This window comes from Chondrus crispus, genomic scaffold, assembly GCF_000350225.1.
Source record: "Chondrus crispus Stackhouse genomic scaffold, scaffold_265, whole genome shotgun sequence".
NCBI lineage: Eukaryota > Rhodophyta > Florideophyceae > Gigartinales > Gigartinaceae > Chondrus > Chondrus crispus.
The window spans coordinates 1-139,113 of NW_005179143.1; the positions used below are offsets into that span (position 1 = coordinate 1).

Sequence of the window (139,113 nt, forward strand, 5' to 3'; positions counted from 1 at the left end):
GCTGTAGCGCATATTCTCGCGCATTTTGGATATGCATTCCTCGGTGTCATGGGACGGTGTTCCGTGGAAGGAGCACCATTTCCCACGCCAGTGGTTGGGACGACGGGCGTTGCGGTTGCCGCGGGAGGGCGGGTCGTGATGACGAGGAGCACGGGGGGAGCGTTAGTGATGGTGGGTTTGGTTGGCGAGGTGTGGGTTCTGCTTGGAGAGGTAATTTTCAGCGTGCAGGAGATGGGCTTCGATCTGTTCGACAGGAAGTAAACTTGATTGGGCATGTAGGGTCAGGGCGATCGGGTTGTAGTCGGGGTGGTCGCAGAGGCCGTCAAGTAAAAACTGTGCTGCAGTGCCAGTGTCCTGTATGCCAGGATAATTAACAGCACGCATACGGGTGCGTATGTTTTTGTGTGATGTGATGTGTGGTATAACTACCCACGTCCCGACCACTCGGAAACGAGGGGGGATTAGTGTGAGGGAGCGCGCGATGCCGGGTACCCACGCGAGCGCGGACCAATCCGAAGAACTCGTAAAGAGGGAAGGCACACGTGGCCAGTGACGCGCAGCTGAGTGGAGGTGCTATAACCACACAGCCGGTCACGGGTTAGAAGCCTGAGACTTAGAGGTAAAACCGGACGGAGTTAGCAAAAAGCCGTTAAGGGAAGGGAGACGAGTCTTCCCCCGTTTACTGGAACGGGGCAGGTGCCCCCGGTCTTAACCCCTAAGTGGGACGCCAGGACACCTGTCCCGCTACAGTAGCTGTTACATACTGTATACCAGCTACTGTACTAAATTGGCTAATTTGTGCCATTAACCACTACTTGCTAATTACCTACCGGACGGGTCGCACACGTGTGCCCGTGGCCACGACCGATGCCAACTGTTATGCTACGCGTACGCCGTGGAGGTACTACTGTGGTTTTAGAGGGCGCGTGCACGATTACTACATTAGTAACCGCCCGTCCAGACGGTTCTCATCTCCCACCGGGGGTCGTGGTGTGGAATTGTACCACAGACCCCCTTCCTTACTTCGCGACACGTCCCCGTCGCGGCTGGGGGTTGACATGACCGGCTTGCAGGGTGTCCCATCCGTACGGGGAAGCCCGCGCCGAACACGGGGGCGCGGGCGGACTACGGCCAACTCCATAGGGAAGCCTATGGAGTTTTTGGTATTTAACCGCGTCGGATCCCCTGGCGCGGCAATGGGTCCCCTCACGCTTTCCTTTTCTCCCACATCACCCCAAACCACGCACTCCACTATCACCACTTCTCCGTCTCGTCTCATCCTCCTGTCTTCCTCCCGCATGGACAACCGATCATCCGAGCAGGGTCACCCCCCTTGGGCTCAGCTGCCTACGGCGCCAGCCGCGCCGGTCCCTACCTTTCACCCCGCGCTGGCGGCGGGTCCCGTGAGCCAACCCGCGGCGAGCATCGCAGCTCCGCGGGTGCGGGCTTCCCGGGCGGGGGTTCTTCCCTCGTGCGGCCCTCCCACCGTCCAAGGTCCCCTGCCGCGCCCTCTGCGCTCAGCCCCGGCTCCCCAAGTCGGCGAGACGACCGTACTGAGACGGTCCCCGACTGGGTTGTAGCCACGGGGCAGACGGCGGCCGGAGCGGGTAACCGCCCGGTACCGCCGGACCCGCACGCGACCACGCCCCCGGCGACAGAGGCTCCGCCATCCGGCTGGCTCCGGACGGGTGTTAGTGCCGTTCGGAGTTTATTGCCCGGGGCCGACTTAGACCACCGGGTTCCCCGGGGTGGTCGCAACCCCTCGCAGGTGCAGCCGCAGATGTCCGTCGAGGCTTACATCGGAACGGCCTTCCCCGATGCCGCTCGGTTTGGGGCCATCCCCAGGCGGCGGGGTATCTGCACGCCCTCCCCTCGCGGACGAATCCGCCAAGATAGCCGCTCGGCCGCTTAGAGGACCCGCTGGGTCCACGTGCCCAATCGCGTAATGGCGGATTCCCGCTCGGATCTTCTGTACATCCGCTGTGCGGGTGAGGACCAGTACCATTCGCAGTGGTTCGGCCTCTTCGAGAGGTTCGGCGGGGACGTGGATCCTAAGCCCCACGTGCAGTTGGTGGCATTCCCCCGCCCGTTCGACCGGTGGTACAGTGTGGCCGACCGTGTGCGGTGGGGCGAGAATTCCGCCAAGGAGAGCCGGCTGCGGTGTCGCCGCGCCGATGCCTACTTCCACATGTGGCACACGGCGGAAATCTTCGCCGTGCCCACGGGCGCTAGGGGGCGGCTATACCTAGCCTTACCGGACGGTTGGAGCAATCTGGAAACTCCACAGTACCTCTGCGTCCCCACCCCCAGCGTGCTGGCGTATGCCGCAGCGCGGTGGATGCCGGACGGTTCCTTCGGGCGAGAGGCGACGCCCGGGATGCGTCGACTGATCGACGCCATCTTGCCCTCGAAGTGGACGGTCCTGGCGTTGCTGTGTTTCCTACACGCCGCACGGGACGGCCTCCCGATCTTCACAAGGTGTTCGGACCCTCGCCTGGCGAGCCGGAACGGGAACGAACCCGTCGAGCGAGGCTCTCTCTTCCGGTTATCGGCCGGGCTTTTGTAGCTCATCCGATCGGTCGGGGTGGCCGCCATCCTCGAGGGGACGTCGTTCGACCCGGTTGGCGCGGAGGCCATCCTCGATTTTTCCGAACGGTTGGACTGGTCCCTTCGAGAGCGCGGCGACTTCGTGTGGTACAGTTGGGCCCGCGGCTGCTCCTTGCGGATGCCGCATTGGGATGGTACGTCGGCAGAGGCCGACAACTGGTACGACCCCCTGCCGGACGACGGGTCGCCGTCGTACGGTGCGGTCATCGCCTCCGGTGACGGGTGGGGCGCCGCGGTTGCCTCCGCCGGAACTCCCGCGGAACCGTCCGTTGAGTCTCTGCCCGTGTCGACCGCGCCGGTTCTACCGATGCCGGGTGACACCGCCCTCGGAGAGGGCCTTCCAGTCGGTCCCTCGACGCCTCCTAAGGTGGGCGACGCGATCACTGCGGATTCACCACCAGCGGCCACGGAAGCGCCGGCCACGGAAACGCCGGTCATGGAAGTGCCGGTCACGGACCCCGCCCCGGTGGGGGCCCCTCGCGAGGTTCCTTCTGTCGAGCCCGCAGGGGGCAACCTCCCTGCGGTAGCTACCGGATCGGTGCCGGGCTCCGCCGTCTTTCCCGTCAGCGAAATGACCGCGACGGGGATGCAGACCCCCTCAGTGGCGGTCGATAGAGCCCCGAATGTGGCGCCAGCAGACGAAGCCCCCGTCTTGGTCCCGGACGCGCAGGCCGCCCTGCACGCTCTGCAGATGGAGTGCGGCTACGCGGATGTCCCTGCACCGACCACCCTCGCGGCGGCTTTGGAGTCCGCGCGCACCTGGCTGGTCGAGGCGACTCAGCTCAAGGCGCGGGTGGCCGGCATGCAGTTCGCCATCCGCCAACGCGACACCGGCGAGGATCTCCTGCGCAGTGAGAAGATGGCGCGGATCCGTGCGGCACAGGACCACCTCGCCGTCTTGAGCGAGCAGGTGTCCGCGAAGAGACCGTACGGTGCAGTCGATGCTGATCCCGCCCGCGCGGCGGTGCGGGGAGCGGAGCCCTCTGCCAAGCGCCAACGCCGTGAGTGATGCCAGTGGGGGAGGCGGGGAGAGTAGCGAACCGCCTCCGGGGACCAGGTCCCATCCATCCCAGTAAATTGCCCCCTGTTCTCCTTTTTCTTCCTCTTCTTCACTGCCCTTCCCGCTCGGTACTGTAGTCTCTCCGCGTCGGTCGGGTCCGGCGCGGGGCAGGAGTCGTTTGAAGCAGTGCTCGCGCGTCCGTGGCGGGGGCTTGCCGCCCGGCGGGAGGCTCCGGCGCATCCTTGGCCGTGATACCCCCAGCCGCGGCTCCGCCGCCCCGGTAGGCGAGGGCTCGGGCGCCACTGCAGCGCCACTTCCCCCAACTGCCCGCCGGTCGTCATCGTAGCTGCCGGGTTACCCTCTGGCTCATGCTGGCGAGACTCCGCTCGGTGAGTGTACCAAGTGTTCGCGGGAAGGGTCCCCTAGCTACCCCCGCGACACTGGAGGGCATCCGTCCGGTAGGTAATTTAAGCCGGATTTTACCGCCCCGCGACGGGTGGCCTTTTCAGCGCATTGACGAACTCCGATTGGGTACTCCCCGAGAATCGGAGGCGTCTTGAACCGCCGCCGTGGTCCAGCGGCCACACGTGCCGGACGGTGTATGCCGCTCGCGCAACTCGTGGTCCACAGTGCCCTGGAGCCCCGGCGAGGTCGTTCCCATACAGTATTACCGCGCTGGGTTCCGGCTCTCGGCAGCGGGTATGCACCGGGGCGCCAAGCCGTTTGACCACCGCCGCGTCAGGTCGTCTTGTCGGCGGGTCAGCTTCCTCCGCGCCGGTCCATCCGGTACGGCTCGAGCGGTGGCACGCAGGGGATCTGCGTGCGCAATAAACGAATGGTGGCCGCCTAGAGGAGACCCTCGGCGGAGTCGCCCCCATCCACGCCGGGTATTCCGGTGCGGGGTTTGGGGTGGCGCTCGCAGGGTTCCGTGTGCGTCTGTGGCGACCTTGCCCGCTCCTGCGCCGGGTCTTCCGGCGCGGGGTTTGCGGTGACGCGCGCGGGGTTCCGCGTGCGTCTGTGGCGATGTTGCCGCCTCCTGCGCCGGGTCTTCCGGCGCGGGGTTTGCGGTGACGCACGCGGGGTTCCGCGTGCGTCTGTGGCGATGTTGCCGCCTCCTGCGCCGGGTCTTCCGGCGCGGGGTTTCCGGTGACGCACGCGGGTTTCCGCGTGCGTCTGTGGCGGTTGATCGCCGCCCGGGGGAGGTCCTCCGCGGGATCGTCCCGTCCCGCGCTGGGTCGCCCAGTGCGGTGTTGCGGTGGCGTGCGGCCGCCCGCGTGCGCCAGAAGCGGTCTATGAAGGCCTGGGGGAGTCCCTCAGCGGGTTCCCAGGTATCGTCCGCTGGGGCGTAGCCATACCAGCGGACCTTGTACTGGATTCCTGTGCGGTTCTCCCGGTGGCCGACCAGATGGTCGACCACATACTCCGCGGCGGGTTCGGGTTCTCCGTCCGCCGCGGGCTGGGTCGGGGCGGCCGCAGTGACGTCGCGGGGTCCCCGCGGCATCCAGGTTATCCGGTCGATGCTCACGCGGTTTGAGACCCCGTCTTGATCGACGACCACTGTGGTCTCCGTAGCGGATCGGACCCGAAACGGGCCTTCCGTTTTCGGTAAAAGCTTGACGGAGGGTCCCCCTTCATTACTTGGCAGGTCTCCCCGTTTGGTACTCGTCAATGGCCGAGGTGGGCCGTCGACATAGACCAGGTCTCCCACCTCGATGAACGGGCGGAAACGCACCTTCTTATCGAAGTCGGCCTTGTATCGCCTTTGCGCCGTGGTTAGTTTCACCCGCGTGCGCTCAAGGGCGTCGCGGAGTTTACGCAGCGTCGCGCGCTTGTACTGTACCGGGGTCCTCGGATCTTCCGTGTTGGAGACGGCATCCTGCGGTACAATACCAGGCAGTGCCAAACCGGACGGTGGTCGCGTCAGCACCAGGTGGAACGGGGCTGTCTCCGTCGACCGGTGGACCTGCGTGTTATACGAGAAGGTCAGGGGCTGGATGTATTTGTCCCAGTCCCTCTGATGCTCCGCGACATAATGTCGGAGGCGCTGTACCAGAGTACGGTTGAACGACTCGGTTTGCCCATTCGTCTGGAGGTGATAGGCGGTAGGTAGTCAGGTAATGCCTCACCCCCAGGAGGGCACACACCGCGTCGAAGAACTTGGCGGCAAACTGCGGTCCTTTATCGGTTAGCACGTAACGTGGTGCGCCGTATACGTAGACCCAGTTGTCCAAGAAGGCGTTAGCCACAACCGACGAGGTGGTGGTCCGTAACGGGATACTACGCGTCAGCTTGGTGAACCGGTCGGTCATGACGAGCACGTGGCGATTCCCGTGCGCCGTCTTCGGTAAGGGGCCGAGCAGGTCCATTGCGACGAAATACAGCGATCATGCCACTGGGAAGAGCTTGAGATCCTTCTGGTGCCTCACCAGGGTTCCCCGGGTGGCAGCGCATGACGCGCAATTCCGTACGGTACTGAAGGCGTCGTTGGCCATATGAGGCCAATAATATTCCCGCCGGAGGGTATAGTACATCCTCGTACCGCCCGGGGTGTCCGGCTAGGCGGGGATGGTGAGCAAGGTACAGTACCTTTGCTCTCAACCGTTTAGGTACGACCCGCTGTAGAGTCCCGTCGAGAAGGGACTTGCGGACGAGGAACCCATAGCGATCCACGTCGTAACGAGAGTCTGGGTTCCTTACGGTTTCGGCGGCCGCCCTACAGAAGGAGTCCTCGGCCTGCTCCCGAAGGAATTCTTCCACCGTTACGGATGAGACGTCGCGTTCTTCGGGTGTAACCGCGAACGCGTTTCCGGGCCGCCCTGGGTTGACGGGGGTCTCCCAGTGTACAGTACCCTGGCGGGGGCTTTGCTCCTCCTCTCGCCATTGTACCGCGAAACACGGGACCTCGTCGTCAACCGGTTCGGGACTGGCGCCGTGAACTCGGAGGCGTGATACACCATCCGCGAGTTGGTGTTTAATTCCCGGCCGGTACTGTACGTCATATTCGTACTCGGCTAGGCGGAGGCGCCAGCGCGCTAGCCGGCCGGAGCTATCCGCCAGGTTGAGAACCCAGCGGAGGGCCTCATGATCCGTACGGAGGTCGAACGTATTCCCATACAGGTATGGTCGAAGCGTGAGAATACTCCACACGACGGCGAGGCATTCCTTCTCGGTAGTGGTGTAGTTCTTCCCCGCGTCCGTGAGGGCGCGGCTCCAATAACCGATCGGTAGGCGGTCGCCGTCCGGCTGCTCCTGTAGCAGGGCGCAGCCGACCTGGTACGCGCAAGCGTCAGTATCCAGGGTGTACTTCTTTCCGTAACGGGGTAGAGCCAATATCGGTGGGGACACGAGGCGCTTCTTCAGTTCCACGAACGCCTCGTATTCCTCATCGGTCAGGACTTCGAACTCGAAGGGTTGGTTCTTGCCCGTTTTCCGGTTTAACGGAGCGGCTATCTTCGCGAAGCCCTTCACGAACCGACGGTAAACATTGCACATTCCTAAGAATGACCGCAATTACGTTTGGTTCTGGGGAGATCGAGCGCGCTCGATGGCGACCCCGTTGCGGCGCTCGACCTCCAACCTGCTTGGTCGAATCACGTGTCCCAGGTAGGTGACCGAGGTGTCGAAGAAGGCGCACTTCGACAGCTTCAGCGACACGCCCGCGTCCCGCAGTAGGCGTAGAACCTCGCGGACGTGCGTAAAGTGTTCCGTTACGGTCTTGGAGTAGATGATAGAATCATCCAGGTAGACCAGTGCGGTTTCCCATTTTACCCGCGATAGTATGATGTCGACGGCCCGCTGAAAGGTAGCGGGGGCGTTCTTCAAACCGAACGGCATGCGGAGGAATCGGTACAACCCGCAGTGCGACGCGAACGTCGTCTTGTCGCGGTCCTCCTCGGCAATTTCTACTTGCCAATACCCGCTGTTGCAATCCAGCGTGGTAAAGACAGTAGCGTCGCCGAGGGAATCGATGCACTCGTCCATCCTCGGCAACATATAGAAATCCCGAACGGTGACTGCGTTAAGCTTTCTGTAGTCGAGACAGAACCGCATGGTACCATCCTTTTTAGGGACGAATACCACGGGGCTTGCCCATTTGGCCGTGGCGGGTTCGATTACCCCTGCCCGGAGCATGCGGTCGATCTGCGTCTTCTCTTTTTCCCGTGCGGTTGGTCCGGCGCGGTAAGGCGCCTGGTAAATCGGGCGAGCACCGGGCTTGAGCTCAATCCGGTGCTTCGTGGCCCCGATTTTTCCCAGCCGGCCGGTCCACATGTCCTTGAATTCGGACAGTACCTCGAGGATCTCCGAGCGTACCTCCTCGTCCTCGGCACCGATGTGGACGTCCTCCTGCCAAGCGTTGGGGTCCTCCTCAGGGGCGGCGGTGTCTTCGGGTTTATCTGTTCCAACCGCCCCGAGGGGCGCCTTGGGCGGCGTGGCTTGTTCAGCCCCGCCCTTGTCCGTACGGTTGTCGGCGGCTTCTTTCGCGCCATCCTTTGCGGTTGAGGGGTTGGAATTAAATATCCCTCCCCCTTCCTTAGCTTCGGCCGCTTCCGCGGCCGAGTCGCCAAGGGTCAGGATGTGAGTGGGCGACGGAAGAGCCAGTCCGACTACGGTATGCTTCGGGATGTGAACCGAGCGGTGCCCAAAATTGCTGAGCATTACCAAGAACGGGTTTTCGGGGACAACATCCATGACCCCTGTGCCATGAGAGTCAAATTCTTGTGCGCGGTTTTTGGGGAGTTCTGTAAAAAACATAGCCCCCCCACCGGCGTGGCGACCCTCACCATGGCCTGCGTCATCGGGGGAATTGTCACCCCTCTGACGAGGCGGATCTTCCGTGACGGTGTGTTGGCGGGGAACGCCACCTGCTTCCGTTCGGGTTTATCCGACGGCGGTAGTTGTTGTGTGGTGCTCCCCGAGGCCATCTTGCGGTCGTGCCTCGAGGGGGTTGTTCCGACCAACGCCACGGGTGGGGCGTCGTGGAACACGACCTTCCGTTGCAGTGGGAGGATCGCCTTGGCGTGGCGATCCGGGAAGGTCGTACCGAGGATACAGTCCACGGCGAGGCTCGTGACTACCAGGAACGGGACGCGCGCCACAAACTCACCGATTCGGACGAGCAGGGGGATTTCCCCTAGTGCCTTCATCGCGCGGTTTGACGCGTCGATGAGCGCTGGGCTCCGAACCGGTTTTATAGATGGTCGCCACGACTCGGCGACACACCGTAAATGGATGACGTTCGGGCCGGCTCCTGAGTCATGCACTGGCGTGATGGCGACCATCAACGCCTGCTTCTGACCAACCGTCGCGGAGATCTTGTAATTCTGCTTCTTGAAGAAGCAGATGGCCTGGACTTCCGTTCGGTTACCCGGCTGCGCATCCACTGGTGCAGCCGGATCGGGGGTGCCTAAGCTTCTGATGCTGGGCACGGGGAGAGACGTCGTCGCCTCTACGCGTCCTCCCCGGCTTCCCCCGTCAGCAGCAAGTCCTCGCGGGTTTCGTCCGCGGCTTGCGCCACGTGGTCTTCAGTAGGGCCGGGGTGTGGCTCCTCTACCACGTTGATGCCCGCGGGGGCCGTCTGACGCTGGTTTCGCCAAGCGGACGGCCCCTGGCGGTTGAACGGGGATCCCGGGCGGAGGCCCTGCCGGATGCGTAGCTTCTGGTAGTTGGCCTCTCGCGCCTCCAGAAGCTTGGCCCGCAGGCCCGCATCGGCAACGACGGGACACTCCTCCTGTCGGTGCGTGATGTCAAGGCAGAAACGGCACGGCGGCGGACCAGGGAACCTGTTGACGGAGAACCGGACGCGTGGGTCCTGTCCTTGCCTCCCGTACGGTACTGTGCGCACACCGCCCGGGTTGGCGGGCGGAGCCGGGGCGCCCGCCGTCGAGGCTGCCGGTGACGGATAGTAACTCGTCGGTGGCGAGCTCATCGAGGTTGGCGTGGCGGTTTGGTCCGTCACGGCCAGGATTGCTTCTTCAGCAAACCCCCCGGCCGTCGGGATGTCGGATGCCGACTCAATCGACAGCACGGGCCTCGTCCTTGCGGTGCGGTCGAATCTCCTGGCTGCACCGGGCGGCTCTCGATGCGCCATGGCTGACATTCCCTGTCGCCGGGAAGCCCGATTAGTTTCCCCGATCGCTTGCGTATTGCGAGAGACGGATTGGTAGTCCACATCCGGGTGCGTGGCGAGGTGATTACGAACCTGCGCGCACGTGGCGGGCAGTAACCCCTCGACGAACAGGGACTTCAACCGTCTGTCGGAGAATACCGTACCGCAGCGGAGTGCCTTGTCCCAGAGGTGGTTACTGTAGACGTCCTCCGTCATGTTTGAACTCTGACGGAAGGAGGTCACATCCCCAACCGCTTCGGAAATTACCTCGTCGGTAGCATAGGTACGCAACAGAAAGTTGACCACCTGCGGGTATGTCCGGAGCAGCTCGCGCCGCTCCACGTCAACGGCCATGGTGTTTCCATTGAGACGGGACTGGAGTTAGGCGTGAGCCTGCCCGGTCAAGTAGAATTGGAAGCACCACACGGCGGCTCCTTCGGTAATCCCGTTGTGGTCGCACGCCATCTTGAGGCGGGCGAGGAATCCCAATACGGCGATCGGATCCTGACCGCTGAACGTGTGGGACCTCATCTGCACGTCCAGTTTTTTCCGGTAACGGTTAATGTGCCGCGCTACTGTGGAGTCGTAGCGCGAGCTACGCCGTTCCAGGCGGTAGGTCTTGTAGTTGACGGCCTTGGTAAACAGGTCATTGAGGGGCCTGATTACCATGGGTCGTCGCTCGTCGGGGCAGCCCGGCGGTGTCTGCTCGAGCGACGACGCTCCTCATCCGACTCGGTGTGGTCGTCTTCCGAGTCCGACGGGTCGTGCCGGTGACGGTCTCGGCTTCTATCGCGGCGTGCCCTGTGGCCCCGCCTGCGAGAGTCTTCCGAACCGCATGGGTCATCATCGGAGGGGTATCCTCCATCTCCGGCATCGCGGTATCGCCCGTGGCGTGCTTCGCGGTTATCGCGGTATCGCCAGCGGCGTCCCTCGCGGTCTTCATCCGTCCTGTGACAGGGGTCTTCTGCGTCGGAATACCGGGTGTATTCCGCTTCGGTCCTGTGCGTGCCGGGTGCACGTCTTCTGCTCAACCGGTACGGGTCCCGATTCTCTGTCTCGGGGAGCCCCAGGTGGTTGTCTGTCCCGCGGGGGTCGCCCGTACCGGCAAGTATGGGGAGGACATTTTCTGTGGTCCTCCCTGTAGCACCGTGAACGATTGGGAGATAGATGGCTCTGCCTTCCGGGTGAGGGTCCATCCTATCAATCCCGGGTACGGCGCCGATCGGATCAGCGATATTAAAGCTTGAGCCCGGAACGGTTTCACGGCGCGGCGCCGGCAGCGGTACCGCGCCTCCCGTTTCTGTAAATGTCGTGGCCAGGCGGATGGCCACGGCGGAGCTAATAGCTCCCTTTAGAGCCAATGCGGTCGGAGATTCTTCCTTCTCCGCGGCGAGCGCTGCCACCACCTCGTCGCGTACGAGGGGGGCGATCTTCTCGTCCAGCAGGGCGCGGAGCGCGGTGTCCGCATGCTCCGCCACCAGTCTTGGTGCCGTTCGGTCGAGGCAAACCTGGACGACCTGAGGTAATTCCTCAGCGAGGAAATCCTCCATCCAGGTTTGCAGTCGCGGGAGTAACGTGTCGTACAGTATTTGTACGCGGTTTCCCCCACCAGCCGGTAGCCCGGCGGTGGTGTCCGAAACGGAAGGGGTCTTCTGGCTCCTGGTAAACGGCGGGCGTAGCAGGGCTTCCGGATTGTCGATCCAGGGGCGCTGTGCGCCTCTGCCACTGCGGGTACTTGCTCGCCCGGAGGCGGTATCTTCTCCGGCGGAATCCGCACCGTTCATCGTCGATGATCACTGGCGATCGACGCGGTGATTTTCGACCTCTTTCAATCCGATTGGTAGTTGCTCGCGCTGGCGATCCAGTGCGGCCTCAACCTCTGTAGTTATACCCTCCACAAGAGTACCAAAATGTGGCATAACTACCCACGTCCCGACCACTCGGAAACGAGGGGGGATTAGTGTGAGGGAGCGCCCGACGCGGGGTACCCACGCGAGCGCGGACCGATCCGAAGAACTCGTAAAGAGGGAAGGCACACGTGGCCAGTGACGCGCAGCTGAGTGGAGGTGCTATAACCACACAGCCGGTCACGGGTTAGAGGCCTGAGACTTAGAGGTAAAACCGGACGGAGTTAGCAAAAAGCCGTTAAGGGAAGGGAGACGAGTCTCCCCCCGTTTACTGGAACGGGGCAGGTGCCCCCGGTCTTAACCCGTAAGTGGGACGCCAGGACACCTGTCCCGCTACAGTAGCTGTTACATACTGTATACCAGCTCCTGTACTAAATTGGCTAATTTGTGCCATTAATCACTAATTGCTAATTACCTACCGGACGGGTCGCACACGTGTGCCCGTGGCCACGACCGGCGCCAACTGTTATGCTACGTGTACGCCGTGGAGGTACTACTGTGGTTTCAGAGGGCGCGTGCACGATTACTACATTAGTAACCGCCCGTCCAGACGGTTCTCATCTCCTACCCGGGGTTGTGGTGTGGAATTGTACCACATGATGTAATCAAGCATAGGCGTGCCTGGTCGGAGAGTTGTTTCTCGGGCAAGAGCAGTCAGGATGTAAGGTGCGTTGCTGGGGTTGGCAGTAGTGATCTCGTGCAGGCGGTTGCAGAGGTCATGCGGTGGGAGGGTGAGATCACTTTTGGCCACGAGGGAACGAACTTCTTCGGAGAGGCTGTGAAAAATCAATGCCAGAACAAGGCGTTTCATGCGTGTGAAGGGGCGGAGGTCGTTGGGATCGGTTGGTGGGGGCGGATTACTGTCCAGGTGGTGGTCATAGTCTTGGACAGATGCTACGAGGACAAAGTTGTTGTGCCAATAGCTGTAGTTTGTGAGTGTGAGCTGCGTGACGGATAGACGCGGGCTGTCATGGGAGGAGGACGGTTCCATGGTGGATGCGGGGACAGCTGGTGAGGGGAAATATGTGAGGGAAAGGAGGGGAGTCTCAGGGGGAGGAACGGTTGGTGTGTGGGAGGGGTGGATCGGCCGGGGGCCGGATGGGGTGTTTGTGTGATTGATGATCGGCCGTGGGCCGGTTGGGGTGCTTGTGTGAGGTGATGATCGGCCGTGGGCCGGTTGGATGAGGGTTGATGGAAAGGGGATGAGGGGGGTGGGCAGTGGAAGCGGAAAAGGAAAAGGGCCTATAAACTGTAGGAGAGACTCAAGACCTTGGTCGTGTTTACTGAGGGAAGGAGCGACGACGGTGTTAAATACCGTGTAGGGGCTATGTACACGTGTAAGATACGACACCGTCTCCTTCACGGACACTGCCGCATCGTTCTTATACCACACTGAAAACGGAGCTGCAATGCCGAAACGCATGAAGCCCCAGGAGAGTGGCAGTGGTACACAGCACATCTTTTTGATTCCCTCTTTTGAAACTTCTTTATCTGCTCTAGTGATAACCAAGTCCCCTATTTCGCGCACCCTACATACAGTATCTCTGAAATGTACACTCTCCGCATTGAAGTAAAACTTCAAATCACACCTCATCCATGACTATCGATGAACGCCTTCCCCCCCCCCCCCCTCCCGTCGTGCTCCTTTCTCGATTAAACCGCCCGTTTTCATCCAGAAACCGACCCCATCCCAACATCCCTACTGTACAATACCACCATCACCGGCACCTCAAATACGTTGTCCTGCATCACGGTACCAGAGAGCTGCTTGCTCGACAAACGCTCCAGAAGCATCGCACATGTACATGTAGCGGTGGAGCAAGCCCCTGAATCCCTACAACTCTATCTTCCGCATCACGAGTGGCTTGTATGCAGAACGCTTGGATGCATTTCAATGTGCCTCTGCCTCGCACTGCATCAACCCAATACATGCACATGCACTCCGCACATGAAGACAGTTTCTGAAAAAGTTGGATACTACTGAGGGCGAACTTTTAATGTTATGGGCGCTTGAGATGGTTCTGGTGACGCTGTGTGGCAGCGTCTCCTTCGGAACGCACGCAGGCGACCCTGCTTTTCGACGGACGCACGGAGGTGACCGGTCTTCTGCTTCAGACACGCGGCGGTGTCCTCCTCAAAGTCTTCTGATTGCCCGGATGCAGCAGTTTTCCGACGCGCGTCGGCATCATCTCCGACGGATGCGTGCTGCTAATGCGAGCGAGCGAGCGGTATGGAGAATTATGAAGAAAAGAATAGAACCATGTCTTCACTTTGATCAGGCCGCAGTTCCGTTATGTGTGCCGGCAGCTTGCAATGGGGAGTTGCTCAGCCAGGGCGCCAGCCCTGGGCGCTTCCTGAAACTATTTTTGTAGTATCTAAGTCTAAGTCGGTGAAGTATCTGCCGGTATCGCAGTATCTTGCTGGAGACGGTTGTGGCGCGTCACGGCCGCCGGCCCTTGTTTCCGCGCCGCCGTGCGCCACGGTGAGACGCGGCGCGGCGAGCTGCTGCGCGCCCACACGTGTGGCCGTGCACCGCTGTACGCGCGCCCTCCGCCACGTGCCCGCGCGCGCGGGCGCATGCTCTCCGCGCCACGCGGCCACGTAGTACAGATGCGCCGCGTGTCCACGTGCGCGCGCGCTCGGCTCCGCGCGTCCACGCCGCTGCTTTGCGAGGCGCGACTTGCATCCAGGCTGTGCATCCAGATTGTGCATCCAGATTGTGCATCCAGATACAGATTGTAAAGCTTTGCGGTACGCCAGCCCCGCCCCCTTGACGCGTGCAAATATCCCCAACCGCCCAGATATTTGGCCCAACCGCCCCGCCCCTCACCACAGATCTCCCCCCCCTCCCCCCACTGCCCTTCACCACAAACCGTCCCCCCGTCCCCCACCGCCCCGCCCCAAGCCCCGCCGCCCTACTCGCCGCCGCCCTTTCTCCCCCCGGCGCCTCCGCGCGAGAAACGCTGCGCGCCCCTGCTGCCGCCGGCTTCGTGGCGCGCCTTCGCCGGCAGACACCCTGCCGCGCCCGTACGCCGCGGGCGATGCGGGCGGCGGGGTGAGACGCCGCCTCCCGCGAGGGCTCGCCTCCGTTCGCTTCGGCATAAATACCGCCGCGCGCGGCGCGGTACAGACGAAACCTCTGATCCGCCACACACCAACCCCGCAGCCGTCCGCACCGCCCCCCCACCTCCTGCATTGTCGCCGCGCTTCCTCGTCGCCCTCTTGGGGCTGTGCACGCTGTGCGCGGCGTCGTTCCCGGCGTGCCGCGGCAACGCGAGCTACGACGTGACGTTCATCAACTTTTTATCGCCGGCCGTGTTCGGCACGCGCATCCCTTCCTCCGGGCTGGATTTCGCGCCGCTGACGGCCGTCACGCACTCCAACCGCGTGTCGCTGCTCACCGTGCGCGGCTTCGCGTCGCCGGAGGTCGAGGCGATCGCGGAGACGGGCAACAACACCGGTATACTCGCGGCCGCGCGCGCGCTGCGCGGCAAGGGCACGCACTCCGTCGTCGCCGCGGACGGGCCGACGCTGGCGGGCAACGCCACGACGCTCCGAGTGTCCGTCAACTGCGCAAACCCGTTCCTGACCGCGCTCGCTATGATCGCGCCCTCGCCGGACTGGATCGTGCAGATCAGCAACCGCAACCTGTTCAGCACGCGGAGCGGGGCGTTCGTGCCCAGCGCGGCGGGCTTCCTCGTCGCGTATGACGCGGGCACAGATAGCGGAAGCGAGTTTACGGACCCGGGTGACGCTAGCTTGGACGAGCCGACCGTGCCGCCGCAGAACATCGCGCCGCTCGTGGAGGACGTCACGGATAGGTTTGATGGAAGCATTGTTGGCAAGTACATTGTTAAGAGGGTCGCATAACTTGTTAACGTACGGCTTTTGTTAAAATAGTTTTGGGTAGTTGCTATGAATATGACTGCCATAGTCATATTTATGGACATGCAATACTGAGCTTGTTGCATGTCACTTGCTGCTTGCTCAACTTGTCCAGATTGTTACTGACTCAACCTGTCCAAATGGTTAGTGACTCAACTTGTCCAAATAGCTACAGACACCTTACGTGTCGTATGAAGCTAACCAAGTTAAGAAATGCTCTAGCCTAGTAAAGAGTATATAACCAACTCTGAATGACTGTCCCCATTGAATAAAAAGACAACCGAGTACCCGTTCTACTCCGTTCACAGTACCTGTTCTCGTCCTCGCTCTGCTCTGCTCTCGCCCTCGCTCTGCTCCGCTCTGCTCTACCCTGCTCTGTCCCTGCCCGTCCTGCCTCACAGTTATCAATCGCTCTGTACGTCTGACGTCGTCTGCCCCCGTTACGCATATCTCTCTTAGTTGTGCGTTTGTTGCTGGCTCGCTGCTCGTAGACGTCGGCGGAGGTGGGCGTTGACGCTGACGGATTGACTACCTCGCTCCCTGAGAGGGGCTCCTCCCCGCAGCGCGATGCGACCTGGCACGTCTGCGAGACGGGCATGGCGGGGTGTCGCCGGGCAATGGGTAGTGGCGGCATGCCCAATTGATGAATGAATTCGTTCACACGTATGCGTACGAAACGTGTACGGAGAGATAGCAATGCAACGGACGTGTCGGCTTTGGTGCCTTGTCACATCCTTGCTGCTCCGTTCCACCGCCTCCGCCCCGCGCACACACATCTTTTCTCCACCAAGAATCGGCACGGCGTGGCCTCTCCAGCTTGATGTCAAGCTGTCAACAGCGTGGTACAGTACAAGCTGTACAAGACGGCAACTTTACGGTGGGTACAAGTAAAGTTGTACGGTGGGTACAAGTAAAGTTGTACCCAAGCCCTGCGCTTCCAATTAGTTGGAGAAATTCCCCCGCCGCGGCGACAGGCACCGTCTCCGACCCTTGCGCTGCGCTTCTGCACCCAATCGCTGCGTCGCTTGCCCCCGCACTGCTTCGCCAACGACTGGAGTGCACCCGGAAAACCATGCCCTCCACGTCTCTCTCGACGCCGCTGCGAGGCAACCGCTTCGAGGCAACTGCTTCGGGGCAACTGAGAACCTTCGCGTACAGCTGACACCGCGCCAGCGTGAGAGCAATCTGTCCAGCGCCTACGGTAAATTTACTGCACTTTCGATGCCGCCCCCGCCGCCAGCAATACCAAGCCCGCTGTACCGTGCGTACGCGCCCGCGTCCCCCTGGCGGAGCCGCTCCGCCCGTCCACGTCATCGGCGGCCCCTTGCGCCCGCCTTGCATGTCTGTCGTTTGTGTCAGTTTTATTTTCACTAATCAAGGGGGGGCCGATGCCATATCATAGGGCAGGCTTCAAAGACTCACACTTGGGCGGGACAAGATAAGGCCGCGCCATGATAAGGCATGCGGGCGAGGGTGGCTGAGGCAACGCTTGACCATATGGCATAACTAAGACGCTGAGAGAGACGAGACTTTGCAGTACCAAAGGTGGTACCGGTGCGGTCTGTCGTTTTCCCCTTGCCCAACCAATGGACTCGCCCCCAGTTTTAATACCTGTCCCGAAGACACAGTCCCGAAGACACAGTCCCGAAGACACAGTCTTCCCATCACATTGGGTTCGTAGTTCAGCGGTTTGACGCGCGGTAGAGCAATCGACTGCAGATCGATAGGTCGCGTGTTCGACTCACGCCGGACCCTCTAACTCTCTTTTTGCTCCTGTCCATGTCCCACCAACTCTTTAGTCTGTGGTCTACGCCAGTTTTTCTCCGACAGTTGTTCCTCGTGTGAGGTCACTTTTCGCTTATTCTGAAGAGGGAAAAAGATATCTTCGCCACCGCAGTTGACTTCTGCGTTGCGAAAAGATAGGGCTTTGTGGGAACGGGATGTCCCTTTCCGGTTGTTTTTAAAACTGCCGGGTAGAGAAGCTTTTTGGAGCAAACCTTGAAACGTTTTGCGTTGATATCTTCGAGTCCTCTTCGAGTCCAACAACGCCATTTCGAAAAGGCAACTGCGTGCTTTCTGTTTTCCTAACTGTTTTCCTGATGTTCTGCAAGACGATGCAGGTACAGTTTTGCGTTGGACAAGTGCGTTCAGCAAGCATTCTCCAAAACCACTTTCTCAACTGCTGCTGTGGGTGAAAAGGGGTGTCACCGGAAGAGAGAACAAGAAGGCAAGGAAAGTGTCGCGATTCACGCATTTCACTGTAATGCACTACCACGTTCCAGAAATGTCAAGTGCGGCGGCGGCGTGTACGGCGTGTACACGCGTACACGTCCGCGTTCGCCGACTCCATCCAAACATGGCTGTCCATGCTGTCTTAAAGGAGACCCTGATGTCAGGCTGTCAACAGCCCGGCCCCGACCTCCCCCGACACGAACGAAACATGAAGATAGTGGTAACTTTACGGCGGAACTCCCCCTTCCCAGGACATCGGACGGTAGACTAAAAACTAGACTACAAGTAGAAACCCAAGAGAAAAAGACATGTGAGTGAAGCGAAGAGGAGAGGGCGGGCCCCAACGGGACCGGGGATGCGTGGGAGGGGAATAGACATATAAAGTTTACTCGAGTAGAGAGGGGAGACGAAGGGGGAGACGAAGGGGGAGACGAAGGGGGAGACGAAGGGGGAGACGAAGGGGCCGGTGGTGCGCCGGCCGCCTACACTAAATACGGGATGGCCGCGGTGTGCAGAACAACACGGCCACGCTTGGTTGACGCCAAGTGCTCGACCATCACTCGCTATTTCCCGTGGTACTGTACCTTCAGTGTACACAGACGCGTACTGTACAAGGTCTGTGCGTCGTGAAGGAATACTGTAGATGGAAGCTCAGATTTATGGTAAAGTTGAAATTTCGGAAAAATTGAAGAAAAAAGTTGCCCTCGTTTGCCACTATTCTTCTCACACGTGTCAACCTGTGCACGTGTACCCATCGCCTCGCAACATTCAGATTCGCGCCCCGCCTTGACCCGGCGCCAACGCTTCTCAACTCACCGCTGATTCACTAATTCAACTACCTCTACATCCCCTCCGTCCGAATGCTTGGCGCCGCTGTCAACGTTTCTTAGTCCTCTGTCTTCGATGTCTTCGAGGAGGACAAGCCTTCGCGACGCAACACTTATCAACACTTATTACACCTTAGTACGCTCGCATCCCTCTAGAGTTGCTTACTGAGTGACGAAAGGGAAGCACGTCGGTAGTTCATACATACACATCATACACATACATGGACTGCTACGTCCATCAAGCAACCTTCTCACGCATTCATAACAAACAAACAACCTCCCCACTACAGCCCACTACAGAACTACCGCGAACAGTTGCAAACGCATTACTAATGTCTCGGGCGCCAAGCGGCCATCGCACTTTGATACTTATACAACTAGCTACACAACTAGCTTCATGATAGCAACCAGATGGCCCATCCTTGCAACTGCGACCTCGTGATCGTGGTCTATCTGCAAGTCTCTTGCATTGTCCAACTGGGCCAAGACAGCCTCAGACCCATCCTCTCGCCTTTGCACAATTCCTCCGTCCCTTGCAAATATTTGTGATGTTCGTCTTGCACGAGAAGCAGTACTCAAGTCTGCCGTCTTCAGGAACCGACTCGTGATTTCATCCCAATCTTCTTCCCTCCCGGTATGAAGTGTAATCCCTCTCTCCACGTCCCACACCCGCACGCTCTTGTCCCGGGATCCAGATACCACACGTCTTCCGTCCCCACTCATCGCAACGCTCCACACCGAACCCGTGTGTCCAACTAACGCCTCCCCGACTTGTGCTCCCGTCTCCACGTCCCACACCCGTACGCTCTTGTCCCGGGATCCAGATACCACACGTCTTCCGTCCCCACTCATCGCAACGCTCCACACCCAACCGGTGTGTCCAACTAACGCCTCCCCGACTTGTGCTCCCGTCTCCACGTCCCACACCCGCACGCTCCTGTCCCGGGATCCAGATACCACACGTCTTCCGTCCCCACTCATCGCAACGCTCCACACCCAACCGGTGTGTCCAACTAACGCCTCCCCGACTTGTGCTCCCGTCTCCACGTCCCACACCCGCACGCTCTTGTCCTTGGATCCGGATACCACACGTCTTCCGTCCCGACTCATCGCAACGCTCCACACCCAACCCGTGTGTCCAACTAACGCCTCCCCGACTTGTGCTCCCGTCTCCACGTCCCACACCCGCACGCCCTTGTCCCGGGATCCAGATACCACACGTCTTCCGTCCCGACTCATCGCAACGCTAAGCACCCAACCGGTGTGTCCAACTAACGCCTCCCCGACTTGTGCTCCCGTCTCCACGTCCCACACCCGCACGCTCTTGTCCCGGGATCCAGATACCACACGTCTTCCGTCCCCACTCATCGCAACGCTAAGCACCCAACCCATGTGTCCAACTAACGCCTCCCCGACTTGTGCTCCCGTCTCCACGTTCCACACCCGCACGCTCTTGTCAAACGATCCAGATACCACACGTCTTCCGTCCCCACTCATCGCAACGCTCAACACCACATCCGTGTGTCCAACTAATACCTCCCCGACTTGTTCTCCCGTCTCCACGTCCCACACCCGCACGCTCATGTCCCCCGATCCAGATACCACACGTCTTCCGTCCCTACTCATCGCAACGCAATGCACTTTCGACCTACGACCGCGGAAACTTCTCAATACTTTCCTCTCCGATGTACTCCACACCCTTAACGTCCCGTCTTCATATCCCACAACAACATACCCCTTCCTCTCACAGAATGTTGCGCAGGTAGCGCTCGTCACGCTCGGGTTTTCTCCAGTCTCTTCGGGGGTTACAATTCCAATGCGCATCCCAAAATTTTCCTGCAAACCCCTTTCGCGCCTGCTTGCTCCAAGCTCTAATCGAACCATCTTCGTCTCCTTCTCAGCAGATTGCGTGCAAACTGTTACTTCTCCCCCGGACTCCTCCACCTGACATCCAAACACTGCACCCCTGGAATCTATGCCGACTTCAATTTCTCCTGTACTATCATACGGCAGAACAATCTGCTCCACCAACCTTCCATCGGCTCGCGCTACACACTCACTCACAGGCCGCACCCACGGCCGTGGTGCGTATTTCTCGATTTCTTCCAGGATCTTTCGCACACAACCTGATTCCCGTGCCTTGTGCTTCACTCGCCCATATAGTTGAAAGTAAATCCCGGCACTACTTTCACCACAAAACGGTACACTCAGTCGCGCAGCCCGCATCATCAAAACCATCCCATCCACTGTATCCTCATCTCTACTCAATCCCTTCACGGCTTCCTCGTATGGCCAAAGCCCGCCTCTCTGTAGCACTGTCTTCACCCATCGCGCACTCAAAAATAGTCTCTTCGACATCATCAAAAACATCCCATCCACTGCATCCTCATTTACCCCTACCCTTCCCACCTCCTGCCCACTTCCTCTTTTCCGCTTCAAATCTCTACTCAACCCCTTCACAGCTTCCTCGTATTGCCAAACCCCGCCTCTCTGTACCACTGTCTTCACCCATCGCGCACTCAAAAATAATCTCTTCAGCTCCTCTACACACCCACCCTGTCTCAGAACACGATATATGTTCTCGAAAACATACTCCTCCCGTCCGCTCTTGCCCTCTCCATCTCGGCCCTCACTCATTGCAAGCAACCCTCCTCCTGCACTGCATATATCCCCCATCTTCTTATACCACTCTTCTACACCCTCCTTCTTCTTCGCTTCTTGCACCGCGAAATCGTGCGTCAGATCATGCACCCGCAACCCACCACAACCCTTCTTATACTGCAATTCTACTAATCTAACCCTTTCCATCTCCTTTGCACACCTTTCCGTCCACTCCTCCATCTCCCACAAATCTCCAACCAAACACAAAGGTATCCAGTCTTGCTTCTTCATAACACACAGACTCCGGTGCATCTTTCGAAACGAAAAATCACCAACCGTCTCCCCACTGCTTCCCACATCCGCCGACTCCAGGATATCTAGTGACGTGTGCAATGTCCCATCCAACGACAAATATCCGTCCTTCGGACTCTCACCGCGAATCGTGTTACGCCTCTTCATCCTCGAAAGGTACGCCCCCCATGCTTCTGACACTTCTCCCTCCCATCTTTCCCTCATGTACCTCACACTCGTTCCGGCTACGTTTAGGGCAAGCGGCAATCCCCCACACATTTCCAGTATTTCACGCACGGCCTCCTTGCATCTCGCATTATCCACTTCCTCTCGATTCGCCTCACTCGCGTGCACAAGCATCTCAACTGCTTCTTTCCCTACATTCTCCCTCGGCTCGAAAGCAACCCGCTCTCCAATCTGACGCAGCTCCCTATCCCTCGTAGAGTACAGGAGTCTGCTCCTCCTTCCCCCGCTGCCCCCCGCAGTCTCAGCCAGAACAGACAACTTTTGAAGGATGTTCGCGTCTATATCATTCACCACCCACACATCATCAATGATGAACAGACACACATGCCTGCAAAACCACGCTTGTACCTTCGTTAACACCCTTCCAAACTCGCTCTGCTCCCGCATTTCCGCAGCCGTCTGCTTGCCACCAGACGCTTCCACAATCAGACACAGTTCTTCAATCAGCCGTCCCACGTTTCCGTCTTTCCCCAACGACATGAAGTACACTCCTCCCGAAAACTCTTCCATAATCTTATCGTCATGCGCGATCGCCCGCAGGGCACATGTCTTCCCGACTCCGCCCTGTCCCACTGCTGTCGCACCCACTTGCTTGTTCCTATCTCTTCGGAGCACAGCCGCTTTTAGACGCGACTCACACGTGTTTGGTAATCCATCGCTCCCCCGAGAATCAAGCTTCACACATATCGACGCAGGATTATGTTCGGCTCTTATCGACGCCCTGAAGGTATCTCCCGTGCCTCCCCTGGTCGACTCGACGGCCGCGCTTACTTGTTGAATACAGCGGTCCGCTCCTTGCTTGACCGCCACGTGAGTATCGATGCTCGTGCTTGCTCGTGGAATAAGATCGTGAAGGTGGTCGGCTTCTTGCTCATCACTTGAGTCCTCCTCACTTTTCTTTTTCACCCACAGAAACACTCGTTTCACAAGATGTTCCCTTGCAGGATGGGCGAATTCATCTTCCGGCAGGTTTGTTGCCCCGCCGTCATTTTCAATCCCAGTAATACCTGCCAGCTCTTTTAGCTCCCCCTTCACCGTATCCGTGCTCGCTTCGTGCTGTCGTTCCTCGCTGAAAAACTTCTCAACTTCAAAAATATTCCTTCCTTCATCATCCCGGTACCGATCGGGCTCCAGCTCTCTGCATTCCCGAATACTTAATCTGTAAAAAACCGGAATCAATGTCGGTGGCCGCATCCCACTGCTTATCGCTTCTTTTCGTCGGCGCAGGAAGCACCGCAGTTCCCTCATTGTCCATTTTCGAGCTGCAAACTCGGGAGAAAGTATGAAAACACCGACCTTCGCAGACTCCATAGCCTTCGTCATTTCATCCTCTCCGCAGTCCCCGGGCTCCATCGAGATTTTGTCGAGGAAGCAACTTAAACCATGAGCTTGCAATTTCTCGGAAAGAGGACGTGCGATGTGTAGCTTGTCCGGGCCAGCATGGCTTATGAACACATCGGGAGACTGTATCTTTCGCCGTTTTCTACTTGGTCCCGACTCTTGCCGGAAGCTTTCCTGCATTTTTTTGTGAATAGCTAAAGACAAGTTGGTGAGGTGCGGATTGTGTTAGGGGTGTGTTATGCGTGAGAACGGGACCGGCTGTTAGAAAAACAGGGCCGCGAAGGTTGAAGTCCGCGTTCAGCGCGCGGCACTCTTGTCGTTGTCGACGAAAGCAGAAACAGTGGCGACGGTCGTGTAGGTCAGTAGGGTGAGCTGATGTGCTTCGCTTGTTCTTCCGTGAATGAATGTCCGTGTGACTTCTTCGCGGAAAGACGCACTCAGGGTGGAGCGGTTTCCTACGCTCGTCAAAGAAAAAGGTGGCTGTTGAGCGGAATTTTGCTGCGTTGGCAGTGCCAACAACGCAGCAAAAAACAGCCTTACTAAACTCACGATGGGCCAAGTTGGCACATCGTGAGTTTGCCAAGTTGGCACATCGTGAGTTTGCCAAGTTGGCACATCGTGAGTTTAGTAAGGCTGTTCTCGCTGTGTGAGGCATGATTAATGTTTGATTTTTTGCACTAGATTTTGGTTGTAATTTCAAGGGTTTCTATATTGTTCCGCGTAAGCTTCCAAGTGGAAGCTTGACGGCCATCAAACGGGGAAGGAAGCGTGGAGGCCCTGAGAGAGAAAGGCACGCACAGGGAGAATTGCGAAAAAATAAAAAGAAAACCGGACCCCAAACCTAAACCTCCACTCGCGACGCACAAACATGACTTTTACGCCAGCAGTGGGAGCTTCAAAGGACTCCAGAATGAAGGACAGGAGAGGACGTGTCCTTCCTGCTCCAGGCGCCTGGCACCAGACACACCCTCCTTACAACTTTGCTCCCGATTTCTCGCCGTGATGGCATCCCTGTCGCCAGCTTCTGGCGCCATGCGATGCGGTCGCTGTGAACCCTAAATAATGTATTGATTTTTTGAAGTAGATTTTAGAAAAATTCCGGGGTTTCTAGATGAGTCCGCGCGAGCTTCCAAGTGGAAGCTGGGCAGCTTTAAAAATGGGAGAAGGAAGGGTGAAGACACAGGGAAGAAACAGAGACAGGCAGTACAACAACGAGGGAGAGAAAAAAGAGTACACGAAAAGCCATTTCACCCCCTTTTTGCCACAAAAAAGACCACGATCGCCCCACTAAACGCAGCATTAACTCTTTATATTTTATTCAACAGTCACCTGCCTCCCCATCGCAAGCCGCATGAGGGCGGGGCGGCGTGGCAACCCGGGGGGGCGCGGGTATCTGCCGGGACAGGGCCCGCGGCGGGGGACAGATGTGGGAGTTTGTCCTAGAAAAAATAAAGGGGATAAATTAGTTTATTTATGTTTAAAAACAGTTCGGCAGTGATTGTTAATGAATGTTTCTGTGCCAAGTGGCGGTGGGTGAAGGGAGGAATGCCGAATTGGTGTTTGTGCGAAGAGGAAGGCGAGCAGTGTCATGATTCATCCACACCGCACGTGTACACCGAGTACACGAGTGCCAGAGATCAGACCCTCTTCCAGTCACTGGAATCCAGTGGACCAATGCACTCCGCACATGAAGATAGTTTCTGAAAAAATTGGATACTACTGAGGGCGAACTTTTAATGTTATGGTATGGGCGCTTGATATTGTTCCGGTGACGCTGTGTGGCAGCGTCTCCTTCGGAACGCACTGAGCCGACTTCGCTTTTCGACGGACGCACGGAGGTGACCGGTCTTCTGCTTCAGACACGCGGCGGTGTCCTCTTCAAAAATCTTCTGATTGCCCGCACGCAGCACTTTACCGACACGCGGCGGCATCGTCTCCGACGGATGCGTGCTGCTAATGCGAGCGAGCGAGCGATGTCGAGAATTATGAAGAAAAGAATACATCCATACCTTCCCTTTCATCAGGTCGCAGTTCCTTTATGTGTGCCGGCAGCTTGCAAGGGGGAGCTGCTCAGCCAGCATCTTAAGTATCTGCCGGTATCCAAGTATCTGGCTGGAGACGGTTGTTGTTGACGCAAGTTGCGATACAAAAAGAGAAACACTACAATTACCCTTATTTTGGCTACAGTGTCATTCCATTCGCGGGCAACCCCTTCCTTCACACACGAGGTCAGTGCGAAGACGTGCGCGATGAGTCTGGTGCCATTAATTTCACATGCCAACTCCTGACGTCTCAACTTCACACCTCAAGTTATTCCGTGTTGGTTATTCGCGGGGAAGTGCACTGAGCGGTTGCACTGCAGGAGGGATGTATTTCGGCCTGCATCGGGAACAAGGGCGCGCGGAGAGGGACGCACAGCGCTTATCGAACTTGCCACCGACGGTGGGTGGGTGGCGCGCGTTTGGAAAGGGTATTCCAGGACGCGTAGGCGAGGGACGGCATGCGATTATTGGCAATCCCGACGTAGAGCGAGAGTTGCTCTAGGTAGGGAGCCTGGCGCCGTTGGCGTGCGTTTCCCCGGTGAGTAAAGTGACTGCCTGCATGGAACACATCGCCCCCCTCAGGCCTCTCGGCTGCCAGCCAAGAAGACGGCGCGCCGGGTGTGCGGCCGCCCAGTGGGGGAGCGCGGTCAAAACGCGCGCGCGGCCACCTGTTGCGTGCCGCAGACTCCCCGTGCGACTCCCGCAGATATAAGACGCATTCCAGCTTACGCGGGCCGCCGTCCGCCGCGCGCAACTGCGCCCTCTCTCCACGTGACCACGCCGCCGCGCTCCACGCGGAGCGCGGTCGATCGCAGTCGCAGTCGCAGAGGTGCGGGCAGATGGCCAGTGCCGGCGGGGTAGCGCGAATCGGGACGCACTGCCCCAGCGCCGGGGCCAGGGCCGCACGCCACGGCCTTGCGTCTTCTGCCCCGTCTTGCTGCGGTTTGCTTTGCTTTGCCCAAAGAAGTGACTTGGCGTGCTATGAGTGGCTCCTACGTTTTAATTTATGTGTTTAAGAAAAGCAAGGGCTTAAGAAGCATACGGTATTTGTTAAGAATTTAAAAGTATTCCTGGCAAAACCGGGCAAGGCAAACCAAAAACCAGCCTGTTAAGACACGCCCTCAGGGCTGAGCCGCACTTAGCATCGCTGCATCTCCGCCCGCAAACGCTTCCCGTTCAAACCACGCGCGACCCCCAGCGCAAGCACCACGCCCCCCCGCTTCCCGCCCGTGCCCAGCGATGCGCGCATCCCGCGGCCGCCCGCGCCGCCCGCCCGAAGCGCGAGCGTCCGACTGCGTGCCGCCGCCTCCGTTGCGCGCGCCGCCCGCTCGACACAATCGGTGTCGCGCGCGTCCGTCGCCGCGGGCGGCCGGGTTTCGCCCGTCCCCGCCGCACCCATGCACAGCGCGCGTGCGCTCGCCGTACTTGCTCGCGCGCGCCCGAGCAGTGTGCATAAAAGTCGGGGCCGCCGCGTGCCGCGATCCACTGGTAAGCATCCCCCCCCCCCCCCCTCAGCACTGGCAGCGCGCGAGGATGGGCGGCGGAAACAGCAGCAGCGGGATAGAGGGCGGGGGCGTACTCGAGGAGCTGGACGTGCTGCTGTCGCCGCGGAAAACGGGGTGGATGCGCGGGGTGGAGCGCGAGAAGGAGCGACTGGTGCGGCGGACGAGGGCGCTCGCGGAGAGCGTGCAGGTGCTGGTGGGGGTGGCGAGGCGGTGCGGGGAAGAGACCGGGGAGGAGATGTGGAAGAGGGAGTAGCGGGAACGAGGACGCGGAAGGAGTATCACTTGCACCCCTTGTGCATTACAGTGCAAGCGAGGATACAGCGAGGATAGTTTTCCGCGGATACGTGTAACACGTGTTCCCGCAGAGTTGCAGCTGCCACTGTTGAATCGACAAACTCATAGAGCAGCGCCCTCTTTCTCGCCTCTTCGTCGTCTCTGGTCTCGCTCCTGCTTATCCGTCTCGCTGCGGGCTATGATCGGACAGCCTATCGTGGTCGGTCTGTCACTGGGGGCCGCTTGTTTCACCTGTGTCGCCCAGGACACTTTCCCATTTGCCCAGTGCTTGTCTCTCATATATTCACCGATGCCCTTGCGGAGACGGTGTTAATTGGAATGAATTACGACGCCGACGTTCCGTAAAGGGAGAGGGAGGGACGTTTTCCGATGACAGAGACTTGGCAGGCCGCTGCTTGTCACGAAGGACGAGGGGCACCAAGGACGCACCAAGGACGAGCGGTTCGGAGGAGGGGAACGGCAGGGGAACAATGTCTGTGCGTCGTGGAGCAGATGGAAGCTCAAATTTATCGTAAAATTGAAGAAAAAAGTTGGCCTCGTTTTGTCCACTGTTCTTCTCACACGTGTGGACCTGTGCACGTGTGAACCTATGCATGTGTGCCCATCGCCTCTCAACATTGAGATTCGCGCCCCGCTTTGAGCCGGTCTGCAACGCTTCTGAACACACCGTTGATGCACTAATAACAACTTCCTCTGCTTCGCTTCTGTCCGAATGCTTGATGCCGCTGTGAACGTTTCATATCGTTTCTTAGTCCACTGTCTTCGAGGAGGACAAGCCTTCGCAATGCAACACTTATTTCGCGTCAGGTCCGCTCGCATCCTTAGACTTGTTTACCGAGTGATGAAGTCAAGCAGGTCGGTAGTTCATACATACACATACATGGACTGCAACTTCCATACTTCCATCAAGCAAGCTTCTCAGGCATTCATAACAAAACAAAAAACCCTCCCCACTACAGAACTACTGCGAACAGTGTGGCACGCTGTCGCAAATAGACCTACGCATCTGATTGATAATTCCGTTTATGGGGCACTGGTTACCAACAAGTCTACAGTAGCATCCTTGATATGCCTTATATGGCTTTATAGAACCCAGAAGGGTAGTAGCTGATTTCGTGTCGATACAATATAAAGGCCGACCCAACCACTGTTGGGAAGGCAGACAATCACGAACATCAAACACCGTCACCGCCCTTGACCAAACGCGACTGGTCAAGCTGGTCGTCAGCACTCCGAGCCGTCTCCTCGGACCCGCTTCTCGACCATCAACTTCGCTCTGGGTCACACCAAATGGCCAAGAACCTCGTTCCTTCCTTAGCCGTCCTCTCCAGACCGGCTCACGGACCGATTACGAACTCCGAAACCCGACTCCCTGTCGTTGTGGACTGTGTGCCTGTGGCTGGCCACAACAGTTGCAAACGCATTACTAATGTCTCGGGCGCCAAACGGCCATCGCACTTCGATACTAACTTACACAACTAGCTACACAACTAGCTTCATGATAGCAACCAGATGGCCCGTCCTTGCAACTGCGACCTCGTGATCGGGGTCCATCTGCAAGTCTAACGCATTGTCCAACTGGGCCAAGACAGCCTCAGACCCATCCTCTCGCCTTTGCACATTTCTCCGTACCTTTCTCCGTACCTTGAAAATATTTGTGATGTTCGTCCTGCGCGAGAAGCAGTACCCAAGTCTGCCCTCCTCAGGAACCGACTCGTGATTTCTTCCTAATCCTCGAACCTCCCGGTATGAAGTGTGATCCCTCTCTCAACATCCCACACCCGCACGCTCTTGTCAAACGATCCAGATACCACACGTCTTCCGTCCCCACTCATCGCAACGCACACCACCGAACCCGTGTGTCCAACTAACGCCTCCCCAACTTGTGCTTCCGTCTCCACGTCCCACACCCGCACACTCATATCCTCCGATCCAGATACTACACGTCTTCCGTCCGCAGTGTGGACGGAAGACGTGTAGTATGAGTGTGGACTCCACACTCATTGCAACGCAACCCACTCCCGACCTATGACCGCGGCAACTTCTCAATACTTTCCTCTCCGATGTACTCCACAGCCTTAACGTCCCGTCGTCATATCCCACAACAACATACCCCTTCCTCTCACAGAAACTTGCGCAGGTAGCTCTCGTCACGCTCGGTTTTTCTCAAGTCACTTCGAGGGTTACTCTTCCAATGCGCATCCCAAAATATTCCCCCAAACACCCACCCCTTTTGCGCCTGCTTGCTCGAAGCTCCCCTGGGTCCTGGCTCTCCGTTTCGAACTCGCCCTCTAATCGAACCATCTTCGTCTCCTTCTCAGCAGATCGCGCGAAAACTGTTACTTCTCCCCCGGACTTCTCCACCTGACATCCATACACTTCACCCCTGCAATCCATGCCCACTTGAATTTCAAAACTGTCATATGGCAGAAAAATCTGCTCCACCAACCTTCCATCGGCTCGCGCTACACACTCACTCACAGGCCGCACCCATGGCCGTGGTCTGTTCCAGGTGCATATGGTCGAAAAAGACAGGCTGCTATTGAAGATACACGTTTAGCAGTATGTGCTAACGTGTCAGCATCTGAGATACAACAAGCAATGGATGAGCTTTCAGCCGATATTGATACCCAAGTTGACCTTATGAATTCTTTCGATGACGCGGATGACGAAGAGGTCACCAATATTTCTAACGATCGTAGCGTTACTTCTCCGCGTGATGATGATGATGGTGAGATCGGTGGTCCCGAGAACTCATCATTAGTTCCCAATTTAGAAGCTCATGAACCACAAGAGCTCGTTACATATACCCCAGTCGAACAATCTACATTTGATCCTGATCACCAGAGAGTGATCATGACAATGATACTTCCACGGACGCGCCCAATAGCACTGTACCAGATCCGCAAGAAGATGTTGCAAATGTTCAAGGCACAACACAATTGGATCAGCCTTCCGCTACCTCCTTACACCCAATGCAAACTCGCTCCAGTTCCACTACTCCTCATACCTCGAGTGATCGCACACTACACGGGAATGACATCGAATTACTTCCTGGTACTGAGCTAACTAGCTGTGAAAAAAACGCTCTGAGTCAATTCTACGATTGGTTCAAGTCAAAAGAATTTCTCATCCACCAGGCTGAAGGGTTGCCTTCTTACATCACTTCCAACTCATATTGCGAAGAAGAGAGTGCCTTCCTTAATCAGTGCATTCGTATTCACAAGTCTGACGTCCCCAGAGATGCTAATGTTACTTGCAGCCATGTGCTTTATAAGATCAAAACTAGAGATGATGCATCTCTAACATGTAAGGCTCGTATAGCTCCTCATGGGAATGAAGATCGTGATCGTGAACATTTAAAAACTGATTCGGCATGTTGCCCACGTCTAGGAATTCGTACTCTGTTTTCAATATGTGTGATGTTTCAATGGTACCTCACGAAGATCGACGTGAAAGGCGCATTCTTGCAGACTGGTTCTGCTAAACGTGACGTTTATGTTATTCCCCAGAAAGAAAGCTCAGATCATAGATTTGTTTGGCTTCTTACAGTCGCAACCTATGGATTGGTGAACGCCAATGCGAAATGGCAAGTTCACTCAGATCAAACGTTCAATGATATTGGACTAAACACACTCGTATATGTTCTGCAGTTATTCTACATGCTTGATGATTGCAGTTTAGTTCTTATCATGGTTAAGGTAACTGATGATATTTTAATCGGTGGAAGTGAAACGCACAAGCGCCGGTTTCTCAAAAGATTGACAGAAGCGTATGAGTTGGGTACAATCACCCATCTTCCTGGTTCATGTTGGTTCTTCGGGCTTGAAGTTTCCCAAGAACCGGACTTCGGTATACATGTTCATGCTGATCAGAAGCGTTCTGGAATAACATCTTGCAACGTTAGTCGTACAAGACGAAAGCAGATTAACGAAAAGTTGAACGCAATAGAGAAATTCCATTACAACGCCATTAATGGTTCTATTGGTTTTATTGGTATCCATGCTCTCCCCATTGCTTCATTTGTGTCGAGTTATCTACAACAATCGCGCAATGCTGCTAATGTACATGATCTATGTAACCAATCCGCAATGTTGAGAAAACTTAAGCAGCTTGGATCCACAACAAGTTATGATAAGATACCACGGGGTACGAATCATCTCAGTGTTACCGTGTTTGCGGATGCAGCTCGCCCTAGTGAGAACGGTCAGCTCGGTATGATTTGCGGACTTCTCTTTGGCGATATAAATCGTGGTTCTATATTTCATATACTCTCATGGAGATCCAATCTATCAAGGCGTCCTGTTAAGTCGACAGCTTCGGCAGAAACACTTGCAGCAGGTGCTGCTCTTGATGAAGCACTACTGATTTCATCCGCTTTGTCAGTCCTTCTAAAAACAGCTATCCCTACTACCCTGATTGCAGATTCCAAGGATTTGTTTGACTCGCTTTCCTCCTGTCACTGTTACACCAACATGCGAGATGTTGGCGTAATTGAATTTGTTACGTGTATCAGCTCTGCTTTGTTGCCGGATAAGGCTTGAGAATTACGTAGATTTCAACTGCAGCATTCCTCTCGCCACGTTCCCTGCGCTCCTGTGTAGTCTCACGTTAGGTGTGCCTCCTCTCTCAACTTTCGCACGATGACGTGCCGTCCTTGCGCAAGTCTTTGCGCTTCTGAAGGCCAAGTCGCTCCTTGGAACCTGAAAAGAAAGTACAGTATAAATAGGACGCAAGTCGCTATCGTACGAGTAAACGGCAGAGTACATGATCAACCCCTTTTCTTTGCTCTCAACCCAACACACTCCCCCAGTTCTCAACAGTGATCACTGAGTATCCTGGGTCATTGTCCCAGCATGGCGCCTCCGACTGGCTCCTCCGCAGGACAACACCTCTTCACACCGATCTCTCATCCCGAGCTCCGGAAGCTCGGAAGGAAAAATATCCACTATTTTCTGAGGGAACGTGACCGTTATTTGCTTCGACTTCAAGATGCAAATTTGTCTGGTGGGAATCTGAATCTCATAAGCGTTAAGTCTTCCATCGACCCCGACCTTCTCCTCTCTCTCGTCGAATTTGAGGAGTTTGAAGGAATCACCAAGGTTGAGGATCTTACAGAAACTATCTTACACTCCTGGTTACAGGAAAAGGATATCGTTGAGCTCGACTCTCTTTCCCCCACAGAGCTAGACAACGCTGTTCGCACTTCTGTACGCATCAACGTTTTTGAACAAGACGCAGAAATGCGTATTGAAACACTATTCATGGACTACAAGGCCTTTCTTCGTTCCAGAAAATGGGAGGCTCTAATCGAAAAAAATCCGAAGGTGGCAGTCGATCATATTTGTGGTCTCCTTAAACCCGCCGCTCTTCGTTTCAAAGTGCAGAATGATCTCCTTCTCGGCCAGTATGCCCTCCGTAAACAGTTTTTACCTTTTTACAAGTATGTCGTCGAAAAGGCAATTAGTTGTGATGATTTTGTCTCCATTCGTACATCCGAGAGGCCTACAGATCAATCTCGGCAAGACCCAAAGGGTACCTCCGGAAATGCAAGCCAGGGACAAAGGACAGGAAATTTCGATAAGTCGCTTTCTACATCAGAGCGCCAGCAGACGCCTCCTGCAAAACACGACCGGTCTCACTCACAAAATGACGTACCGTACAGGGCTACGGGTATGGTTGCAGACAGATCTAGAACGACCATTTCCGCACCTGAAGTTCCTCTGTGTCTCAATAAGTCTAAGTGTCCGGGCCGCCGTTATCGAATAAAGGACTGTCCAAACTCGACTACAGAAGAGATAAAGACGCTTTTACAGGACTACTGGGCCAATAAGTCCAAGACTGGACGTATCAGTGCTCTGACACAACCCCCTGAGGCGATTGATGCGCTTCAAAGATCCGGGAGGTACTTCGCCAAACTGGCCGACATTGTCGACGTTGTCGTCAGCGGTGACTATGGTGCAGATCATTCTGCTTTGAGCGTCCAACATCTTAGTATGCTGGCTGACGTCGGGGTATTCGTTCCACAGCTACCATTGACGAAACCAATTTTAATGAGGTTGGCGTTAGACACGACTGACGCAGGAAAACCTACAATCATTGAATGCAGGAAGAAAACCAGTATCTCCACTACGATAAACACTCCGGAAGGACCGCTACGTCTACGTAATTTGGAATTCTTGGTGTTTGACGAGACTGTCCCAGAAGTACTGATTTCTCGCCCGGTGTTGCAATCGATGGGCTTCAACCTGGATTCACATTTGGCAAATGTGCGCAGCCGCTTCCACGATGCCGATTTCTCGAATATTGGTTTTGAACCTGGACATCCAGCCACTCGTGACCTTTCCATCACTCCCACTCCGGCTCTAGCTCGCCTTCTCATGGCTCCCCATCCACAAACCGAAGCGTCTGAGCCACTCCCAGAGGCTAGTGATTCCTTTGATAATCCTCCTTCTCTTCTCGATCAATCCTCAGAGTCTGAAGAGGCATTCAAGCAGCGAATGGAGGCAGCGTCTGATTTTTTGGAAGAAGAAGAGACCTCAGATCTGTTAGAAGACTACTCGGGTGACGAGGATCAGCAGCACACGCAATTTTGTTTATAGCGTATCATCGAGAAGGCTAAAGAGAACGGTCTTCGGACGGAAAATCATTATGAGTTCAGCACTCTAGTGATAGAATATTCAGACATCTTTCGGACAAGGTTGGGCTCAGACCCACCAGTGAAGGTACCTGCTATGAAGATTAGACTGCAACCAGACAGCGAACCTATACGTGTCAAGGTGAGGCGCTACAGCCCCCAGCAGTCGGACTTTCTGCGATCAAAGGTTGACGAACTACTTCGACTTGGCCTTGTCTACCCCAACAACAGCAGTCAGTGGGCTTGCGCGCCCCTGATAGTCCCAAAAGCAGGTCGTGAATTATTTCGTTTCACAGTGGACCTGAGACCGGTCAATCGCCAAACGATCTCTCACAGTTGGCCAATGCCCAACGTAGAGACCGTGACATCAAGACTGGCCGGTGCTACTTGCTTTGCGGTCATTGACCTTTGTAGCGGATATTTTCAACTCGCATTGGATGAGGACGCACAAGAGTGCCAAAGTTTTATCACACCTGATGGAGTATTTAGCCCGACACGGGTACTTCATGGCCAGACAAATGCTGTTGCGTTCTTCCAGAGTGTTTTTCAGCAGCTGCTAATCCCTCTGCGTGATGTGTGTCTCCAGTGGCTAGATGATTTACTGGTCTGCGGTGAGAAAGCCACAGATCTCTTACAGTTGCTGCGGATACTTTTCCAGATTTGCCGCACATACAATATCAAGCTGCATGCAGAGAAGTGCGAACTATTTGTTCGGAAGGTCAAGTGGTGTGGTCGTATCATAAGTCCTGAGGGAATTAAGATGGATCCCAGCCGCATGGATGCACTACTCAACATGCAGCCACCAAGAACTAGTGCAGACCTTCAACAATTCGTGTGCGCAGCAAATTGGATGCGCAGTTCAATTCCTCAATTCACAACTATTGTTGCGCCATTGGCGCAAGCTCTTGAACAAGTGTATCAAGCAGCTGGTAAGCGTACCCGGAAATCCGTCGCCCGCCAGTACCTTGATTCCTCAATCTGGACCGACGTCCAAACAAATGCCTTCGAGAAGTTGAAGCAGGCGCTTTTAAATGCAATAAAGTTGTCACATCCGGACCCAAGTAAGCAATTATCACTTTTTACGGATGCTTCGGAGGACCACAGGTCCGGTATTTTGACACAAGTGTCAAAAACAGATGTCGATCTTCCGTTCTCTGAGCAGCATTATGAACCGCTCTCCTTCCTCTCTGGAAGTTTCAAGGGCTCCAGTGGGCGCTGGTCTACGCCAGAGAAAGAGGCTTTGCAATTATCGCCTCAGTAACAAGACTAGATTATATGCTCTTGCGTCGGGAAGGCTTTTGCCTCTTCACGGACCATAAGAATCTGACATTTATTTTCAACCCTTCGGGCTCTTCTCCAAGTATCGCAAGGAATGTGATTAACAAAATTCAACGTTGGGCGATGCAATTGGCTGCTTTCCGTTACACTATCTCCCACATTAGCGGGAATGAGAACGTATGGGCAGACCTCCTCTCCCGCTGGGGTGCGAAGCCCGTTTCTACTATACTGAGACTTTCATCACTTTTTGTAGCCCCCGTGGCCCCCGAGCTTGACCCTGACTTCACTTGGCCTTCAGCAAAGGACATTGCTGCCGTACAGATCGCGGCCATTGAGAAAGGAGAGGAAAACGCCCCTGGAACCAAGCGCGATGGACTTTTTATTTCGGATAAAAATGCTGTATGGGTTCCAAGTGCTGCTGTTACTCTGCAGATTCGGCTTTGTGTTATAGGGCACTGTGGCCGTGGGAGACACCGCAGCTGGGAAACGACAGTAAAGAGCTTTCAGCCACACTTCTTTTGGCACGGAATGGAAACCGATATCAAGGCGTTCTGTCGTAGCTGTCTACACTGCTTGGCGACTATTGGGGGCCATCGTGTTCCAAGGCCCATGGGGCACGCACTTCATGCCGAAAAACCAAATGAACTTCTCCATTTCGATTTTTTGTTCATGGTTGACAGTGTTGACCTGCCCAAGTACGTATTGATTCTAAAGGATGATGCGTCGTCCTTTGTTTGGCCAGAGCTTTGCATGGATGCAACCGCAGAAACCGCTGCTTCAATTATTCTAAAGTGGTTTGCGACCTTTGGTGTTTTGTTGACGTGGAATTCTGATCGCGGTCCACATTTTAAGAACAATCTAATGACCAAGCTTAATCAGGCTTTGAATGCTCACCACCATTTCACAACACCGTACTCACCGCAGGGAAATGGGACAGTAGAAGTGGTTTGCAAGGAGGTTTTGCGCGCCTGTCGAGCACTGCTCTCTGAGCTTCGCATGGGGGTCCAGGAATGGACTTCTGTACGACCTCTAGTTCAGAGCACTATCAATCACTCTCCAAAACAGAGCCGTTCCAAAATATTGCAGAAGACATTCCCGATATGCTTGATGCATACCTCGACGATCATCCCAATGCTGAACTCGTCATGGCTGCACGCAGTGTATAGGCACCATTTGAAGAGAGGGCTGTTACACCAACATGCGAGATGTTGGCGTAATTGAATTTGTTACGTGTATCAGCTCTGCTTTGTTGCCGGATAAGGCTTGAGAATTACGTAGATTTCAACTGCAGCATTCCTCTCGCCACGTTCCCTGCGCTCCTGTGTAGTCCCACGTTAGGTGTGCCTCCTCTCTCAACTTTCGCACGATGACGTGCCGTCCTTGCGCAAGTCTTTGCGCTTCTGAAGGCCAAGTCGCTCCTTGGAACCTGTAAAGAAAGTACAGTATAAATAGGACGCAAGTCGCTATCGTACGAGTAAACGGCAGAGTACATGATCAACCCCTTTTCTTTGCTCTCAACCCAACACACTCCCCCAGTTCTCAACAGTCACGTTCCGGAAGATCGTTCAATTCGAGCCGATGTTCAGTTGATCAGATATTATTATGAGACCAAACAACTCGATCGCGTTATTTGAATACCTGCTCCTCAAAACTTATCTGATCCATTGACCAAGAAAGATAGCCCTTTAGCGGATACTCTTCAGCTGATGTTTTTCGAAGGATGCCTACAGTTTGAGATGACAAATTTCAAGAGTCGCTCTTGTCATGCAAACCTTGGCTAAGAAATATTGGCTTATCTTCAAAGAGGAAGAGTGAGAAAGTTAGGCTATGTTCAAGGAAGTATCCAAGTACATGGCCTTTGCTCAAAAAGCGTCCTCGGACCACTTCCCGTATCTCGAGATTTGTTTGCGTTGTCAGCTTCCACTGTCTGCGTGTGCTACATTTTCTATGTGTGTGACTTCCCACTTTTTCTACCAAGTACCTCCATCGCTTCAACCTGTTTATCGCTCAGTTCTCGTTCTTTGCTCTCCGCTTTGCATCCCTTTGACAGTTGCTCAGTGAATTAGTTGTAAACGTTCTCTTGCTGATTGTTGACGGATACTGTGACTCGCACTGTCCCCCGATCTTCGTCTGTTTGATCCCGCTACCGGCTGCGCTAGTTACTACGTTGCACCTTTATTTGGTCCTCTACGCTCACGTTTCTTAGACACGGTCCTCAAATGCTGTTGCACATGAAGCCCTGTACTTTGAGAAGTACAGAAATCCTGTCTTCTGTCGTAGAGAATTGGGACGCAAAATTGCGTCCCCGCTAACAAGACGAGCACGGTGACAGTATACGGAGTTAGATGATTCCTGTGTATACCGTACATACATCATTGACGCACTCAAAGGGCGACTTAGATCAGCCTCCAGTCAACTGTAACCTTAATGGCAGTGTTCTCGAGTCCTTCGCGTGATGGAAAGACGTGGCGAAGGTCTTGAGAGCAAAAGGCTGCTTGCTTATTTATTCTGTAAATTATGGATGTATCGGTAGTTACGTTGAGCGAGATTTCCAAACGCAAGGTAAGTTATGAGTTGATCACGGCGGCGGAGACTGCTCAGCTTCTCCAACTAAAGTTGGACTCGATCACCATTAAACTCCTCTCCGGTTGCCTGCCTAGAAGAGAATATTGAACTTCTCGACCTCAGACGGCTGAACTACACCGTTTCTATCCGTAACCACGACGTCAAACGGGTTACTGGATACTACCACAAGGGTTCTTCCGTCATCGAACTCAACATTGGCGAGCTTAAGGAAAGCGAAAGCGGCAGTCGGGATGTTGCTCTGACCGGTGGCTGACAAGGTACCGGTGATCGTGATGTTAGTGTTGATTGCGCTCTGGAGGATCTCCACGATGGCGCCGAATTTCGTTTCGAAGTTTTCGATGCCCACTTCAACCTCATCGATCTGCTGGACACTGATATCCTCATCGAAGTTCAGGCCCAAAAGCGCAAAGAAGGGAAGGTTGAGGCCGCCTTCGTAGTTCCTTTCGAGCTCTTCGAACTGAGCGCGCTCCTCTGCGGTGAGGGTCTCGACAAAGGAGGAGCTCATGCTGTTAAGAGTCTGAGCATCGACGGCGTTGCCTGTGACGTCGAAGCCGAGGGTGGCGGTGGCGCCTCGGACAACACTGATACCGACCCTGGTGACACGTCTGAGGCTGGTGGTGCTGGTGAAGAAGCCGGTGGTGCCGGTGAAGAGGCCCTCTGTACTGGTCTCGGACTGGCGGGAGACGGGGACAAACTCTTTAACCACGTTGAAGATGCGGCGGGGGGCCGCGCCGGCGAGGGCGGCGGAGAGGAAGACGGCGAGGAAAGTGATGAACTTTGCGGATATCATTTTGGGATACGGGGTGAGTGGGTCGCGGCGGAGAGATGCGACCGGAGTTAGCTGAAGAGGTGAGAGTGGAGGAAGTTGGAAGTGAGGGGCAGTTCGGGTGAGTTTTATAGGGATGTGAGCGGAGGGGCACGTAGATGGCTGCCTTAACGGAGAAGGAATGATTTTGCCAAAAGGATGGACAGGGAAGACGTGGTGAAAAGATGACTGCAAAGATCAGGAGAGTACAGAATAGATATATATAAGATTTGGGGGTGAGGAATGACGATGAAGAATGTCCACGGATGCACTATGATTTTGCTGGAATTTTGTGACATGACTTGGGGATTACCGATTTCTTGTTGCGAATGAGGAAGAGAAGGAAGAGTTACCGTAATGTGGCGACGACAGAAAAAAGGAATAAGAGATGAAGGTCATGGAAGGATATGGCTGGGGGAATATGTGATGGGAAAGTGTCGATGCAATACGGGGAACGCAATGCAAATTGTGAAGACATCAAGGCGGGGTAGGCGGGGTACGTTTACGCAACGGGAAATGGGAACCTGTATGACGGGGGGTCGTAAAGCATTGTCGTGAGAGAACAGAGATGTGACTGTGGTGAGGTTGAAGTAGTCTCTTTGTGAAGCGGGGAAATGCGGAGGGTGTGCGTGTCAATGCGGCGTCAGGGTGTACAGGCATCCAGGGATGCGGATAGTGAGGAAGGTTTTTTAGTCGTGAGCTGTGCAGTTTGAACTGTAGATACAAGGTGTTGTATGCGTACATGACATGAGGGGCGTGCGAAAAGATGGGACCGGTTGCAGCTCGGGATGCAAGATAGCAAGGAAGATGACCTTGTTGCGTTTTACGGTGCACGAGGGGAAAACACATCGGCTACACGTACTGCCTGACACGTATACACGGCACTGTACTGCCGAACTTTTGTTTGAATCCCTGACTCCGGGTGCGGTCTATTTCACGCATTCGGGCAGCGTGTCTTATAGCTGTACACTGCTGTACAGGGGGGAGGGGGGGGGGTCGCGATGTAGTGCTACCCTGTGGCAGTGGGCAAAAAACCGCACTATATCAAACCCAGCACTATAAGACAACGAAATTTACGGCTTTTTTTCAGTGACTTCCTTGCATCACTGCTCAGAAAGACCGCTCGCAGGACGCCATCACTCCATACTTTACATCTCCAGTAAAGACTCAAGTCTAATCGAGCATTTCTTAAAATGAGACATTAAAATTTAGTAGCTGCCGAGCCGTCGCATTGACTTCCTCTTTTTTCGCAGAGATAAACGCCAGCCCACACTGAGGGCCAGTTATCGCCATGGTATTTTTGCAACGAGCTAGATGTAGTGTAACTGTTTTATCGCTGACACTAGTCGTCGAAAGTACTGAATTTTTTGAGTGGCTGCCTCTCTGGAGACCCTTCGTTTTTGGCTCAAAATTCGTGTCACCCGCAGAAGGGTAGCACTATATTGGCTCGGACACTAACAAATATGGCACTATATCGCGACCCCCCCTGTACCTACTTTATATCTAACAATTCTCTCACGGCAGTTTCTACACCAAGTTCGCATGGGTGTAGCAAGGGGCTGTTGCTTTAGTTAAGCTGCCCCTGAGGAATCGCTTGTACTTGCTCATCACGGACGGATTAAAGTGAAGACATTTACTCTGCACTGCAGAAGGTAATATGCCTTCCGAAATCAAATCTGTAACGTCCGTAGTAGATCCCAGATGTCCTAAACGCTTTGTGCCAAGTACTCACATTGATGGTTACTTTGCTTTTTTTGCTTGCTGGATATCATGAGAGCCATACGTGCACACGTAGCACACGCATTACAGCACAATTAGATCACTGCACTCGCCGCCGCCACACAGATACCTATCCTCCCCTGATAATGCTCTTAAAGTAGACAGGCAATAGGCATCAGTAAACGGAGTCATCAATCTTGCACCACACTCCGCTAAGGTTTGCTTGTGAACTGGTGTTTCAGTATTGTGCGTCACGTGATAATTACTTGTCTGACAATCGTTTAGTAAATGATCAGCTTAGACCTTTTAGTTCAGTGAATAAGTTCTATACAGTATATGAGGTCTTCACAGCAGACCAACGTTAGAAAGGGAGGTAGGCAAGGACGTTATAGCCAAGGGACCGCCATCTAACCCAATGAGATTTAAAATGCATTGACAAGAATATTTATTTATCAAGTGTGGAAGATAGCACGCAAGGACCGGATCCCAATGACTGTAGAACCGCGTGAATACAGTCAAGGTGTTCGTGACGCAAGCACAAGCCTGTCGTTTCGGTCTGGGGTGGCAAACATCGTACCATGGGCACACGAGCCTCCCGGTTCGACTTTCGGTAGCACTCAGCACAGTCGGACGCATATGCACAAGGTCCGATAGGACTAAAGCAGGGAAGCTCCGTGTTCACGGATCTTGGATCTCCACCGTGTTTCGTGGCTTGATATCGAAGAGGTTCAGCATACGATGCTCGGAGATGCAGGACGCACGCTGTTCCGTCCGTGTGCAACTTGCACCCACAGAATTGCGTGGCATTCAGATTGCTCACCACGCAAAAGCAGACTATGGCGTTGTCAAGCGTCAACTTTCCAATACACTCTTCTGATGAGGTGCTGCAACTACAATTATCAGGAGAGGCAGGTTCTATTCCTCTATATAAAAAACCTACAACTCTCATCGCAGTGAGAGAGGTGCACCATCTTGGTCCCCGTTCTGTTTTTGCCGCCTCTTTTCCCTTACCAGTTCAGCAAACGCGTGTAGACTCCGAACACTCCAGCGCGATATCTCTATATGTCTGGCGATGTGCTCCGTCGCCGACTACCCAGGAATGACTTCTAACATCTTCGATTTCCCACCTTCCCTCCCTTTTTCTTTTTAGACTACCGCATGCTCCGGGAGACAACTCGCAGCTGGGGTGCTTACAGAGGCTTCGAAGAGGAAGCTTCGTGCCCCGGGAAACACAGGTACTTCCTGTATTTCTTTGCGTGTATAGATGTACACCGGGGCATACCCCTCCCGCATGAAAGTCTCGGACTCCAACAGTAAATGGTACTTTCCAGTTCGTCACGAAGTCCCTCTTCAGTATCATATCACTGTATATCTACCGTTCTGCGAGCTGCTGCGCGCCCACACGTGTGGCCGTGCACCGCTGTACCCGCGCCCTCCGCCACGTGACCGCGCGCGCGGGCGCATGCTCTCCGCGCCACGCGGCCACGTAGTACAGATGCGCCGCGTGTCCACGTGCGCGCGCGCTCGGCTCCGCGCGTCCACGCCGCTGCTTTGGGAGGCGCGACTTGCATCCAGGCTGTGCATCCAGATTGTGCATCCAGATTGTGCATCCAGATACAGATTGTAAAGCTTTGCGGTACGCCAGCCCCGCCCCCTTGACGCGTGCAAATATCCCCAACCGCCCAGATATTTGGCCCAACCGCCCCGCCCCTCACCACAGATCTCCCCCCCCTCCCCCCACTGCCCTTCACCACAAACCGTCCCCCCCTCCCCCACCGCCCCGCCCCAAGCCCCGCCGCCCTACTCGCCGCCGCCCTTTCTCCCCCCCGCGCCTCCGCGCGAGAAACGCTGCGCGCCCCTGCTGCCGCCGGCTTCGTGGCGCGCCTTCGCCGGCAGACACCCTGCCGCGCCCGTACGCCGCGGGCGATGCGGGCGGCGGGGTGAGACGCCGCCTCCCGCGAGGGCTCGCCTCCGTTCGCTTCGGCATAAATACCGCCGCGCGCGGCGCGGTACAGACGAAACCTCTGATCCGCCACACACCAACCCCGCAGCCGTCCGCACCGCCCCCCCACCTCCTGCATTGTCGCCGCGCTTCCTCGTCGCCCTCTTGGGGCTGTGCACGCTGTGCGCGGCGTCGTTCCCGGCGTGCCGCGGCAACGCGAGCTACGACGTGACGTTCATCAACTTTTTATCGCCAGCCGTGTTCGGCACGCGCATCCCTTCCTCCGGGCTGGATTTCGCGCCGCTGACGGCCGTCACGCACTCCAACCGCGTGTCGCTGCTCACCGTGCGCGGCTTCGCGTCGCCGGAGGTCGAGGCGATCGCGGAGACGGGCAACAACACCGGTATACTCGCGGCCGCGCGCGCGCTGCGCGGCAAGGGCACGCACTCCGTCGTCGCCGCGGACGGGCCGACGCTGGCGGGCAACGCCACGACGCTCCGAGTGTCCGTCAACTGCGCAAACCCGTTCCTGACCGCGCTCGCTATGATCGCGCCCTCGCCGGACTGGATCGTGCAGATCAGCAACCGCAACCTGTTCAGCACGCGGAGCGGGGCGTTCGTGCCCAGCGCGGCGGGCTTCCTCGTCGCGTATGACGCGGGCACAGATAGCGGAAGCGAGTTTACGGACCCGGGTGACGCTAGCTTGGACGAGCCGACCGTGCCGCCGCAGAACATCGCGCCGCTCGTGGAGGACGTCACGGATAGGTTTGATGGAAGCATTGTTGGCAAGTACATTGTTAAGAGGGTCGCATAACCTTTTAACGTACTGCTTTTGTAAAAAGAGTTTTGGGTAGTTGCTATGAATATGACTACCATAGTCATATTTATGGACATGCAATACTGAGCTTGTGGCATGTCACTTGCTGCTTGCTCAACTTGTCCAGATTGTTACTGACTCAACCTGTCCAAATGGTTGGTGACTCAACTTGTCCAAATTGCTACAGACACCTTACGTGTCGTATGAAGCTAACCAAGTTAAGAAATGCTCTAGCCTAGTAAAGAGTATATAACCAACTCTGAATGACTGTCCCCATTGAATAAAAAGACAACCGAGTACCCGTTCTACTCCGTTCACAGTACCTGTTCTCGTCCTCGCTCTGCTCTGCTCTCGCCCTCGCTCTGCTCCGCTCTGCTCTACCCTGCTCTGTCCCTGCCCGTCCTGCCTCACAGTTATCAATCGCTCTGTACGTCTGACGTCGTCTGCCCCCGTTACGCATATCTCTCTTAGTTGCGCGTTTGTTGCTGGCTCGCTGCTCGTAGACGTCGGCGGAGGTGGGCGTTGACGCTGACGGATTGACTACCTCGCTCCCTGAGAGGGGCTCCTCCCCGCAGCGCGATGCGACCCGGCACGTCTGCGAGACGGGCATGGCGGGGTGTCGCCGGGCAATGGGTAGTCGCGGCATGCCCAATTGATGAATGAATTCGTTCACACGTATGCGTACGAAACCTGTACGGAGAGATAGCAATGCAACGGACGTGTCGGCTTTGGTGCCTTGTCACATCCTTGCTGCTCCGTTCCACCGCCTCCGCCCCGCGCACACACATCTCTTCTCCACCAAGAATCGGCACGGCGTGGCCTCTCCAGCTTGATGTCAAGCTGTCAACAGCGTGGTATAAGCTGTACAAGACGGCAACTTTACGGTGGGTACAAGTAAAGTTGTACCCAAGCCCTGCGCTTCCAATTAGTTAGAGAAATTCCCCCGCCGCGGCGACAGGCACCGTCTCCGACCCTTGCGCTGCGCTTCTGCACCCAATCGCTGCGTCGCTTGCCCCCGCACTGCTTCGCCAACGACTGGAGCGCACCCGGAAAACCATGCCCTCCACGTCTCTCTCGACGCCGCTGCGAGGCAACCGCTTCGAGGCAACTGCTTCGGGGCAACTGAGAACCTTCGCGTACAGCTGACACCGCGCCAGCGTGAGAACAATCTGTCCAGCGCCTACGGTAAATTTACTGCACTTTCGATGCCGCCCGCCGCCAGCAATACCAAGCCCGCTGTACCGTGCGTACGCGCCCGCGTCCCCCTGGCGGAGCCGCTCCGCCCGTCCACGTCATCGGCGGCCCATTGCGCCCGCCTTGCATGTCTGTCGTTTTCCCCTTGCCCAACCAATGGACTCGCCCCCAGTTTTAATACCTGTCCCGAAGACACAGTCTTCCCATCACATTGGGTTCGTAGCTCAGCGGTTTGACGCGCGGTAGAGCAATCGACTGCAGATCGATAGGTCGCGTGTTCGACTCACGCCGGACCCTCTAACTCTCTTTTTGCTCCTGTCCATGTCCCACCAACTCTTTAGTCTGTGGTCTACGCTAGTTTTTCTCCGACAGTTGTTCCTCGTGTGAGGTCACTTTTCGCTTATTCTGAAGAGGGAAAAAGATATCTTCGCCACCGCAGTTGACTTCTGCGTTGCGAAAAGATAGGGCTTTGTGGGAATGGGATGTCATTTTCCGGTTGTTTTTAAAACTGCCGGGTAGAGAAGCTTTTTGGAGCAAACCTTGAAACGTTTTGCGTTGATATCTTCGAGTCCTCTTCGAGTCCAACAACGCCATTTCGAAAAGGCAACTGCGTGCTTTCTGTTTTCCTAACTGTTTTCCTGATGTTCTGCAAGACGATGCAGGTACAGTTTTGCGTTGGACAAGTGCGTTCAGCAAGCATTCTCCAAAACCACTTTCTCAACTGCTGCTGTGGGTGAAAAGGGGTGTCACCGGAAGAGAGAACAAGAAGGCAAGGAAAGTGTCGCGATTCACGCATTTCACTGTAATGCACTACCACGTTCCAGAAATGTCAAGTGCTGCGGCGGCGTGTACGGCGTGTACACGCCTGTGTACACGCCCGTGTACACGCGTACACGTCCGCGTTCGCCGACTCCATCCAAACATGGCTGTCCATGCTGTCTTAAAGGAGACCCTGACAGCCCGGCCCCGACCTCCCCCGACACGAACGAAACATGAAGATAGTGGTAACTTTACAGCGGAACTCCCCTTCCCAGGACATCGGACGGTAGACTAAAAACTAGACTACAAGTAAAAACCCAAGAGAAAAAGACATGTGAGTGAAGCGAAGAGGAGAAGGCGGGCCCCAACGGGACCGGGGATGCGTGGGAGGGGAATAGACATATAAAGTTTACTCGAGTAGAGAGGGGAGACAAAGGGGGAGACGAAGGGGCCGGTGGTGCGCCGGCCGCCTACACTAAATACGGGACGGCCGCGGTGTGCAGAACAACAAGGCCACGCTTGGTTGACGCCAAGTGCTCGACCATCACTCGCTATTTCCCGTGGTACTGTACCTTCAGTGTACACAGACGCGTACTGTACTGTTGTGAAGATTTGGACTGTTGTGCACGTGTAAGCGGTGTGGCGTTTTAATGCAGACTTACACTTTGGGTGAATACAGTGTTTATGGCCTATGTGTATTGAGCCGGAAGGGTCACCAGCATAGATTAGGGTGTGCCTATGAGGGAACACACACATATAGAGAGAAAGCAGACAGCGGGAGAGGAGTGCGACATTGAATCGGAAATAGGAAGGGTCATGGGCAAATGCAGAAGCCAAGGATCGCGGAGGAGATAGTGCACGGAAGGGATATGCAATGAGGCGCATGACGATGCGCAGAACGGAAAGAAACGCGAGCGAGCCTAGGTATTTATACAGCTTAGACGAGAGCTAGTAAGAGAAAAGAAAAGGAGGACACGCACGGGAGGACGAGCACCCGAGCCAGCTGATGCTGAATACCTTTGCCGATACGGAACACGTTTTGCCAAACCATCTAGTACCACCTCATAACACTTGAAGGGAACCAACCTGCATCCTTGCCTCAGGATGACCAGTGAAAAACTCACAGTTATGGGCCCAGCGGTTCTCTCATCATCAAGCAGAGGTGGTTCATCAAGCCATGATCATCCCCCGACATTTACTACCAACTTCACAGTCAAATCTAAGTACAGAGATGAACTACGCAGATGGATTGAAATGCTGAACATGTTTGCAGAAGTGGACACCAAGTCAAGGGCTATGCTGAACGGGGCTGGACCCCTAATCTATAGGTCGTGCGATGATTTTGCTCAGCAAATGATACAAAGTGCTGAGAAGTCGGGAATCGTTTGTATGAAAGGAAACAGAAACGATCCAAACAGGGAAGCCCTTGTGGAACAGATAATTAACATCATAGCCAAAGATTCACCCACCGAGCTCATGCGCATGGAAGTAGAGCTGCTGAACGACATCCAGACTTGTGTTCGCAGAGCAGGGGAAAGCCCACATCTTTTCGCCAATAGATACAGCGGAACAGTTGCAAGATATGTCAACCAGACATCCGAAATGACGGATCTCACTAGTAGACAATTTGCTGTCACACTACTGCGTAATGCTAAACTAACACCTGACACTCTCAACTCTCTGATGTTTCAGCTTACTTCTAAAACAGACCACAAGAAAACGACGACAAAAGTCCTGAAATTACATATACGGATTGGCGAAGCATCTATGCTTAGCAATTTCATAGCAGCACACTGTGGGGAAGGCGTAGAACATCGGCAAGAACTACTCAAAATCTCGGACAGAATCAGCCAGCTGTCAAAAAGGTCCGAAACAGAATGTAATGCGTCAATTATCAGCATGGAAGATACCGTTCAGTCTTTGTCACAAGTAAAAATTATCACCGACGAGATAAGAGACGCTTCTTCAAGGGGAAGTATGCTCGGAAAGCGTTCATATGAAAATGAGGCATACCCACGCACGGAGCGCATTAAAAAGTTGAAATCAGAAACCAAATGCAAAGGATGTGGAGAGATTGGGCACTGGTATAGAGACAGACCGAATTGTATTCAGAAAGTTCAAAGAAATATAGAAAATAAGAAGGACGAATCAACACGGGACACCTGGCGGGGACCTGATCAGAACACCGAATTCAAAGATAAGAAGATTGGTGCGTTTTTTCGGAGAAGAGGCCAGTAGAGCTCCATACTGACCTTAACCCTTTGCTTGATGAAGGAGCACCAACATCGACGGGTGGTGTGGTTAATGCAACACAATTGTGTGATGCTCTGGCTATACCACTAATTCTGAAACCACCGCGTGAACAATACGATCACGGTTGGGGGCACGCATGCGCAGACGCGAAGCCGATCAGGTACAGTTGGGATCTGTTTATTAATGACGTCAACAGAAAGCCAACAGTTATGACGTTCGATCTTGTAGAGGGCTCATCACCTCTCATAATCGGGCTAGACGTTAAGAGATTTTCAGATACGATGAACAGACAGAAGCCCACATTCGTCATTTTTCAGAGACCATGCGATACAGAAGAGCGAAAGTTCTTTACTTACATAAGAAAAGACGACGGGGGGAACGAACGTATTCGTTTTGACATTTTACCACATGGAAAATCAACGGTGTCAAGTTTGCTTGGCGCAGTTTCTCCCAGGCAAGAAATAAATATGGTCAAAAAGGTACATCGGTTCACTCACGCATCTTCGAATGAGATGCGACGCTTGTTTGATGACGCTAAGATGACCACGGCAGGAGTGATACAAGCGTGTGAGAAGGTGTCACAGGCATGTGACATATGTGCCTCGTCCGGTAGACCAACCGACATGAAAAAAGTGTCTTTATCTCACGTAAATGAGGCATTTAATCAAGAGATACAGGCTGATTTTGTGATTGTCTATATAGGCGACAAGAAACTGGAGGTGTTAAACGTTGTGGACGTCGGTACACGATACGGGGAAAGAGTTATTGCAGAGAATAGATCGGCTCAGAATATGATGGTCATGCTGGAAGCAGAATGGTTATACCATCACGGGGCACCACAAAGTTTCAGTGCAGACCCAGAGTTCTGTAAACCGGTGCTTGAAAAGTTTCTCAGTACTCACAAGATCAAGCTAAAACCAAGGCCGTCGAGATCATCCTCGAAAAATGGTCATGTCGAAAGGAACAACGGAGTCTTTAAAATGGTCCTTTCAAGGCTTGCCAAGGAGAGTACATCCGCATCGCACTCGACTATGGTCTCCAGGGCATCTTTTATGACCAATATGTTTCACGGAAACGCAACGCTAAGTGCTTTTCAGCTGGCCAGAGGGTATGCTCCATCAATATTGGGGATGCCCAGCAATGCAGTTTCGCAAGGTCTGCTAGACGCCCACACGGAGGCTGTAGCAATCAGGGCAATACAACGAGTAGTTAGGTCAAAAGTGAGAAATGTAGAGCCACACACCTCGTTCGCAAAAGGTATGCGTGTGTGGGTGTATTTTAAAACCTCAAAACAAAACGAGAGACCTCGTTGGATCGAAGCTAGGGTCATTAATGCTACGCCCCACATGCTCAAGTGTCGTCGGTCAAAGAGAGGACCACCCATGACAGTCGCCTATGAACACGTACGGATTGCACCGAGGGGGGAATTATCAAGAGAGTTGATGAAGCGGAGCCTGGAAGACGAGTTGGCACAGGAAAGTGCAGACAAATTAGGTAAGACGTTCGGTGCAGAAAATGACAGCCAGTCCTTAGAGGATACGAAGGAAGATGAAAACAAGGAGCCAGAGAATACAGAGCAGGGTGAGTCTACAACGCTCATGCAGGAAATATTCGGTGACGAAGACGAAAATGAGTCCGAAGAGCGGGGAGAAATACTGAATATGCAACGCAGTTCGTTCTTTACCCAGCGGGTATGTGGAGATCCTAGAAAGGATATTGGTGAAGTAAGCACGAAAAGTAAACCGGGAAACGGGGTGGAGCTCGTGTCACAAGAACAGGAGGCGTTGAATGAATTGCATAAAATCATTGGCTCTGAACAAGTTACCAGAAAACATATGGAATGTGCACCGCCATGGCTTGTCGCAAAAGCAGTCAAAACAGAATTAGATTCAAATTGGGATTGTGCCTATGCTGAAATGCGAGAAGAGGACGTCAGCCGACGCGCCAATGTTATCGGATCGCATGTTGTATACAAAATCAAGGTGGAGGAGAACGGTGTGAAGAGTGTAGTACAACGGCGCGAAGGCAACGGCGCCACCGCTGCCGCCCCGGGATACAGTACGATGGGCTGTAAGCGCGAGAAGAACTGTAAGGAGTTATATTTACAGCACACGGCCGGTGCGGAGTACAGTAGTACCTCGCTGGTTACACGTGTAGGATCCGAACGGTAAGTAATTAGTAATTAGTAGTTAATGGCACAAATTAGCCAATTTAGCACAGTAGCTGGTATACAGTAAGTAACAGCTACTGTAGCGGGACAGGTGTCCTGGCGTCCCACTTAGGGGTTAAGACCGGGGGCACCTGCCCCGTTCCAGTAAACGGGGGCAGACTCGCCTCCCTTCCCTTTACGGCTTTTTGCTAACTCCGTCCGGTTTTACCTCTAAGTCTCAGGCTTCTAACCCGTGACCGGCCGTCCGGATCTGACACCACCGACCGGCTGCGCGTCACCGGCCACGTGAGCCTTCCCTCTTTTCGAGTCCTTCCGTACGGTTCGCGCTCGCGTGGGTTACCCAGCGTCGCGCGCTCCCTTACCTCTAACCCCCCTCGTTCCGAGTGGTCGGGACGAAGGTAGTTATACCACAAAGAGGCTTAAGGCTAGACTTTGCCCACATGGCAACCATGACAACGAGAAAGGACAAATACGCAAGGACTCGGCCACAGCACAGTTCGATGTCATAAGGCTACTTTGTAGTCTTGCTACTGTACTAGGTCTCAGGCTTGGTTGTTTGGACGTGAAAGGTGCATACCTCCAAAGTGGCCCCATTCAGCGCGAGATATTCGTGCGACCACCGTATGAATGGAAAGGACCACGAGGCGCTATCTGGAAGCTATTGAAAATGCCATATGGAATCCCAGAAGCGGGACGCCGATGGGCTAAGGTATTCGAACAATGGCTAACTCAGGAAGCAAAATTTGAACGCGTTCAAGGAGTACCACAGCTGTTCACACGAAAGCACGAGGACGGCAAATTTCAATTGTTACTGGCTAAGGTGACGGATGACCTTCTCATAGCCGGGTCTGTTGAAAATATCGGGTTGTTCACAGCGCATATAAAGGAAAGATTTCCTATAAGCAAGGCGGTAATCGATGACAGCATAAAATTCAATGGCTCAGATATCATGCAGGATAAGACCGGGTCCGTCGTACTTTCTATGGAGACTTACATGCATAGCATCAGTCCAATACTACTGAATGAAACAAGAAGGAGAGAGAGGGGCTCGATGGCGACAGAAAAGGAAGTCAACTGGTTTAGATCGATGGCAGGAGAACTAGTTTGGCTAGGATGCGGGGCGCTTCCACAGGCGGCTTATGTAGGATCTTACATGCAGCAGTGCATACCTAGGCTGAAAGTTGAGCACATGATGCAGGCAAATGGGATGCTTAAAGAACTGAAAGATCTGAAGGCTTTGGTCAAATTCAAAGCACCACAACGGCATCCCATAGACGCAACCGTCAATTCGTTTTCAGACGCAGCGTTCAATATATCAAAGACGAAACAATATGGACAAACAGGATTTATTTTAGGGATATTGTATGAATGTGAAGTGACGAAGGATAAGATGAACCACATGGTGGATTGGGCTAGCACGAAACAGAGGCGTGTGTGCCATTCTTCGTATGGGGCAGAAATCTTGGCTTGTTCTGATGCTGACGATCGTGGCTATAATCTCAAGTTAGCTCTGAATTCACTATTTCCGAGGGACACTTTCAAACACGTGTTGAATGTTGATTCGAAGGGTCTCTACGACACCATAACTACACTACATGAAGGTAGAGACTATCGTCTCAGACAAACAGTGCAAAGGTTAAGGGACTCTTTCGAGGCAGGCGAAGTTAACGTAATCCGGTGGATTCAGGGAAAGGCCAATATCGCAGACGCACTCACAAAAAGAAACCCCATCAGCTTCCGAATGCTTAACCGAATCGCCAGTAGCGGAATTATGGAGCTTCCAGCTCATAACTCCTTCGAAGTGGATAACGAGACTTGGGTTTGAGTCGTTGAAGTTATAGCCTTCAACGACTAAGGGGAGTGTGAAGATTTGGACTGTTGTGCACGTGTAAGCGGTGTGGCGTTTTAATGCAGACTTACACTTTGGGTGAATACAGTGTTTATGGCCTATGTGTATTGAGCCGGAAGGGTCACCAGCATAGATTAGGGTGTGCCTATGAGGGAACACACACATATAGAGAGAAAACAGACAGCGGGAGAGGAGTGCGACATTGAATCGGAAATAGGAAGGGTCATGGGCAAATGCAGAAGCCAAGGATCGCGGAGGAGATAGTGCACGGAAGGGATATGCAATGAGGCGCATGACGATGCGCAGAACGGAAAGAAACGCGAGCGAGCCTAGGTATTTATACAGCTTAGACGAGAGCTAGTAAGAGAAAAGAAAAGGAGGACACGCACGGGAGGACGAGCACCCGAGCCAGCTGATGCTGAATACCTTTGCCGATACGGAACACGTTTTGCCAAACCATCTAGTACCACCTCATAACACTTGAAGGGAACCAACCTGCATCCTTGCCTCAGGATGACCAGTGAAAAACTCACAACTGTACAAGGTCTGTGCGTCGTGAAGGAATACTGTAGATGGAAGCCCAGATTTATGGTAAAGTTGAAATTTCGGAAAAATTGAAGAAAAAAGTTCCCCTCGTTTGCCACTATTCTTCTCACACGTGTCAACCTGTGCACGTGTACCCATCGCCTCGCAACATTCAGATTCGCGCCCCGCCTTGACCCGGCGCCAACGCTTCTCAACTCACCGCTGATTCACTAATTCAACTACCTCTACATCCCCTCCGTCCGAATGCTTGGCGCCGCTGTCAACGTTTCTTAGTCCTCTGTCTTCGATGTCTTCGAGGAGGACAAGCCTTCGCGACGCAACACTTATCAACACTTATTACACCTTAGTACGCTCGCATCCCTCTAGAGTTGCTTACTGAGTGACGAAAGGGAAGCACGTCGGTAGTTCATACATACACATCATACACATACATGGACTGCTACGTCCATCAAGCAACCTTCTCACGCATTCATAACAAACAAACAACCTCCCCACTACAGCCCACTACAGAACTACCGCGAACAGTTGCAAACGCATTACTAATGTCTCGGGCGCCAAGCGGCCATCGCACTTTGATACTTATACAACTAGCTACACAACTAGCTTCATGATAGCAACCAGATGGCCCATCCTTGCAACTGCGACCTCGTGATCGTGGTCTATCTGCAAGTCTCTTGCATTGTCCAACTGGGCCAAGACAGCCTCAGACCCATCCTCTCGCCTTTGCACAATTCCTCCGTCCCTTGCAAATATTTGTGATGTTCGTCTTGCACGAGAAGCAGTACTCAAGTCTGCCGTCTTCAGGAACCGACTCGTGATTTCATCCCAATCTTCTTCCCTCCCAGTATGAAGTGTAATCCCTCTCTCCACGTCCCACACCCGCACGCTCTTGTCAATCGATCCAGATACCACACGTCTTCCGTCCCCACTCATCGCCACGCTATCCACCCAGTCCGCGTGTCCAACTAACGCCTCCCCGACTTGTGCTCCCGTCTCCACGTCCCACACCCGCACGCTCTTGTCCTTGGATCCGGATACCACACGTCTTCCGTCCCGACTCATCGCAACGCTAGCCACCACACCCGTGTGTCCAACTAACGCCTCCCCGACTTGTGCTCCCGTCTCCACGTCCCACACCCGCACGCTCTTGTCATGCGATCCAGATACCACTCGTCTTCCGTCCTTGCTCATCGCAACGCTCCACACCCAACCCGTGTGTCCAACTAACGCCTCCCCGACTTGTGCTCCCGTCTCCACGTCCCACACCCGCACGCTCTTGTCATGCGATCCAGATACCACACGTCTTCCGTCCCCACTCATCGCAACGCTCCACACCGAACCCATGTGTCCAACTAACGCCTCCCCGACTTGTGCTCCCGTCTCCACGTCCCACACCCGCACGCTCTTGTCCCGGGATCCAGATACCACACGTCTTCCGTCCCCACTCATCGCAACGCTCCACACCGAACCCATGTGTCCAACTAACGCCTCCCCGACTTGTGCTCCCGTCTCCACGTCCCACACCCGCACACTCTTGTCAAACGATCCAGATACCACACGTCTTCCGTCCCCACTCATCGCAACGCTAAGCACCCAACCCATGTGTCCAACCAACGCCTCCCCGACTTGTGCTCCCGTCTCCACGTCCCACACCCGCACGCTCTTGTCAAACGATCCAGATACCACACGTCTTCCGTCCCCACTCATCGCAACGCAATGCACTCCCGACCTATGACCGCGGAAACTTCTCAATACTTTCCTCTCCGATGTACTCCACACCCTTAACGTCCCGTCTTCATATCCCACAACAACATACCCCTTCCTCTCACAGAATGTTGCGCAGGTAGCTCTCGTCACGCTCGGGTTTTCTCCAGTCACTTCGGGGGTTACACTTCCAATGCGCATCCCAAAATTTTCCCGCAAACCCCTTTTGCGCCTGCTTGTTCCAAGCTCCTCTGGGCCCCGGCTCTCCGCTTCGAACTCGCCTTCTAATCGAACCATCTTCGTCTCCTTCTCAGCAGATTGCGTGCAAACTGTTATTTCTCCCCCGGACTTCTCCACCTGACATCCAAACACTGCACCCCTGCAATCTATGCCGACTTCAACTTTTCCAGTATTATCATACGGCAGAACAATCTGCTCCACCAACCTTCCATCGGCTCGCGCTACACACTCACTCACAGGCCGCACCCACGGCCGTGGTGCGTATTTCTCGATTTCTTCCAGGATCTTTTGCACACAACCTGATTGCCGTGCCTTGTGCTTCACTCGCCCATATAGTTGAAAGTAAATCCCGGCACTACTTTCACCACAAAACGGTATACTCAGTCGCGCAGCCCGCATCATCAAAACCATCCCATCCACTGCATCCTCATCTACCCCTACCCTTCCCACCTCCTGCCCACTTCCTCTTTTCCACTTCAAATCTCTACTCAACCCCTTCACAGCTTCCTCGTATTGCCAAACCCCGCCTCTCTGTAGCACTGTCTTCACCCATCGCGCACTCAAAAATAGTCTCTTCAGCTCCTCTACACACCCACCCTGTCTCAGAACACGATATATGTTCTCGAAAACATACTCCTCCCGTCCGCTCTTGCCCTCTCCATCTCGGCCCTCACTCATTGCAAGCAACCCTCCTCCTGCACTGCATATATCCCCCATCTTCTTATACCACTCTTCTACACCCTCCTTCTTCTTCGCTTCTTGCACCGCGAAATCGTGCGTCAGATCATGCACCCGCAACCCACCACAACCCTTCTTATACTGCAATTCTACTAATCCAACCCTTTCCATCTCCTTTGCACACCTTTCCGTCCACTCCTCCATCTCCCACAAATCTCCAACCAAACACAAAGGTATCCAGTCTTGCTTTTTCATAACACACAGACTCCGGTGCATCTTTCGAAACGAAAATTCACCAACCGTCTCCCCACTGCTTCCCACATCCGCCGACTCCAGGATATCTAGTGACGTGTGCAATGTCCCATCCAACGACAAATATCCGTCCTTCGGACTCTCACCGCGAATCGTGTTACGCCTCTTCATCCTCGAAAGGTACGCCCCCCATGCTTCTGACACTTCTCCCTCCCATCTTTCCCTCATGTACCTCACACTCGTTCCGGCTACGTTTAGGGCAAGCGGCAATCCCCCACACATTTCCAGTATTTCACGCACGGCCTCCTTGCATCTCGCATTATCCACTTCCTCTCGACTCGCCTCACTCGCGTGCACAAGCATCTCAACTGCTTCTTTCCCTACATTCTCCCTCGGCTCGAAAGCAATCCGCTTCCCAAGTTGACGCAGCTCCCTATCCCTCGTAGAGTACAAGAGTCTGCTCCTCCTTCCCCCGCTGCCCCCCGCAGTCTCAGCCAGAACAGACAACTTTTGAAGGATGTTCGAGTCTATATCATTCACCACCCATACATCATCAATGATGAACAGACACACATGCCTGCAAAACCACGCTTGTACCTTCGTTAACACCCTTCCAAACTCGCTCTGCTCTCGCATTTCCGCAGCCGTCTGCTTGCCACCGGACGCTTCCACAATCAGACACAGTTCTTCAATCAGCCGTCCCACGTTTCCGTCTTTCCCCAACGACATGAAGTACACTCCTCCCGAAAACTCTTCCATAATCTTATCGTCATGCGCGATCGCCCGCAGGGCACATGTCTTCCCGACTCCGCCCTGTCCCACTGCTGTCGCACCCACTTGCTTGTTCCTATCTCTTCGGAGCACAGCCGCTTTTAGACGCGACTCACACGTGTTTGGTAATCCATCGCTCCCCCGAGAATCAAGCTTCACACATATCGACGCAGGATTATGTTCGGCTCTTATCGACGCCCTGAAGGTATCTCCCGTGCCTCCCCTGGTCGACTCGACGGCCGCGCTTACTTGTTGAATACAGCGGTCCGCTCCTTGCTTGACCGCCACGTGAGTATCGATGCTCGTGCTTGCTCGTGGAATAAGATCGTGAAGGTGGTCGGCTTCTTGCTCATCACTTGAGTCCTCCTCACTTTTCTTTTTCACCCACAGAAACACTCGTTTCACAAGATGTTCCCTTGCAAGATGGGCGAATTCATCTTCTGGCAGGTTTGTTGCCCCGCCGTCATTTTCAATCCCAGTAATACCTGCCAGCTCTTTTAGCTCCCCCTTCACCGTATCCGTGCTCGCTTCGTGCTGTCGTTCCTCGCTGAAAAACTTCTCAACTTCAAAAATATTCCTTCCTTCATCATCCCGGTACCGATCGGGCTCCAGCTCTCTGCATTCCCGAATACTTAATCTGTAAAAAACCGGAATCAATGTCGGTGGCCGCATCCCACTGCTTATCGCTTCTTTTCGTCGGTGCAGGAAGCACCGCAGTTCCCTCATTGTCCATTTTCGAGCTGCAAACTCGGGAGAAAGTATGAAAACACCGACCTTCGCAGACTCCATAGCCTTCGTCATTTCATCCTCTCCGCAGTCCCCGGGCTCCATCGAGATTTTGTCGAGGAAGCAACTTAAACCATGAGCTTGCAATTTCTCGGAAAGAGGACGTGCGATGTGTAGCTTGTCCGGGCCAGCATGGCTTATGAACACATCGGGAGACTGTATCTTTCGCCGTTTTCTACTTGGTCCCGACTCTTGCCGGAAGCTTTCCTGCATTTTTTTTGTGAAAAGCTAAAGACAAGTTGGTGAGGTGCGGATTGTGTTAGGGGTGTGTTATGCGTGAGAACGGGACCGGCTGTTAGAAAAACAGGGCCGCGAAGGTTGAAGTCCGCGTTCAGCGCGCGGCACTCTTGTCGTTGTCGACGAAAGCGGAAACAGTGGCGACGGTCGTGTGGGTCAGTAGGGTGAGCTGATGTGCTTTCGCTTGTTCTTCCGTGAATGAATGTCCGTGTGACTTCTTCGCGGAAAGACGCACTCAGGGTGGAGCGGTTTCCTACGCTCGTCAAAGAAAAAGGTGGCTGTTGAGCGGAATTTTGCTGCGTTGTTGGCAGTGCCAACAACGCAGCAAAAAACAGCCTTACTAAACTCACGATGGGCCAAGTTGGCACATCGTGAGTTTAGTAAGGCTGTTCTCGCTGTGTGAGGCATGATTAATGTTTGATTTTTTGCACTAGATTTTGGTTGTAATTTCAAGGGTTTCTATATTGTTCGGCGTAAGCTTCCAAGTGGAAGCTTGACGGCCATCAAACGGGGAAGGAAGGGTGGAGGCCCTGAGAGAGAAAGACACGCACAGGGAGAATTGCGAAAAAATAAAAAGAAAACCGGACCCCAAACCTAAACCTCCACTCGCGACGCACAAAGATGACTTTTACGCCAGCAGTGGGAGCTTCAAAGGACTCCTTGGGCTTGTCTATCGGTATTACCGTAAATACCCTAACAGAGGGACGGCGGAAGAATGAAGGACAGGAGAGGACGTGTCCTTCCTGCTCCAGGCGCCTGGCACCAGACACACCCTCCTTACAACTTTGCTCCCGATTTCTCGCCGTGATGGCATCCCTGTCGCCAGCTTCTGGCGCCATGCGATGCGGTCGCTGTGAACCCTAAATAATGTATTGATTTTTTGAAGTAGATTTTAGAAAAATGGGCGGCTTTAAAAATGGGAGAAGGAAGGGTGGAGGCACAGGGAAGAAACAGAGACAGACAGTACAACAACGAGGGAGAGAAAAAAGAGTATTTTATATTTATATTTTATTCAACAGTCACCTGCCTCCCCATCGCAAGCCGCATGAGGGCGGGGCGGCGTGGCAACCCGGGGGGCACGGGTATCTGCCGGGACAGGGCCCGCGGCGGGGGACAGATGTGGGAGTTTGTCCTAGAAAAAATAAAGGGGATAAATTAGTTTATTTATGTTTAAAAACAGTTCGGCAGTGATTGTTAATGAATGTTTCTGTGCCAAGTGGCGGTGGGTGAAGGGAGGAATGCCGAATTGGTGTTTGTGCGAAGAGGAAGGCGAGCAGTGTCATGATTCATCCACACCGCACGTGTACACCGAGTACACGAGTGCCAGAGATCAGACCCTCTTCCAGTCACTGGAATCCAGTGGACCAATGCACTCCGCACATGAAGATAGTTTCTGAAAAAATTGGATACTACTGAGGGCGAACTTTTAATGTTATGGTATGGGCGCTTGATATTGTTCCGGTGACGCTGTGTGGCAGCGTCTCCTTCGGAACGCACTGAGCCGACTTCGCTTTTCGACGGACGCACGGAGGTGACCGGTCTTCTGCTTCAGACACGCGGCGGTGTCCTCTTCAAAAATCTTCTGATTGCCCGCACGCAGCACTTTACCGACACGCGGCGGCATCGTCTCCGACGGATGCGTGCTGCTAATGCGAGCGAGCGAGCGATGTCGAGAATTATGAAGAAAAGAATACATCCATACCTTCCCTTTCATCAGGTCGCAGTTCCTTTATGTGTGCCGGCAGCTTGCAAGGGGGAGCTGCTCAGCCAGCATCTTAAGTATCTGCCGGTATCCAAGTATCTGGCTGGAGACGGTTGTTGTTGACGCAAGTTGCGACACAAAAAGAGAAACACTACAATTACCCTTATTTTGGCTACAGTGTCATTCCATTCGCGGGCAACCCCTTTCTTCACACACGAGGTCAGTGCGAAGACGTGCGCGATGAGTCTGGTGCCATTAATTTCACATGCCAACTCCTGACGTCTCAACTTCACACCTCAAGTTATTCCGTGTTGGTGATTCGCGGGGAAGTGCACTGAGCGGTTGCACTGCAGGAGGGATGTATTTCGGCCTGCATCGGGAACAAGGGCGCGCGGAGAGGGACGCACAGCGCTTATCGAACTTGCCACCGACGGTGGGTGGGTGGCGCGCGTTTGGAAATGGTATTCCGGGACGCGTAGGCGAGGGACAGCATGCGATTATTGGCAATCCCGACGTAGAGCGAGAGTTGCTCCAGGTAGGGAGCCTGGCGCCGTTGGCGTGCGTTTCCCCGGTGAGTAAAGTGACTGCCTGCATGGAACACATCGCCCCCCTCAGGCCTCTCGGCTGCCAGCCAAGAAGACGGCGCGCCGGGTGTGCGGCCGCCCAGCGGGGGAGCGCGGTCAAAACGCGCGCGCGGCCACCTGTTGCGTGCCGCAGACTCCCCGTGCGACTCCCGCAGATATAAGACGCATTCCAGCTTACGCGGGCCGCCGTCCGCCGCGCGCAACTGCGCCCTCTCTCCACGTGACCACGCCGCCGCGCTCCACGCGGAGCGCGGTCGATCGCAGTCGCAGTCGCAGAGGTGCGGGCAGATGGCCAGTGCCGGCGGGGCAGCGCGAATCGGGACGCACTGCCCCAGCGCCGGGGCCAGGGCCGCACGCCACGGCCTTGCGTCTTCTGCCCCGTCTTGCTGCGGTTTGCTTTGCTTTGCCCAAAGAAGTGACTTGGCGTGCTATGAGTGGCTCCTACGTTTTAATTTATGTGTTTAAGAAAAGCAAGGGCTTAAGAAGCATACGGTATTTGTTAAGAATTTAAAAGTATTCCTGGCAAAACCGGGCAAGGCAAACCAAAAACCAGCCTGTTAAGACACGCCCTCAGGGCTGAGCCGCACGTAGCATCGCTGCATCTCCGCCCGCAAACGCTTCCCGTTCAAACCACGCGCGACCCCCAGCGCAAGCACCACGCCCCCCCGCTTCCCGCCCGTGCCCAGCGATGCGCGCATCCCGCGGCCGCCCGCGCCGCTCGCCCGAAGCGCGAGCGTCCGACTGCGTGCCGCCGCCTCCGTTGCGCGCGCCGCCCGCTCGACACAATCGGTGTCGCGCGCGTCCGTCGCCGCGGGCGGCCGGGTTTCGCCCGTCCCCGCCGCACCCATGCACAGCGCGCGTGCGCTCGCCGTACTTGCTCGCGCGCGCCCGAGCAGTGTGCATAAAAGTCGGGGCCGCCGCGTGCCGCGATCCACTGGTAAGCATCCCCCCCCTCAGCACTGGCAGCGCGCGAGGATGGGCGGCGGAAACAGCAGCAGCGGGATAGAGGGCGGGGGCGCACTCGACGAGCTGGACGTGCTGCTGTCGCCGCGGAAAACGGGGTGGATGCGCGGGGTGGAGCGCGAGAAGGAGCGACTGGTGCGGCGGACGAGGGCGCTCGCGGAGAGCGTGCAGGTGCTGGTGGGGGTGGCGAGGCGGTGCGGGGAAGAGACCGGGGAGGAGATGTGGAAGAGGGAGTAGCGGGAACGAGGACGCGGAAGGAGTATCACTTGCACCCCTTGTGCATTACAGTACAAGCGAGGATACAGCGAGGATAGTTTTCCGCGGATACGTGTAACACGTGTTCCTGCAGAGTTGCAGCTGCCACTGTTGAATCGACAAACTCATAGAGCAGCGCCCTCTTTCTCGCCTCTTCGTCGTCTCTGGTCTCGCTCCTGCTTATCCGTCTCGCTGCGGGCTGTGATCGGACAGCCTATCGTGGTCGGTCTGTCACTGGGGGCCGCTTGTTTCACCTGTGCCGCCCAGGACACTTTCCCATTTGCCCAGTGCTTGTCTCTCACATATTCACCGATGCCCTTGCGGAGACGGTGTTAATTGGAATGAATGACGACGCCGACGTTCCGTAAAGGGAGAGGGAAGGACGTTTTCGGATGGCAGAGACTTGGCAGGCCGCTGCTTGTCACGAAGGACGAGGGGCACCAAGGACGCACCAAGGACGAGGGGTTCGGAGGAGGGGAACGGCAGGGGAACGGCAGGGGAACGGCAGGGGAACAATGTCTGTGCGTAGTGGAGTAAAGGTGGAAGCTCAAATTTATCGTAAAATTGAAGAAAAAAGTTGGCCTCGTTTTGTCCACTGTTCTTCTCACACGTGTGGACCTGTGCACGTGTGAACCTATGCATGTGTGCCCATCGCCTCTCAACATTGAGATTCGCGCCCCGCTTTGAGCCGGTCTGCAACGCTTCTGAACACACCGTTGATGCACTAATAACAACTTCCTCTACTTCGCTTCTGTCCGAATGCTTGATGCCGCTGTGAACGTTCTTATCGTTTCTTAGTCCACTGTCTTCGAGGAGGACAAGCCATCGCAATGCAACACTTATTTCGCGTCAGGTCCGCTCGCATCCTTAGACTTGTTTACCGAGTGATGAAGTCAAGCAGGTCGGTAGTTCATACATACACATACATGGACTGCAACTTCCATACTTCCATCAAGCAAGCTTCTCAGGCATTCATAACAAAACAAAAAGCCCTCCCCACTACAGAACTACCGCGAACAGTTGCAAACGCATTACTAATGTCTCGGGCGCCAAACGGCCATCGCACTTCGATACTAACTTACACAACTAGCTACACAACTAGCTTCATGATAGCAACCAAATGGCCAATCCTTGCAACTGCGACCTCGTGATCGGGGTCCATCTGCAAGTCTAACGCATTGTCCAACTGGGCCAAGACAGCCTCAGACCCATCCTCTCGCCTTTGCACAATTTCTCCGTACCTTTCTCCGTACCTTGAAAATATTTGTGATGTTCGTCCTGCGCGAGAAGCAGTACCCAAGTCTGCCCTCCTCAGGAACCGACTCGTGATTTCTTCCTAATCCTCGAACCTCCCGGTATGAAGTGTGATCCCTCTCTCAACATCCCACACCCGCACGCTCTTGTCAAACGATCCAGATACCACACGTCTTCCGTCCCCACTCATCGCAACGCACACCACCGAACCCGTGTGTCCAACTAACGCCTCCCCAACTTGTGCTTCCGTCTCCACGTCCCACACCCGCACACTCATATCCTCCGATCCAGATACTACACGTCTTCCGTCCGCAGTGTGGACGGAAGACGTGTAGTATGAGTGTGGACTCCACACTCATTGCAACGCAACCCACTCCCGACCTATGACCGCGGTAACTTCTCAATACTTTTCTCTCCGATGTACTCCACAGCCTTAACGTCCCGTCGTCATATCCCACAACAAAATACCCCTTCCTCTCACAGAAACTTGCGCAGGTAGCTCTCGTCACGCTCGGTTTTTCTCAAGTCACTTCGGGGGTTACTCTTCCAATGCGCATTCCAAAATATTCCCCCAAACCCCCACCCCTTTTGCGCCTGCTTGCTCAAAGCTCCCCTAGGTCCTGGCTCTCCGTTTCGAACTCGCCTTCTAATCGAACCATCTTCGTCTCCTTCTCAGCAGATCGCGCGAAAACTGTTACTTCTCCCCCGGACTTCTCCACCTGACATCCATACACTTCACCCCTGCAATCCATGCCCACTTGAATTTCAGAACTGTCATATAGCAGAAAAATCTGCTCCACCAACCTTCCATCGGCTCGCGCTCCACACTCACTCACAGGCCGCACCCATGGCCGTGGTCTGTTCCAGGTGCATGTGGTCGAAAAAGACAGGCTGCTATTGAAGATACAAGTTTAGCAGTATGTGCTAACGTGTTAGCATCTGAGATACAACAAGCAATGGATGAGCTTTCAGCCGATATTGATACCCAAGTTGACCTTATGAATTCTTTCGATGACGTGGATGACGAAGAGGTCACCAAAATTTCTAACGATCGTAGAGTTACTTCTCCGCGTGATGATGATGATGGTGAGATCAGTGGTCCCGAGAACTCATCATTAGTTCCCAATTTAGAAGCTCATGAACCACAAGAGCTCGTTACATATATCCCAGTCGAACAATCTACATTTGATCCTGATCACCAGAGAGTGATCATGACAATGATACTTCCACGGACGCGCCCAATAGCACTGTACCAGATCCGCAAGAAGATGTTGCAAATGTTCAAGGCACAACACAATTGGATCAGCCTTCCGCTACCTCCTTACACCCAATGCAAACTCGCTCCAGTTCCACTACTCCTCACACCTCGAGTGATCGCACACTACACGGGAATGATATCGAATTACTTACTGGTACTGAGCTAACTAGCTGTGAACAAAACGCTCTGAGTCATTTCTACGATTGGTTCAAGTCAAAAGAATTTCTCATCCACCAGGCTGAAGGGTTGCCTTCTTACATCACTTCCAACTCATATTGCGATGAAGAGAGTGCCTTCCTTAATCAGTGCATTCGTATTCACAAGTCTGACGTCCCCAGAGATGCTAATGTTACTTGCAGCCATGTGCTTTATAAGATCAAAACTAGAGATGATGCATCTCTAACATGTAAGGCTCGTATAGCTCCTCATGGGAATGAAGATCGTGATCGTGAACATTTAAAAACTGATTCGGCATGTTGCCCACGTCTAGGAATTCGTACTCTGTTTTCAATATGTGTGATGTTTCAATGGTACCTCACGAAGATCGACGTGAAAGGTGCATTCTTGCAGACTGGTTCTGCTAAACGTGACGTTTATGTTATTCCCCAGAAAGAAAGCTCAGATCATAGATTTGCTTGGCTTCTTACAGTCGCAACCTATGGATTGGTGAACGCCAATGCGCAATGGCAAGTTCACTCAGATCAAACGTCCATTGATATTGGACTAAACACACTCCTATATATGTTCTGCAGTTGTTCTACATGCTTGATGACTGCAGTTTAGTTCTTATCGTGGTTAAGGTAACTGATGATATTTTAATCGGTGGAAGTGAAACTCACAAGCGCCGGTTTATCAAAAGATTGACAGAAGCGTATGAGTTGGGTACAATCACCCATCTTCCTGGTTCATGTTGGTTCTTCGGGCTTGAAGTTTCCCAAGAACCGGACTTCGGTATACATGTTCATGCTGATCAGAAGCGTTCTGGAATAACATCTTGCAACGTTAGTCGTACAAGACGAAAGCAGATTAACGAAAAGTTGAACGCAATAGAGAAATTCCATTGCAACGCCGTTAATGGTTCTATTGGTTTTATTGGTATCCATGCTCTCCCCATTGCTTCATTTGTGTCGAGTTATCTACAACAATCGCGCAATGCTGCTACTGTACATGATCTATGTAACCAATCCGCAATGTTGAGAAAACTTAAGCAACTTGGATCCACAACAAGTTATGATAAGATACCACGGGGTACGAACCATCTCAGTGTTACCGTGTTTGCGGATGCAGCTCGCCCTAGTGAGAACGGTCAGCTCGGTATGATTTGCGGACTTCTCTTTGGCGATATGAATCGTGGTTCTATATTTCATATACTCTCATGGAGATCCAATCTATCAAGGCGTCCAGTTAAGTCGATAGCTTCGGCAGAAACACTTGCAGCAGGTGCTGCTCTTGATGAAGCTCTACTGATTTCATCCGCTTTGTCAGTCATTCTAAAAACAGCTATCCCTACTACCCTGATTGCAGATTCCAAGGATTTGTTTGACTCGCTTTCCTCCTGTCACGTTCCGGAAGATCGTTCAATTCGAGCCGATGTTCAGTTGATCAGATATTATTATGAGACCGAACAACTCGATCGTGTTATTTGGATACCTGCTCTTCAAAACTTATCTGATCTATTGACCAAGAAAGATAGCCCTTTGGCGGATACTCTTCAGCTGATGTTATTCGAAGGATGCCTATAGTTTGAGATGACAAATTTCAAGAGTCGCTCTTGTCATGCGAACCTTGGCTAAGAAATATTGGCTTATCTTCAAAGAGGAAGAGTGTGAAACTTAGGCTATGTTCAAGGAAGTATCCAAGTACATGGCCTTTGCTCAAAAAGCGTCCTCGGACCACTTCCCGTATCTCGAGATTTGTTTGCGTTGTCAGCTTCCACTGTCTGCGTGTGCTACATTTTCTATGTGTGTGACTTCCCACTTTTTCTACCAAGTACCTCCATCGCTTCAACCTGTTTATCGCTCAGTTCTCGTTCTTTGCTCTCCGCTTTGCATCCCTTTGACAGTTGCTCAGTGAATTAGTTGTAAACGTTCTCTTGCTGATTGTTGACGGATACTGTGACTCGCACTGTCCCCCGATCTTCGTCTGTTTGATCCCGCTACCGGCTGCGCTAGTTACTACGTTGCACCTTTATTTGGTCCTCTACGCTCACGTTTCTTAGACACGGTCCTCAAATGCTGTTGCACATGAAGCCCTGTACTTTGAGAAGTACAGAAATCCTGTCTTCTGTCGTAGAGAATTGGGACGCAAAATTGCGTCCCGGCTAACAAGACGAGCACGGTGACAGTATACGGAGTTGGATGATTCCTGTGTATACCGTACATACATTATTGACGCACTCAAAGGGCGACTTAGATCAGCCTCCAGTCAACTGTAACCTTAATCGCAGTGTTCACGAGTCCTTCGCGTGATGGAAAGACGTGGCGAAGGTCTTGAGAGCAAAAGGCTGCTTGCTTATTTATTCTGTAAATTATGGATGTATCGGTAGTTACGTTGAGCGAGATTTCCAAACGCAAGGTAAGTTATGAGTTGATCACGGCGGCGGAGACTGCTCAGCTTCTCCAACTAAAGTTGGACTCGATCACCATTAAACTCCTCTCCGGTTGCCTGCCTAGAAGAGAATATTGAACTTCTCGACCTCAGACGGCTGAACTACACCGTTTCTATCCGTAACCACGACATCAAACGGGTTACTGGATACTACCACAAGGGTTCTTCCGTCATCGAACTCAACATTGGCGAGCCTAAGGAAAGCGAAAGCGGCAGTCGGGATGTTGCTCTGACCGGTGGCTGACAAGGTACCGGTGATCCTGATGTTAGTGTTGATTGCGCTCTGGAGGATCTCCACGATGGCGCCGAATTTCGTTTCGAAGTTCTCGATTCTCTCGGCAGCCTCATAGATCTGCTCGGCACTGATGCCCTCAGCGAAGTTCAGGCCCAAAAGCGCAAAGAAGGGAAGGTTGAGGTCGCCCTCGTAGTTCCTAACGAGCTCTTCGAACTGAGCGCGCTCCTCTGCGGTGAGGGTCTCGACAAAGGAGGAGCTCATGCTGTTAAGAGTCTCAGCATCCACGGCGGTGACTGTGACGTTGAAGTCGAGGTTGATGGTGCCGACCCTGGTGATACGGCCGAGGCTTGTGGTGCTGGTGAAGGAGCCTCCTGTAATTGTCTCGGACTGGCGGGAGACGGGGACAAACTCTTTAACCACGTTGGCGATGCGGCGGGGGGCCGCGCCGGCCAGGGCGGCGGAGAAGAAGACGGCGAGGAAAGTGATGAACTTTGCGGATACCATTTTGGGATACGGGGTGAGTGGGTCGCGGCGGAGGGATGCGATGGGAGTTAGCTGAAGAGGTGAGAGTGGAGGAAGTTGGAAGTGAGGGGCAGTTCGGGTGAGTTTTTATAGGGATGTGAGCGGAGGGGCACGTAGATGACTGCCTTAACGGAGAAGGAATGGTTTTGCCAAAAGGATGGACAGGGAAGACGTGGTGAAAAGATGACTGCAAAGATCAGGAGAGTACAGAATAGATATATATAAGATTTGGGGGTGAGGAATGACGATGAAGAATGTCCACGGATGCACTATGATTTTGCTGGAATTTTGTGACATGACTTGGGGATTACCGATTTCTTGTTGCGAATGAGGAAGAGAAGGAAGAGTTACCGTAATGTGGCGACGACAGAAAAAAGGAATAAGAGATGAAGGTCATGGAAGGATATGGCTGGGGGAATATGTGATGGGAAAGTCTCGATGCAATACGGGGAACGCAATGCAAATTGTGAAGACATCAAGGCGGGGTAGGCGGGGTACGTTTACGCAACGGGAAATGGGAACCTGTATGACGGGGGGTCGTAAAGCATTGTCGTGAGAGAACAGAGATGTGACTGTGGTGAGGTTGAAGTAGTCTCTTTGTGAAGCGGGGAAATGCGGAGGGTGTGCGTGTCAATGCGGCGTCAGGGTGTACAGGCATCCAGGGATGCGGATAGTGAGGAAGGTTTTTTAGTCGTGAGCTGTGCAGTTTGAACTGTAGATACAAGGTGTTGTATGCGTACATGACATGAGGGGCGTGCGAAAAGATGGGACCGGATGCAGCTCGGGATGCAAGATAGCAAGGAAGATGACCTTGTTGCGTTTTACGATGCACGAGGGGAAAACACATCGGCTACACGTACTGCCTGACACGTATACACGGCACTGTACTGCCGAACTTTTGTTTGAATCCCTGACTCCGGGTGCGGTCTATTCCTAGACGTTAGTCTATCTAGGTGTTCCTAGACGTTAGTCTAGGTGTAAGCAAGAAAAAAGGGGACTCGTTTTTACACGTGTTCACTTTTTTTCTGTAAAGTACACGTGTTCACTTCTCCTTATGAGGGGAACGGGGTGTGAGGGGAACGGGGTGGTGCTGAACTTTTCTGTAAAGTAGTAAAGAACACGTGTTCACTTCTCTTTGAGTGAGGGGAACGGGGTGTGAAGGGAACGGGGTGGTGCTGAACTTTTCTGTAAAGTAGTGGGCGCCTCCGGAAATTATTTTATGTGTCAGAGTCATATTTTTCTTTTTTGTGAACAAAAAATGAGTTTTACCACGGAAATGCTTGCGCACATAATGTGCGTCCCCCTACTGTACGCATGCTTTGAACTCGTTCCTAATGACGAGCACGGTGTGTCAGGGTCGTTCCTAACGACGAGCACGGCACCGGACGCCGGCGATGACGCCGTCGGAGCTCTATCTACAGTGTGTGCTGTGAGCTTGGCTCAATCATGATGGTGTTTTCACCGAGCAGCCACCGTCAGAACCATGAATGACCAAATGGCTATTCTATTGCTACTTCTCATTCAGAGCCATGCTCGGTAGGATGTAGATGTCGAGTCTCGTCGGTCGGGCGGCGGCCGACGCTTTCTCTGTGTACAGTAAATTTGGATTGTACGCGCGCACATTTTGACATTTGTGCGATACACATTTAACCTAGCATGGGGTCGCCCGTCCGAGAAAACGGCGCGTTGTGTGTCACAAAATCCCGATTTGGTCAACACAATTTGCGATTTTAGAATTTCAGGAGTCGCCCAGTAAAGTACACGTGTTCACTTCTCTTTATGAGGGGAACGGGGTGGTGCTGTGGACAGCGCACATCCGCACGGCTGTTCGCAGAGGTGTACCCTTGGGTACTGTTCAGGTCATACATAAGTTGAACCGAAGTCTTGGCGCCAACCCGCCCGAAAGGTTTATACTGTACAGTCACACCCCAATACTGTAATGTATTCAATATTTTTCAGGAATTGCAATAGAAACCTTTCTTTTTGTTTCCTTTTTCTTTCCGCGGAAACGTCTAGGACTCGCGATGCGTGCATCGCGAAGAATTTCACGCATTGGGGCAGCGTGTCTTATAGCTGTACACTGCTGTACAGGGGGGAGGGGGGGAAGTCGCGATGTAGTGCTACCCTGTGGCACTGGGCAAAAAACCGCACTATATCAAACCCAGCACTATAAGACAACGAAATTTACGGCTTTTTTTCAGTGACTTCCTTGCATCACTGCTCAGAAAGACCGCTCGCAGGACGCCATCACTCATACTTTACATCTCCAGTAAAGACTCCAGTCTAATCGAGCATTTCTTAAAATGAGACATTAAAATTTAGTAGCTGCCGAGCCGTCGCATTGACTTCCTCTTTTTTCGCAGAGATAATCGCCAGCCCACACTGAGGGCCAGTTATCGCCATGGTATTTTTGCAACGAGCTAGATGTAGTGTAACTGTTTTATCGCTGACACTAGTCGTCGAAAGTACTGAATATTTTTGAGTGGCTGCCTCCCTGGAGACCCTTCTTTTTTGGCTCAAAATTCGTGTCACCGGCAGAAGGGTAGCACTATATTGGCTCGGACACTAACAAATATGGCACTATATCGCGACCCCCCCTGTACCTACTTTATATCTAACAATTCTCTCACGGCAGTTTCTACACCAAGTTCGCATGGGTGTAGCAAGGGGCTGTTGCTTTAGTTAAGCTGCCCCTGAGGAATCGCTTGTACTTGCTCATCACGGACGGATTAAAGTGAAGACATTTACTCTGCACTGCAGAAGGTAATATGCCTTCCGAAATCAAATCTGTAACGTCCGTAGTAGATCCCAGATGTCCTAAACGCTTTGTGCCAAGTACTCACATTGATGGTTACTTTGTTTTTTTTGCTTGCTGGATATCATGAGAGCCATACGTGCACACGTAGCACACGCATTACAGCACAATTAGATCACTGCACTCGCCGCCGCCACACAGATACCTATCCTGCCCTGATAATGCTCTTAAAGTAGACAGGCAATAGGCATCAGTAAACGGAGTCATCAATCTTGCACCACACTCCGCTAAGGTTTGCTTGTGAACTGGTGTTTCAGTATTGTGCGTCACGTGATAATTACTTGTCTGACAATCGTTTAGTAAATGATCAGCTTAGACCGTTTAGTTCAGTGAATAAGTTCTATACAGTATATGAGGTCTTCACAGCAGACCAAAGTTAAAAAGGGAGGTAGGCAAGGACGTTATAGCCAAGGGACCGCCATCTAACCCAATGAGATTTAAAAGGCATTGACAAGAATATTTATTTATCAAGTGTGGAAGATAGCACGCAAGGACCGGATCCTAATGACTGTAGAACCACGTGAATACAGTCAAGGTGTTCGTGACGCAAGCACAAGCCTGTCGTTTCGGTCTGGGGTGGCAAACATCGCACCTAATGGCAATTGGGCGAAGTCTGAAGATAAGACTGATGAAGCTTGGGTCGTGATATTTACTTTGAGAGTCTCCTCTAGGCTTTAAGTAGTCCTGATAACCGCAGCTCGTTGATTTGATTACCAAAGGAATGCTCAGACAGTAATAGAGTCATCCGTGTAGGATGAAGCACATTACTGTGTTAGTCAATTACACTATCAATAGGTTACCTTATATCCTGGCGTTTCATGACACTTAACGTAACATCTCTCCGGTTATGTAATGGCTAGTCCATTGGGAACCATGCGGATCGTAAAGGATGGTGAAATATTTCCACAGGCTTACAAATTTCGGCATATGCGCTACTGCACGTCATCAGCACCATAGGCGCACGAGCCTCCCGGTTCGACTTTCGGTAGCACTCAGCACAGTCGGACGCATATGCACAAGGTCCAATAGGACTAAAGCAGGGAAGCTCCGTGTTCATGGATCTTGGATCTCCACCGTGTTTCGTGGCTTGATATCGAAGAGGTTCAGCATACGATGCTCGGAGATGCAGGACGCACGCTGTTCCGTCCGTGTGCAACTTGCACCCACAGAATTGCGTGGCATTCAGATTGCTCACCACGCAAAAGCAGACTATGGCGTTGTCAAGCGTCAACTTTCCAATACACTCTTCTGATGAGGTGCTGCAACTACAATTATCAGGAGAGGCAGGTTCTATTCCTCTATACAAAAAACCTACAACTCTCATCGCAGTGAGAGAGGTGCACCATCTTGGTCCCCGTTCTGTTTTTGCCGCCTCTTTTCCCTTACCAGTTCAGCAAACGCGTGTAGACTCCGAACACTCCAGCGCGATATCTCTATATGTCTGGCGATGTGCTCCGTCGCCGACTACCCAGGAATGACTTCTAACATCTTCGATTTCCCACCTTCCCTCCCTTTTTCTTTTTAGACTACCGCATGCTCCGGGAGACAACTCGCAGCTGGGGTGCTTACAGAGGCTTCGAAGAGGAAGCTTCGTGCCCCGGGAAACACAGGTACTTCCTGTATTTCTTTGCGTGTATAGATGTACACCGGGGCATACCCCTCCCGCATGAAAGTCTCGGACTCCAACAGTAAATGGTACTTTCCAGTTCGTCACGAAGTCCCTCTTCAGTATCATATCACTGTATATCTACCGTTCTGGGACATCGAAAGACACGTGCTACACATAAGGTGCAATGCTATTTTACGTTGACTGTTGTATGAGCCTCGTTATGGTCAGAAACGTTTTTGTGTGCATTTAGGTAATACGTGAGATTGCTCCATATACACAGCAAAATCATTTTTTCCGAATTGATGGAGACTAGCATTCTTCTGTGAACAAGTATATTCATTAAAAGATGATGCACACAGCGATGGTTCTCCGTATCGTTGATAAAGTGTTGAATCGTTTTTTCTACTACAATACCACCTTTGTGTGATGCATCACCGAATGAGGTACTGCACCTAGCTAATAAAGGTAACTCTGGGCAGTTTTCAACAGCGTCAAAACCAGATGAGGTGCTTGAGAGCATTTCCCATAATTTGATAAGCTTTTGCCTGCCTTGTCTATGATTTGTGCGTTCCAGCGCTCACGTCAAGCTATAGAATACACAAAGCAAATTCAAGATCAACGCCAAGAATATTTTGCCACAATTTTGCATGCAACTGCATCTCTGACATTAAAATAATATCACTGCAAAAACAAGATCTACATTTGAATAGCAGAATAGTAGAAAAAGTGCTGCTGCTATGCTTCATGTACGGTGCGAAAGGGAGGCGACCAAGTTTAAATTTATCTTGCTTTGTTTAAATCACTAGCTGTTGAACCTCTTAGAACGACTCAAACTACAGTAGCAGCACGCTTCCCCTCTTCGCGAAGGAGAGCAAATCGAGGCAGCAGCGCCAGAATTGTACTTCTCTACAGCCGAAAACTGGATCGCATATGCATTTCTTTCCGTTATAAAATCCGTCCACTTATGCCTCAAGCAGATTTTGAATATCCGATAATCTCTGTTGCCCGTATGTTAATTCTGAGCATGAATTATGACAACTAAAAGCAACCAGCTAGCAAGATCGCAACAAAATTGAACCTGAATGACCTTTTATGCTCTGAATGGTAGTCAACGGGCGTCTCTAAATGGTTTGATCAATTTTATGGAAAGCTAATTTGTTCGAACTTCTTTCATGAGTTGGAAGGACCACTCCACAAACAGCGAAACTGCTCAGAGCAATCGACCACTAAAAATTTAACCTTCCAAAAAGAACTGCTATCTGATTCCATATTTGATAACATTTCCAAATATGGTAAATGCAGAGTAAGGTGCCGCTGTGGGGGTTTTTGTCCCCTCTCGCACTAGAATTACCAATTTCATTAGTCGAGCTCGACGCTGAGACTGGTCTTCTTATACTGTCGAATTTCCTTTTGGCAATGGATGTAAATGTGCGGTAGTCTTCCGCATATATGTATGTATTCACCCTTAAGCACCCGTTTCGAAAAGGAAACTCGAAAGGAGTAGTAAAATATAGGGGTTGCAGGGCTACTTCGGTACTAGAGATTGGATGGAAATCGAAAGGAATGAGGTCACCCTGACTGTACTTAAAGAAAAAGTAGGGAGCCCCATCATCAAAGATCTTTCCAACCCACCTTCTTTCATCTAACACACAGATATTTTTTATTCATAATCCTCTTCAACTCGTTAAATTAAAGCCTGAAACATAGATCACAATGAGTTTTAGTAACAGAGATTTTCAGCAAACCCCCAATCTCGAAACCGGAACGGATAACATCCTTTCAGACATCGATAGAAATAACTTAGCAACTCAAGAATGGAGCGCACAGGACGTCGCCATGAGCTCCTCGCCTGACTCGGATAGATATGAGGGGGCTGTAAGGAGAGGACCTATTACTCGTATTGGAGTAAAAAGTTTCTCAACGATCGCGCTGTGGTCATGGAAAAACACTGTGGAAATCTGCGCAATCTGCAGGAGCGCCCTTCTCGAAACGTGCATTACGTGCGAAGGGGGAGGTATGACGAATCCGTATCTGTGTCAATCGGTGAAGGGACGGTGCGATCACGAGTTTCATTTTCATTGCATTCAGAGATGGCTCGTGGAGAACAGACCAAACTGTCCGCTTTGTAATTACGCCTGGCCACCATACAGTGATTCGAATGATTCGAATAGTGGTTTAGATGAGTCTATGTTGGAAGGAGGTGGGCCGGAGGGACGTGGCGAGTTGGAGGAAGGAGAAATTGCGCCTCTTCCATTTGAATAAAGGACGTAAGTGTATTGAGTAATTTGTTTGCCAGGAGCATGGCATGTTGCCCGCCCCAAAAAATATTCCCAGTTTTCGTCACGAGTCTTTGTGCTCTACACAGGCAAGACATGCAGAGGCTAATGAAAATGCCATTTCGGTCTTGCAACCTCTTCCATATTTCACTGAGAGAAGGGAAACTGCAGAACGAGAGCATTCAGTCGCCCCAGCACCAACGCATGGCGTCCACGAACCTCTGCCCTAATCTTAGTACCGGCATGCTACCAGAAGCGATCCAGTACAGGGGGAACCAAAACACACATTCGATAGTACAAATGGTCTCAGAAACATGCCCATGGGGATGAACAGTGCTTTGAAGTCTCTGACACATTTGCTAGTATCTCCCGATGTGAGATGAGACACTTCATAATTTATCAAGAACTCCTAGCTAGAGCGCGCTTCGCATTCTGCTTTGAGATATTTGAAGTGAGGCACATTTCATTGCAGTATGCCGGGCTGATTTTCTGTATGCCATGGGCAGAGGACTCAACAGCACTGGTTCAAGCGCTGAGCTCTTTTCAGTGGCTACCTACGTTAAATATAACTTTCTGTACCTGTTGCTTTAAAATGGGAGTGGTTCAGGAAGTGTACTGGCAAAATGCGCGCTACACGGTGCTGCCTACATATGCCCGGTACAGTGGGTTCGCGATAATTGCAACACGTCGGTGGTAGGGTTCTTGTTTCAATTATCGCGATTTTTCAATTATCAAATGGTATGATAAACTCGTCCCCTAGCCAATCATATGGCACCCTCCAAAACCCACTATTTTATTTAAAAAAGGCATCTATCTTTGTTTGCCTCTGGCCCTGATACATGTCCTGACGGACCACAGCCTGCACTTTCCGAATTCCTCGTAAAAGGCCCTCATCAGCCTGCCCACTGGAGACACAAATGCGCTTAGCTAGCGCAAGTACACGCAGCTGCTCTTTGGCACAGGGAAGCAAATTGTCTTCCTCAGTATGTTCCTCACTGTCCTCTAAACCACTTCCATCCCCAAAGTCGACAACTGAATCGATAAGCGCCTGATTGTCCACAGTGTGAACACAATCATCCTCGCCCGACACATTGAGTAGTTCAACAATAGACATTAGCGTGCAAGTGGGCACTAATTCGGAAATTTGTCTCTCCAACATTTGCGCCTCATTGCACAGTAAATTACTAATGCTTACCCTCTCCGATGAATCCAATTCAGTACCACATATACCAGTGTGCCTCCAGCAGTTCTGTATTACTGAGGCAGGAAGCTCATTCCATATTTTCTTCATGCAACGCATAGCCGTTAGTATGTCAACCTTATAGATGTCGCTCACATTTTCATCAATTAAATCAATAGCTCGTTCCATCTGCAAGCGTCAATACCTCAGTTTGATTGAACCGATAATTCCTGCGTCCAACAGTTGGAGCTTCGAGGTTGTATTGGGCGGTAAAAAGAATACTTCAACGTGGGCTAAAGCAGTTAGGTTATCCTTAGTTCCGTAAGCACTGCAGTTATCAATTAACAGAGCAACTGTTCTCCCTTTTGTCTTTCCAATGTAACAATCGAAGCGCTGCAACCAACCAAAGAACAACACGCTTGTCATCCATAGTTTGTTGTTGGCATGATAATCGAAACCAAGTTCTTGACGAATTTTCTTTTTAAACACCCTGGGTTTCCATGATCGCCCGATTACCATGAGCTCTAACTTCTCAGAGCCATCTGCATTGCTGCAAGGCATCACAGTGAATCGATCTTTAGCCTTTGTATGACCTGGTAGCCTCTCGACTGCAACTGTCTTGTCGGGCGCCATTTTAAAAAACAACCCGGACTCGTCTGCATTAAAAATATTCTTTTCAGAATAATTCTTAAGCCTCTCCTTAATTATCGGCAGGTCACGCATAACAGCATTCAAATCCGCATCCTCGCTCTCGGCATGCTATCGTAGCACGCGAAGCCCCCATCGTGCGTTGAAATTACTCAGCCAACCAACACGGTGTATTTTTGCCTGAACACGGTGTATTTTTGCATGATCCAGAAACCAACACGGTGTATTTTGGCATGATCCAGGAGCTTTTGATTGGCCAAGTCTTGAATTTTTCGGGTTTTTAGGCAGATTAAATCCCCATTAATGTTTCCCCGTTTAACCTGTTGGTCAATAATCCAATCAAAGAGTGCCGTTTCCACAGCATAGTTTTTGCCTTTCCTCTCTCGTGTTTTCTTCACTATTGTTTTTTTCCGGCGAGCCAATAGCGATGAGGACTGTTTTAAAATTCGAGACATTATTGTCTTGCTTGGCATCTCACTGAATCTGAATTTTTCTTTTGCCCAAACCCCCAATTCTTGTAGGGTCGGTTTTTTGTCCTCATCGTTTAGTGCGACATACTGCTCGCAAATATGCTTTTTTTGAATGAGGGAAAGCGTGGTATATTTCATGGTGATGCTTGGCAGTGAGGGAGGAATAGGGGAAACGGTTGAGAGTTGGGATCAAGGGAGAGAGTGTGGCCAAGATGGAACTGTGTTCGGGAGGTGTCCCTAAGTGAAGACTTCACATTTTAGTATTATTTTGTGCTAACAGGGATAGCTTGTTTAAGGAATGTAGTTCATTTGAAGAAAACGGTTATCCTGTTCTTGTAACGGTAAATGATTTATAACGGGTGCCGTTTCATTTTTTCGTAGATTTGTCGTTATGTTTGGGTGTTTTGAGGGTGAGTTGAGGGGGCTGACCTTCTGGGATCGTTATTGAAACGTTTCAATTATCGGAATTGAAAGCTTATTTGCTTATGTTTTAGATATTTTTGGGTGACCACCAAGGTCGTTCCCAAGATTCCGTTTCAATTATCGCGATGTTGCAATTATCGGGGGTTTCAATTATCGCGAACCCACTGTATTCCCATTCTGCTCAGCCATATCCCGCTTTACCTCTATCAGACTACCTCCTATGCTGTAAGGTCCTTTTCCTCCACTCTTACATCCAGTTCATCTATAAAAAAACCCCGCCGCCTCGTCATCCCCCAACCACTCCGTCCTCACCCACAACCATAACTGTTTCGCACTTTCAGCTGCACAGCACACACAAAGACTCCTCCAACAAAAAAATGTCGCCTCCACAGCTCTCGGCATGCTTGCCGTCTTCCTCTTGGTCCAGCTTTCCATGGCCTCTTTCGCCATCCCCTCCCTGGGCACCAAAACTGCGACCAATGTCCGTACTCGCCTATGCGACAAAGACTTCCGCATCGACTTCTCCCGCGGCACCCAGGTGAACACCCAAGACTTCTCCGTCTCCATCGCCGACTTAACAAACTTCCCAGCTCTCGCCGGTACAGATGTCCAGTCCACTATTGTCAAAGTCAACCTCAAGGCGGGGAAGCTCTTCTTTCCGCATCTCCACCCTAGAGGGACTGAGACGCTCAATGCGCTAAAGGGAATTTTCAGAGTTCGATTCAGGTTCGATAGCAATGCGAGAGTTGTCACTAATGTCATCAGAGCAGGCGAAAGCACGGTGTTCCCGCAAGGGCTTATTCATGAGACCGGTTGCATCAGCAAAAAAGATTGTATGATTTTGTCCGTCTTCAACACGGCTGATCCAGGTATCGTACCAGCGACGCTTTAGGAGATGTAAAAGACCTTTTGAGGGCAGTCCGTGCAGGTTGATTATTTTCTTTCTTTGACCCTCCTTCCATTAAACATCAAGCCGTCTCTGTGATCACAAAATGAGCTTTTATTTCAAAAAACCATAAAACCCTCTCCTCTTCTGACCCGTTCCTCTGCTCTAGATATAGCCACATTGTAATCAAATGCGATTCATTACGCACTCGCAAACGTCTTCGCATAAGTGGGTATTGTGGTCTAGTTTCTGACAACCACGACTGAGCGCGGTGAATATGATACTCGTCATTGCACTGATTCAAAGCATTGAAGTAGCATCGAAAAAAGGGTGGTGAGAGTCGGCGACAAGTCAAGTTAGGTAAAAGAAGGCTACCAAAATAGTAACCAAAGTTATCGTAGGCCCCCTCGTAGTTTTTGTTGTCTGGTTGCCTTCTTACGACGTCCCTCATGATGAAGCGGTGCAGCGGTGAGAGACAGTACCGCAGAGTCCTTCAACATTAGCAGTGGTTTCAGTGGTTTCTCTACTACCGTAGTCAGATTCTATGAAAACACGTACCGCATAGCGAGCGAACACCCCGCTACCTAAAAGAGATTCTACAGTACTTGTACGACATCCGCCAAGAGAATCTTTCGGTAACTATAAATGCACTAAAGGTTCAGTTCATTTTCCACAATCGGCTTCCCAAGCAAGCTTATTCACTCGTGCCAGCATGATTTCAAAAAAAAACATGCTGGCATGGGTGAAAAAAGCAGCCTAGTAGTAGTAGTAGTCGCGTCTACAGAGATTGCAACAAGATTTCAATAAGATAGAATTCACGAGGGAGGGCGAGGGGGTTTACCAAGCAGAAGTAGCGGTAATGATCCTCTAGCAGCGTTGGAGTGAGAAGGAAAGGGTAGCAGTACTAGAACAAGAACGAAAATTTGATCTGGTATTCTCCTGCATTCAAGCTAGCTAGAGCTAATGAGTTAAACATTGGCACATTCAGGCCAGCCATCCGGAAGAGCGTATAGTTAGCGCCTTTTCTGGAAGTGGAACGATCTTGACTGCAAGAAACAGCTACAGGACGTGTTGAAGTATGGTGCTTACCCAATCTAAATTAGTAGAGGAGGACATGATCACCTTTACCAACCTTCTGAATCCCAGCAAGTTCGGCAGCCTCATCCCAAACACCGGACTCGTTTCTCTCCCCTGGCCGGCGTCACCCACTCCAAGGGCCTCTCCTTCTTCACCGTCCGCGGCTTTGCCAACACGCCGGTCGAGATCCTGGCCGAAACCGGTGCCAACACTCTCTACATCCGATTTGCGAAGAAGCTCCGTTCGCAGGGGAGGAGCGTGCTATATATCGTCGATGCTGGTGCACCCACCATGCCAGGGAAGAGTACTTCTCTGATCGTTAGGGTCGATTGCAAGCATTCTTTCTTGACTGTTCTCGGAATGATTGCTCCAGCGCCGGATTGGATCGTTCAGATTAACAACAGGAACATGTTTGATACGAAGACTAAAAAGTTCATCCTCTCGGACAGAGGTACCCAAATTGTGTACGATACTGGCGTGGATGATAGTAGAGAGTTCACGTCGCGGCTCGATCTCAGCTTGGACTTGCCCACCAAGCCGCAGATGAACATTGCTCTGCCTGTTGTTGGGGCGGGACTGACCGGTTCGAGAGAAGGATTGTCGGGCGCTACAGTATCAGGAATATTGCTTAATCCCCTGTAATCGCGCGCGTATGCCAATGGACGCCCTTGCGAACACGGCGTTTTGACAGCACAACTGTCCCAGGCTCAACCTTGTAGTACGAATCGATGCATCCATCCACAAGAGCGCTCTCGTATCTCCTTCCTTTCTCTAGAGATATGCCATTGCTCGCCTTTTATCCTCTTCATACAAAATCGATTCGATGTTGAAGGTGTCGCCATTGTCATCAAGTCCACTTCCCGTGAAATAGTCCCTTTCGGGCCTCATCATGGACACTTCATGTGTCGCTGGTGTCTCACTGCTGCATGCTGCCACCCCTCCCTCCTCGCCCTAGCACTGTACTGCACGGATATTGGTTCACAGGATGCACGGTGTTTCCCGTGCGCTAGGATGAGTCAAGTTACCCTTTCCGGCACAGCACAGCGATTTAGGGTTGGAGGGTAGATGGTGAGAACCAGGCGTCCGATCGGAGGGTGTGTCGTTGGACAGTATGTCCAGATGACAGTGCGCGTTCAGCACCGTCGGCATTGAATATCTTGTATTCGCATCTATTTTGAGCACATTTGAACCTTGTTGAGCGCGTCGTCAAGCACTCGACGACCAGGCTCACCGTTCACACATAAGCAGAGCGGGAGTGCGAGGAGGACGGAGAGGTTGGAATAGGAGAGAGAAATACTCTGTACACCAGAAATCTGGTTTCCTTCCCCCCGCTAGGGTGCTCTGCTTAGCCCTCCTTTTCTTTACATTCTCTCTATTACTTTCTCTTTTGACACCCTCCCTATCCTAGTCGCGCACTTTTCTACAACGTGAACTTCCCCTCACGCCAGATTGTAATGGCGTGTACAGTAGTTGGCGTCAGTTCGCAAACCGTGTTCAACGACAAAACGTGTGAGGAAGATATTACAAAGAAGTGTAAGCGTTCGGCAGTGAGATTGCCTTAATTTCTCTTTCCGTTTTTTTTCTGTTTGTCTTTTTCGGCCGCACCAGTGTATTGACGGCAAGCGATTTGCATTATGCGAGGACAGTCTGCGATAATATACGCATTACCCTTCTCACTGGGTCAATTTTGGACACCTTTGCGTATCATAGCACTACAAGGCGCATGGACACTCCAACCTCAAACGAGCTACTGCTGTACCGAGTAAATACAGCTGGCAATGCAACCAATGGTAAATCGAAAATATAACCTGTGAATTTGGACACCATATCTTTAAAGTACTTGCCCTTGGTAGTAACATCTTGCAAAACATCGAGATTGCAATTTGGAATACATTAAAAGATTACACATCTAGTAGAGTTTAAATGGCCAGTTGCATTTCTAAACTGAGATGTTGGGTGCAAAGGTACCATCACAAGACACTTCAAAGTCGCTCAAAAAAAGATCTTTAGTCATGCATGCAAAAACATGCCGTAGGGACATGCAGTTGTCGCTAAAATATAACCTGCTTCAACGCAAAAGTCAAGTACGTGGAGAGGGTATCGTTCCCTGTCGTAAAGGGAATCCACGCGTCCATAAAAAATTAGTTGACAAGGAACCTCACATGACCTCATGTGAGGAATCCTGTCATCTAGGCTCGCCATTTGAGGAATCCGCATCGATGGTGTTCCTGAAATAGCGACTGGTACAGTACAAGCAGTTTGTCTCATACTCCACGTGCCCAGTGGAAAGCTTGCACTGTAAGACTTGAATTACTGTAAACGGTCATGTGACTACAGTATGATAGCTCCTTACACGTTTCTGTTACGTACTCTCCCTAGAACCGTGTACACGTACTTGCCGGCCAACAGTACTGTTGTAGAAATATGATTGGACATTTCTGTGTAAACAGCGTGTTGGTGGATGGCGGCTCCCTTCGTGCTACTCTAGGTGGATCGCGTGTGAAGTCGTTGCAAGTTATTCAGCACTAGTGTCTAGTGTCTAGACGACCGGCAATTTGCCTCATATGAGGTCAGGCTTGGCCTCATATGAGGCCGGGTTTTTTTTTGCAAAAAAATATACATTAAATCGAAATTTTATAAAATCAGTTTAGACACCATTTCTTTAACCAATATTCCCTCGGCAATAGCTTCCTGCAAAACATCGAGATAGCAGTTATGAATACACAGAAATACTAAGAATCTAACATAGTTTCAACTATCGGATGACATTTTAAACAGGCGTTTTGGTTTCGAAGATATCAACAAAAAACGTTTCGATGTTCTTTAAAAATGCTTCTTCTTTAGGTATTCTCAAAAAGCCTGGAAAGGACGTGCAGATCTCACCAAGCTCCACCCTTCCACAGCGCAGAAGTCAACTGCGGTGGCGAGAGTATCTTTTTCCATTTTGTTCAGCTAGCACAAGTCGAGAAAAATTAAGTTGAAAAGTGACCTCATATGAGGCCATTTGTCACCTAGACACTAGGCTGGCGTGTTTCGGTCTGCTCCTCCACTGCCCGGACATTCTTTTTCAGCTATCTTACTCTATGCCTGCCTTAAATACTTGTCGGCCTCGACGTTCTCAGTGCCTATGCTCATCCCCCTCCGTCTCTCCGTTCGTTATCGTCCGTAATGCGGCGTCCTTAATGCAGTCCTCCTTGTGCATTCGTCTTCGCAGCTCGGCGGCTATTCGATTCTCATGCTCGACCACAGCGGGTGCGCATTCTCACATGTATACCACTTGTGCGTCCTTTCGCCGTCCGCTCGAACGGTTGTGATGCGATGCGATGCCATTATCTGTTTGCTTACAGATAATATCAATTTCATATGTGTACGTGTGTACGTGTGCCATCTGTACTCAATACTCCTAAACATGTGGTCTGATTTACAACTGTACCCTAAGGGTACTGTACCTGAAAGCGTGCGGCGCTGATGCGGGAGCCTACTCCGCCAAAACCCTTCACGGCATGTCCTCCTCCTTGCCCTCCCTGACTAAATTCTTCACCGACGACGTCCCATTCCGGCGACAATCCCTTCAACGTTCTGTACAGGTGCAAGTGCAGTGCAAGCGCACCGCGTACACCGATAGTTACTGAAAGATCTCGAAATGGCTTCATTCATCAAGCGTGGCAAACAGCTTTGTCAATCATCAAACCATGGTTTCCTGCCCCCATTGTTGGTACTGCCACAACAAGTGGGCCCCATCCGCGGATCCCGGGTAATTACAAGCGATGTCTAAGTATTCTTGGGCATTTATCTTACTTTACAGTAATGTTGAGGCCGAGGATCCCACTCTAATTGCAAGGGAAGAAACCTCATTCCTGCACATACACATAACGTAAACTCTCGGCTGGAACCTGGGGAGCCAGTACGCAGCTTCTAGCATGTTCTGCATCCAAGTAAGATCCAGGAACAAAGGATGCACTTCGTTGCCTGTCATAACCACCAACCCTCTTCTCGTTGGCAACAAATGCGCCCCGCCCCGTCTCTAGACTCCCCAAGTCTTGCTTCCGCTTCCAGGACTACAGTACAAAGCGCATCTTGCCCTGCCATGCAGTTGTCATCGCAGGTTTTCGGTTACGATTCAGTTGTATAGTTGTACTGTTTTTTTTTTTTTTTACTTACGGTAGTAGTGGCAGGAACATGTATGGACCAAATATTTGCGATCAACTAAAACGCTTTACATCGCCTGCGTATCTCCCGGGGGGCCACGTCTCGCTCGCGCGGATTCATGAAGTGCGCTACTGTATTCGCTTCAGAGAGTGACCCACCCTTGATGCTGATGGAACTGCCACAATAGCCTCGCGCCCATAATAAGCTGCTCACGAATAGAACTTTCAGACATTATTATTGACATCGGAAAATGTCAGCATGTGCAGTGCTACCGTACAGTATACTCACCAACTAATCCGCTGTTTAGAACGAGCCTCAGGCTCGTTGAGGCTCTGACACTCAACGCTGATCCCTCGGCAACATGGTTAAAATTACAGCTCAACTGTTGAGGACCTTTTGACAGAAAGTAAAGATAGATTACGAGGGAGGAGGGGCAAATTCTCCGTGTTATGACCAGATAACAATAAAGGCTAGCAGAGATGTACTGTAACATGTTACGTCGCACCGGCTTTGTCGCCGATGCAAATGTTAGCGAAGATGCTCGAGAAAGCGAGTCTCCTTGACGATGTTCTGTGTCAATACTGTATTTAAATTCGTTGGCTGTACAGTACTGTACAGCACAGACATGTGAGATTGCGTTTACAAGTGTACAGTATGGACATTCTAACTCGTTTTTTCGAACGACGGAGCAGCTTAATCCGAGTTGTATCCACGCTTCCTCGTGTTTACAACGATGCTCGGCTTTCTGTACCGTATTACTCTGTATCGCGCACCAACTTGTTTCATTGGAAACCTCTTCGTGAACGCTACTGGAATATGTTCTCCGAACTGTACACAAATAGAATGCGGAATGGAGCGTCTCGGGTACGTATCTAGTCGCAGCTCTTTCGCGTTCTGTTGTAAAAAAAGGGGTGTCTTGCCGAAATGCAAGGTTTACACAATAATATAGAGAATACAATAGAAACTGAACAAGTGAAAAAAACCTGACTATTAACCTCTCTTGTGAATGGAACAGCAGATAAACCCTATCCTGGGTGTTCATGAGTCATTCAAACCGACGCATCAACGTGGCGACTTCAAGTGCCACAATGATCCTGTTCATAAGCTATCAATAACGGAGTGGAAACACAAAAACTAAAAGCGAATCAGAAAAAATTAACCGAGTCTCCTCGTTGCCGCATAGCTGTTTGACATGCCTTCTCTCCGAGCAGCATCTACGTACAGTATTCAGTGGAATGAACCCGGATGACTTGACCAGTGGGCACTGCCCGCAGGCTCCCACTCTGCCCACTGGGCAGAGTGGGAGCCTGGAATGCAGACGAGAGCAACCCAGCGGCAGTTCCAGTTCCAGTTCAGCTGGGGGTCTTTATGTACAGTATAGCTCTTCCAACGACCCTCCTCTTCGGTGATACAGCGCAGTGCTGTGCATATTGTACCACAGCGTGTACAATGCAGCTTGATTATGTATATGCATTGATGCATGGCGATCTTGACTTGTTCCAGCAGACAGTGCTTCCGTATAGCTACTCAGAACTGCCTGCTGAACTGTGAGGGCTTCTCATGATCTGAGAGCATTCCTGCCTCTGAAGCAATCAACAAGAAAGGCACTACATAAACGCTCGCCGCATGAAGAGCTGGTTACATTCTCCACCTAAGGCAGCCTAAGTTACTAGCATTTCCAATTGCAATCATGAATCAATACATCCTCTTTGCGCTATTCGCGCTCCTTGCGGCTTCCGTCGAAGGCAAGAAGCATGTGATGTCTGGAAGAGTGACCGTGAACGACCGCGTCGAAAACGCTCAAGGAGTTCGCGAGATTTCGACCGAAGCCGACCTTCTCATGCCCGTTGTCCCGTGGGAGGAACTTACCGCTGATGGAGTGACCGTCGACGTCTGTACATTGCACCGAATCAAGTTCGTTGGCCCTGTTGATGCGGAAGACTTTCAAGAAGGCAACGTGCTCACTTTCCCTAAAGACGACCACGCTGCCCTGGGCTGCCCTGAACCACCTGTGAAGGACGAGCTCAACGTTCTGGACGAGGTAGTCTTCCGCAAGATCGTGATGGTCACGATTTTTAAGGGCGGCGTGCACGTGAAAACGAGGTACGTTTCCGGTGCCGATGTCGCGCCGCACGTGGCCGTGCACGTTGGGGAGCTGGTCAACCCAGCGTCCCGCATCATGGAGTCCGGGAAGAGTATTCTAGAGATGAAGACGGTGGCAAGGGTTAACGACATTGGTATCACGGCCTTTGATGAAGACGGAAGCATCGAGGTCGTGCCGGGCGTGGACCTTACCTGGGGAATCAAGGCGACAGCTGGCGTGTGTGAATTCGACTTCGATCGCTTCCCACCCAAGGCGACATGGGAACTAAGGGTGAGGGTGGAGGCGTCAGGGTCTGTCTCAGCGGCGGCATCGTTCTCAAACAATCAATCTGGTGAGCTTCTCAATGTTCCCATTCCAGGGGCTGGTTTTGAGAAGAAAATCTTCCTTGTCGGAACGATCCGCTTTGGATTGTTCGCCAGCGTGGATTACGACCTCTCTCTCATGGCTTCGGCTTCAGCGGTGGCTTCCTTTTCTGGGACTTATGAAACTGGTCAGAAAGTTGAGGTCAGTCTCACCGGGTTTGACACCGAGTCCTTGGCCTCTTCAGGCGAAGGCGGCACTGGTGATCTGGTGTTTACCGGACCGACCGTCGACTTGGATCTGAGCGTGGAGGGATTCGTCGGCCTTCGGCCTGCCATCACGGCCGACCTGTCTCTTCCAATCATCGGCGACGCATCCGCAGAGGTGTGCGCAACTGTCGGCCTGCAGTTGGACGCCAACTATCAAGACCCTGCCTTCCCACCGACGTCCGGGGGGTTAACTCTTGGCACCTGTGATGCTTGTCATTTTGTGGAGGGCACTCTCGACTTGGTGGGCAAAGACTTCACCGTGGAGGGCAAAGTTCCCGTCTTCGGGAGCAAGACCATCGTCATCGACGACCTTTTCCTCGACGAAAATCTTGGCACCGTGTGCGCATTCGAGACGACCTGTCCGACGGAAGCAGGAACGACGGTGGCGCCTCCGACGGTAGCAGGAACGACGGTGGCGCCTCCGACGGTAGCAGGAACGACGGTGGCGCCTCCGACGGTAGCAGGAACGACGGTGGCGCCTCCGACGGTAGCAGGAACGACGGTGGCGCCTCCGACGGTGGCAGCCACGACTGCGGCGCCGCCGACGGTGGCGGTAACTACTCTAGCGCCGCCAACAGTGTCGCCGATGACGACGGCGGCTACTACGGTTGCAGCTACGACAAGCACCGCGGCGACGACCGCGACGGCAGCAGCCCCGGCAACGACCGCTACGACAGCAGCCCCGACAACGGCAGCAATCACGGCCGCCACGACGTTGGCCACGGACCCACCGTCAACGACGATGGCGACGACCCCCCCTACGACAGCGTCACCGGCGACGACGATGATGCCCGCGTCCTGCATGGCCTTCGGTGTCGTCGGAACGTGCGTGCCGACAGGCGAGTGCGCCGCGATGGGCTCGTTCTCCGAGGCAGGGCTGTGCCCTGGACCGGCAGATATCCAGTGCTGCGTGCCAAACTTCGGCGCTTGCTTCTCGGGAGAAACTGGGCGCACGGGGACGTGCACGAAATCGTGCGGTTCGGGGACTGTGGAACTTGGACTTTGCCCTGGCGATGCGTCTATCACATGTTGCCTTTTGTAGTGCTGTAGCTTGTAAAATGGGTTTGTTCCGTCTACGTAAGTGGTTTGGTGAGTGCATTGGAGAGGAATGTTGGCGGATTAAGGGAGGCGACGTCTCCCGGCGATATTCCCTGCCTTGAGATATACGGCACAAGGTGTGACAAATCGCAGGAAGCAGAGGTAATCGCTTCTCAGTCGAACCGATAGCTCGTAGCGGTCAGCGTAAGGGGACGAAGTGTAGAGGCAGAAGCAAGAGAATTGGCGAAGTCAACGCGTGCGTCTCCCCGGGGTCGCCAGATTCCAACGCAGCGTGCTGCCTTTATTTATCAAACCCGAACTGGTGCGGCAACCCGCACTCTCCGCCCGGTGTCGTCCTTGTCAGGCGACGACAGCTGTGCTCAGCTGTGCTGCACCCTACACGCCTCCTGATTAGGTAGACCCGGAGCACTGCTGTGCTGCAGTGGCGCTTTTCGCTCGCTGGTAGGTCCATGGCGTACTTACAGTACTCAGAGGGGGTACGGGTGCGCATTGACGTTAGCTCGTGCAAAGGCTACAAGTTGGTACCCCCCAAAGTTGAACACTGTACTCTGTTGTTGAACAAAACTAAAAGTGAATTTTATTTCCAAGATTTAACATAATGCCAAAAACGATCAGATTTATGGCAATCCTGAAATGTTTAACTCGGCGTAGCTTCGCGCGAAATACAAACAGGACCCTTTTGTCGCCATATTCGGATTTGGCGATGCAATAAAAACCTACATGACGCCGCGCATTGCAAATAAATGCAAACTCGAGCCACCAGCTCATCTCCAAAACCACACACTGGCAGGAATGGGAAGGTTGCGAACAGTATCAAAGGCAGACCGACGCTTTGAAAAGGCCGTCGCTGCGGTCGACAGGCACGGCGCCAGTCGCAGGAAAGCTGCTACAATAGCTAAGAAAGGCGAGGGAGCGAGATGGTTTTGATACTGCGAAGCGGGCGGAAAGGAGTCGGAAGGAGGCAGAAAAAGCCGAAAAGGACGCAATAGCATACGAACGCACAAACATTGCTCGATTAGAATTCGAGAAGCGTTCGCTGCATGCCCGAGCGCTTGTGTACGGCGTCCCGAACGTTTCTGTTCGTCGCATGCCATTGAGACGGCAGTCGGCGCGGAGACTCATTGCTGCGAAACGGGAATTTGCTGCACGGAACGCAGCACAAGACAGTTAACGAAATGGAGTTGACGGATCAGCGCGTGCAGTGTCAGGAAAGACATTCTTGAGTAAACATTTTTGCATTTTGTTTGCACTGGCCAACCATTTGGCTGTTCAATTCTCAGGTGCAATTTTGCATAAATGGGGGTTTCAAACAGGTATATCTTTTCAAATATGACAGCCATGTTGAATCTTCTGCACGCCTATTGGCTCAAGTAGTGTGTACTGGGTAGGATTGTGGTTGAAATGAGACTACAATGGAGACCAGAAGTAAAGCAGAAGATGTTTTCTCATTTATTTTTTTATTCCGTTCAACTTTGGGGGGTACCAACTTGTATGCACCCTGTATCGCAGTCTCAGAGGTGGCTGTGCACTCACCTCTGCGGCAGGCTCGCCACTACGGGATCTATCCTGCCACGCCCCGGGGCATCCTGCCGTAGACATCTCGATCCTTAGCTCGCCTTGCGAGCGCAGGCGCTACAAAGGGCTCCGTCTGAGGCGAACGAAACATGTCCTGTTCAGCGTCGTAGTAATGTGCCAGGCAAAGTCTCCCCTGGAGTATGTTACCCCCTCTCGCCTTCGCGACCTGCCGTGCATAGAACACTGCCCCAGCACTTCTTTGGAGTGCGAGAGGAGGCGCGCTCTCGCAGTTCATCCATTGCGGGCCAATCAGATACCCGTATCCTGTCTCTTACCTTCGTTTAACGCCTTCCTCTACGGTATCTCCTCCGCGAACGAGTCTCTGCGTGGGGAACATCCCGCAAGATGGCAGTCACTTGGCACACCCCCATCACCGCACGTAAAGTTACCATGCGGAAAAAAACGCGTAGGTCTTCTGCCAGTGGAGCACGTTCCGAAAACAATGCAGCCAACGAGGGAGCCGCAACATGAGCCGAACGTGAGCCGAACGTATCTGCACGCATCCAACGAGAAAGCCGCCCACCATGCATGCAACCTCTCTCTCCAGACGCGCCACGACACTCTCGCGAGCATGTGGCACGTGACGCGCCCCGCACACCTCCTCAGCTCACGACGCGCACGGTTCCACGTCAACTCTTCTGCGCCCTGCCACGTACAGTACACGTGCAGCCAATTTCGGGCTGTAGTTAGCCCATATCATTTCATCGCAACAATCTAGCTCCACGTACCCCGCGAGATGTACGCGCGCCTATGCGCCCTTCTGCACCTGTTTTATCTACTGTATAATTGACGTCTGTGCGACGCCCTCGTCGCGGTACGGCCCATGAGAGCAAGGTTACAGCACTATTCTGTACAAGTACTGCACTAGCTTAGACTCAAAGAGGGAGTGATCGTGGCCGGAGAGAATTCCCAGGCTATACTTGGAGATCACGGAACACGAGTAGCCCTCGTTCACATCATGCCACATTTCGTCATCCTCTCCCGGCGCTGTTACGTACCAGTATCCACCCAGTCAACTCGACCGTCTCTCCTACCGGCTGAGGGAGCTGGTAAACAATATAAAACAACCCCAGTCTGCACTCCCCACCTTACGAGCCGTATACCAGTTCCAAGATTTCCCCGGCAAGCACCATGATGTCTCTCGTCGTCTTCCTCCTACTGCTCCTCCCAGCCGTCCTCGCCCATTCGTTGCTCAGCGACCCGCAGAACATTTCCCCGTCGGTAAGTCCAAGCCTTCCGTTCCATGACTCCATGTGCCCCAGCTCCATCTCCCTTCGAACACATCTCTAACCCCTCCCTCTTCCTGCTTCTTTCTTCCTCAGACATGCCGTCTCGGCGGTGAGCCGCAATTTGGCGTGGAAACATGCGCCGGACCATGCGACATGCGCGCCATTGAGGGTGGATATTCCAACTTTGATTCGCCCGACAATCCTGCCGCTGTCTACCAACGCGGGCAGACAGTGCGGATGAAGTATACGCGCAATAACCACGGGCCCGGTGGGTTCATCCGTCTCACGCTCGTCGCACCGGAGAAAATGATGGACAAGAACGCACACGCCAAAAACGCCTTCTATTACACGTGCTGGGGCGCCAACCCGCAGGCCGCGGCCGCGAACGAGATGGAGGCTGATCAATTCGGCTTCAGCTTCGTCGGAAGTGATGGAGAGCAGCACTCGCACCCGAAGGGCTACTACGTGATGGACGTGAAGATCCCGAGCGTGGTGCCGGACGGCAAGTACGTGCTAGGGTGGGTGTGGTATGGCGGCGGCGGCGGCTCAGCCGAGGGCAACGTCCAGCAGGAGCCTACGCCCTATGGGTATTTTGGCGACTACTGGTCGTGCTCGTATGTCGAGATCAGCGGCGGGTCCGCGCTGGAATCGCGACACACGCCGGTGTTTAACAATGATATGAGTGGATATTCGGACGTCGGGTGCATGTCGGCCAACGACGCACCAGGTGTGTGCTCGTACGAGCCGTGCAGGGTGGATTCGGAATACCAAGCCCCGCGGCCTTTCAAGGATGGAAACGTGCCGGAAGACCTGACGCCGGAGCAGTTTGGTGGGGTGTCTCCCGCTGGTAGAGACGCCACGCCTCCGGCAGAGACCGTGACGCCGATGGATGCATCTGCGTCGGAGAACATGACACTTACGCCGACGCCCCCGGCAGAGAGCATGGCGCCAATGCCGACGCCCGCGGCAGAGAGCATGGCGCCAATGCCGACGCCAGCAACAGAGAGCGTGACGCCGATGGGAACCGCTGAGGCGGAGTATATGGCACCAATGGCGACAGGTGAGGTGACGGTGGACAGGGACGGAACCTCGGGGGAAGGGGAGATGGGAAGCTCACTGGACGAGATGATGGTAGTCGGAAAGCGGGCGTGCCGGTGCTTGGTGGCGGGGGAGAGGTGTTGGCGCAAGCTAGCGGGGCTGACGGGCGGGAGGTGCGTGCAGAACTACGCCGCGGAGATGCAACCGGAGGCGTGCGGAGAGGCTTGCTGCTTGTACTGCGCGGAGGGGAGGAAGGGAAGCAGGTGGCTGTGCGCCAAGGAGGAGGTGGGGGCGGTTTGTAGAATATAGCAAACGCGCTTTAGTATTTGATGTGTATAAAAGGCGGTGATCTGGATTGATTGTATGACGGGCGCGCTTCCCGGCTTGCTGGTTCAGGGCGTGCGTGCATTCCGGGAGAAAGGACAGGCACGGGAGAAACCAGCGCCTCGCGAGCGTGCATGTGAGATGCACGAAACAGACTCGCGTGTCTCGTGAGGGGCGAGTGGATCGCGAGGCATTTATTGAATCAGTTATTAGAGAAGAATGAAGGTCAGTTGTCCTGATCTGGCGCGTTGATATGGCGGAAAGATGGGGCGTCGAAACAACAGTACACGTGTCTCGTGTCTGTGCCGTGCCAATCGCAAGATGCAGTTTCTCCTAGTATTGTACATGACCGCAAATAGCTTATCATCCTTGGTCGTCGTTGTCGAGGACGACGTCCGGTCTGCGTCTCAGCTCTCAGCTTTGAAGTTTGTAAAGTATCCTTCAGTAATCCTCCGGTAGACTGCTTTTGCGCGGAACGAAGAAGATACTTATGATTTTTTAAATTGAGTATCGGCTTCCGGCGTTCGGCGTCCGGCGTCCAGTGCTTCTTTATATATTTAACGGATTGTAGCTAGAACTGTCCATACATGCACAGTGGATACTGGACTTATAGAGAAATGACTTGATTACAGTGAACCTGGAAACAAACGGTTGGATGCACTTCTAACGCACTCAGGACACATCCGGGTCACCTTTCTTAAGGGCTGTGAAAACCCTATAAGACACTTCCCTGCCCCCAACGACATATGTGCCGTAGAAGAGCGCACGAGCTGCATCTAATTGTAACTGTTCTTGTTGCCGCATCCCGGTCCTGCTCAGCATCGTTACTGTTGCCTTCAACGTCTGTCGCCCTCTTCCATTTGTCTCCTATTCATAACCCGCACTCAGTCCCCATCTCCACCCCTAGTAAAGCCCACGTGGATCTGCACCCTCCTGCGTCTCGTATGAATCTGCACCCTCGTGTGTCTCGTATGTATATCTAGCACCTCGCCCCTCCTTCTAGCACCTCATCCGTCTATAAAAGCCCGCCCGCATAGGCACACACTCCAACTCTTCCCCCCACAGCCACACCAGCCTCGCATTCTAAGCCACACGCACCCACGCACACACCTCCACCACGAAAAATGTCATTCTTCACAGCCCTCGCCATGTGCACCCTCTTCGCCCTGGCCCACCTCTCCGCGGCCTCCTTCTCCATCCCCTCGCTGGGCCTCGAAACCGCGCCCGGCGTCCGCGCCGGGCTGCGCGACAGCGACTTCCGCATCAACTTCTCGCGCGGCACGCGAATCGAAACCGCAAACTACACCGCCACCATTGCCGACCTGGCCAACTTCCCTGCGCTCGCCGCCCAGGACGTCCAGATGACCGTCATCAGAGTCTCCGTCAAGGCCGGGAGGGACTTGTTCACACATTTCCACCCCAGGGCGTCCGAGACAGTCACCCTGCTCAGGGGCAAGGCTAGTGTCGCTTTCACATTTGAGGGCTTGGGCGATGCCAGGCGTGTTACTAATGCCCTCAGAAAGGGCGAAAGCACCGTGTTTCCGCAGGGGCTGGTCCATGAGACTACTTGCATCAGCAAAAAGGACTGTGTCTTCTTGGCCTTCTTGAACTCAGCGGATCCGGGTATCGTCCCAGTCAGCGTTTAGGGGCATGTAAAACGTCTGGAAGAGACCTTGAGAGGGCGCTCTGTGTAGATTGATTCTTTATTGTCATTCTGCGACACACTTCTCTCAATTAAACATAAAAAGGTGTTTGTCATGACGAACCCCCGTTGAAACCCACCTCTCTGCGCCTTGGTAGCTCGTATGGTCCAGAGCACGGCATCAAACCGGGTGGCGCCTTGGAACGAGCAATGCCCCTAGCCCCAGCAAACACTGCGGTACATTTCCCATTAGCAATCGCGGTACGCAGTGAGAATGAAACTCGAGGTTGTGTTTGCTCTCGATCCGGCTCACGGTCTCGTTATTCAGACCTGCTCCTGTTCAAATGATGATTGGACCACAGTAATCGTGAAACGAGGTAGTACTGTACCCTTGGTACTGTGTGTCTCATGATAGAGATGCGCAAATATCTAAAAATAGAACAACATCAAGATACAGTCAGCTCGCGATAACTGCAGCACCTACAGTACCCAAGTACAGTACTAGGGAGACCACCTAGTCAGTCGGTGACCTGCGGAAATTTTATCCGCAAAACCAGAGTTATGATAAATTTTAACAATGCCAGGCGGTCCCAGCCCTCCTCAAAATACTTTTATTGCATCCACTCAATGCCGCTGTCGTCGGTACACTTTGTGACATCCCACCTTCATCACAATTCGGATCCGTTCATAACCGGGTCTAGTTACGAAGTGAGATGTTTTGCTTGCCTATCCAGCAACCCTCGACAACCGAGTTTCAAAGTGAGGCTTAACAAATCTCAAGTGCTCGCTCGAGCTTCTGTGGACATACGAGGGATTCCCAACCCTTTCAAGTCCCTTCCTGATCGTTCTAGTCATGTCTTATTCATAGGCACTTGTTGCCGTGGCAAACAGTTATGATGGCACGTGATAGCAAATCCACGAACAGTTGGTAGAATCCTTTCGCAAAAATCTCCCAACTACTGGAAAACGCGACAACCTTCAAACAGTACATCACAGAGCAATATTTTACGACACTGCTTTGTCTTCTGTGACCTTGGAGCAGCACTTTCAATACCATCCGTCGAGTTATCCTTGCGCAACGGGACGAGGGATTGCACATTTTACAACGTGTTGCACAGGCGGAGCAGAGACGTTGAAGCGGCCTTTGTCAGTGAGTTTTGTTGCCTTTAAGAATGTAGCCTAGGCCACTAATTGTTTGTGGGGTTCTCCGAGAACCGGAAAGGTCTTCCTTTTGCTACAAACACCTGAACCGCAGCCGTTAGGCACGCATGCAAGCCCTTCAAATGCAGGAGAAAAGGTGTGGCTCGAGTAACTCTACCTGCACGTTTGAGGGAAACAGGTGTACTAGAACCTTATCTATTGCAACTGACTGATTGTGGCGCATTTTTGTGATTGACGTTCGCGGTCCTTCGGAGAAGGAAACATTTCAGGACTTGGAGGAGCAAGTGTCCACATATTCTTATGTTTCATTGCACCCTACGGACGCAATGGGTAAGTAAGTACTGTTGCAGACGTTGCCAGTATATTATCATTGAAGGGAAGCAGGACATACGTCCTGCTGTGTCTTTGTCCTCCTCGAAATCCGCTATAGATGGATTTATTGTGAGGGCAGTGTTGTACACTCTTGAGCACCATACAGCGGCACTCAACTCTGCGTTTTTATTCCCTGGCACTGCAAACGCACTAACTGAGAAGGATACAATACAGTAGCAAAACGGGGGATTGTGGTTCGGGTTTTTAGTTCGGGTGGATCAGGGGTGGGAGAGACGGTTCGGGGCAATGAGGTCTTGGTTTGTTTTAGATCGCCTGTCCAGTGATGTCAGGAGCTTGGCATCTGGCCTATTTATATTCTACGTAAGAGAAGCCTGTTATATGTAGGAGCGAACTGTGCTCCAGAGTCACAGTAGCTGAGAATCTGCGTGCGTCAAGGTGCGTCAATGATCAACTGAGACCAGCACACTGCGCACGTATGATCAGACATAAGATTTGGCCCACCGGACCAATTTTGTAAAGCTGCGACGTCACGTTTTACGTTCACTTTCTTCTGAAACCCCCCTTCGCCAAGGCATTGCTCCCTGTAGCGATGTTGAGATTCTGCAAAGTCAAAGGGGAGCTTGCCAGAGAACATCACCAACTGTAAGGAATCGCAAAGAGGGCTGTCGGGTTTTGTAAGTGGGTCAGCAGTATTGAGACGTCCAGGAATCCGGATCATACTAGCGATCTTCTTAGTTTCAAACTCATACCGAGTGAGGTTCACATCGGAATGAATGGATCTGTCAGTAGCGTTGCAGAATGTAGAGAGGGAGTCGTACAAATCTTTGGAGTCCACAGCCATGACGAGATCAATCTGGATATTCAAAAGCTCTTGGTACGCTTGATCCAACACCTTGCCTTCGTCAATGCCGGAACCAGCTGCAAGAGTTTCAGCGGCGTCAATAGATTTGATGGGGCGACAAGATTTGTGAGAAGACCAGCGTAAGGTGTGGAACGTCGACTTAATATCAATTTTGCCGATGAAAAGACCGGCTATAAAACCAATCTGGCTGCCGTCTCTGTCCTTGAACCTCCCTCCATCTGAGACAGCTAACATACTTAGCGGTAGCTCACCTTGGCCATGAAGACGAGACGTCGTCATCGTGGTGCCTAGCTTCTTGAGTTTGCGAAGCATATTGTTTTGACATATTACAGTCTTCACAAGAGGATCAGGCCGGGGCTGTTGCAAATAGCTGATAGCAAAGGCGCAAAAAGTGCTTGAAGAGCTTCCAATAAATCGAAGAGAACCGATAAGGGATCCATACGTAAACATTTCGACCGCATTTAGTGACTCTTCCAGTTCTTAGCGGCGGGGGGACATCGAATACGGTTCCAATTACATCAATTTCTCATCACCAGAAATTCTAACAGTGCCTTCTTCCTGCGTGATTGTGATTCCATAAAGCATGAAGGTACCAGGTCCAGAGACAATTCTTCCAACCTTATATTTCTGATATATCTGATTATCCAAGCGCTTCAAGTCTTCGTTGGTTCCTGAAAATAAGATGTCATGTACAACTTTGACCGCTACACCCGAATACTGCAAATAGTGCAGGTGAAAATATAGTGCGGGTTCGAAATTAGTGCAGACCGCAGTAAATTATGTTTCTCGCCTATCGCCGATGGCGCAATTACTGCGGTCCGCACTAATTGCAAACCGTACATCTAATAGTGCAGTCTCAGAAGGCAGCCAATTCGCTGTCCTGCGCGCCATTTTTGACAGATACTAACCCAAATCTGGAACAAAACGCCATTGTGGTGTTTCGGTTATGCACATATAAAGGCTTACCTTTTCCATTCTTACATCAAAGCTGCACCCCGCCGTCCGAAAGATCCAGCTTTCGTGTCATGACGGTATCAGCATCTCCTATTATTGCTTCCCTCCAAAATGCCTAACGCCTGCGGAACGAAAGAGACGCAGCTTCAACACAAGAAGCTACTGTAGATGCCCATCATTCCTCTGCGGATCCGCCCACATCTGCCACACTCTAACCCAACTGCGGCCTTCCGGCACCGCCGCCCAACACAGCCGCGCCCTTAGCGGTCCGCACAAGAGCGGTCCAACGTGTGCTTACGCGATCAGATCGCGTTAGGATTGTCAAGTGGATGTCTGAGGAGGTCTCCAGGGCAGGTTCTAATCACATTGCCTCAAAAGCTGTCCGCCAGTTTCCCCATCTGTTCCGTGGCAACGAAAAGGCGAACAATTCTAAGGCAAGTCGCTTATGGAAAGCACGCCTCGAGTACCTTGAAGCAGACGAGAAGACTTGCGTGCCGCACTCAATTACCAGGGTTATAAGCTGTGGCTTCAAAAGGGTATCTAAAGGCCAAGCCTGGCCGCGGTCGGAAGAGGTCTGCTTGGGTAATGGCGCTGCAAGCCGACCTCCTCGAAGAGTTTGACAGGCTTCGAAAAACCGGACTCAAGTTCAATGCCAAGCTGCTCGGGGATCTTGCGAGACAGCTCACAAAAAGTTCTACGAGGGATGAATATTTTCTAAAATGTTTTGATACGTTGTCAAAAAAATTTATTCAGTATATGATCACACCGCGTTGGACCCAGGCATTTATGGAGCGGAACGAAATTGTTAGTCGCGCTCAAACAGGCAAATTGATGATTTCTCCAGGAGAAGCAAGCTTTTATCGAGAAGGAAGTAGCGTATCATCTTGGCTTTGTGGCTCGAGAGTTTCGTTCAGGACGTTTAGATGAGGACGATGTGTCAAATGCTGACGAAACGCCCTTTGTCATCAACATGCACAACCATCGAACGTTGGGAATTTGCGGTGAGGTAAAGTATTCAGACGTAGTGTCTGGAGAGGAAGGGATGAAAATGATTGTACGTATATCTGGTGGAAGGGATGCCAGAATCGAAGCATCAATGATGGTTTTTCAGAACAAGAAGATAATCTACCCAATTCAACGGGTTCCTGACGATGTAGCAGGAGTTTCGTATCGCTCGGGGCCGAAGGGTTGGATGGATCGCGAAGTAATACCGCAGTGGCTGAGGGAACGGAAAGTAATTAAGGCGCTTCGGCACGGCCGGCGTCGTGTTTTGTATATGGACAACTGCAGTGGGCATGGTGAGATTGCGGCAATGTTGGAAGCGTTGAACGAAATAAACACAGAGGTGAGGTTTTTCCCGCCGAACTGTACGGACCTACTGCAGCCCGCCGATTCCTTTGTGATACAAAAGCTAAAAGATGCTTGGCGTTGTCGCTGGGACCAGCACAAAATGGAGCGCATAATGGCGGGTGACTTTAAGGCTTCTTCTGGCAAGTTGCCTAATCCAGGCAAGCACTACTTTCTGGAGCTTGCCACAGCTGTTGTTCGGGATGTTAACGCACAACGCGACAGCGAGGGTCTAACCTACGCACGGAAAGCCATGATCAGATGTGGCTTAGCGCTCAACACAAATGGGCAGTGGGAGGAAAGACAATTGTTTCCCAAGCTACAGAACATAATTCAGAGGCATCGAAACCATTTTGAGGGAGCTCCTGTGATTGCGAATGAGGGCCAGGTGGCTGGCGAAGGCGCGTTGAGATATCCAGTACCCTTACACAATAAAAATCTCAACTCTTCTGATTGGTCCAGATTGCATTCGGTATTACAGACAGAATTAGGGTAGACCGCACTATTAAGAACAGAATTATTTACTGCGGACCGCACTAATAAGGGAAATGACTTAATTAGTGCGGTATCAATATTAGTGCGGACCGCAGTAAATACCGTCACCTCGGCTTCGAATTGGCGTTCCAAAATAGTGCAGACCGCACTATTTGCAGTATTCGGGTGTAGTGTCCATCCGACCAGCCCTTGTTCTCATATGAGGACAGCTCTTTTTTTGGCAAAAATATATACATTAAATTGAACATTCAAAAAGCTACCTTAAGCACAATTTCTTTAACGTGCCTGTTTTCGGCAATAGCATCTTGCAGAACACCGGAATAGCAGCTTTGAATGTGCGAAAAGCTTAACAAGTATAATGCAGATTGAGTACTAAGTTGCCTTTTTGAACTGGCATATTTGGTTTCGAAGTTATTTTACATGCGGTTTTAGGGTGGTTTAAAAAAGCTTCTTTTTCAGACAATCTAAAAACGAACACAGAGAACATGCAATTCTCACAAAGTTCTTTCTGGTCCCAAGTCAGAAGTCAAGTACGGTGGCGGAGGTATCATTTTCTTTCTGGTCGGGGAAGCGGAAGTCAAGAATAAAATAGGTCGAATACCGTCCTCATATGAGGACAAATGTCCTCACATGAGGACAATGGTCCGATAGACACTAGGAGTGCAAGTTGTCCATCTCGCTTCATGAAGAAGAACTGAGGGACGTACACAAGCTGCTTGAAGCCGAGGGTGCGGAGGAATGTTGCCCTGTGCTGTTGCCATTTCGCGTTAGCATTAACGAGTCCATATGCAGCAGTGAGAAGCAGTCAATAAAAACCACGTCAGGAACACTCTGGTGGCGGTACGACATATACGTCACGTTCAGCAGCACCTGTCTGAAGGAAGGCGGACTTGATGTAAACCTTGGTCAAAGACAACTGAAAGGTCACACAAAGGGAAAGTAAAACTCGGAAGCCAACGGGAAGACAAGTCTGAGAATCAGTCTTCAGTTGGTCTTTGTTCTTGTCCTTATTGCCGTGGGGGATTATTCTGGCCTTGCGCATCCGCGATACGTCATCAAGGGTCTTGATTTGTATAGAACATGGGTGGAAATAACTTTGGCTTCTTTTGGCACTCGAGAGACATAAACGACTTTTGTTTCCTTTCTGAAATTGTCCTGTTCCTTCTTGTATGCATTTATTAATGCAAAAGTAAATTAGCAGTCGGCTTGATGCAGCAAGAACTCTTTGGAGTGAAACATGTCAAAGTACTGATCGGGAACATGCTTCTCCTGGCTGGTAAGTTCTATTCCAGGCGAGAGTTCGACTTCGTGCGCCATCAGAGAGTTTTGTTGGCGAGTGGTCATTCCGTGCACGCTGACGGGGGCTTCGGAGCTGTTTGGTTCCGGTTCCGGTTCCGATGAAGTGTGGTGCAGTGTAAGATGCATCTTGTTGAAGTACGTACAGAAGACGAACTCGTCGTTCTCCTCCCAAAACGAAGTTGGTCCTTGAACAGCAGCTTCGTCATCACCTCCCGGTTCGTCGCGCGTCCGTACGCGCGGCCTTGTTCTTGATTCGGCTTGGTTCCGTGTCGTCACGAATACATGGACGGCCTGATGACCACAGCTCGCTGTACAAACGTGGTTCGTTCGATACGTCTCGAACGGTCGTGCCCCCGTCGAAGGTGGGGATGTGGTCGTCCACCTCGACGGTGGGGCGAGGGTCGTCAGCCACCTTTGGTGACACGAGGCGTGACAGGGCATCCGGCACCTGATGCACGCGCCCGGGGCAGTACTGCATGGTCAAGTTGTATTCAGCCAGACGTAGTCTCCACCGGTAAGTCTGCCGGAACTCTCCGTGAGGACATGAGCCACCTCAGCGCGTCGTGATCGGTTCGCACGGTGAACTTCGTGCCTTCGACGTATGACCGTAGTGTGCTGACGGCCCACACTACGGCGAAGCACTCGCTCTCCGTAGCGCTGTAGCTGCGCTCGCTGTCGCTCAGAGAGTAGGACCAATAGCCCACGGGGCGCTAACCATTTGGCTGGTCGTGCTCTTGGAGCAGCGTGCAGCCTAGCTGATAGGCACACGCATCCTTTCCGATCATTTACGGACGGCCGTACCGCGGAAGGGCGAGGATCGGCGGAGCAGTCATGCACTGCTTAAGGTTTTCGAACGATTGATATTGCGCCTCCGTGGGGTTGTAGAAGTCAGGATCCGAATCCTTGCGCGTCATGTCCTTCAGAGGACGCACTATCTTCGCGAACCCCTTAACGAATCGGCGGTATACGTTACACGCCCCAAGGAACGCGCGCACCTGCGCCAACGTCCTCGGGAACGTGAACGTCTTCAAGGCGTCGGTCGCCGTATCGGCCACGCTCCACTTACCAGGGGAAATGACGTGCCCCAGGTAGTGAACCTTCGGCTGGAAGAAGTTACACTTCTTGAGCTTGAGGGAGATTCCGGCACTCCGCAGCAAGCTCAAGCCAGTGTCGAGATGCTTCGCGTGTTCTCCGTGCGTACGTGAGAACACGATGACATCATCCAGGTAGACGAGGTATATTTGTCAGCGAACGCGTGAGAGAATAATGTCTAGTGCGCGTTGGAAGGTGGCCGGTGCCCCTTTTAGTCCGAACGGCATTCGCAGGTGGCGAAACGTGCCCATGTGCGTCGTAAACGTGGTCTTATCCCGGTCCTTCGGAGCGCCCGGGATCTGCCAATACCCGGAATTGCAGTCCAACGTGGTGAAGACGGCTGCATCTCCGAGCGAGTCGATTCAGTCGTCCATACGAGGCAATGGATACGAATCCGCTGCAGATTTTGCGTTGAGACGCCGGTAATCCACGCAGAACCGAGAAAGGCGTCTTTCTTCAGTACGAGCACCGCTGGGGACTCCCACTCGCTGCTCGCGGGTTCGATAACCCCTGCGTTCAACATCTTGTTGACCTCCTTCGCGACCATTTCGCGCATCTCGGGCCCCTTACGGTAGGGCATCGAGCGTATTGGCTTTGGACGCGGTTCGAGGGCTATGCGGTTTTCCGTCGCTCGGATAGTTCCTAACGCACCGCCCCACAGACCCGAGTGCTTAGAGAGCATCTCGAGTACGTGGCCGCCGAGCTTGTCATCATCGATATATGACAAATCGATTTCTTCTTCCCAATCCGTCGGTGGATTTTTGGGATTCTTTTTCTGCGGGGGTACAGTGCCCACCGCCGTCGGTTGCTCTTGAGGTGGCCGTTCGTCCATGTCGACCTCTCCGTTACCCACGTTTGTCTTATCGTCGGAGTTGGATCGGCCATCTCGTACCTCTCTGACTTGATCGGTCAAATCGGTCAGGTGTAGCGCTCGCGCGATCCCCTCGGCGACACTACGATCGGGCGTGAGGATCGCTAGGGTTTTGCGCTTCGCGTATCTTACGACGGTGTGCTTCGGAAGCCTTTCCCGTCGCGAGAAGTTCGCGACAAGGACGTCGAAGGTCTGATTCGGCAGTACCTCGACGACGCCGTTCGTCAGCCTCACTCCATGTCTGTGTTAGAGTGACGGCTTCGGCTCCATGAATACGAGGCCCCTCCCCGCGGTAGTGACATGCATTCGGGCCTGCGACCTCGCGGGGATGGTGACCCAGCAGGCGATTTCGATCGTCTGTGGGGCCTTCTCACGTGCCTCCGGTCGACTTGTTTGGCGTCCGTGTTGCCTGGTAGGGGGAGTCGGCTCACCCTTCCCATCGACTATGGACATGGGGCCACCGTGACGAAGCTCGAGCCTCTGTCCGTCGATGTCGATGCTGCGTACGTGAGCATCGGTGAACGCGGTCCCAAGTAGAACGGGAACAACGAACTGTTCGGCCACCACGAATGGTATACGGAACGTCTTGTTCCGTAACCGGACTGCAAGGCGGAAGACCGCCGTGAGTCAAGCGGGTTACTGTTCGCCCCAACCAGTCAAGGTAATGGCGCGTCCCGTATTACGTAGCTGGTTCAGTCGGGAGGAAGGTCGGCCTTCCTCACAAATTTATACCCCGAGCACGTATCGACGGTGATCGTGTGGGGTTTGAAGGCATTGCCTCCGGTGGCCACGGAGCCCAGGACGTTATAGGTTTTTGACTTCATTAGGCATACGATGCCATCGACCACGTTAGGGGCGACCTTATCGGCGAGGTCGTTCGGCCGTTGTCGTCGCCTTCGGTTCTGGCCCCTCTTGCGTTTCCTTCTACCCCAGTCGTGTGGCTTCCACGGATCAGTGACCCCCCTCCGGATGCTCGAGTCCGTACGAGGCGGACCTCTCTCCAGCAACCTTGGGCTCACGTGAGCCAGGGTTTCGTTGTCGTCACCCCCGTCGCGTTCGTTGCACATCACTGGGACGTCGGGTTTCCCGGTGATGGTCTCTCCTGACGTCGGGGTTACGGAGTCCTCGACGTTTGTCCCCTCCTGTATCGGCACTGCAGCTCCCGTGCTTGCCTTCGATAGCGGGGGATATATTATCGGAAAATACCCCCCGTGCCCTAGGCGAGCACGCGGGGTCCGGTCTAGTTCGTGGAGACAAGACGGCTCACGCGACCGCGTGTAAGTAACAATCTTTACCATTTTTCGAACTACCCGTGCTATCGGAGATAACCTCCTGGCTATCGGTGGCCAGTTCTTCTTCGGGTCCTTGGCCGCTTTGGTCGGTGTAGTATAACCCCCCCCTGGGGCTTTTTAGTTAGATTAGATCAACAACGGGATCCAATACTGTAGAGCCCGATGCTCTACAGTACTACTGCGGGTGGCCACGTGTACCCCTCGGGTACAGGGGGCACGCGTGCACACGTGTACACGTGTACCGCGCGGGACGGAAGCGCGCGCACACACGTGTACTGTCAGCCCCGATGGCTGACAGTATTACAGTGTCGACCGACCGCTACAGTACATCGGTACTGTACTATTATGATAGGTTATTATGTACATTAAATATGGAGCGGACCGGCGGGGCTGGAGGAGGACAAGCACGGACTTGTCACCCACCGACCGTCAAGGTCCGACTGCCCGCTTATTCTAAGGTAGCGCTCGCTAACTACCTTAGAGCGGCACCGAGCGCGGGTTGAGGACGCGCGCGGTACGCCCGCGAGCCGGCTCCGCCTCCGCCCGTCGGTACTGGATCGTCACCCAGTACCGCGCCGGGGCGTCGAGGCGTCGAACCGCTCGCGCGTACCGGCGTCCTCCCCGTTCCCGCTCTACCACGCTACCCGGGCCCACTGCCCGGTGCCGTTAGCTGGTGTCCCGCTTCACCCCCGTCTTCCCGTTCGGACGGGGTCTACGTCGAGCTGTGCATACACCCCTCTCCGTTGGGGGTGTTTATGCTACAGTGGTCTCCCGACCTAGAAGACCCTGGAGTCCGATCTCTGAGAAGACTTCCGCTTCCGTCCGCGAACCGATCGCGTCGAGATGAGCCAAGAGTTTGAGCCCTCGATCCGCTCCGAAGCGGCGGATCTGAGTCCGGCCGCTGTGCAGTCCCCATCCGCCCCGTCGGGCGACGGCGACGCAGGTCCTCGTGACCGCGAACCGTCGCTCGGTTCCTCCGAGGAAAGAGCGGCGGCGATGTTCGAACGCATAGCCGAATGCATCGAGGAAGTCCGTACTTCCCTTCGGATCGATGTATCGGACCATGTATACACTCGATGTATGGCCGAACTCCGCTCCCTGCGTGAAGGGAGGTTCGATAGAGTGACGCAGTCCTTAGAGAATCTCCGAGCACTGATCGACGAGTTACACTCGCGGATCGTGCTCGTCGAAGACTCCCGTTTCGCCTCGCCCGGACCGTCCGGGCAAGGTCGTCCTGAGAGGCCGACCTCGGTGAGACGACCCGAGGACCGAACCTCTCCGTCCGCAGAGCAATTGGGTGCGTTCGCGCATCTCTCCGCTGAGCTCGACGCCACTCGTCGGCGTGCTCGTGACATGGAACGTACCATGGCCGAAAGGCTACCCGGTGCCCCCTCGAGAGGGCCCGGTGGTACCGTACCTCCGAGCGCCGCCGCCCCCGAGGGTTGGCGTCCGACTGGTGCCGCTACCAGTCGGACTGCAGAGGGAAGCCGTCCTCCGATAGACGCGAACTTCGCGCCTGAGACCCAAGCCTTGCCGCCTATCGCCGGAAGTAGGCGGCAAGTGGACCGCGTATCGTACGCGGACGAAAAGGACCGTGGAGGAGCCGCCCGCGGGTCCGGATAACCGATGTTCTCCGTCGATCCCCGCTGGGGCGGCTACCCGCCGGCGAGTTACGCCGAGCATCCAGGTCCGGTAGACGTCCGTACCCTACCGGTTACCTCCTTCGGCACGCTGGGTCCCGCTGAACCCGAGCTCGAGCCGGTACATACGATGATCCAAGAGTTCAGCGCCGTTGCTGACTATCGTATGTACCGCTTGGATAACACCTCGAGGCTCGTTACCTCGGGTGACGCGGGACGGATCGCGAAGTACGTCCAACGCTGTCGTGGGATCCGTCCCACGATGCGCAGCTTCGACGGTACCGACCCGATCCAGCTGCTGCCGTTTTTGAAGGATATCCGAATCACCTTCAACTCGCAACACTTGACCGAAGGTGTTGCGGTACGAGTCCTCGCGCACTTCCTCGAGCGCGACGCGGAGCGCCTGTATACGAGTTATACGATGCGTGGCCTCCGCTCCGGCCAGCTCCACGACGACGTGAGCTGGCCGGGGCTCGTGAATCAATTCTTAAAACGCTACCCCACGGACGACGTGTTAGGTGAAGCGTACGACGCTGTCGCTACGGCGCGACAGCAATCGCATGAGACGGAAAGCACGTTTGCTGACCGACTCGAGACTGCCGCGTTCCGATGCACGGCAGTCTTCTCCGAACAGTCCCTCGCGCACTACTTCGTGAGGGGACTTGCACCGGCAACCCGTGCCGCAGTATCCGAAACTGTGCAAAGGCTGCCAGGCAGTCAGAAGACAGATCTTCCGACCATCCGCCGTATCGCCACGGCGGAAGGTACAACGTACCGCGCTCGGCGCGGTTTACCTCTGCCGGATTCGAAACCGGCAGGGAAGGCTGGCGGGACTACGAAGTCCGCCGCGACAAGTTCGCCCGCCTCCACCCTCCATATAGGGGGGGGAGGGGTGGCAGGCCGACCCTGTCCTCATTACGCAAGGAGCAGGGCCCATGGGGGCACGAACCCCCTCACCGATGTCGACCGGAACGACATCGAGTTACGCGACCGCCTTCGCGGCCACTCCAAGAGTGGCAAGGGGTACGGACCCCCGGGTCGCAGAGCTCGACATATCGAGCCGAGATGCAGGAGGCGAAGCGCCTCGCGTGCCCCTCCTCACCGATGAGGAGGCGCGGCACGCGGCGACCTTCGCCTCAACGGACTGCAGCGCGTACGTGTGCTGGCTATGCCGTACGTACGGGCATGCCATGTACGCGTGCCCGTTCCTGTCGCCGGAACAACGAATGTTCACGGCGTACAGGAACTACCGCTACCAGATGGAGACGCGCCCCGGTGCGCGCAATCTCCTCCGGCAAGCGGTGGGCGAGAGCCGTCCCCCGCGTCAAGGGTTCCCGAACCGATCGGGTGGGGGCGCACGCTTCGCCCCCCGTGGAGGCGGGTACCGTCGTAACGAAGTCGATCGTCGGGATCGACCCGCCTATCGCCAGGCGGACACAAGGTACCCCCGACAAGGAGAAAGAGGGGACCGAGACCGTTCTCAGTTACCCCAACAGGTACAAAATGCGATAATGTACCTGCAAGACTGGGTAGAGGATCCGTACCCTCTACCCACGGAGGGTCACGAAGGAGAGCCGACTCGCTTCGTCCCCCATATCCTGCGACGACCGGACGCCGCAGGTCAAGGCCCGGAAGTACCGGAGTACTTCGCCAAGGCCGCCGAGCCGCAGTGGGGGAATCGTCCCGACCCACGCGACCGGCTACCGGAAGAGGACCTGGCCGTCGATAGCCAGGAGGTTAGCTCCGATAGCACGGGTAGTTCGAAAAAAGGGTAAAGACGGTTACGTACACGCGGTCGCGTGAGCCGTCTTTTCCCCACGAACTAGACCCGACCCCGCGTGCTCGCCAAGGACACGGGGGGGATTGTCCGATAATACATCCCCCGCTTCCGGAGGCGGGCACGGGAGCTCCTGTAATGCCGATACAGGAGGGAGCGCACGTCGAGGCCTCCGAAGGCCCGACGTTAGGAGAACAAGACACCGGGACAGCCGACGTCCCGGTGAGGCGTAACGATGGCGACGGGGGCAACGACGACCGAAAAGATTCGGTCGACCCCCCGACTCCCGCGAGCCCAAGGTCGCCGGAGAAAGGTCCGTGTCGTACGGATTCGAGTAATCCAAGGGGCGTCACTGATCCGCGGACGCCCCAAGGAAGGGGGAGAAGGAAACGCAAGCGGGGCCAGCACCGAAATCGAGGGCCCCGGCGGAACGACCTCACCGATAAGGTCGCCCCGAAGGTTGTCGACGGCGTCATTTGCCTTCTGACGTCGAAGATCTACAACGTCCTCGGCTCGATAGCCACAGAGGGAAATGCATTTAAACCCCGCACGATCGCCGTTGATACGTGCTCGGGGTATAATCTGGTGAGGAAGGCCGACCTTCCCCCCGATTGGACGCGTTACGTCGTGCACGACGCACCTCTGCCACGATTGGCAGGCGTGAATAGCAACCCCCTCAAGCTTTCGGCCGTCGTCCGCCTGGCGGTGCGGTTGAGGAACACGGTGTTCCGAATTCCGTTCGTAGTTGCGGACCAGCTCGCCGTGCCGGTCCTTCTCGGCACGGCCTTCATCGATACGCACGTGCGATGTATCGACATCGAGGCTCAACGAATGGAGCTACGCCAAGGCGGTTCCGTCGCCATCGTCGACGGAAAGGGGGAGTCGACTCCTCCTACCAGGCGACACGGGCGACACACGGGTCGGCCAGACGTACGCGAGGAGGCCCCGCAAGCGATCCGAATCGCCCGCTGGGTTACCATCCCCGCGATGTCACAAGCCCGCGTGCGTGTGACAACCGCGGGGAGGGGCCTCGTGTTCCTGGAACCCAAGCCCTCACTCCAACACCGACATGGAGTGAGGCTGACGAATGGCGTCGCGGAGGTCCTACCGAATCAGACCTTCGACGTCATCGTCGCGAATTTCTCACGACGAGAAAGAAGGCTTCCGAAGCACACCGTCGTGGGATACGCGAAGCGCAACCCCCTCGCGATCCTCACTCCCGAACGTAAGGTCGCCGAGGGGATCGCGCACGCGCTACACCTGACCGACTTGACCGATCAAGTCGGTGGGGTAGGAGTTGGCCGATCCAACTCCGACGATGAGACCACCGCCGGGGGCAGGGGGGTCGACCCGGCCGAACGGTCACCTTTAGGCCAACCGACGGCGAGGGGTACTGTACTCCCCCAGCAAAAGGATCCCGAAAATCCACCGATGGATTGGGAAAAAGAGATCGACCTGTCATACATCGATGATGACAAGCTCCGTGGCCACGTGCTCGAGATGCTCCGTAAGCACTCGAGTCTGTGGAGCGGTGCGCTTGGAACGATCCAAGCCACCGAGCACCGCATCCCCCTCGAACCGGGAACGAAACCGATTCGTTCTATGCCCTATCGGAAGGGCCCGGCCATGCGCGAAATGGTCGCGAAGGAGGTCAACAAGATGTTGAACGCAGGGGTTATCGAACCCGCGAGCACCGAGTGGGCGTCCCCGGTGGTGCTCGTACCGAAGAAAGACGGCTCTCTTCGGTTCTGCGTAGAGTACCGGCGTCTCAACGCGAAGACCGCAGCGGATTCGTATCCGCTGCCACGGATGGACGACTGCATCGACTCGTTAGGAGATGCAGCCGTCTTCACCACGTTGGACTGCAATTCCGGTTATTGGCAGATCCCGGTCGCTCCGGAAGACCGGGATAAGACCACGTTTACGAGGCACATGGGCACGTTTCGCCACTTGCGCATGCCGTTTGGACTCAAAGGGGCACCGGCCACCTTCCAACGTGCGCTCGACATAATACTCTCCGGAGTCCGCTGGCAAATATGCCTCGTCTATCTCGACGACGTGATCGTGTTCTCCCGAACGCCCGGAGAACACGCGAGGCATCTCGATACCGTCTTGAGCTTACTGCGGAGTTCCGGTATCTCCCTTAAGCTCAAGAAGTGCAGCTTCTTCCGACCGAAGGTGCACTACCTGGGGCATGTCATCTCCCCAGGCAAGTTGAGCGTGGCCGATACGGCAGCCGACGCTTTCAAGACGTTCACGTTCCCGAGGACGTTGACGCAAGTGCGCTCGTTCCTCGGGGCGTGTAACGTATACCGCCGATTCGTTAAGGGGTTCGCGAAGATTGCGCGTCCTCTGACCGACATGACGCGCAAGGATTCGGATCCCGATTTCTATAACCCCACGGAGCTGCAACTTCAGGCGTTCGAGAACCTTAAGAAGTGCATGATCGCTCCGCCGATCCTCGCGTTGCCCCGGCACGGTCGTCCGTACATGATAGACACCGATGCGAGTGCCTACCAACTCGGCTGCACCTTACTTCAGGAGCACGAAGAGCCGAACGACTGGCGCCCCGTGGGGTATTGGTCGTACTCACTGTCCGATAGTGAGCGCAACTACAGCGCTACCGAACGCGAGTGCTTCGCCGTAGTGTGGGCCGTCCGCACACTACGGCCGTACGTAGAAGGCACGAAGTTCACCGTACGGACGGACCATGACGCCCTCCGATGGCTCATGTCCCTCACCGAGAGTTCCGGAAGACTCACCCGGTGGCGGCTACGTCTGGCTGAATACGATTTCACCATTCAGTACCGCCCCGGACGCGTGCATCAGGTGCCCGATGCCCTGTCACGACTCGTGTCGCCGAAGGTCGCCGATGACCTTCGCTCCACCGTCGCGGTGGATGACGACATCCCCACTTTCGACGGGGGCACGACGGTTCGAGACGTATCGAACGAGCTCGCGGACCACGCTTGTACCGCGAGCTGTGATCATCAGGCCGTCCATGTCTTCGTAACGACACGGAATCAAGCCGAAGCCCGAACAAGGTTGCGCGCACGGACGCGCGACGAACCGCGAGGTGACGACGAAGCCCCCGCTCTCCAAGGACCCAATTCGTTTTGGGAGGAGAACGACGAGTTCGACGCCGCCGACATCCAGCGCGCCGAAGACCCCAATGCTGGCGCGCTCGACTCCCCGGTCGCCCCACCGCAGGACGACCTTCCGGCCCCTCTTACGATAGAGGAGATAGCCGAGGAGCAACGCGTGGATGACTTCTGCCAAACCGTTTTGGCACGACAGTCAGAGTCCCGGGACTCCGCGTTTTTCGAGGACCACCAAGGGGTGCTCAAGCGGAGACACCCCTTCGACCCTGATATCGTACAGGTGGCGGTACCTCGGACGCTCCGCGCCAGGCTCCTTCGCCTGTGCCACAACCTGGCCATCGCGGGGCACCCAGGCCAGAACCGTATGTACTACGCACTTCGACGCGAGTACTACTGGCCCCACCTGGCTGCAGACGTGGCAGCCACGGTGCGAGGGTGTCGGACCTGCGCGATGAACCGGGTGAAGCTGAGGAAACATCTCAACCGATTGAGATTGTTTCCAGCTACGAGGCCCCTCGAGAGCCTCGCGATCGACATCTTGGGGCCGCTCCCCAAGACGAAGACAGGAAAACGGTTCCTGCTCGTGATTACGGACCGCTTCAGTAAGCTAACGCAAGTCGTTGCGCTCCGCACGATAACAGCGCACACGGTCGCAGTTGCGTTCTGCGACTCGTGGGTGTTCAAGTATGGCGTCCCTCGCACGTTGCTTTCGGACAACGGCCCTCAGTTTAATGCCAAGTTCTTCCACTGCACGTGCCGCGTTCTGGGGATAACGAATTTGTACACTTCGGCGTACCATCCCCAGACGAACGGGCAAGTCGAGCGATATAACCGAACAATCGCCTCGATGCTGCGGAACTACGTGGGTGAACACCAGGACGACTGGGATGTGTACGTGGGGCCGCTTACGTATGCGTACAACTCCCACGTACATCGCACCACACGCACCACGCCGTTTGAGCTCGTGCTCAGCAGGCCACCGCCGGAGTTCTCTCTCCGACGGGCGGACGGCGACGCGCCCCCTTCCGATAGGGGGAACCAACGTGCCGAGTTCCTCAAGACCCTGGATTCGACTATCCAGAAGGCCTACGGGAGCCTGCGTCGGACGCAGGCTCGCTACAAGCGCGACTTCGATAAGCGCATACGACGTATTAATTCCCGGCTCCGTCCCGGAGAATACGTATATCTCAACCCCACCGATGGGGCTAAGACATCGAACAAGCTCGCCTCGCCCGCTGTCGGACCCTACCGCGTGCTCGCCAATGACCGCCGAACCATCACGATCGATCGTGATGGGGTCACCGAGCGAGTCTCCGCCGACCGCTGCGTGTACGCGCCGTCTCCGATAGACGCGCCACGAGCAAGTACGACGACCCCGCGGGACCTCGCCGATAAGGTCACCGCGGGAACGCGGTATGCCGTCGAACGGCTACTGAGACATCGAGTCATGGAAGACGGAACTACGGAGTTCCTCATCAAGTGGGCGGATTACGACGCGCCCACTTGGACCGGGCGGACTCACGTCCCGGAGGAGTTGGTGTCTCGTTACGCCCAACGCCTCCGGAGACGTACCGGCAGAGACCTCACCCAAACCGTGAACGCGGACGTTCACGCTTAAGGGGGGGGGCCCTCAACCGCTCCTTCGCGGATTAACCCCAGCCTGCACGAACAGACTAAAAGGGGAAGCGAAGGAGGACGGTGGACCCTATCGGAGGGTCACAGCCGGGGACGTGTTCAAGTCAAGTCGTCTTGACTTCTCGGACGTCAAGGACGCGAGACAGAAGAACAGGACAGTACGAACTGCCTGAAAAAAAATGTTGAGCCCTCGTAATGACCGACATTACGAGGACCGCAAAACCCCGTTCGGATCGGAAAAGTCGGACGACCCCCCCCCCCCCCAACAGGATTGCCGGACGATCCGTTAAGTCCAGCAACCACGGCGAGGAGGGGCGCCCGACGAACGAGGCGATCAGCGGTGGGATCACGAGAGCCCTCGGTGGGCGGAGCTAACGACAAGAATGCCCGTCGCTTGTGTCTCGGAATATCTGAGAAGGTGGAGGCTCACGACGAGCCATCAATCAGCATCCGGGTTAGACAGCCCGGCAGAAGACCGGATCATGGTCCTTTCGGTTTGGGTTGGGTGCAAGAAGACGCGCAAAACGCGCAGGCAGACGCGCAGGCGAGGGGAGCGGCGTCAGGAGAACGCGCGCTAGGGCCTTTCAATAAGAGCGGGGAAGCGAGAGCAACTCAGTCGGAGGGGCACCAATATATGCGCACGGACGCGAGACACTTCAAAACCGCCGCCGAGACATGCCCCGTAACAAGGAAAATTACGGGGGATGAGAACGTTACACGTGAGCGGCGCCGGAGGTGCGCGCCATGCGCCAACACCGCTTGCGTCATCACCAAATCACCCCGCCACTATCCCCTGAAAATAACGGAGAACTAACGGGGAGAATTACACTAGCACGTGCATTGCGTACTGTACGCCATACGAAAGCAAGGGCAAAATCGGACGCGTGGTTAGTTGAGCACCCGCAGAGAGCGGATGCCGCACAACCCCGGAGCACTCACGCCAAGCCGTCCTCCCGCGATCGACGAAGGACCGGACGGCCGCAGCCGAGGAGAAGACGAATGCGAACCTTCCCGCGACTTCGAGCCCTCGCCGCCGAAGGCGAGGGACGCTGGAAAACGCGAACCCTCGACATCTGACGCTACTAACCCCTTCCTTGCGCTGTACATGCGCTGCACTGGTTCCCGTTGCATACAGAAAGCCGGTGGTGTCCGACGGAACGGACCGCGGAGGACCGACCGACGACGGCCAAGGCAGTGCCATGAGGGTAGATGCCCACCTCGAAGACGCGAGTACCTCGCCACCGCGCTCCATCCGCCGAACCAACGCCGACCCGCTCCCAGTCCCCTACGTATCCTCGGCGAAATTCTTAAGCACGCGACCACGCGCGCGCCGGGGCGAAGCCCGGTCCGTCTGCATAATACGTGATTCTTGGCGCGGGGCCGCACGACAGGAAGGGAGGAATTAAGATGAACAGCTGACAGCTGTGGAAGGGTTGAACGCTTGGATATCTTGTCCATGCGGTATACAAGTCACTACTGGTCAAGAGGATCACGTGAAGCCATGTCAATGTTTTGAGGACAAAACGGACGACCCAAGCAAGGCTTGGAAACATCTGCCAAAACGACTTCGCAGAATTGACTTGAACCCCGAACGCAGAGGGAACGGGTCAGCAAAAGCGTTCACACAGTGAAAAAATGGGAAGGAACGTCCGCTGTTGGTGCTACTGCGGAAGGCGGTTCTAATGCGATCCCGAAGGATGGACGCGATTCGCATTTGGAGAAGGGGGAAACACCCCGGGAATACACCCGGTACAAAGAAGCACGTCAAGATCAGGGGCTCTAAAGGTTCGAGCAGCAAGAAGAGACGCGATCGAAACGCTCTTGCGAAGGGTTGGAGGCCTGGAAATGCCTCTAATTTGCAGCTCCACGCACACCGTGATCGTGAAGCTCGTCATCACGGAAGCAGTCGCCAGCAGGCGAGCACACATGAAGAAGAGGTTGTCCGACGAAGGAAAGTTTGGGCGACCGCGATCCGCCGGCGAGATAATAATCAAGTGTCGCCTGACCCACGCCCCGCTCATTCCGGGGGAGAGAGACGGCTATTTCGATGCAGACCGTCCGAGCCACAGGTCACCCGAGCGGGGGGGTTTAAGCCGCTTCCAGTTGCCTTCGGAAGGTGAGGGGAGTAAGTGCACATCACCTCCCCTTACTCCCCGGGTCTTGTGAGAAGTTGTTGGCTCGGACGTCCATACGTCAAGTCCGAGAGGAGCAAAAGTAGCGCGGCACACGAACTGTCGAAAGAAATGGCTCAGGAAGCTGAGAGGAAGCTTCTTACTGCGCGTGCACCCCACCGTCCGAGTCTTCCGAGAGCCTACAGTCAACGAATCGCCAGAAGCTTTGCACTTACGGAAACGTCGCTGCATCATCGTGAATACTCATCGCCAACACTGTATTGACAGTTCGCACGAATCTCTACGCGCGTCGCCTGCCCTGTCGCTATGCGTGGGCCCAGCTGTTCCCCTGCACGAAGGGGGACCCCCTCGGGCCGTATGAGCGCAGAGGTAACAACCAGGCCGATCAAGCCTGAGAAGCCCCTAGATGGGTCCGAAGCGCCGTCTCCCTAGATGTCAGAGACGAAGAGCGTTTGCAGCGCGTCCGACGACCCAGTCCTACAAGTTTGCGAGCCGTTTCGATCGGAACCTGAGCAATTGGCTCAGATACGCGGGGACCGAGCGCGATGCGGACATGGCTTGGGCAGAGCTCGTGACCAAGGGCGAGGGAATATAACCCTTTAACCAGATCAGTTCCGGCTCGCATGGCTTCGGAGCGACACGCCGTACGAACGGCACAGCAGAAGCCGTGGACGGGAATAAATAATCGCGACACATGAGCAAGGAACGGTATGGATTAAGGAAATGACCGACCCGCATCACCATTTCTGCCTCCTCAATATTCGCGCGTACTTTTGCGAAGGTGTAACGAAGGATTTGAGTCTCCCTTCACGAGACGGGCAGAAAATAGCGAAAGACGCACCAAGGAGGCGGGGATGAAAAGACGAGCCGTCGCCCAACGCGGACTGTACGCGCCACGGGCTGTCCAGCCTGACCGCTAGCTCGCCAAAGGGATGCTCCCAGAAAGGACGAGAACGGAGATGAGACGGACATCCTAAGGCAGAGGGGTGATTCCGTCCCGCAGGACATGAGCCAGGGCAGGAACAGCGGCGACATCGACTGGTTTAAGCCGGATTATGCATTTGAGGTCCCGGACGAGGAGGCTCATAAGATTATGTAGTATCCGATGCAAGACGAGAGCACGTGTCGTGAACGTCATCCGGTATCAATATTACCGGAATAGGGCGTCGTGGGGAGGAATTCGGTCCCGGTCACAACGTCAACACAGTACGATGGAATATACGGAACGGCTGTTCAACGCGTCGCACCCTGCCGAGAGAAGACACTCGCGGACAGGAGGGCCCGCTCAAGATGTATCGCAAGCCGTCACGGCTGCGGTCGAAAGAACCACATTCTTGGACGAATAAGTGGAGGCCGAGTAAGCCGTAAAGGACGGGCGATGGTGGCCCTCTGCGCAAGCCAAAACGAGCGACGGGCACAGTGCTGTACATGGATCGGTGCCTCACGGTAATAATTTTTTGGGAATTTTTGGCCTACGGGTGACGCGCACCAATCATAAATCGTTCAGGGATTTTTGCCAAAATTGTGCCTTTGCAATTTTTGGTGAAGCACATCGCGCTGTTGCTGGCGCACACATGTGTATGGCGCATGAGCAGCATGCGCCACGCGCGCCGCGTCGGTGACGGGCGCCACACGGAAAGGAGCCGCCGCGACAAGAACCGGTTAGGGAACGCATCAACAGATGGGAATAAGATCGAGGCGAGTGGACCACACGCCCTGGGGACCATGTGCACAAGAATATAAACACGCCGAGTGTTGGCCCCTCACGTCTCGCAGGCAAGCGCAGGGGGGGTGACGTGAGACTTCAGACAAGGAGGAAAGAGCCTCCGTTGCGGTATAGGTATAAAAGAAGGAATGGGGCGCGCGAACTCCCATGCGTGCGCGGTGAGTGTTGGAAGTTGGGTTTTGTTACTGTAGCCCACTGCAGTGAGGACCGCGGCCACAGGGCCGGGACATACCGCATTTTACGTGCAGTCGGCTTTTGTATCAGGAAGTCAGAGGCCCGTGCACGACTATGGTACAAGCGTGACCAAAACACACACGTCTCGCGTGGAAGAAAGTTTTGGACTTCCGGCTATGGCAGTGGTGCTGTCCGCATGATGAGGCCGACCCTAACACGCGAATCGATGACGCGATGACGCAACGGCGCGTCCGAGGCTAACGCAAGCGGAACTGATTGCGGAGAGGTTCCAAGAAGAGTTCGTTCTAAGGGGTCAGAGAATCCCTGGGAGAACGGAACTCAAGTCTCGAGGGCCACGCGGGGAAGGTGAAATTCTACGCGAACGACGGCGTGCGCGTAGAAGGATACGACCGGGTCACGAGCAGGGCGTCAGTTGGAAGCCAAAGATATGACGGACTTCCGGGGGAAGCCAATAGCCGAAATTGGAGTAGCGCTAATACGACGTACCGCCGCAACCCCCGAGGGGGATGAGATACGACGCACGACGAACACGGACGCGAGACGCCGAACGGAGGGGACCAGAAAATCGAAAGCGGTGGGGCATTCGGACTCAGGTCCAACGAAGGAGGGAGGATCAGTCTCTCTACAAGCACCCGTGGAAGCGGACGTCCCCGCTTAAGGGGGGGGCCGTGTAGTATAACCCCCCCTGGGGCTTTTTAGTTAGATTAGATCAACAACGGGATCCAATACTGTAGAGCCCGATGCTCTTCAGTACTACTGCGGGTGGCCACGTGTACCCCTCGGGTACGGGGGGCACGCGTGCACACGTGCACACGTGTACCGCGCGGGACGGAAGCGCGCGCACACACGTGTACTGTCAGCCCCGATGGCTGACAGTATTACAGTGTCGACCGACCGCTACAGTACATCGGTACTGTACTATTATGATAGGTTATTATGTACATTAAATATGGAACGGACCGGCGGGGCTGGAGGAGGACAAGCACGGACTTGTCACCCACCGACCGTCAAGGTCCGACTGCCCGCTTATTCTAAGGTAGCGTTCGCTAACTACCTTAGAGCGGCACCGAGCGCGGGTTGAGGACGCGCGCGGTACGCCCGCGAGCCGGCTCTGCCTCCGCCCGTCGGTACTGGATCGTCACCCAGTACCGCGCCGGGGCGTCGAGGCGTCGAACTGCTCGCGCGTACCGGCGTCCTCCCCGTTCCCGCTCTACCACGCTACCCGGGCCCGCTGCCCGGTGCCGTTAGCTGGTGTCCCGCTTCACCCCCGTCTTCCCGTTCGGACGGGGTCTACGTCGAGCTGTGCATACACCCCTCTCCGTTGGGGGTGTTTATGCTACAGTCGGGACGATTCCTCCACTGCGGGCGCGCGTCATCGGCAAAGTATTCAGGTACTTCCTGACCTTGAGCTGCGACGTCCGGTCGTCGCTGGATATGAGGGACAGAGAGAACCGGTTCTCCTTCGTGACCCTCGGCGGGTAGGGGATACGGAATATCTATCCAATCTTGCGGGTACATGATCGCATTTTGAACCTGCTGAGGAAACCAAGAACGGTCTCGGTCTCCCCTTCCTCATTGGCGCGGATACCTTGTGTTTGTAATCGGATCGATCCCGATGATCGAGTTCGTTGCGGCGATACCCTCCTTCACGTGGGGCGAAACGTGTGCCCCCACCCGAACGATTCAGGACACCTTGACGCCGGGGACGGCCCTCGCTGAGTGACTGCCGGAAGAATTACGCGCACCGGGGCGCATCTCCATCTGGTGGCGGTAGTTCTTGTACACCGTGAACATACGTATTTCCGGCGACAGGAACGGGCACGCATACATGGCGTGGACGTACGTACGGCATAGCCAGTACACGTACGCGCTGCCATCCGTTGAGGCGAAGGTGGCCACATGGCGCGCCTCCTCATCTGTGAGGAGAGGCACGCCCGACGAGGCACCTCCCCCATCTCGGTTCGAAATGTCGAGCTCTGCGACGGTGGGGTCTGTACCCCTTGCCACTTTCGGAGTGTGCTTGAATGCGGTCGCGTAGCTCCCTGTCGTACTGGTCGACATGGGCGAGAGGGGTCGTCCCCCCGCTGGCCCTGCTCCTTGCGTAATGAAGACACGGTCGGCCTGCCACTTCTCCTCCCCGATATGGAGGGTCAAAGCGGGCGAACTTTTCGCGGCGGACTTCGTAGTCCTGACAGCCCTCCCTGATGGTTTCGAATCCGGCAGAGGTATACCGCGCCGAGCGCGGTACGTTGTTCCCTCTGCCGTGGCGATACGGCTGATGGTCGGAAGATCGGTCTTCTGGATACTTGGTAGCCGTTGGACAGTGTTGGAGACTGCGGCACGGGTCGCAGGAGCGAGTCCCCGCACAAAGTAGTGCGCGAGTGACTGTTCGGAGGACACTTCCGTGCACCGGAACGCGGCAGTTTCAAACCGGTCCGCAAAGGTGCTCTCCGTTGCGTGAGATTGCTGTCGCGCCGTAGTTACAGTGTCGTACGCTTCACCTAACACGTCGTCCGTGAGGTAGCGTTTCAAGAACTGGTTCACGAGCCCCGACCAGCTCACGTCGTCGTGTAGTTGGCCGGCGCGAAGGCCACGCACTGTATAACTCGTATACGAGCGATCCGCGTCGCGCTCTGCGCGAGGACTCGTACCGCATCACATTCGGTCAGGTGTTGCGAGTTCAAGATTTTACGGATATCCTCCAAGAACGGCAGCAGCTGGATCCGGTCGGTACCGTCGAAACTACGCATCGTGGGACGGATCCCACGACAGCGTTGAACGTACTTCTCGATCCGTCCTGCGTCACCCGAGGTAACGAGCCTCGAGGTGTTATCCAAGCGGTACATACGATAGTCGGCGACGGCGCGGAACTCTTCTATATTTACGGGGTCGGTCTGGGTTCGGCGGGACCTAGCGTGCCGAAGGGGAAGCGTTCGGACGTCTACCGGACCGGGGTACATAATCCGCCGGCGGGTACCCACCCCAGCAAAGATCGACGGAGAATATGGGTTCTCCGGATCTGCGAGCGGCTCCTCCACAGTCCTGTTCGTCCGCGTACGATACGCGTTCCATTTGCTGCCGACGTTCGGAGATAGGCGGCCATGCTAGGGTCTCAGACGCGAAATTCGCGTCTATCGGAGGACGGTTTCCTTCCGCGGTCTTACTGGTGTCAGTACCAGTCGGACGCCAAGCTTCCGGAGCGGCGGCGCGTGGAGGTACGGTACCACCGGGCTCTGTCGTGGGGGCACCGGGTAGCCTTTCGGCCAGGGTCCTTTCCATGTCACGGGCACGCCAACGCGTGGCGCTGAGCTCAGCGGAGAGGTGCACGAATGCACCCAACTGTTCCGCGGACGGGGAGGGTCGATCCTCAGGTGGTCTCGTAGTGGTCGGCCTCTCAGGACGACCTTGCCCGGATGGTCTGGGCGAAACGAGACGGGAGTCTTCGACGAGCACTAACCGCGAGTGCAACTCGTCGATTGGTACTCGGCGATTCTCCATGGACTTGGTTACTCGATGGAACCTCCCTTCACGCAGGGAGCGGAGTTCGGCCATGCAACACATGTACACGGCGACCGATACGTCTATACTGTGCGAAGTACGTACTTCCTCGATGTAGTCGGCTATGCGGTCGAACATAGCCGCCGCCCGTTCTTCGGAGAACCCGAGCGACGGTTCGCGGTCTCGAGGACCTGCGTCGCCGTCGCCCGACGGGGCGGATGGAGATTGCATAGCGGCAGGACTTGGATCCGTCGCATCGGAGCGAATCGAGGGCTCATAGTCTTGGCCCATCTCAACGCGTTCGGACGCGGGGGGAAACGGCAGTCTTCTCGGAGATCGAACTCCAGGGTTTTCTAGGTCGGGAGACCACTGTAGCATAAACACACCTAGCGGAGAGGGGTGTATGCAAAGTTCAGGGGAAGGCCTGGAGGGCGAGAAGACAGGGGAAGCAGAACACCAGCTACGGAACAAAGAAGCAGGCCCGGGTAGCGTGGTAGATCGGGAACGGTTGAGGACGCGGGCACGCGCGGGCCGATCTACGCCTCGACGCCCCGGAGCAGTGCTGGGTAACGTACCAGCGCTGACAGGCAGAGCAGCATCTTGGTTCGCTCGCGTGCGGGCCCGTCCTCAACCCGCTTGGTCCGGTCTTACGCTTGTTAAACGGGAAGCGCGCTTGTAGAATAAGCTGGGAGTCGGACCTTGGTGGTCGGCCGTAGACAAGTCCCCCCTCACCCGCCGTCGGTCTGCCCGTATTTTGATGTGTATAATTGTCTATTATAATACTATGGTACCGGTGTACTGTAGTGACCTACTGTAGGGCGGGTCGTCCTGCGCTGTAATGCTGTCAGCCGTCGGGGCTGACAGCACACGTGTGGGACGCGTACAGTACGCGTGGTGGTACGCGCCTCCTACACGTGTAGTACACGTGTGCACGTTCGATTGCGTGTCCCGATACACGTGGTATACACGTGGACACCTGCGACAGTACTGCAGAGCGTCGTGCTCTTACAGTTAGTGGACCAATCTAAATCTAGGGCCGATCCGCCATTATGCTACAGTGTAGACCAATGGCAAAAGACGTCCACACAGGATCAGTCACAAGCAGCGTCCGATTGAACAAACGCAATATTGGGCACGTGATTAGATCTTCGACGGAGACGTCGTCGCAACAGTCTCCAACAGATTTAGTCAACAGTAGCAGCGCTACGCATTGGTTTCGCCCGAGGGCAAAAGACATCAACACCAGATCAGTCTCAACCAGAGTCTGATGGAAACAACGCAAAGTAAACACCAATGGTGTACCAACACAAAAGCCCGATGGCTTGAGTCAACACAATGCGGACTGCAACCCAAAAAACTGGTACACTCAGTTACTGGATTTACTGTAACACACACCATTTGAGTGTCTAATCCATTTTCAAATGAACACAAGTTAATGTGTGTTACATTATTACCATACTTACACTATACACCGTTAAACGGTAATAGTGTTTGTTACATTATATAACTCTCACCAAAATACTGTCACAAATCAAGAAGAGGGCACCTGCTGTTCTTTTACTTCAGTTGTCATCAACAGTACCTTCTGCTACTTCCTTACCCTCAAAGTACTCTCTGTGATCCCAGATTATGCGCTGAAGCTCTGGAGAAAGCTGTTTTTCCTCCCACCGGCCGTTAGTATTCATGGCCATCCCGGTCATGATCATTGCTTTCCTGGCGAAACTGAGACCATCTGCGTCACGCTGTCTGTTTACGTCTGCCACAGAATCGGCGGCAAGACGAAGAAAAAAGGTTTTCCTGGGTTAAGCAAACGTCCTGACTTGTCATTCCACATATTCTTGCGCACCATTTCCATCTTGAATTTTTCCCACTGCGTACTCCATGCGCTTTTTATCTTTTGTATAACAAAAGAATCACACGGTTGGATGAGATGTGTTGCGTTTGCCGGGAAGTACCGAATGCATGTTCTAATTTTCTGTGTCGCAATATCGAGGGCGTTTGGATTTTTATGCCCGCTGCAGTTGTCCAGAAAGAACATACGCCGACGGCCGTTTGGGAGTGCAGAAATTACACGGTATTCTGATAACCATTCAGGCATGACTCTCGTATCCATCCAACCCTTAGGACCCGTCCTGTAGTAAACATCTGGGCGATCATCAGGCGTACCACGGATAGGATACTTGCAGTCCTATTCATAAAAACCATAAACGGTGGCTCAATCCTTGCGTCCCTGCCGCCACTGAGCCGTACCACCATTGTCATTCCTTCGCCACCAGAGACAACGTCCGCATATTTGACCTCTGTGTCACCAGCAAATCCCAACGTGCGACCATTATCCATATTTATGATGAAGTGAGTTTCATCCGCATTCTCCAGATCGTTTTCATCAATTTCTCCAGCTGTCATCATACGGGAAAGCGTACCGAGATGATAAGCCACCTCGCGTTCGATCGCAAGTTCTTTGACAGGGCTCATGCGGTGCTTCCCAGTATGCCACTATTCGAAATCGTTCTGCAAAGGACTGAACCCATCGAGCATTAATCTTCTCAAAAAGCGGTCTTCCAGACAAGGAATCGATTAAGTTGCGACTGTACGCTTCATTTCCGCCTGAATCCAGAATAAATTTGGCAAGAGCACGGAGCGTGCGGTGGTTGAATTCGACACCGAGTTTTCGCAAACGGTCGAATTCACTGCGCAAATCCTGATGTAGAGCCTCCACCCACGCCTGTCGTTTACGTCCCCGACCGGATCGCACCTTCATCCTGACTCGTCGCAGCCCGGGCCTGGTCACGCGGGTCAGTGAAGAGGACGACCCGCGATATATCACCTCTCCATTGGAGCTTTCATAGTTAGTCCGGTCGGCCCACAAGCGTGTTGCACGAACTAGGTTGGCATTCGCAGAAGCACGGAAGAATTGCGGGAAATTTACGGGATGTGCTTGTCTCCGTCCCGTGCAGCAACGTTCTTTATCCATGCCACAATTTGAGCGCGCTGTGCAACTGTGAGGACGTGTTGCAAGCTGCGCTTTCCAATTACTTCCCCAGACGTTCCATTGTTGGACTCATAGACTGCTGCAGCATCAGTGGGAAAATTGGCGGTTTGATTTGCCCTGCGGTTTTGGTCGGCTCCTGTTGCTGCAGCGCGATTCGCAGCGGTACGCTCAAAGCAAGAAATGATAGGAGAACCAGAAACCATTGCTGGAGAGTTGGTTAGAATTGTGGAAGTGAGAAGGTCCACGATCGCAGGTGGTAGCAGTGCCGATTGCGCGATACAACTTGTGCAGCATGTACTACACCGCCCATAAAAGCAAATTAATTGTCGGCCGCCGTCGTCGGCCGGCGGCGGCAGATTGAATGACAGGCTGGTTCGAGATACTTACACTAATTGTTTTCTGAAGCTTCTCCGGTGTACCTGTATTAATGTAACACACTTTATTTCCGTTATTACACTAATTCTTTGATTACACTAAATCCAGTAACCAGGTGTAGTAACACAAAATAAAGGAGATAGAAATAGAAATAGAGATAGAATCGGATGGGCAAAAGGGGACCGGCGAGCGCTAATGGATAGCGTACTCTATGAGAGGAGGGGGCGTGTCTTTAAAGACCGACTTCGACCAAGGTGAAATTCAACTCTGGCCACTTGGGTTACCTTTACTGTCTCTTCGGTCAATTGGCTAATTTACATATCGCCCCGCCGGAGCCACTACTGTGGCTCACGGGGCTATATCCTAAATCTAAGCTACTATCAGCTAAATTAATGGCAATTAAAGTAACTAAATAAAATTAATTAATTAAAAGTAAAACTGTGTAATTAATCGCAGGTGTACCCTTCAAACCGGAGTACAATAATCAAAATCCCACCTTCCACAGCAGTGCCATTTTACTACAGCCATACTGTATGTATATTAAATCTAACACATCGTGGGTATGGTTAGGGCAAATGTAGACGTAGTTTCCTTTGGAGTGTGTCTCCCTGACGTTTATGTCGGGAGCAGCCTTGCCACTCTGGTTTGATAGAGACCTATAGTAAAATAGTTTTTTAACTCTGCTGCCAAGATCGAAGTCAACGAACTCCGTGTATGGAACGAAACCATGAGGGATATGTTACTGTATTGCCAGCCTTTCCGGACATGCAAAGATGACCTTGTCCCCTCATGTTCACGGACAGATCCACATGGAAGTTTTAGTGAGAAGGGCCACGCACACAGGCATTTAGCACTCACAAACCTTTAACAAATGTAAATGCCAACGCGTTTTTGTCCACGTATTCGTGTCTGTTCATAGGGACCGTTCTCTCAATCAGACATTACGTCCCATTTATTTTTCCATGTATGAGTTTAGCGGTGCGCAGCGTTAGTAAAATGAAGAGAGCAACTTATATTATGTTGACTTCGTGTTGTGAACTCAGACCCCGTAGATATCCGGGAGGACAAAGAGTATTCTCCAGCCCTGGGTATGGACTGCATTGGATGCTTAGATATCGGCTATGCTACGGAATGGCTAACCAGATCGGACTGTGATTGGATGATTATCGCGAGCGCATGTGTCGCATTTTCGTGAATGCACCTATGGAATGGGTGAAGTTTGAACACCCAATCTCGCGCTGAGTCGAGGTCACGCACATGTGTCGGGCAATTGACGTACGCACCGGACGCGTTTAACGTGTGCGGTCCCGACCGTTTGCCCACATCCGGACAACATGCACGCACACTGTAGTGCAGTGTATTAACCCGGCGCTAGGTGCTGTAGCGGTGAATAAAACGACTCCGCGAGAGAACCAGGATAGCCCGGGAGGGCAGAGGGGGATCGGTTTGTTACCGAGGACTCTGCCCATCGAAAGGAAATAATGGCATCGCCGGCGATACATCGACAAAGCGCTTTGATTTCGAAAAGGTATTGTCGTATGAAACTTTCCGTTTCTTCGAGAGCTTGAATTCGGATCCAAGTTTACTGTTATACAATGTCATTCTACGATGTTGTATCTCCCGTACTGAGTACGGGAGTCTCATGAAAGTCGCGCAATCGGACCTAATTGAGTTCGAAACCGAGTATGAGGTATGCAAGGAGAATGTCCGGGATGTGAACTGCAACTGCGACACATAACGGCCAATCAATGCTGCAGCTATCCGTAAGTGCATGGAACCTAGTTTGTGACACTGTTTCTGTATTTTGGGTCAAATTGAACATGCTTCTGAAATACGGGATGCTACAGATGATGCAGTGAAAAATGTGTTGAAGAACGGCTGGCGACGGAACCCGAAGATCTCACCGAGCGGGTGCGTGACAAAACAATGCATTAGCCATAGTGTAATATAAGGAAACAATGTAGTGCAATACCCGTCTCGGGTAGGGGGGTGAAATGAAGTGAGAAAAGGAAAAAAAATGGATACTGTGGTCCAGGCTGGAGGACACACGTGTGCAACGATGAGCACGATTATTTTAATTATTTAATTCTATTTACAAATTAGGTCTACAATCTAGAGTCGGGAGCTACTGTACTCGCTCCGGCGGGGCTATATAGCATAGTCCAGTTACCAACCCAAGTGAGTAAAGGTAACCCGAGTTGCCGGAGTTGAATGTCGCCTTGGTCGAAGTCCGTCTCTACCAAGACCCTCCCTTTTCCCTGAGCCTACAGCATCCTTCAGCGCTCCGGGGTCCCCTTCCTTTTTCCTTTATTTCCCAATCAAACCGGAGTTGCCGGAGTTAGATCTCGCCTTCGTCGAAGACCGCTTCCGTTCACGCGACGCGCTTCACTTATACGCTGCTAACGACAACCTCTATTGCTCGGGGTCCCATTCCTTTTCCTTATCCTTTACCATTCCTATTTCTATCTCTATTCCCTATCCATTCCTATTTCTGCCTCTATCTATTTCTATCTGTTGGTGCCATCGGCATTGGTTGCGACCGATCCGGTGTAGGTGTTTTAGCCATCGGGCAACACGTTGTGTAGCGCTGCCACTGTTTCAAGTTCCGTAGGAAGGCTGTTGTAACGACGCCTCCGTCGAAGGTCTTACTGTATAAGACAGAGTTGGTTCCATCTACCGCGATCGCGATCGCGCTGGTGAGGGTGTTTTTAGCCATCGGGCAACACGTCGGTAGTAGCGTTGCTACACGGTTACGATCCCATCGGGTAGTGCTGAACAAGCCCCCGTCGAAGACCTTGAATTATACGCAAGGTGTTGAAGACGCTCGTCGAGCATTGGCCTTACAACCCAGCGAACCGCGGTTACATTCTCGTAGACAAGCCCAACCCTCACTCGCCGAGCACTCAAGTCTTCACAAGTCTCTACCACCATTATCCTCCCGGGCCGGGCATCTTTCCTTACCCCCCGTCAGAGTTGGGCTAATGCGGGCCGCAAGCCCACACAAGGGAAAAGGGAATCTCGAAGGCTCCATAGCGCGTGCCATCGGCAGTGGTTGTTTTTGTTGCTGTTTTCTTCTTTTTGTTTGACCGTCAGACTGTGTTCGCGGCCTGCAAGGCACATTGCACTACAAACATGCAAACCACTTATCAATAAATGGTTCGAAAGCGCGAGTCTGCTGAATTTCGAGAGCGCATATTCGATGCGAGCGACTGCTGGACGTCTCAACAGAGATCAAATTTATTCTTCTTGCAGTCAGAGGTCAGCTCTGTAACCGTGGAAAGTCTCCCGAGGCGATTTACTCCGAGCGCAGATTTTGAAGCGTGGAAGAAGGTGTAATAGGGATGACGGGAAAGGGAAGCAGAAGCAACAGGAGGATTAAGAAAGCAAGCCGTTAGGCCAAGGCTATAAGTCAGGCAAGAAATTTGTCCTCGGTGGAAAGAATCCCGCGAATCAGCAGTCTGCCGTGGACAAACCTGCTTGAATCCCGACTGCTCTGAGATTCACCCACTGCACAAGTGCAATACCACCAGGCAGGAGAGAAAGAACGATTTTTTCGAATCCTATAAAATCGAATCCTAAAAGCGTAAGAAGTTGGATCGTGTTACATTTAGCGCCATGAAGGTGGAACGAAAGATAAATACGCTTGCCCCAGTGACGCGGTTATATTATGACCGCGAGCGCCAGTGCGCTGATTGGGGAACATAAGGACAAGTGTCCTTTTCATAATATCTTTTGTAGTCATTTTAATTGGCCGAAAATGGCCAGGTGGTGTTATCTGGTTGGTTAAGATTAGGAAACTAGTGGAAGCTGAACCGTGGCTGCGGGAGATTACTTGGACGCTTCGAGGGGTACTTATCTAGTCAGTAGTGTTGAAGAAAAGAGAGGCCAAGCGGACCACGACGTCTTTGCATAGAACCGTCATCGCGAGAATCAACAGTGGTACTTCTGTCGAGGGTCAGCATGAGTGGCCTTGAAGAGTTCTCCTTTGATGGTGAGGGAGATGTACAACGTTTCCTGTTTTACTTCCAGAATGTCGTCGCTCGCCAAGACGACGACCTCAAACGTTCCGAGAAGGTCTTGTTGTACCTACGTGGTAAGGCGTTTGACGCCTATTACACGAAGTTCGGCCAAGGTGGTGTCCTCTCCGAAGAGGCTCACTAGTACACGGTCGTTAAGACTTTTCTTTCCGACACTTTTCAAGAAAAACGAGACCCCGAAGAAGTTGTTCGCCTTGCTGTAGAAGCCAAGTATGACGGAGGTGACTTAGGGGACTTTATACAGTCCACCGAAGAGTTATACCGTCAAGCTTCTTTCCGAGAGGAGACTAAGTTTGGGTTGCTCAAGAGAGCCGTTCAGTCAGATAGCTTTGTGACCCAGTTTGTCATGCTACACAAGCCCGACAACTTCAAGGAGCTCGTGAAGACATTGAAAGATTGTGACAAAAGCCGAAATTCGTTCGGTGGCGACCATCTAGTTAGAGCGGAACATTACCAGAATGTACGCTCTCAACAGCATGAAGTTTCCGCTCAGCGCAAAACAGCCGGGAAAGACCAGGGAGTTGATACGAGGATTGCTGAGCTAGTATCGCAGCTCTCAGAGTTAACACTGCTTGTCAAGAAAAGCCAACAGGGGTTGCCATTATCTTCAGATAGGGCCTCCTGGAGTTGCTCCTACTGCAAGAGGCCCGGTCATGGTGCCAGTAGATGTGAACTGAATCCGAACCGTGAGTCTAGGTGCCCCCGGTGTGGCAAACTCGGTCACAGGGAGGACACCTGTTGGTCCAAGCCGTACCCTGGTGCTCCAATTCGCCCTACGAGTGAGATATCTGCGGGAAGCAAGAAGTCAGGACAAGATGTTAGGGTGTTTGGAGTTGCACCCAGCCGCTCAGGGAGTCCGGAGCAGCTATTCGTCGTCAACGAGCTCCCCAAGGAGAATGATGACTCAAAAGTGAGTCCGTCTCTGTCCATTATTGAAGAGATTGAAGAAGTGACGGCAGTGAAGAGGGACAAGGATGGCCAACCTATGGCCAAACAGCCTCGTCGCCACGAGGAAAAAGAAGTCTCATCGATTCCGGTTTCTAAACTCTTGAATCCGATTCCAATGGGGCAGATTCAACCGACATCCATAGGACGAAAACCAAAGAAGAGTCGTCACAGAGCACGAAAACCGATGAAAAGGTCTAAAAAGGGCAAACTCGAAGAGCTGAGTGCCCGCACCGAGAAGTTTGACCTTCTCTCTGGACTAGCACAGGCAGCTACCGGCATTACATTCGGCCAACTGGCACGAGGAGATGCAGAAGATGCCAGGAAAGAAATGCGGAAGCTTTTCGTTGCTCCTACGCGACGAGTCCAGCGTAAGATCGCCTTCATTTCCAGCAATACACTGGCATCGCGCCCTTCCAGCCGGTTGAGCATGATAGATATCATGATTCATGCATATCCGGTCCGGGCTCTTCTTGATTCTGGTTCAACTCCGAACATTATGTCTCTCAAGCTAGTAGAGAAACTACAGTTAAAGACTTCTCCTTCGACGAGGAGGATCACTGTGGCCAACGGAAGCACCGAGGAGGGTCTAGGAGTTGCACTTGAGGTTCCTGTGCTCTTTGGGACACTCTCAGCTGATATGGACTTCCTGATCTTGAAGGGTGCCCCATTCGACGTTATTGTGGGAGCACTGACGATGGAAAGCTTGAGCACAAAGTTGGATTTAGGGCGTCAGACTGCTCAGTTCACACGAGATGGAAGGAAAGCTACCCTCGTGCTCCCTCGTGGTGTGCAGAATGACGGAGGGACTGACGAAGAAGAGTTCACGACCGACTCGGGAGCGGAGTCCACTGAAGGCTCCCCCTCAGACGAAGAGAGCTCCGAATCCGCAAGTGAAGAAGGGTATGTGCTCTGCATCAGGAATGACACTTCCGAAATCGTCAAAGACCTTGAGCGCAGTCTATTGCAAGCGTCAGGGAAGCAGTGTCTCCAACAAGCTGAAGCAGAAAGGACAAATGACTCATTTGAGAATGTTGACGAGCTTGACAATCCGGACAGAGTTGAAATCGACCTGCCGGGTGATCCAAGTTTTGACATGAATGTATGGGAAAAGCTGCAACACCTTGAGCGTGGTGCAGCGCTCGAGATATACGCAAACCTGCAAGACAACGATGTGATTGCATCGTCACTTCATGATCTACGCCCAGCTTCAGTTCCAGTAGAACACACTTTCGAGCTCAAGGACATGACCCCAATCCATCACCGCTGTCGAAGACTACCGCCCAAACATAATGCGGTAGTGAGAGCGGAACTTGATAAGATGCTTTCGGCAGGAATCATTCGACCTTCTGTATCGCAGTGGACCTTCCCAATCGTCATTGCTTCCAAAAAGGACGGAACCCCACGTTTCTGTGTCGACTACCGAACCTTCAATAAAGTGATGAAAGCAGACCGTTGGCCTATACCCCTGATTGAAGAAATACTTGATGAATTAAAAGGATCGAGTATCTTCTCGACACTCGACCTGTTCACCGGCTACTGGCAGGTGCAAGTCGCCGAGCAATGCAAGGAGATGACGACATTCATATGTTGAGAAGGGACATTCCAGTTTGAGGTGATGCCTTTTGGACTGATGAACGCCCCGGCAACGTTTCAGAGAATGATGACGACGGTATTAGAAGGAATTGAATATGCAGTCGCGTACATAGATGACGTCGTCATCCATTCATCTAGTATGGAAGAACACATCACCCATCTTCGTTCAGTATTGCCACGAGTCAAATCGTACGGCCTGAAACTCAAGCTTTCAAAATGCACCTTTGCCCGCCGGTCTGTCAGCCTGTTAGGGCATATCGTGAGTGAAAATGGGGTCGCAGTGGACCCGAGGAAGACACAGGCTCTACGAGATACTAGAATCCCTCAGACGAAGACAGAAGTGCGGAGCTTCTTGGGCTTAGCATCATACTACCGCCGTTTCATTCCGCACTTCGTCGAGATTGCGAAGCCGTTGCACGAACTTACAAGTGCAAAATCCGCCTTCTTGTGGGACAAAACGACGCAGGACGCATTCAATAAGCTCAAGAATCTTCTGCGTAGCCCACCAGTGCTTGCTTACCCCGACTTCAAAAGGCATTTCGTCGTCTATGCGGATGCTTCGACGGTAGCAATGGGTGCTGTTTTGACGCAAAAAGGCGAGGAACAGCAGGAGCATCCGGTCTGCTATGCCAGCAGAACGATGAATAGTGCAGAGAAGCGCTATTCTACGTACGAAAGGGAAGCATTAGCTGTCGTGTTCGCACTCAAAAAGTTTCGAGTGTACCTTCTGGGGACCCCATTCATACTGTACACGGATCACCAAGCTTTGAGGGCGGCGTTCAATAGCCGAGATCCCCACGGGCGATTGTCACGCTGGCTCGCTTTTCTAGCCGAGTATGACTTTGAAATCAGATATCATCCTGGTAGAGACAACGTCGTTGCGGATTTCTTTTCCAGAGCGCATGTCAATCCAACCTCTGAGAAAGTTCTAAAGACAAAAGGTACCGAAGCAGCAGCCAACAAGATGAGCAACGGGCGACAGTTGAGCGTACACGCTGCGACAGAAACGGATCGCAGAAACGAGACTGTGACAGCAGCCTCATCCTCCTCGTTTGAAGATTTCTTGGGTGAAACAATGCGATACCTAAAGTTCCAAGAGACCGACCCGCAGGACAAAACGAAGATGAAACCGTTCTCGAGAGCTGTGAAACAGCAGGCGAAAAACTTCCTAGTTTCAGATGGCCACCTAATCCGAAGAACGAGAAACGGCTTGCGCGCAGTCCCTCCCATTTTAATCCGCAAAGGCATAATTCATCAATTGCATGATGATTTCGGGCACTGGAACGCAAGAACGACGTATCAAATAGTGGCAGGACGGTTCTGGTGGCCGAGAATGAGGCCCGAAGTAATGAAACACGTGCGTGAATGTGAAGGATGCCAAAGAGCTTCTCCCCCGATTCCATACCGAGTGCATCTCTTTGCACTGATAGTGCGTATATTCGAAACGGTTTCAGTCGACTTCGCTGGCCCCCTTCCAATGACCCGCCGAGGTAATCAGTATATTCACATTGGGGTGGAGCATCTTACGGGGTGGCCTTTTGCCACCGCGCATACAGGAGCGAGTAGCGGACCAGCTGTTCGGTCTCTGCAAAGCTTTGTGTGGCAACATGGGGTGCCGAGGATAGTGCAAAGTGATAATGGCTCGGCGTACAGAGCACAACACACGCAGGTATGGGCAAAGAGCCAAGGAATCGCGTGGCATTTCGTGGCAACATACTCACCGCAAACAAATGGGAGAGTCGAACGTATGGTGGGCACGATAAAATCGGCTCTGCGTCGTACGCACTTACAAGACTGGACTTTGGAGTGGGATGTCGCGCTCGACAGAATAATATTTGCATACCGTTGCAGGCCGGGGCCAGATGGGGTGTCTCCGTTTGAGCCCATGTACGGAACGATACCTCGCTTGGGGTCCGACAGAGGCCCCGGGCTACTCATGGATGCAAGCACACAACGCAGTTTGAGCATCCAATTAACCACAGCTCGTCGCGCCGAACGACATAACCGAATGAACAACCCACTAGGATTGCAAGCAACTCGAGCAGAAAGAATCCGCGTCGGTACCGAGCCGCCACACTTGTATAAAACGGGAGATATGGTACTCCTTCGCAGGAGCCGGAACAGAGTGAAGTCCTTGATTGAGAGCCCGTGGAAGGGACCCTTTGTCGTCCACGCGACGGCCCATCCGCGATATTTCCTACGAACAGTGGGCCACCGCAGGAGAGTTTCCCGCAATTCGATCCATTTCCGACGCCTAAGACGATACTACCAAACGGGATTTGAAATTCCCATTGGCATTGAGTCAAGCCAGTAGCATCTGCGATTCGAAGTTGTACTGCGTCGTCATACTTTTTTCTTGTTACTTGGTAATTCGGTGCGTAATAATTCCCTGTCGCCTTGCATCAACCTGCATCAAATTGGGAGAGATTTGTTTTTAGTTGGCATTAATGTAACAATTGTTACACATAAGTGCGTCGACCATGGTGAGAACAGATCGAACGGATGCTGTCTTTGCGGTAAGAACACAGTGTGTTTTTGTGTCGGGCATGTCCTGTGCCGTCGTATATCATGTGCCGTCGTATATCATGTTTCGTCGTATATCATGTACCTTCGTATGTCCTGTGCCGTCGTATATCATGTGCCATCTTATGTCCTGTGCAAAATGTGCTGTACTGTCGTATATCCAGTGTTCGTTGTGCTGTGAATCAGCTGCATTCGGAGGATGTGGTCTGAATGAGAAGCATCAGATGATAACATGAAGGTGGTTTGGAGATGAAGGAGGTCCCTTATCTGGAGCGGACTGTCATGAAGACACAGTCCAATGGACGATGCGCAGGAGAGGGTTTCATCGCACAGCCCGTAGGGTTTCAACGGGGGTTTTCTAGACAGGGCGGCAGACGCCGGCGCTGGTCGGTGCCAACTGACCTGAGCACAGACCACCCCCAGGCCACCCCGCGCGTCAATGCGGAGGTCCCTTCCCGCTCCCCCGAGGTAGTGGATCTCACCGATGTCCTCTTTCGGTCCGGTTTGCCGGCCATTGGATTGTGCGACATGACACCCCGCTACGGAAACGGAGGTGCGCCCCTGGGGAGGTGGTGGTGACGCGGTTATATTATGACCGCGAGCGCCAGTGCGCTGATTGGGGAACATAAGGACAAGTGTCCTTTTCATAATATCTTTTGTAGTCATTTTAATTGGCCGAAAATGGCCAGGTGGTGTTATCTGGTTGGTTAAGATTAGGAAACTAGTGGAAGCTGAACCGTGGCTGCGGGAGATTACTTGGACGCTTCGAGGGGTACTTATCTAGTCAGTAGTGTTGAAGAAAAGAGAGGCCAAGCGGACCATCACGTCTTTGCATAGAACCGTTATCGCGAGAACCAACACCCAGATGAGTCTAAGGGGCTTTATCGTGTCTGTTTGGAGGACGAACTCGATTGTATCGCAGTCGCAGACTACGGATCGGAAGAGAGTGCTATCGATATAAACCTTTTATAAAAACGCATTGTCCACCAACCGTCGATGCGTTTCAGGGCTCTACATCCGCCTCATGAGCTCTCTGCAGCTCTAAACGGTACAGAAGAAAATCCGATTGTCTCTACCGCTTCGCAGAAATTCACTCTTTCAATTTCAATCATTCTCTCTTTCACAAACTTACCCGTTCGCATTCACGGGGTCCCGTTCCACGTTGTCCACCAAGATATGGATGAAATCTTGCCGGGGCGCCCGATTCTCCTAAAAAATAGCTTTGATCTCCAGCCTCATCTTCGACAGGTTGCCAACAAGCCGCATGGCAAGTAGTACTCCGAATGTAATCCGAAAAGATCAAGTTGGTTTCATCTACCTACCGGGGGTTTCTATACGAATCTGTCTCTCATACCGTATTCCGTGGCCGCAACTATTTGTGTCGGCTAGAAAGACAAACTTGACTCAGCATTCTCTTCTCTTGTCACTAACGAGAAAACATGGACTCTCTTCCGAGGGACAGCTCGCCCAATCAGCTATGCTTAGAAATTATTGTGATGTTTTCATAATCAAACTCTGACGGGACGACTCGGCTGCTGTGCCGCCCCTCGTCATCAAAACAAAACATAATCTACGTCCTCGCAGGGCACAGCAACGAAGTTATGTATCCCCAACATGCATTCGTTCCCACTACAATTCAAAAATTGTAAAACGTCGGTGCAGTCTACAATAAACCTACTGCTAAATGGGCAAGGTCCGCTCTCACCGTTCCCAAATCAGGCAAGGAAGGGTTTCGCCTCACCGTTGACCTCAGAGGGCCTAACCCCGAAACAGAACCTATGGTCTCGGCCATGCTACATGTCGAGTTCCATCTGCAGTTGGTTGGGGCCGCGATTGTTTCGCTAATATAGATTTGACTAATGCCTACTGGCAGCTACCTCTACCGCCTGAGTCTCAAGAGCTCATGTCCATTCAGGCCTCAAAGGCGTATACTCTCCGACGCGACTTCTGCAAGGGATTACTGATGAAGTAATCACTATGAGGCCGTCACCGAGGGTCTGTTCCAAGAACAGCTCAGTAACCCCCTCCCTTACGGGCTTCATGATTTCTTGATTCATGCCAAGACCGCATCCCAGATACTACACTGCCTACAACAGCTTTTTGACAATCTGCGAAACGTTTCGTTTGAAAGTCCATACCGAGAAATCCATAGTGTTTCTCTGAGCGGCTCGTTCCTGTGGAAAGCTCATTTCGGCCGAAATTATACAGAATGCCCCCGAAAATCTATCCACCATACACAACATGCACATGCTAACTTATTCAGTGGAACTAGAGCAACTACTCTGCGCTTCTAAATGGATGCGTTCCTCCATTCCCTCCTACGCCTCTGTCATTGCCCCTCTACAAAGCCTCCTGAGACAAGTTCATAAAGAAAAAGGGGTCCCGTACAAAATGCCCAATTGCATAAGTCCCGTTGAGGAGCTACTGGGGCACTTTGCATGACTTTTCTTTCGCTAACATGAAAACAGCCAGATCGTCGAACGAGACTCTGTCACCGAAGAACCATAACAGGCTCTGTCTATTCAAAATCGCTGCGGAGACCCATTGGTCTGCCATACTAACGCAAGTTCCAGATGGCCAGTTGAAACGAAACATCGAAGAACAAGAACATGCAACGTGGTCGTCCCTTTCGGGGCGTTTTATGGGCGCGGCAGCTGGGTGAAGTGTTCGTGAAAAAGAAGGTTTCGCAGTTGTGAAGTCTATGAGGAAGTTGAACTACCTCGTGACCAGGAGGAAGGTCGCCACCTTTATCGACCACGCCAATGTGGTATACGTGTTTGACCCTTACGGACAAAACCCAGGAATGTCGGGGCACAAGCTGGTAAAATGATGCGCTGGGCCTTAAATCTGAGTGTTTTGAGGTATGTGATTGAACATCCCGCCGGAGAACGCAACGTCTGAGACTATATATGTCGTCTCGGTGGGCTGTACGGGCAAAACAGGAAAATACGCGCCTTCAAAGTCAAAGTCTCTTCTACTTGCGCATATTACCCCATCCCTGGATGAAATACTAGATTGGCTACAAGGGTTGATATAGGTAATCCACGGCGGTCAAAGGAAAAACGCCGTGTGCGATTAAAACCAAGATGCAATATTCCAAGATGAGAGGGAGGTATTTTAGGTACCGAGGGAAGAGAAGTCGATGCAATTGATAACCATAGTCACCTAATATACCAAGCCAGGCGGGCATCGCAGGTACACAACGACCCAAATGACCATCGCAGTGCAATTCTGGTTGGACTCTTTGATGTCTCACGTGGAAACTTTTGTTAAGTCATGTCTCCATTGTTTGAACACTGAAACTGGAGAGACTGTACCCCGTTTGCTTGATTAGGCACAGCACGGGGACCGCCCAAATCTCATGCCACATTTCGACTATTGTTCCAGGATGGAAGGGGTTGGAGGTATTAAGTACGTGCTTGTACTGAATGAAGACTTCAGAGGATATGTTTCGCTCGTCCCAGCGACTGAAGCAAAACGGGAAACTACAGCCAAGGCTCTGGTGTCATGGTTCGCTTCATTTAGCGTAGTCTGAACTGGGGTTTCGGACTACGGTTCACATTCATGAGGTCGCTTCGCGGGCAGACCGGGGGCCCCCATCACGTCACTTTCGCTTACTGTTTGTAGAGAAACGGTACAGTGAAAGTCGTTTGCAGGGAGCTTTGACGTGCCACGAGTGCATTACTTTCAGAATTGCAACTACCGCACAAGTGTTGGCTGGATGTTATTCTAGTCGTATAGTCAGTTCTAAATTCCACGCCGCTCAGGACAATGGGTAAACGGTGTGCCCTAGCATTTTTTACCGGTTCACGACAAGATACTCAGTTGCAGTCGCGTAAGATGAAGGTGGGGGACACAACTACCGTGAGGTCTGTTGATGAAGTTCGCGCAAGGAACTTGTTAAGGACAGAGGCGACTCACCTCGCCCTTCACGAAATGCATCGAGATGTCACAACTCGATCCTCCGAAACACAGCGCAGGGAAGGGCAGATACATAACGCGCGCACAAAAGTTGGCCCAGCAAACTGCTCTGAGGGTTATTTCGTTCTGCAAGGGCTGTTTCTCAATGAGAAGGAAGGAAAGCAGTCCGTGTAAGGGAGAAGACCTTACTGTGTGGTCGCTTTTCAGTCCAAGTATATTTTCACCACCGAAGATCTGCTCACTGCAGAGACTCACGATTGCACGGTCGCCGTTTTGACTTTTTTCGCAACAAGGATATCGATGTGACAGAAGAGGGGGCGCAACCATCTCTCGTAGCAGCAGAACGAATTTCATGCAATAAAGAAACTTGGGGACATACGCATGGCGGGAGATGTTGAGTTGTTGGCGAACTGGCGCGGATGTGAGGACTCCGAGAGTTTATGGGTCCGGCTGGTGCTTTTGCAAAAAGACGTACTTGACTTGGTTAAGGAGTGTCTCGCAGACATTTGTAGGGCACGGAAATCTCGAGAAAGATCGCTGGCGATGTATGTGTAAAGATGGAACTGTCGTGCTTTTCAGCAATCGGTCCGTGGGAGACTGTTGTAAACTCAGACCCCGTAGCTGCCCAGGAGGACTCAGAAAAGTCTCCAGCCCTGGGAGCTAGAGCTGCAGTGCACTGGACGCTTAGGTATTGGCTGTGCTACGTAATGGCTAAACAGATCGGACTAAGAATAGATGATTACTGCGAGCGCCTGTATCGCATTTTCGTGATATGCACATACGGAATGGGGCACGTTTGACACCGGATCTCGTGCTGAGCTGTGACCGCGCATATGCGTCGGGTAATGGACGTACGCACTGCACGCCGTGCATGTTTGCGGTCCCGACCGTTTGCCTATATCCGGACGGACGCACGCACACTGCAGTGCGGTGTATTGGGCCGTCGCTAGGTATTGTAGAGGTGATAATAAAATGACTTTGCCAGAGAATCAGGAAACCAGGGAGGGCAGAGGGCGGCCGGTTAGTTACCGGGGAATTTGCCGTCCAAACAGAGATAAAGCGGATGCCTGACATAAGGAAACAGTTTGGTTTCAAAATGGTTCTTAATTTGGACACACTTGATGTTGCAGGTTGGGGCTCTCAGTGTCAGTAGGAGTTTGTTCTCTGCCCCGTTTGGCTTTCCCCGTCCAAGTTGTGCTCTTTTAATAGAAATTCTAGTCACTGCTTCGAAAAATAATTTAGAGGCTAGATTGCAATAAACTATTATTTCAAATTAGAACTGATCTCATTAGAATTCCTTATGTCCATGTTTTCAATCTCTTGTTCATCCTTTTTAGGTCTATCGGATAATGTACTCCTTCGATGCCAGTCCATTCTGGTATGACATAGAAATTCTACTTTATTCGAATGCCAGTTTTTAAAGGAATGGCGCGTATACTCTTATTGGAGAGCACACACACATTATTTTTACAAAGTATAAATTAGATGACATGCATTCAGTATTTTTACACCCAGTGATACATTGAGGGACTTGGCCCACTTCCATACCTTTTGGTTCTTTCATTGTTCCTCAATTCCACTTGGCTAGGAAGAAGCAGATATGCGAATATGAAAACTATTGCTGGCACAGAAAGAGGATCACAATAATACAGTGAATACCACCTATACGCAGCACTGTATAATGCCGAACACTTCAAAAATGCACCCCGAACAACTCCGGTTCTGTGCCACGAACACATATTTATATTGAGTCTGCTATACTGTACAGTGCCGGAACTGAGCCATCATTTGCTCCTGTTGGAGCACAAGACCATGGCGTTCAGTGCTACAAAATGAAGGCTTTTCCCGCCATCTCGAGATCCTATTTAAGGCAGACCGGGCTACTGAGTTGTGAAGGTGGACATATCCCTTACTTAATACTGTAGCAAACACGCACCACAATGCACAAATTGCCATATTCACTGTGGTGGGTGGCATCCCCGCAGAACACCGGGCGTCGCGTATAGGGGTATAACGCGGGCAAAATCTGGAGGGCACCGAAGTTCCCCAGTTGCCTCCCTTCCTCCCAGTAGAGGGAGGAGCGGTATATTTATTAGCGTTCGCGGCAAGCTCGCGGCGGTAAACGGGCCAATGGACCACGGACAAGTAGGCGCGCGAGTTGCGTGCGTAGGAAATGCCTCGTGTCCACCTGCGTGCGCGCCACATCCCCCTTGGCCCGAATAATGAAACTCAAAGAAAGTATGTTCTGATTTTTTGAATTTTCGTATAGACGAGACCGCGCCAGCGCGGGCAGCTGCATCTTCCCCCACCGGTCTTTAGTGCAAGCGCGGTATCTCTCCTCTAACACCTCCGTTTGCAGACGAGCTTGCGTTGCTCTCCGCGTGTCCCATTAACTGCGTTTGCGTGCGTGCGTGCTGGTCCCCGCCGCATCCGATCAACCCTATTCACGTGCGTGCTTGCGAGTCTCCTCCTGTTTCATAGTTGTTGCTTGTCCGAGTAACTCTGCGGTGTGTGCGGCGGCTCCGTGCGTTGGGGGAAAGGCAAGCAATGGCGAGGACTGGGCAGAATGCGAAGCGGAGCACAGGCGGCGCGTTGGTAGTAAAATAACGATGCGTGTTGTGCGGAAATCGGCACTGGGTATAAATTGCCTTTCCCAGGTTACTTATGAGTGGTATGAGCGTCGCATGGAAATCATGCGAGATCGAACAGAGGTGCGGTCGGTGCAGAATATGCAAGAAACAAGAAAATTTGTTATTGTGTTCGAGCACGAGCGCCAGTAACGTAAACAGTAGTCTGTGACGTTGGACTAGGCGGAGTAGATGTTTGGAAGGCATATCCCGAACTTCGTCAAGTCAGGGTTCTGGGATACGATTTCGGTGACCGTCGCCTGTAGGCTGGGGCTACATAAGAGCACGGAGGATGGAACAGGCCATGAACACGTCGTGAGAAACAGGGATTGGAATATTTACAGGATCTCGTGGAGGCCGTAGAGAGGAAAGAGAATCGTACTACGAAACACAGACTGGAGCAGAAGGCAAGTGGAAGATTGAATTGTACACCTTCTGCTCGACCGCTCAACTCGTGCAGAGTCTTGTGTCGAGTCCGACAAGGAAGCTCCTCTAAAAGAGGGGAATTTCGGACATGGTCGTGAGGGAAGAATTGCGAACATATACGAGATCGACGCCTTCTGTTCGGAGTTTCTAGGAAGAAGTCTTGTGGTGGATGGTGCAACGGGTAGGGACCCTTCCGTGGACGCGTGGAAGTACATGGATCGTAGTTGCGGTATTGCACATCGCGACTAGGGGAAACGGTGTCTGCGAAAGTCTTTGCTCCTCGTCTTGAAACTCTTTTTTTCTAATGGCAAGATTGGAGAATTCATTCGCAAGGAGAAGGCCGAAATTGAGGGCCGAGTCACCCCCGGAACTCGCCTGAAGAGATACCGGAGTTCAAGATGTCTGGCGAAGACCCTGGGCGAATGTTTGCCCCGAATGGAGCTTGGATACATCCGTGATAGTTCCGGTGGCAGAAGGGAAGCTGTCGTGAATTTCCAATTGCGACGGGGAATCGAGGGTGTGTTCCTGGTTACAGTCGTGGTGGTTTGCGGGATGAGTCATGCTGTGGTTGTGGATACGAGGAGCAAACCTGGTTTCGTTCACGATGTGGTTGAGAATCATCCCATGCAGCTCTGTTGAGAGTCGCTTGATCTTTTCGTCGGCGGTAGCAAGTAATTCGACTGCCTGCAGGACGTCCGCGTACTCCGTTGGAAGCCTTCCCGTAGCAGTGTGAAGAGGGTAAACAAGAAGAAGCGCAAAAGGCGTGAATAGTGGGAGACCAAGAACGGTGGAGCGTGCAAGTAGCTGGGAACTTCAAGTAGTCATTCGCTTTATAACCCATGCTTCTTTGCGATAATGATAGTACACCTTCCGACAGCCGTCCTGTTGAAATGAATTCGCCGCTTATTTGAAATGTAGCTGGATTGACCTTGGTCAATGCGTCAGCGATGTTGGGCAGACTTCGGAGCCACTGAAGAACAGAGATGTCGTTGGCCTCGAAAGAGTCTCGAAGCCTTGATACAGTGAGACGAAGTAAGTATTCCTTTCCGATGTGCAAGGTGGTGATGGTTGAGTAGAGGAAATACGAGTCCACTGTGAGCACAAGACGGAATAAGTTGCGCTTTCCGATAATTGAGGAAAGGAATTGCGTCTGGAGAAGGGACCTGTCTGCGGCTTCAGCAGACTCTAAGATTTCGGCCCCGACAGATAAGAAGGGAACCCTGGCTTGCTTCGAACTGTGCCAGTCCAGCACGTAGTAGATCCATGACTCAGTTCTGCGCATGACAAGGTGTGTTTCGAAGCCCGTTTGGCCATACGAGCTACGGCCGGTGCTTGTATCTGCAAAGGACAGCAGAGAGAAATGTCCCATATCGCAGCAATTGAACGGAGAGAGCGGCGAACGGTATTGAAGCGTGCAAGGGAGCGTTTAGGCAAATGAAGAGCAGTGTCGTCTTGCTGCAGATGCTTTACGCGCAAGTTTCCCACATTTTGTTGCATCTTGCTCGAGACGAGGCATGCTTGAGGTAGGAAGTCATGGCTCAGGAAGTTCAGTTCCCTGGCCAGGCTTTGGATAGCAGTAAGTTGCTCCTGCGTGCACTTCTCCTCGTACGTGGAAAGAGTAGCGGAGCGGTCGCTTGATGGGCATATCAGAACATGATTAAAAACCAAAGGTCTTCCCGAAATGTACCATCTAACCTGAAATCGATTAAATATCGCGGTGGAGAACTATCGGAGCTCCTTGGAGGTGCCCGCGAGGAGGATGTCGTCCACGACCTTAGCAGCTATAAGCAATAGGGTCGTCCTTTGGGAAACTGGTGGAGACTGCAGAGTTGGGGTAGACCAGGTACAGTTTCAAATCCATACGCGGTCATCCATTATTCTATGCAGAGCTGTCAGAGCCTCCCAGACTCGACCAGACCATAGGCCGTTTTGACGAGCTTCCAGACTTCGTCCATGTACTTTTTCCAGCCTCGCGGCGGGTGCATGTGGGTGCCTTTTTGGGCATGCCATCCTGTAGATATGCTGCGGCATTGTGTAAAGAGGCTAAATCGATATGAAACAGAACGGCTTAAGACAGGAGGGCGCCAATGTAAGGGAACTGCGCGGTCGAGCATTCCGACCGCAGCGATTGCTTGTCGGCGTCTCTGGTATCATGGGGGTGGTGCGAGATTACCCGCGAGATAGAATTTGACACAGAAGTTGCGTATGCAACGGATAAATAATAAGGAAAAATATGGAGACAAAACGAATATGGGGAAATTGTGGATGAAGGATACAGAATTATCGTAGCAATCATGGTTCCTAGCGGCGCAGGGAGCGGGAAGCGAATCTTCTGTCCCCGCTAACGACCATGCGGGCCCGGTGCGTATCGCCCAGGTTGACTAGGGCACGTAGTAGTGCTTAGCACTCGTAGAATACTTCAGCCTTTCGGCGAGAAGAGCTCGAAGTACGCCATAAAGCACACTTTAATGATAATAGTCCTGATGATCCTCTCACTACAGTACCATTTCAGAATAGTAATGCATACATATACGGCGCGCTAACAATACGATGCAATGTAGCGCATAAGGGAGTGGAACTAGCTAGGGGACCGTTACTGTATCATAAAAAGAATATCGAGACTCTGCCTTACCAAATCCCCATAATCAGGCTTTCTCCACTTTTGATGCCTTCAATAGGCATTGTCTCGCATATCAATGTTGTCGTGGCTCAAGATTTTCATCAGGGGAACAGACGGCACTTCAACTTCACCTTTCTAGCGTCACCGTCTTTGTTCAGTTGGAAAAAGGATGACAGCTAATGATGCTGGAGTTCTGAGGCACGTCTCATATAGAGATCGACTGGTACGCCCCCCTCTCCACGTAGTTGGATTTTTCCTTGGCAATAGATTCAGCCAATAGCCGGCGAGGGGCAGACTGCAGTTTCGATTATGTGACTGGAGAGTCTCCTGAAAGGTCTCGAATACGAGTCAAAGCCTCTTGTTTAAGCGAGGAGAGCTTAGCATTGAGGTCCTTCGCTCCAACAAGATGAGTGTTGCCAATGTACCTCAGTAACATCTCCGTCGATTTTGAGACGTTTATGTCCATGGAGGCCAGTTGGAGTCTCTTCGTTGGAGAGACTGGACCAGCGAGCATTGAGGAGTGTTCTGTATGGCGAACCCAGAGCGCAAATTCGTCGACAAGCAGGTCTGAAGGTGAATCAATAGTCCCCAAGTCCTTAATGACAATAGAGTCCTGTCCCTAGACGCTAGTGGTGTGTTCTTGACAAGGCGGCTCGACAGTGTGGCGTGATGCAGACCGGCGTGGGCGCTAGAGAAGAGCGTTTTGCTAATTCTTTTGGCTATATAATTTTTCTGGGGTTGGTGTGGCGTGTTGGTGATGTGTTTTATGCCGTGGGCGTTGTACGTCGCTTTGGCGTGCGCTGAAGTGATCTCCGTGGCGTTTTCGGTTCTGTACGCTCGGGGGAATTTTCGCTGCCGAGCAAGTGTGTGAAACAGATGCGGTATTATGGCATTGACTTCCTGTCGTCGCTTAATGTAGTATGTGACGAGGTACCGGCTTGCTGTGTCGATGCATGTGAATATGTGTACATTGCCGTGCGCGGAGTGTGGCGTGATGGGACCACACGTGTCTGAGCTGAGCTGTTCCGAGATGTGCTGTGAGTGGTGGGTCAGTTGGTGGGGTCGGGGTTGTTGGCACGCTT

General features: G+C 53.2%; 12 protein-coding genes; 4 read left to right on the forward strand and 8 right to left on the reverse strand.

Annotated features, from left to right (window-relative positions):
- Positions 1–14,898: 14,898 nt before the first annotated feature.
- CHC_T00005022001 (hypothetical protein) lies at positions 14,899–15,591 on the reverse strand. Its single transcript, XM_005716366.1, has one exon. It carries the CDS (start codon positions 15,589–15,591, stop codon positions 14,899–14,901), a length of 693 nt encoding a protein of 230 aa, XP_005716423.1.
- A 2,198-nt stretch (positions 15,592–17,789) lies between these two features.
- Positions 17,790–18,008, forward strand: CHC_T00005023001 (hypothetical protein). The gene has a single exon (XM_005716367.1). The coding sequence runs from the start codon at positions 17,790–17,792 to the stop codon at positions 18,006–18,008; it is 219 nt and encodes a 72-aa protein (XP_005716424.1).
- A 770-nt stretch (positions 18,009–18,778) lies between these two features.
- CHC_T00008636001 (WD40-repeat containing protein) lies at positions 18,779–23,055 on the reverse strand. XM_005716368.1 is given in 2 exon segments: positions 18,779–18,945; positions 18,946–23,055. 1 exon segment carries the CDS (start codon positions 23,053–23,055, stop codon positions 18,946–18,948), a length of 4,110 nt encoding a protein of 1,369 aa, XP_005716425.1. The 3' UTR covers positions 18,779–18,945.
- A 3,024-nt stretch (positions 23,056–26,079) lies between these two features.
- CHC_T00005024001 (hypothetical protein) lies at positions 26,080–27,479 on the reverse strand. XM_005716369.1 is given in 2 exon segments: positions 26,080–27,167; positions 27,168–27,479. 1 exon segment carries the CDS (start codon positions 27,477–27,479, stop codon positions 27,168–27,170), a length of 312 nt encoding a protein of 103 aa, XP_005716426.1. The 3' UTR covers positions 26,080–27,167.
- Positions 27,480–28,369: 890 nt separating this feature from the next.
- Positions 28,370–28,888, reverse strand: CHC_T00005025001 (hypothetical protein). XM_005716370.1 is given in 2 exon segments: positions 28,370–28,678; positions 28,679–28,888. 1 exon segment carries the CDS (start codon positions 28,886–28,888, stop codon positions 28,679–28,681), a length of 210 nt encoding a protein of 69 aa, XP_005716427.1. The 3' UTR covers positions 28,370–28,678.
- Positions 28,889–51,848: 22,960 nt separating this feature from the next.
- Positions 51,849–56,082, reverse strand: CHC_T00008276001 (WD40-repeat containing protein). XM_005716371.1 is given in 5 exon segments: positions 51,849–51,932; positions 51,972–51,977; positions 51,978–52,025; positions 52,039–55,664; positions 55,854–56,082. The coding sequence occupies 3 exon segments, from the start codon at positions 56,080–56,082 to the stop codon at positions 51,978–51,980; spliced, it is 3,903 nt and encodes a 1,300-aa protein (XP_005716428.1). The 3' UTR covers positions 51,849–51,932; positions 51,972–51,977.
- A 1,987-nt stretch (positions 56,083–58,069) lies between these two features.
- Positions 58,070–58,402, reverse strand: CHC_T00005026001 (hypothetical protein). The gene has a single exon (XM_005716372.1). The coding sequence runs from the start codon at positions 58,400–58,402 to the stop codon at positions 58,070–58,072; it is 333 nt and encodes a 110-aa protein (XP_005716429.1).
- Positions 58,403–58,835: 433 nt separating this feature from the next.
- On the reverse strand, positions 58,836–61,175 carry CHC_T00005027001 (hypothetical protein). XM_005716373.1 is given in 3 exon segments: positions 58,836–59,942; positions 59,943–60,275; positions 60,276–61,175. 1 exon segment carries the CDS (start codon positions 60,273–60,275, stop codon positions 59,943–59,945), a length of 333 nt encoding a protein of 110 aa, XP_005716430.1. The 5' UTR covers positions 60,276–61,175; the 3' UTR covers positions 58,836–59,942.
- A 25,263-nt stretch (positions 61,176–86,438) lies between these two features.
- CHC_T00005028001 (hypothetical protein) lies at positions 86,439–87,044 on the forward strand. The gene has a single exon (XM_005716374.1). The coding sequence runs from the start codon at positions 86,439–86,441 to the stop codon at positions 87,042–87,044; it is 606 nt and encodes a 201-aa protein (XP_005716431.1).
- Positions 87,045–87,065: 21 nt separating this feature from the next.
- Positions 87,066–87,703, reverse strand: CHC_T00005029001 (hypothetical protein). XM_005716375.1 is given in 2 exon segments: positions 87,066–87,481; positions 87,482–87,703. The coding sequence occupies 1 exon segment, from the start codon at positions 87,701–87,703 to the stop codon at positions 87,482–87,484; it is 222 nt and encodes a 73-aa protein (XP_005716432.1). The 3' UTR covers positions 87,066–87,481.
- Positions 87,704–87,708: 5 nt separating this feature from the next.
- CHC_T00005030001 (hypothetical protein) lies at positions 87,709–88,902 on the forward strand. Its single transcript, XM_005716376.1, has one exon. The coding sequence runs from the start codon at positions 87,709–87,711 to the stop codon at positions 88,900–88,902; it is 1,194 nt and encodes a 397-aa protein (XP_005716433.1).
- A 1,376-nt stretch (positions 88,903–90,278) lies between these two features.
- CHC_T00005031001 (hypothetical protein) lies at positions 90,279–90,698 on the forward strand. XM_005716377.1 is given in 2 exon segments: positions 90,279–90,563; positions 90,564–90,698. 1 exon segment carries the CDS (start codon positions 90,279–90,281, stop codon positions 90,561–90,563), a length of 285 nt encoding a protein of 94 aa, XP_005716434.1. The 3' UTR covers positions 90,564–90,698.
- Positions 90,699–139,113: the final 48,415 nt, after the last annotated feature.

Bases quoted from the DNA above. Each gene is read 5' to 3' on its own strand.
- CHC_T00005028001 (XM_005716374.1), top strand. From the start codon at position 86,439: ATGTGCCAGGCAAAGTCTCCCCTGGAGTATGTTACCCCCTCTCGCCTT.
- CHC_T00008276001 (XM_005716371.1), bottom strand. From the start codon at position 56,082: ATGCAGGAAAGCTTCCGGCAAGAGTCGGGACCAAGTAGAAAACGGCGA. The intron at 55,665-55,853 runs GTGTTTTCATAC...GGGATGATGAAG, and splicing joins TATGGAGTCTGCGAAGGTCG to GAAGGAATATTTTTGAAGTT.
- CHC_T00005029001 (XM_005716375.1), bottom strand. From the start codon at position 87,703: ATGGTCCGGCGCATGTTTCCACGCCAAATTGCGGCTCACCGCCGAGAC.
- CHC_T00008636001 (XM_005716368.1), bottom strand. From the start codon at position 23,055: ATGGAGCCCGGGGACTGCGGAGAGGATGAAATGACGAAGGCTATGGAG.
- CHC_T00005026001 (XM_005716372.1), bottom strand. From the start codon at position 58,402: ATGCAGGCAGTCACTTTACTCACCGGGGAAACGCACGCCAACGGCGCC.
- CHC_T00005031001 (XM_005716377.1), top strand. From the start codon at position 90,279: ATGACCGTCATCAGAGTCTCCGTCAAGGCCGGGAGGGACTTGTTCACA.
- CHC_T00005030001 (XM_005716376.1), top strand. From the start codon at position 87,709: ATGCGCGCCATTGAGGGTGGATATTCCAACTTTGATTCGCCCGACAAT.
- CHC_T00005022001 (XM_005716366.1), bottom strand. From the start codon at position 15,591: ATGCAACAAGCTCAGTATTGCATGTCCATAAATATGACTATGGCAGTC.
- CHC_T00005025001 (XM_005716370.1), bottom strand. From the start codon at position 28,888: ATGAGTGTGGAGTCCACACTCATACTACACGTCTTCCGTCCACACTGC.
- CHC_T00005023001 (XM_005716367.1), top strand. From the start codon at position 17,790: ATGTCAAGTGCGGCGGCGGCGTGTACGGCGTGTACACGCGTACACGTC.
- CHC_T00005024001 (XM_005716369.1), bottom strand. From the start codon at position 27,479: ATGCATAGGTTCACACGTGCACAGGTCCACACGTGTGAGAAGAACAGT.
- CHC_T00005027001 (XM_005716373.1), bottom strand. From the start codon at position 60,275: ATGTTGAGAGGCGATGGGCACACATGCATAGGTTCACACGTGCACAGG.